The sequence below is a fragment of the Trachurus japonicus genome, chromosome 19, assembly GCF_045865225.1.
Source record: "Trachurus japonicus isolate A0001 chromosome 19, Traja_1.0".
Lineage (NCBI taxonomy): Eukaryota > Metazoa > Chordata > Actinopteri > Carangiformes > Carangidae > Trachurus > Trachurus japonicus.
Genome location: NC_140925.1, coordinates 24,179,610 through 24,323,788, shown reverse-complemented (window position 1 = coordinate 24,323,788; position 144,179 = coordinate 24,179,610). Strand labels below are relative to the sequence as shown.

At 41.3% G+C, this 144,179-nt stretch overlaps 3 protein-coding genes across 4 annotated transcripts; all 3 read left to right on the top strand.

Annotated features, from left to right (window-relative positions):
- Positions 1 to 39,099: 39,099 nt before the first annotated feature.
- Positions 39,100 to 41,929, top strand: LOC146968156 (eukaryotic translation initiation factor 4 gamma 1-like). The gene is made up of 3 exons (XM_085761334.1): positions 39,100 to 39,818; positions 40,664 to 40,807; positions 40,940 to 41,929. Exons 1-3 carry the CDS (start codon positions 39,198 to 39,200, stop codon positions 41,867 to 41,869), a joined length of 1,695 nt encoding a protein of 564 aa, XP_085617460.1. The 5' UTR covers positions 39,100 to 39,197; the 3' UTR covers positions 41,870 to 41,929.
- Positions 41,930 to 45,722: 3,793 nt separating this feature from the next.
- Positions 45,723 to 51,073, top strand: LOC146968155 (glycylpeptide N-tetradecanoyltransferase 1-like). The gene is made up of 12 exons (XM_085760777.1): positions 45,723 to 45,847; positions 45,952 to 46,060; positions 46,259 to 46,403; positions 47,081 to 47,199; positions 47,335 to 47,426; positions 47,877 to 47,993; positions 48,139 to 48,309; positions 49,158 to 49,266; positions 49,445 to 49,615; positions 49,712 to 49,879; positions 50,012 to 50,149; positions 50,682 to 51,073. Exons 1-12 carry the CDS (start codon positions 45,828 to 45,830, stop codon positions 50,703 to 50,705), a joined length of 1,383 nt encoding a protein of 460 aa, XP_085616903.1. The 5' UTR covers positions 45,723 to 45,827; the 3' UTR covers positions 50,706 to 51,073.
- A 1,312-nt stretch (positions 51,074 to 52,385) lies between these two features.
- On the top strand, positions 52,386 to 101,542 carry svild (supervillin d). Of its 2 annotated transcripts, none has more exons than XM_085762312.1 (28): positions 52,386 to 52,761; positions 65,140 to 65,642; positions 72,178 to 72,212; positions 75,159 to 75,220; positions 77,757 to 77,854; positions 78,839 to 78,932; positions 80,123 to 80,691; positions 81,105 to 81,240; positions 87,843 to 87,990; positions 88,378 to 88,452; positions 88,583 to 88,669; positions 88,900 to 89,083; positions 89,523 to 89,695; positions 90,411 to 90,566; positions 91,323 to 91,459; positions 91,723 to 91,870; positions 92,262 to 92,407; positions 92,616 to 92,791; positions 92,980 to 93,115; positions 93,294 to 93,594; positions 94,339 to 94,493; positions 94,680 to 94,782; positions 95,554 to 95,898; positions 96,996 to 97,151; positions 97,755 to 97,898; positions 98,616 to 98,728; positions 99,112 to 99,267; positions 100,160 to 101,542. In XM_085762312.1, the coding sequence occupies exons 2-28, from the start codon at positions 65,263 to 65,265 to the stop codon at positions 100,244 to 100,246; spliced, it is 4,500 nt and encodes a 1,499-aa protein (XP_085618438.1). In that variant the 5' UTR covers positions 52,386 to 52,761; positions 65,140 to 65,262; the 3' UTR covers positions 100,247 to 101,542. The 2 variants fall into 2 exon arrangements, with proteins under 2 accessions (XP_085618438.1, XP_085618437.1); XM_085762311.1 differs by having other exon boundaries at positions 80,120 to 80,691.
- Positions 101,543 to 144,179: the final 42,637 nt, after the last annotated feature.

Here is a 144,179-nt window from a genome sequence, read left to right as displayed (position 1 = left end):
CAGCTCTTTGCAGTTGTATGCTGGTATCTGTGCTGTCCCTGTGAAACTGTTAAACTCCTGGACAATTTGGTCTTGTTCCATTTAAAATTTTTGAATATTTTTTTTTATTCTATACCAATCTGATGTCTTACTAGGGCTGTCAACGAATGGCAGAAATGAGGTTCGAATATTGCCTCTTAAAAAAAACAGATATTCGAATAAAAATCGAATTTCTATTTTTTCATATTTTCTCCAAAAATCAATACAAAGAGATGGACTTTTATAGCGGTAGCCTGTATTTATTATCAGCGCATGTCAAACACGTTTTGAACAGCTTACATTACACAAAACAAATGACTACACAATGCAAATCAGCAACGACATTATATGCATATTAATACGTGAAAAAAGACCGCGTTTTACTCGGCCTTTATCAATTCATGTCAAACGTTTTGTGATGACGCGAGCAAACAGCTCGCTCGGGAAACGGGATAAGAGCCAGCATGTTTTCTTCCCACATCCAAGTAATGATCCTTATAACGCGGATCAAGTACAGTCGCGATGAAGGGCAGAGCATCATCATAGCTCTCAGTGAACGGCACTATTTTTTTAATGCGCGATTAACGCTGTCACTCAGTAGTTTGGGAAAACAGAGAAGCTGCTTCTCTCCAGACGTGACCACACAGACAGGTGTGTGTGTGTGTGTGTCTGTGTGAGTTACTATGGTTTACCGCGGTGCTCCCGCCCCCCGGATATTTCTGCAGCTGGATTTATATGATCCGGTCTGAGACATGAAACTCATGGCTTGAGGAGTTGTCCTGCTGCGTCCTGCTGCGTCCTGCTGCGTTCTGCACGTCACACCGACGACCGTGCATTTGTAGGAGGAAGTTGTAGTTGCTGTTGTTGTGGTTGTGCACGTGAAGATAATTTAAAAATAAATTATTAATATTCGAATATCATATATTAATATTCATTTCATTTTTATCACTATAATTCGAATATACATTCGAATTTCAAATATTCATTGACAGTCCTATGTCTTACCAACAGTGTTGTCAGCGAAACAGTCCAATGTTGGTAGAACCCTACTGAGAATGCATTTTTATACTGCTAGACATTTTTGTTGTCGGGCCCCTGATCCATTTCCATCTTTGTAAAGAAGATATAGGAAGGCCATTCAATATCTATTCACATACTGCTCCTCTTTAATCCCAATGGTTAATGTACCTATTGATCATTATGATAAAGATCTTTGAAAATGCTGACAGCACTCACACTGGATTATAATGGCCAGTTAAACACACGTCTCCATGCTCACACAAGTGGCTTCATCCACCCGCAGTTATACACATGCTTACACATCACTAACCTGCAGAACCACTCAGCACACACTTTCACACGATTAAACTAAACATTAATTAATTATTGAACTATACATTTGTCATTTGTCACCCTAAACCAGGGAGTCCTTCAGTCTTCGTTTACTGGAATACAAAAGTCATGGTCACATCATGGTTATCAATCATTTGAACAGCTAAAATTAATAAGAAGAAGAAAGCAACACATGTTTTGTGAATATAAAACCATACAGAGGACAGATTCCATGGCTTATATTGATTTTTTTTATGTTCCAGTGTAACTTCAGCTATGAGTCAGTTAATTGCCCTGCCTCCTACTTGCACAACCCGTCTCACTTGGCTTTAAAGGTTTCCAAATATCAAAGACCTTATGACTACAAAGCCTTACACCTGAACAACCCATGCTGTTCAGTGTTCACACATTTTAACTTGATTTTCTAAGACCGTAGGCAAGAAGTGACAAGGTTCACGTTGTAGGATTTCAAAGGCTCAAAATGAAAAAAATAAAATAAAATACACTCCACCTACAACTGCAATTAAGCCACACACACCTTGTGTGTCCACATACACACATGCATGCTTAGGCAGATGGAAAACAAGGTAGTACACATGCCCAAACACAACATACATGCTCATATATTTGCACAGAGGCAACCCCAAACAGCAGCATCCACTGCAGAAAGATAATTTCAACAGCAGCTAAAACCAATTATTGTAACATCATTTCTCTTGTACCAAAGCTTGTCACATGCTGAACTGAACCAGGTGTAAGCCAGGACAGGACAAACTGATGCCTCCAAATATTTCAGAGACACCTGCAGCAGCTACAACACTGCAATGAGACCATGACTCAGTGTTGCTTTGTAAAAGGAGCATGTTAATGTCTTTCTCTGAAATATTTTTTAGTGTGCACAGCAGGTGGCATTAGATTTAGATGACATGCATTGGATGAGAACTAGCCTTTAATTGTATCTGACTTTATTAAGATAATGATGTTGCTCTGTGTCCTTCCTATAGCTTGTCTTTAAAGATTAACAGCACATCATCTGCAAAAAGGAGAATCTTTGACCGCTGAAAAACAATAGTGCTGTTGACGGATCTATTTGCAGAGGCAAATAAGCAAATTCTGCTGATGATTAGTTTGTGATGCAAGAGAAAGCTGTGGAGGAAGTGTGTCTCCAGGTGAAAATCAAAGAAGGACAAGAAGTCCAATTGTGCTTCGGATTTAACTTGAAATGATGATAAAAAAATGAAGTACCTAATTGATTGGCTATTTCTGAGTTTAGGCGCAAATTATTTATCACTTGATCAAATTTGGAATTTTCAGAAAACATCCATTTAACTCTGGATTGCGAGTCACACAAAACATTTTAAGACTTCACCATAGCAACAGGATTTTTTATGAGTTGAGAATGTTAATAACATCAATTTTAACGTCAACTGCCAATCAATGTGAAGACTATGAAAGCTTTGGGAGGGGCCTTGAGTTGGGATTGTTTGTCTAAGGAGACATTTTATTATGTCGCGACCACAAGCCACTCTAGGTACTAAAGATTTAATAGTAGTGCTCTCGTAAGTCTAGGCTTCAGGGATGACACAGGTGCACATATTTTCTGTAGGTGAAAACTGGATCTCGGTGGGAGTCGGCTGCCATACTGCCTAATATTTACTTGCCGGCTGCTTCCTCCAACCTGCAGATTTGTCCGAGGCCTTCCTGCTCCAGCGTCCTGGTTGCGTTGACTTTGGTCCGTCGACCCTCAGTCGCCGTTTAGTCAGTTCATTTGTTTGTTTAGACCAGACAATAAATCAAATAATAATTCATTCTGGAGGTTGAGGGTGCTTCTTCCTGTCTTTGAATCACTTTCCGTTCTCCAGGGAGCACGCCTCAGCAGTCCCTCTGGCTATTTCCCACAATGCCCCGCTCCTTTCGCTCACGTCAAACCAGGCACGTAACCAGGCAACCAATCAAACATTACACAGTATGGCAACATCTCAAATCTCAGAAAGTGATCACAACAATTATTTGGGGCACACTGTACAGCACTACTCTAGTTTATGCCAAAGTCTATTAATACAAATGCTGAATAATGCAGGGGCTCAACTATACCCATGTACCACTCTGCATCCATGAAAACATGCTTGTATTGCACTTTTACTATTGGTATTCATGGATTTGATGCAGTCATAGTTTCTACCATCAATAGTGCTTTCAGTTAATTTATAACAGTCCTTTGTGTAAAATCAAAAGTTTCCTCTACAGTGTTTCCCATACATAGACCAATGTGTGGCACAGCGCCGCAGAATCAAGACGGAAAAAAAAAAAAAAACTCATCAACCAGCGCATCCAGTGTTTCCCATAACGAGTCTGTGGCGGCCCGCCACTCTCGCACGCACGCTGGCACACACGCACACAAACACGGGCACATGGACAGGTCGCGATGTAACGGTAATAAACAAATGTGCTAAATCGCGCTAATGTGCTCAAATTGCACTTGCGCTCCCCCCGCGCCACAGTTTCCTGAAAATCTGTGGAAAACACTGCTCTAAGTCAAAAAGCAATGTATTTCTATATAATACGCTCTGTCTCATTCCCTCTTACAGACACAGACACACACAAACAGACTGTGCTGGGTCAGACTAAATATGTTTAATCATTTATGAGTCTTCAGCACTGCTAATGCAAACTGCACACCAATACCCACTTAATAATTAAAGCCTCAGATTGATTGTGGCATTACAATGCTTGTGTTGGGGGACATTAGTCAGTGCTGCTGCTGATAATAACACGGCTGATTCCCTCCTATAAAACTAGCATTTCATTCAGTGGGTGAATGTAGATCGAGGGGACGGGAAGGAAATGAAAGGACACAGGGAGGGATTTGAAAGACAGACTGAAAAGTCAACGGATTGGAAGGGAGTCTTGAGGAAAACTAGACAAACAAACTACTGAAAGAAGAGAGAGAAGAAGAGAGCCAGAACAAAATAGAACACCACATGGTCTGAACAAGGGAATCAGTGAGTTAGAAAAGGAGCTAATCTGTCTTTTTGAACCTAGTTAAATCAAAAGTGAGGGGAAGGATGCTGAGTTGTGCTGTGGTTTTTGGATAAATCAGGTCTAAGCAAATAGATATGTGCAGTTATACAGTATTTGTGAACCAGTATGACCATTTTGTAATTAACTTTAATACTAAGAACAACATTGTGTAACTGTCAAGTTATCAAAGCAATTAAAAACATACAAATAAACTCACTTTGGAATACTTATGTTTATGCCTCCACTTTTCATGAGTTGAAATTAAAGATTTTTTTACCATATAAGACGAAGCTTCTCTCTAATTTCCTTCACAGATGTGTTGGAAATCTGTGTTAATGAGCACAATAATCCAATCCACCTGACAGGTGTGGCACATTGAGATGCTTATTCCACAGCATGATTACTGTACAGGTGTGCACAAGGCTGGTCATCGTAAAAGCCATTTCAGTTTTATTTTGGCACTGAATGATGTTTTTCAGATGAGTTGGGGCTACACATGTGCATTTTTCCTGCAGTGAGACACATTCACAGAGTTGATCAGGTTGTTGATTGTGGCCAGTGACATACTGGACCTTTCCACTTCAAGCGCTTTGTGCAATTGATGGATATTGACAGGAATTGGGACACATACAGAGCATCTCAAGCATGCTAAGTGGGTGACCAAGCTAGTGAGTATGCAGGCCATGAAAGAGCTGAGATATTTTCAGCTTGAATTGTGTACACATCCTTTCAACATGGGACGATGCATTATCATGCTGCAACATGACATGAAGGCAGCAGAGGGACTGAACAGTGATTGGCCACAGGATCTCATTAGGTATTCTCTGTGAATTCAAATTATCCTCAATGAAAAGTGTTTGATATACGTACATAGCTTATGCTTATTTAACCATACCACCACATTGGTATGGTTATTCATGACTCTAGCAAACCCTTTGCCCACATGGCCATACACACTACTAGAGGGCTGCATTGGGATTGGGTCCCGCCAGGTCCCGTGGGACCCAACGCAAATCTCGCGGGAGTGGTCGATTTGAACTTTGCTGCAGGCCGGAACGGGCTGCTAAAAAAACACTCCAAGATCGGGATGTGGCCTAGCGACAGGATGGAGTCAACAAATGATGTGGAAAAGAAGCTCAAACAAGGTCTTTACAACACAAAAGCAAAGCAAAGAAAGTCTGTCAAGATCTTAACCTCAATCACTGCGTGATTATATAAAGGTAGAAAAATAAATAAAATACAGAGGAGGAGAATAGAATATGAAACAGCCTTTATTTCATTAAAAACTAAATGAAAAACGAAATAGGTGCGCTATTCCTGAACAGTGTGTCAAAAGACACACATTGCGGTTGCGGGCAATTCAGTGGGAACAGGCAGGAGTGGGATGAAGAAAACAGAAAACACCGCCGAGGGCTCAACACACTACCTGCTATCTGCCCAGTGCAGTTCATCTGTGAAGTGCTGGCAAATTTGTGCTTAAGAGAATTCACATGGACAAAACATGACCAACAAAATCCGATCACTTCATCCTCAAGTCCAGTGCAGATCTGTGCCAAATTTGAAGAAATTCCTTCAAGAGGTTACTGAGATTATCACATTCACAGGGCCAAAAGTCTCAAATTCTAAACTTTCTTGTGAACATTTGACCTACAAATCTAATATTTTGCACGGTAAGTGTAGCTGAGAGTCAAAACAAGACCATGGAACTAGACGGGAACCGTCTGCTGTGCAGCTCGCACTTTGTATTACAGATAAAAATGAATGCTTTATAGTTTCCTGCAGCATTAAAACATCACAGACACTTAAAGGGGAAACATGGTCCTGCAGCTGAAAAGATCTGAAACCGTTTGACTTCTAAGCCTTTAGATGTGCGTATCTCCAATTGACTTAGTGTCGATGCCAAGCAATCAAAATGTCTATGTGTAACAGTGTTTCCCCTAGGTTTTCTGTCTTATTGTTGCGTGATTTCGATTTAGGCTCCAAACTAACCTATATACATGCATATAATGGGGGGAAAAACAACCTTTTCTCATTCGCATTCGTGTGATCAGTTTTTCATCCATATGCGCAGGTATTTAAAGATCAGATGGCAGAGGGACAGGGCTGTTTGGTTGACCCGTCTGCAGCTTCTTACTGGGTGCTTCGGGTGGACGGCTCCAACTGTTTTGGACGAGTCAGACCAACAGGTCCGCTCGGACCGCAGCCACCCGGACCAAGAGGTTCATGCGTGGCGACGTTAACCGGGGCAGGAGATCGGGAAACGCAGTAGATAGGGCTGAACTGGGAGAAAGACCTCACTGAGGGTGTGTGTGTGAGAGGAGCGAGGGGAGGAGAAATGCATCGTCATGAATGTAATGAAACAATAGCAACGCATTAGATGTAGGTCCGTTCAATTAAAATAAACATGAGGCTGAATAATGGAATTTTTAAAGTACAACTTGAATCTCTCGGTGGGGGTCCTGTTGGGGGGGCAGGGGTGTCTTTTGGGGGGGGGCGTAGCATTTAAGAGTCGAGACAAAAATACGAAAATGATACAACTGCACACTAAAGATATTAAAAAAGACTATGTGTAATGTGAATCCATATTGGTAATATTTTATTTTCACTTTTCTCTCAGATTTCCGTACCAACTACAAGATAGAGCCATCTTATACCCACAGTGCAGAATTTATGTCTGATACACAGGGTTTTTAATAAACAATGATGTGTTTCTGTGTGTATCCAGTCTGATTTTTAAAGTTTCTGACATTTTTCCATCTCACTGCACCGTTTCCAACAAGGTCGGTCTGCTAAGTATTCACAGAGAGTGTCCAACTCCAGATGTTACATGCAAAAATGCATCACATGCCGAGTTCCTGTACATCTGGCTGTGATGTGTGTTGCATGTGTGTGGATGGAGAAAAGTCAAAAAAGGAGAGAGAGAGAGAGTTCTTAAGATACACTGAATATGTTTTTAGGTGTGTGTGGGTGTGTGCGGTCAGTTCCCTCATGAAAACATGGCATCAGCCCAAAGATGTGGTTTCTCTGAAGTTGACAGCCAGCTCTTACACTGATGCTGCTACTCTAAAATGGTAAAAAAAAAAAAATTCCCTCAGTAAGTGTACATCATTCAACATCATCACCTTTATTCACCACTGGTAGATTGACTGAGAGTGCTTTGAGGGCTTGAGCCAGGGCTAAGAAGGTTTTGGCAGGCAATGTAGGGGAAAAAACAACTAACATCCAATTGCTGTGAACACTAAAATTATTTTTTTTAAAAGAAGGTATTACGCACAAATAAATAGATTTGAATCTTATAGTTTCAGTTGCTCTGTGGGTAAATAGTGGGTCACTCAAGTTCACCTGAGCTGCAGTTGCCTTGTAGTCACACAGCCTCCATCAGCTGTTTGTTTGACATGATGCGTGATCATTAAACACATGAATTCATTCAGGATCACATGACCAGGCCACAAAAGTTATTTTGTTTCAGATTCAAAAATGAAAAGCTTTTTTGGCTACTGAGGGCTCCTTTATATGATGTGAGCATCTGCATTAAATAAATCCATCACAGCCATTAACAGTGGAAAGGAATGTGCTTAAGCACCACAAATATGACACCCATTTCACCTGCATTTTGAGCAAATTGAAGAATGAGATCAAAACATGTTACTACCACATGAAATGTTTATAGCTTTAAAAGCATCTCTAATAAACATAAAAAATTGAACACTGAACTGCTTATGTGTAAATGGCGCAACCATGAGAGTTCATGACAACGAATTACCCTTTCCAATCTCAGTCTCATTTTCAGCCACAGCAGGCAGCAAACCACAAGCGTTTTAAACCACCACCACACAACGCAAGACAAGTTAGTGACCAGCTGGTTGATAAGTTAGAGGTTAAAGGGATAGTTCAACATTTTGGCAAATTGGGACATCCTCCAATAAATTATTGAAGATTTTGGGAGAATACAGTGTGGCAAGTTCCCTCTTTTTTGTCAGCACCTGAGGCTCATGGGATTTCTTGGTTTCCCTCAACAAACTCATCAAATACACAATTCAACAACTCCAAAACGCTCTGGTGGACAAGTTGTGACCTGCACATTCACCACGCTATGAGATAATAACGGAACGTTACCAGACAGAGTTGTATTTGAGGCAAATACAGAGACTGCTTGATGAAAAACTGCCCCAACGGGAACATGCATTAGTGATTTTGCATGGATTTTCCATTTTGCCCTATGGCCAGTCCGTCACCGCTAACAACAATGGCAGAGTGGCCGCTCCTGTTTCTTCTGAGCAGTTGAAAACCATTGTCCCTTCCCATCTCTTATTCTTATCACCATCAACAATCCGACAATCCTCATCATACAGTTTGTCATTCCATGCGTCATTTGTAAATTTAAGATGCACATATATTGTGGAATACAGTATGGACCATACAGCACACACACACACACACACACACACACACACACACAAAGCTGCTCTCAGCACTTTATGTCACATCTTTGACCAATCACACAATATCTCAACCGTTAACAGCCTTCATAATAATTCATTCAAAACACATTCATTCACATAACACCATTCACGTATAAGACACAATCAGTCAGTTCCAAAGAGATTATGAAAAAATATAAAGGCGGCCGAGTAGAGGTCGACTGAAACGAGGAAAGTCCTGATATCATAAAGTGAAGTTTTGGTGGTGGAGGCAGACAGACAGATTGCATGTGGGTATGAAAGATAAAAACACAGACAGACACATTACGAGACCGTGAGCATAATGTTTGGAGTGTGTGAGTGTGTGAGCGTGTGTCCGTGTGTGTATATGGGTGCACATTTCTAGCGGCAACAAAATCAAAACAGAACATATGAAACCAGTCTGTTTGCCTTGAAGTCAAAAGAAGATGAGTTTATAGATTTTTTTTTTTCCACAGCACCATCTGTCTCAAAGATATAAGAAGCATGTGTGCAAACATATCTACCCACACACAAAATGCACAAATACACACACACAATGTACAAAGTGCTTATACCTAAAGAAAACAATTAAGAATTAAAGCTGAACAATACAATAGACCCCTTCGCGGCCTACGTCACTGTGGTCTAGGTCGGGTCTTTGAGAACTGTAGCAGGACTGAAGCAGCTTAGAAACTGCTCAAACAGGCGATCATGGACTTTCAGAGGTTTAGTACATTTACAAGAACTACTGTAGCAGAAAATAGAGATAGACCCGGCCGGCGTCTGTTTGAGACTTAGCTTTTATTTGAGAATTTACGGTACATATGACGGTCTAGTCAACTTTTTAAAATAACACTCACGGTCTCTGAGGGTGGGTGTACTAACATATTCACTAAAATATGACTTTTCCTCATCCTCATCTTGAAAAAACAGTCCGTTAAAACATGCTAACCAGCGTTTACAAGCTACGGCGTTTCAGATGTTTTGCCTCCAGCTAAGCCCCGCCCACCCGGATGTTTACAATCTGTGAAGGGATCAATAGGACTCACCAACATCTCACTGGTGCGGAGCAGTACATGAAGTTCAACAGGATCCCACGTCAAACGGCCACACAGGTCAGTGTGCACTCGCCTGAAAAGACAATTGGAAGATTTGACCACCACGACAAAATATCTGCAAGCTGCCTTGTTCACTTGACTTAAACATGAATATTTTACTTTTTGGTTTGTGCCCCTTCAAAAACTGTGCTGACATCACCACTGACAACATGTCCACTTTCCTGAGTCACCACTTGTAAAAAGTTTGAAAATATGCTGGAGGTCATTACTCTCTCTGCTATGCAGATAAGAGCTTCAACATTCACTCTGCAACTATATTTTGGTCATCAGTGTATCATCTTAAGCATTTTTCATGCTATAATGCCAAACATTCACTGGATCCAGTTCCTTAGATGTGAGGATTTGTTGCCTTTAATTATAAAAGATAGGTTTTATTTGTCATTCTTATGCGTCACATAAAAATGAAATTATGTTTCATACATCCACCGTTCGAGATCAAGATCAATGCATTAAACACTACAATGAACCGATTATATTTGGGCTGTGCCACTGTGAATGAAACAAGCAATTTGAATACATATCCTTGAGCTGTGGGAATTTAGAAATTGACTTTTCTTTTTCTTATTTTTACAGACCAAACAATCAAAAGAAAAATTTGTCCAAAAAATGAAGGCGTTTGATGCAGTGTTGTAGATTATACAGTATTTTGGATTGAGAAGAAGCTTTTGTGAAATATTAAATAATTGAAGCCTTCATATAGCCTCACATATATTTGAGGTCAAACAGCATGAATCAACCCAACCCATACAAAGTGATGTTCCAGCTCGGCTGGGTTATCATTCAGGGGTTTACTGGAGTGAAACATGTTTTTTGACTGTCATGTATCGCCTGAGCTTTTGATCCAGACACATACTGTACTGTATCTTAAAGACAAGCAAACCAAACTGTGGTCTATGGAGAGCTGGATTACTGTCGTTGTTCTGGCTCCTTAGACAGAAGATCTGTATCTAGACTCTAGCACCTCTCTCTGAGGTATTTGAGATGCTTTGACCTTCTGGTGGCCACTTAAAACTTTGAGACAAGAAGCTTATTGACTGTCAGTGATGATTTATGTTAGTAAAGACAGAGAGGGAGAGGGAGTGAGAAAAGCAGACAGAGAGCAACAAACATGAACAGCACCTTTCCTTGAATAAAAATTCTACAAAGAAGCCAAGAGACCATTTATAAAGGAGCGCTGTTATTTAAAATTCTCTCGTGTTACTTGGCCTGACCTGAACCATAGACATTATGTTTGTCAGCCTATGCTGAAGTGTTTCATGTTTACCCTCACTTGAGAAGCATCCATCAAAAAGTGTTTCAACTAGTGGGGTTGAGTGTACACAACATCAATTATGTTGCAGTTACACAAATGATGCTTGAGTGAACAAACATGAACAGCCAAATAAATATGTACAGAACCAGATGATTACTTTGGTGTCAGTACCTCCAATTTCACTTTCTTTCTTTCTGTCTCTCTGCTTTTCTTGCCCTCAGTCCATGAACAGGTTTGTATGTAATTCAGCACCAAGTTCACCAGAGAGCAAACTGATTTTTTTCTCTGTGCCTCAGATGTTGTCTGTTGCAACATGGTGTACATCACGACTCTTAGATGTCTTCTCGTAGCTCAAGCATGTAAAAGACTTCTATTGCAACATCTGAAATTCATTTTTTTTGTATTCTTCACATAATCATGCTCTACAAAATTAAACTCTCAGGTGCCATATGGTTGTCATACATATGGTGTCACTTAAATTAATGTACACATCAAAAATGCAGAAAGCCGAGGTCTACACAATATCTTTGGCCGTTGAAAATCATTGAAAATGATTAAAATGATAAGTCATGCCATGATGTGGGCAGGAGACAATGCATATTATCTAAATGTATATGAACATTTAGATTGTTCATATACAACACCAGCATTTCTCATACAAAGACTCCACTGGGGAAGCCAACGTCAGTCAGATTCAACCTGACCCAATCTTTCACTTCAAAGCAAACTGTGCACTAGATGTCTAACTAATGTCTATTACACATATGAGGCATTTAGGGAAGGCTGAAAAATTACAGTATCCACCCAGTCAGGATGTAACATCTGTAAACTGTAGCTATAGAGAGCCGAAGCAGAAGCAGGAAGTAACGTCGCCATGGGTCCTGAATGAATTTATGAATGAATGAAGATTTTACAGTTAGCCCTCAACTCGGAAAAAGTCTCCATGTAAGTGAACAGGAGTCAAAGTTTTATTTCGTGATCCGATTGAATTGTGCCATGAGAAAAAAATATGAGCTCGCCTCTACCTGTTTAAAACATCACGTTTCATGCCGAGAAATCAGCAGTTTATCGTAAAACGGCAACGGAAGAATGTATTTAGTGTGAAGACACTCTACGGACAGATCTGGTGTCCCACAAAGAATACGTCACCAACTGACACTTTTTTCTCATGGCACAATTCAATCAGATCATGAAATAAAACTTTGACTCCCGTTCACTTACATGGAGACTTTTTCCGAGTTGAGGACCCATGGCGACGTTACTTCCTGCTTCTGCTTCGGCTCTCTATAGAAAACACCCTGGGTTACACTTTCTGCATAGACATACATCTTCAGTCATACAATGTTCAAACCAATGTTACAGGAACGTTCTCAACCCGTGGGAAGCACAACGTCATTACAGTGAATAAAAGTGAACCTGAACTTTTTTTTTTTTTGCTCCCTGTGGGAAGGGGGAGAGGAGGTGTTTTCATTTTTACCTTGGCCATGATTGTACTTACCGTATGTGTGGAAGAGCAGTGTGTGGGCTGTATGAAAGCAGAGGTCAACCAAGTAGTCAAGAGAAGCAGAAAGAATCAACAGACAGAATCAATAGTTTCTGCAAAAGGCCCAAAAGTACAAAAGTTCACATTCAAATGACAAAGACCCCTGCAGCCATACTAATTATGATAGGACCAGACGAACATTAGAGAGTGACAAGTCTGTGTGACAGGGAGCTCGTGGGTGGCTGAATATATTAATAAAGCACTGTCCTCAAAGCACTTCATTTTATCCAAACCATGATCTGTCCGTAACCCTGTCCAAGCTGTTGTTGTGCCATGAAACAACCAAACCCCGAAGAAACTGCTTCTGTGTGTCATGTTTCAGAGAGCAAGGCCAATAAGACAACATGAGGCAGATCAGATGCTGGATCACATGATGTTCACTACGATTAGCAGATAGATACACTGGTACAGGGTAAGACCTTGGTGACTCACAATACATCCCATGATACGGTATCAACAGTGATTCTTTGATGCATTGTAAGACAATCATCATAATGTCTGTGTAATTATTCAATGCATTACCAATTTCACAAAATGTGACATGTGAGATGAAACAATTTACAACAAAGAGTCTTAGAGCCACTATCTCAATGACTGACACTTGTTCATGACCATGTGTACCATAGTTTCAATGTAAAAATAGCTATAAACTGGCAAAAGGCTCAACTGCCACAAAGCTGGACTGCGCTGGAGTTAAAGTGTTTCAAATAAACTAATGGGAAAAAAATGCACATTTCCACCTTAAAACAGAAAACACACTGTGCCTGACAAACACTATCAATTTCTTTTAAGCTTGACACAAGTTGCAAACTGCAGCCTCCTCCGTCTCAGTCACTCTCCAGATATTAATGCAAGATGACAGAAAAATGTGTAGGTGTTTGTGTGTTTTCACGCGGCGCTTTGTAGTCTAAGTGTATGCATGTGTGTTTGTATGCAGGACAGTGTCAGTATAGAACGCCTACTAGGGTTGTACGGTATACCGGTACTAGAGTGGTACCGGGGTACTGAGGCATTTAAAACGGTACCATACTGCGCTTAGATGGGACCGGTACTTTCATTTTGCGCCGCCGGCAGCGGTGACGTCGCCGCGTGAAGTCGCCGCATTGTAATTTGAGCCGCAGCGAGCGAGTCACAAACGAAGCAAGGTGCCTCTTTTTCTTACCGTTACAGCGCGACCTGACCATGTGCCTGTGTTTGTGTGTGTATCTGTGTGTGTGCGCCAGCGCGCGCCGCCACAGACTCGTTAATTAATGCAAACACTGCTGGTGGATACGTTTCGTTTCTACCGCGCACCACCACTGGCATGCTCGCTCTCTCTCTCTCTCTCTCTCTCTCTCTGTGAGTGAGTGAACACAGCGAAGCAGCTCTACGCAGAGAGGGGGGGGGGGGGGGGGCAGAATCAATTTGGTCTGGGGAAACAATAGGTGTGTGTTTGAGTAACATGAACGTTTGTGTTTCATTCTATAAACTACTGATAACAATTTCTCCCAAATATTACAACTGGTCAAAATAACAAAAAAGATGCAGTGTTTTCAGACCTCAAATAATGCAATAATAATAATAAAGCCAATAATGACATTTTTTGTGTTCTCTTTTTATTTGGAAAAGTACCGAAAAGTATCGAAAAGTATCGAAAAACATGTTGGTACCGATACCGGTACCAAAATGTTGGTATCGTGACAACACTAACGCCTACAGTGTTTTAATAAAAACAGATATTTAAAGTGTATCAATAACGCACCACAAGAGGTAGTAACACAATATATGTGTGGCGGCCTGGGAAAACCCGTCGGATGTCGCGGACGTTCGATTGTGGCAAATAGCCAAAATAGGTGGAAAAGTACTATTTCCACGATTTTGATATTTTGTGTGATTCTGGTACTTTGAACTCCCTACTACATCGTGGTGAATAAATATTTTAAGAAAACAAAACGGAAAGTACTTATTTTTATGTTTTTGTGGCGAGTATAAGGCGTTTCGTTTCCAGCTGAGCCGCAGCACCAGCTGAGCCGCAGCAGCAGCGCTAGAGGAGACAGGTCCGTTGTTGTTGTAGATGTAGCATTCAAGGACCCTCGGAAAGCAGAGAATCCCGCGATTCAGATGCTTTTTTACAGCTGATCTTTATCATAAACGGTTGTTGATGTTTTGTAAAACTTGTGCAAGTGCCGATGATGAGTTCGGTTTAGCGCCGATGCTACGTTCTGTTTGGCATTGATGCTACGTTCGGATTAGCATCGATGCTACGCTAGGTTAGCGTCTGTTCCCGTACCACGTGATCACACGCACCATATATGGTCCATTCTTGTCACAGAGGCACCATTAAAGGACCCTCGGAAAGCAGAAAATCACACGATTCAGATACAGTTTACAGCTAATCTCTATCATAAACGGTTCAGAAGCTGTTTAATGTTTTGTAAAACTCTCGTCTTTAGAGGGTTAAAACAGCAACGTTCTAGTTAAAGCCATTTTTCCCACTTTTCAGTTTTTTGGTCATAATAGATTAAAATGCTCATAACTTTTGATCTGAGAGGGCTATCTCAGTCATTCAAACAGTTATGAATGGCTGAAAACGTCTAGTTTATGGAAATATCAAAACATGAAAATGTCAAAATCCCACCATGTGAAGGGTTTTCCCAGGCCACCACACATATTCCTCGATGAATATTTTGTCCCTGTTTTTAACAGGCGACAAGCATCATAATAGCTGAAGCACAAGTGATGCAAATTAATATTATATAAGTTCTATTCAAGTGCTCTAGTAAGTCATGATGAGAGAGTATAATGTACAGCACCTTAAAACTGAAGTAGCTATACTGTACCTATACCTATACTAACCCTATAATACAAAATTGAGCCACCATTACTCTGATCATATCTACCTGTACTCTGCTGGCATGTCAACAATCACATTAGATAAGATAATATGGTTTGACAATTAAATGAAAAAAAGATGTCTCCACTCCCAGCTGCACCTTTTTATCTCCATCTCTCTCCAGCTGTTTCTCACTTGTCCAACCTACTTGATTTTTGCCATATCTCTTTATTTCTCTTTCCTGCGCTTCTTTCTTTCTTTTGTTTGTTTCCTTCTTTCTTTCCTCTCATCTCTGCCTCCACTGAGACTCTCCTACTTCCTACTTCTCTGCTCTTCATGGCGATTGTTCTGCACTCGTGTGAACCTTCTCTGAGACTCCCTACAGGATGGGTAGTGGGCGCACACATGCACACACCCAGCTGAGAGGCACACACACTTCCACCTACTGTATGTTTCATGTGTCCAAACAGCTACTACTCAGAAAATAAGAAATTGGCAAAGACACTCGCACACACACACAGACTTATATACACACACTTTCAGGAATCACCTATATGCATGCACACAAAAACACACACACAGAGATGTTTTTGTGACATTTGCAATAAATGGCTTGGTGGAGTTTCCTCTGCTGGTTAAAATGAATTGAAATGCCACTGCAGGCATGATCACAAATCAATAAACCATTCTCAAAGCTGCCATTTGTGTGTAAGTGTGTGTGTGTCTCTGTCTATGTCTGGGTGTGTGCGTGTTTGTGCATGTTTTAGGCCACAACTGGTGAAATTGTGTTCTGCCTCTGCAGTTCCATTTGGTTTTTCATTCATTTCATTTTGTCCCCTTAAACATCCTTAAACCGTGGTGATAAGATCAGATGAACTGTATTGATCCTCAGGAAAAACTGCTGCAGCAAAGAAAAAGATCTGAAATGTAATATATTGAAGTGTCCTCACTGTTTCCTATAGAAGGTTGAGGGGATGCTTTATGCGCTTGACTTTTTGTCGAAGAATGCTTGCTATGCCACTGTGCTCCCCCGGAAAGAAACATTTGCTATTTACAGATTTACATTATAATACCTAACATAGAAGGGCTGCATTTTAAATTAAATCTGGATGTTTACATTACAAGTCCAATAGCTCAACACCTTTTTGCCTTTCAAACTAAAATGCCAGCTTACTCTCACATTTTTTTCCATTTTGTTCTTTCTTTTATTGTTTTAACAAGAGTGTGTGTTATCACCACCTAGAGACAAGATTAAATAAGTGTGAATTTGGAGATTCCAGAAAGATAAGTAATGATATGGTAGTAATGTGCAAAGGGACATGGATTAAGGTGTAAATCAGATTCATTTAAGATAAATCCAGGCTGCCTTACTGCCTCTGCAATGGCTTTCTGGCTTAAATACATGATCCTCTTAGTTTCTACATGCTAAAGCACTTTCTGAACTAAGTATTTAATTTTGGCTTTTCCGCTGATCACTGCTTCACTCTGGTATTTTTCTCAATTCCCTGCTTACTGAGATCAGTGTGTGACTGAACTGCAACATGGCAATGAACACCCTAATTTCCCCAGAGAGAGCTTGTGTGTCCCAATAATGGTACATTCTCTTTTTTGAAGCTCGAGTGAAAGCATGAATAATTCTGGCAGTGAATCACACTTGAAGTCCATGGTGTTCGAAAAGTCATGGGAGGTGATACGTGCAATGCAAGTCCAGGATAGATGTATTAGTTACGCCACCACCACAGCAGGGATCCTCTGCTAGCATACTTTTTAATGGATGGTTCTTTTTTCCTCACTGCTGCCTCCACTGTTCTAAAACTTAAAATGGTACCCAGGATTACCAGCTACACTTTTGGCTGGATGTCCTGACAAGTGTCCGCTGCTTGTGTCCATCAGTATTTAAAAACTGATTGATGGCTGCCATCTCTTTTAAGCTCAGGACACTCTGACCAATGAGAGACTTCTTGGGGAAAATGGTCTGGCCACTTCACCTTCGTAACTTCTCCAATAACTTAATGCACATAATGCTGCCAAATAACCATGTTTAATTCGTGCAACAGAGCAGCAACTAAATTTATATATAGTAATAGAGCTGAAAATGATTAGTTTATTCAACATTTAGATTTTTTTTATTGATAATTTATTCTTTTTTTCAGTTATTTCAATCAATTTAGATTTTCTTACTCTGGCTTCAATAACAATAAAGTCTGTATAATGACTATGTCATTATTCTACTAACACTGAAAAAGATCATTAATGTTACAAAGAGATTTGATTTTATTATTGATAATTCTTAACTCATTGAGTGCCAACCACGTAATTTCTCGTTTTTCGTTCCCATGCGTTGAGTGCCAAAAACGAAATTTTTCGTTTTTTGCTTTTTTTTTAAATTATGAAAATAGACACTTTAATACACATTATATGTAAATATGGGGACTCTACGACGAGGAGAACTGAAATAGATGACGATCAAAGTCACATGACAGCTCATGATCTGGAAGTTTTTATCATAACTCAGCTTCTGCAAACGGAGTTCTGCATGCAGATGCAGCGCAGCTGCTCCGCTGCTGCTCCGCTCTCACCCTGCAGCTGCAGCAGCTGGGAGCTGAACCAGGAAGCTCTCAGCCGACAGTCCCGCCCGGTCTTCATCTGGAGCAACACCGTGTCCTCCCCAAAGTCCTCCCGCGGTAAAATCTGATGGTCTCTGGGTCAAAGCAGACCGGCACCACCGACCCGTACCACAGAAGGACCGCGACCACCGGCGGGACCGGTGTTCGCGAGCCGCTGTGGCCGACAGACCCTCACGTTCCGCGGCGAGAGGCTGTGACACGGCACGGTGCGTCTGTGTTATTGTTGTTTAGTGGCGCCCCCCCCGCCCCCGATGGTGGTTTTGTGAATAGAACAACAATTGTTGTGTATATTTATCTTATACGAGCCCTTTGATCCAGAAATGCGAGTGTCAGAAGAGCGACAGGCACAAACAGCGCAGCTTTCATAAAAGACGCTCTATCTCCTTTTCTAGAAAAAAAGGAGGGATTTTGGTGAAACCCAGCCATGTTTAGCTTGACTTTTCTCAGGAACGGAGGCACGTAGAAACAAACGGTTTGTGGCCATTTGAAGGATAAAATTAAACCTTTCAAATGAGCTACAGTATGTGTTGGTGGCAATAATATAGAATACACTATGGCTCTAAAATAAAAAGTCAAATATGGTCTAATTTGCCGGTACACTTGACTAAAACTTTGGAAAGGAGCGCGGCACTCAATGAGTTAAGTAGAGTGTAATAACTACATATACTGTAGTGTATCACCGACAGGGCATATAGCCTGTTCTTTTTTCTATTCTTTATATTTCAGTATGGGGCCTGGATACATTATTTGAATTCTACTATTTAATTTTCCAGACACCTCTTGTCTTCCATAGAAAAATACTAACTCCTAACAAAACAGCGTAATCAGAAATTGCAATCACAATTTCCCACTATTTACTGACAATTTCTTTTCCAAACAAGGGCCGATTAAAAAGGATGATGAAAATAATTGCTAGAGAGGCTTTAGCCTTTTTAAATTTCTTATTTGAAATTCAAAAGTCAGAAATATAATTGGTGGGTTTAGAAGAAAATCATGGCAGTACAAACCAGTACATGATCAGGGTTTCCAAGTGCTGCTTTTCCCCCCTAAATTATAATTATTATACTTTAAAATATTCAAGAAATATTACAAGGACAACTATGAAGGGGGAAAAAACTATAAAGAACTCAGAATGTTTCACCAGATAAAGGTCAAAGTAACTCTGTTTGCACACACAAGATAGAGCCACCAAAACGCAAATGTTAACAAAACTATTCATCAGACCATTTGAAATGAAGACAATAAAAGACTCGACAAGGCACAGCTGCAACAGCCTGACACCCACTCTAACAAAGTCAGTGTTATTTAGCCTAACTGTCCTCTAGGAAACAACAGCACAAACTCTCGCAAAATTCGACACAAACAAGCTTCAAAGTTCTTACCTTTGGTGTCTTCACTGTTGATATTTCCGATAATCAAAGGTGTGTGGAGGAGCCGCTTCCTCCACAGGTGGTAGATACCAGTAGGCTAATTAATGCTGGCTAACACGCATTTAGGGCTAAATTAACGTTAGCTTAGCGCCACACGCTGTAAACGCATAAAATAACACGTGGCCTGTCGCTGAAACGCTTCTTCTCCCTCCTCTTTCTTTCTCTCGCAGCAGTATTGTTAAAGTTGGGTTTGTTGTTGTTGTTGTTGTTGTTGTTGTTGTTGTTGTTGTTGTTGTTGTTGTTGTTGTTGTTGTTGTTGTTGTTTTTTGTTTGACGTTTCATACCTGAACTTCCGCTCTGTTAGAAGCATCTTCCCTCCAGCTCCCGTTGACAGATGAGTGACTGCAAAGGATTCTGGGAACATGATGAGCTGCTGACACTTTAACAAAATAAAAGCTCTCCTTGGTCACAGGTGCTTTCTTTTTTCAACTGTGAAGGTCCATCTTCTGCAAAGCACTTTGAAACGAGGGTTGTTGTTTTTTTGCTGAATAAGTGCCTACATATTTCATCATTATCACGAGTAGCTATTAATAACAGTGTTAATATTTGATAAAGAAGACTGAAAAAAACAATTGTTCTTACCAGCAATTACTGCAGACTCAATCATTTCTCAAATACTAATGTAGACAGGTTCTAATACTGCTATAAATAACTTCCACACCATATCCAAAAAATAGGCTAGTGTTGTTTGCCAAAAAATAACAATAGTAAGTTGATCTACCGAAATAATAAGCCTTTTTTTTCTTTTACAAAATAGCCTAAAACAATTATTTGTTGTGATTGGTTTTAACGATTTTTGCCCCATCGAGTTTTTTGAGGAGAGCGACTTAACAAAAGAATTAAAAAAAAGATTTCCATCTTCATTTGCAATGACTGGCCTTGCCTTGTTGAGCCACACACACAGGCTAAGAAAGTCTTAAAAGTTGGTGTTGGCCTTTTCATGGGATTTGTTGGCAATAACAAAAGCATTTGGCTTCAGCCTTGTCCATTTGTTCATTCAGCTTTAAAAGTACAGAGTGCGCATTAGCAGCCCGGTGATTAGTTGGACCTGTGTGATGTGTGAGGTGGCTGCACCAAGTAAACTCACGACTACATTTACATTTTTCAAAAGTAGTCTCTCCTCATTTATCATGATATTCCATGTAGGCCTCATGACTAATTTATTTTCAATGTCAGTGCAAAATATTGATGCAAAAAAGAAAAAGAAAAACATGTTTTATTTCTAGATTCGTCCCTACATTATGTGATCCCCTTTTTAACCCAGCGGCAACAACATCTGCAGCCATGTTTTGTGGCTCAGACATGACTTTTCCAGTTCAGCTCAATGCTTGTGAGTCAGGTTCATATTTGATTTCTTTGGGCTTGTTTCAATCCATTTAATTAAACCTTTCATTGTCAGTAACCCCACAGTGAATGAAAATCCAACACATGGTGTTTTGCAGCCATTATCTGCTATACTACAATTGCATTATCATCCTGCAACTAGTTTTCTTCCCACTAAATCATCTACATGTTGGTTCCATGTCAAAACTGCCAGATCAGATGGTGCACCAGTGATGGGTTCACAATCCTCTGCCAACAGGATTTGGCATAAATTAAGTCTCGGTCCCTTTTGGATCATTTTTGATGGATGAGGTGGGAGAGTGGATGTAATGTGTGAATGCAGTGTACAAAATAGCATTAGAGATATAAATATCGGACATTTGAAGCACTGAAAAGGTACAAGCATTTTGTTTTTTGTTGATATGTTTTGTGGTTGAGTTTGAGTGGATCCATGAGTAAGATCTCAGGAGAAGGAAGACAGACGATGGGAGGGAAGCGCGTCAAGGGAATGGAAGGAAAAAAATGAGCTCGGCCTGACCCCTTTTTCTGCATTAACAACAACAACAACACACACACACACACACACACACACACACACACACACACACACACACACACTCAGCATGTAACACATTTGGAATTCATGACCAAAAGTTTGTGAAAAATGAGTCACATATTTTTCTGATACTTTCCCCAGAGCAGTGGACGCTTTAACACACATCCCAACAAACCTATTTTACCCCATAGTGGGAAAACCAATCATATCCAACAACTATTCAATTGTCAAACTTGCCCTTTGCCAGTTGCCCTGTTTGCCTCTTATGTTCACCATCTGCTGGAGTCACCTCATCACCCAACCCAAATCAAGCTGACTCCAATGAGGGTGTTTCAAAATAAACTCAATCCATCATCAATGGCTGGCATCACTGTGCTGTATCAGGGCCAAAGTATCTTTTCCTTTTCCTCACATTTTTAGTGCAGATAATGTATTTGTCCAAAGTATCCTCTTATTATTATTATATCTTAAAGGACCATATTGTTGGTTTAGCAATAGCCAGCGTTAGTATTAAGACATGTTTACTTACCAGTTTTAAGCACTTCAGCAATTGTTATATTGGCAATATAACAATAATACTGTATATCCTCTGTCGCTCTTTGTGACAGTAAATGGGACAGTTCTGTTGGGTCAAATTATGAAGAGCTTCATCACTTCTAAAGACCTGTATGGGCAACTATAGCCATGACTCATGATAATAAGTAAATATGATTATGGTTGTACATTTTCAATGGTTCCATCTGTCTCTGAATGGTTTGAGTATAATTTGGAAGAGAAAAAAAAAGATACATCTCAATAACATTGAAGTTCATCTGTCATTTGTCTGTGCACTGCTTGATATTTTCAAGTCACACACTGTTGCATCTGTTGAAATGCTATGTAGCTAGCTACTGTATGTATGCTCTGGCTACAACAGGGCAATTTTAGTTTACACTACACAGTTGTGTGCCAGTCATACAGTATGGGAAAAGGATAGGGTTCACTCAAGAAATGTCAGGTATTATCCTCTCTCCTGGATGCTGTCAACTGCTGAGTGACAGAAAAGGATCATGGGCTTGTGAACTGCTGACATTTTTACCATATAAAAACTGTCAGTGACTGCAGTAAATGTCTCATTTTTAATTGTCTCAAAATTCAAATGTGAAGAAAGAACCAATACAATATACAATATCCTCTGTAAATCACTTTGTGAGTCTTTTTTTTGTTTGTATTTTGTCCCTTTTGATTTTTATTCCTGTATCTCTGCTTTATTGCTTGGAGCGTATGAGGCACTTTCACCTCACATTCCCTATGAACACCTTTCACTGCAAGAACGATTCATGACATTTGAAGAGAAAATTCTTGGTTTGAAATCCCTCTACTGTTGTCTGAAGATTGAGTACTCTTAAAATAATATACATACTGCATACACACATTTCCCTCTCACTCTTTTCTTTTCTTTCTGTGTGTTGGCAGTCCCTGGCCCAACATGTGCTGGTTGGACTGTCATGGTGGACTGCACAGTCACCTCCAGACTCTGGTGTGAATCATTTTACTGTTACAAAAAAAAACATGACTGTGTAGAAGAGAATCAAACCATGTGTATGTGAACTTATATAGATATGCATTTTTGTGTATGATCATATGTTTTGTGTATTCTCTGCGTGCCGGCCTGGATGTTTCAGCATGTCTGTGTTTGTGTGCGCGGCTTACCCAGTTGCATGCTGTCTCATCCTGTTGTCTTTCTCCTTCTTATAATGTTTGTGCTGAATAAATCAGCAGGGAGCCAGAGAAGGAGCAAATCTTCTAGAAACTCAAGGATCCCCTCTCCCCACAGTAAGAAGAGGCTTTTATTACAGCAGAATATCCATGCTGTCTCCACAAAACTCTCTGAAGCTCCAGTTTTTGTGTTAGTGTTACTTCAGTTCAAGGTCCACATGATCCATGCCCTTAGGAAGCATAAAACCAATTCAAATCCTATTGTAGCATACACCTTCACAGTCTTACAGGACAACCTGTCCCTTTGTAGGCCTTATCTTACTTGTTTTACCTAGTGCTTTTAAACAACTATTCATTTGCAAAGTTCAAATACCAACAATTCATTTATCCTGACAAGAAATTTTGAGACAGCGACACAGACTAATGGATTCTTATCAACAGGTGGCACCATGTCTGGACAAGATAACAGAGGACACACTCGCTGTGCTCTTCATCTGCAGTGGGGTTTTTGTTGTTGATGTTGTTTTTTTCAAATTTTGATGCAGTAACTCTAAAAACAGCGCTAACTCAGTTCAACTTCTATCCAAAAAAGACTGAGGCAAAGCATTTAAAAGATAATTACCATTTGTTTTTTTTACAATCTGGACCTTATTTCTAGCATAAAATATGATCATTTAACTTTGGTGTCATTACAAGTCGTTCCTACGAAATTAGATCCAGCCGAGAGCCGTGTATATCCATATAATGCGAGTACACGGAGCAGGGCAATGCAGCCTCTAAATAACACATTATCCGCCGTGAAACTCTTTAATTTCATCAATATTTTGTTATCATACGCTAGTGCTATTCCCCTCCGAGTTAGCTGGTTAGCTGTTATCAACATCCGGGGTCTGTAGGTTGACGTGTTGACGTCTGCGTGTTTCTGACTTGTCAGAACAAAATGAGCAGCTGGATGAAGTTCAGCTTCCACAGGCTTCCTCTCCGCAACCTGGACTCACTAAAGCTCTGGCTAGTTGAGATAAAAATGGACACGAATGCCGAAGCAGAATGATTTTTATCAGAATGAGCCGGGCAGCGGTGGGAGATGACATCATCCAGGTCAGAGGTCAGTAGGTCAACCTACAGACCCCGGATGTTGATAACAGGTCATCCCTGACTCAGAGGGGAATAGCACTAACCTATCATAACTAAATATTGGTGAAATGAACAAGTTTCACGGCAGATAATGTGTTATTTAGAGGCTGCATTGCGCTGCCCCGTGTACTCACATTATATGGATATACACGGCACTCAGCTGGATCTAATTCCGTCGGAACGACTTGTAATGATACCAAAGTTATCTGGGTGAGTAAATGATCGTATTTTATGCTAGAAATTAGGTCCTGATTATAAAAAAAACTGTTATTATCCTTTAATTTTTGTTATTAGCTTGTTCTTGATATCTCACTGGTGATGCAGAGCAGTGAATAACTCTGATGTCAAGATTTTCTGATAACAATAAATTAAGTTTAATTGAGAGCACCTTGTTTAGTCCTTGAATAGGTTTACAGGTTATGTTTGTTAACACAAAGACAATTGTAGTCATATTCTTGCATAGTTTGTTAAATTTGGCTTAATTGAAAAAAAATTGAATAGATTTTTTTTGCCCACATTACTGTTTCTTAATAAGACAGAACTTTGCACACCTGTGAATCAACAGGTGCATCAGAGACCATGGAATGACTGAGGTTGAGCAAAAAACGCCCACACACTGTCTAGTACATACTGTTGACTTGACAGATAATGTTTCAAGGTGATTTTTTTTTTTTTTTGGTTTCCCACATTAGTGTTTATTCATGAAAAAAGCTGTCTTTGTCATAATACATTGGGTGCAATTTGGAGTTTAGTATCTTGCCTGGGGACAGGTCAGTATGCAGACTGAGGAAGCAGGCAGGAATCGAACCACTGATCTTCCAGTTATGCAATCAACACACTCTACCCCCTGAGCCACAGCCACTCCTATACGAAGTTAACTTTTTCTGACAATTGCTGTCACTCAAATCTCAAACTGACCTCACCCAAATTACTGGCAATTGTACTCACATTGTAGTTTAGACTGAATGAGTCATCAAGGTGACAAAATGTCCATTGATTGATTAATATCTGAGGCACTTTTGAGAGTGAATGGAGAGCAATTACAATATAGAAGGCAGGGCATCAGTCTTGAAATATAAAAATGAATTGGCAAAGGTCTGGCAGCTTAATGTACTGTCAAGCAGATGCAGCTTTGAGATAATAAGTCACAGCATGTGGTCTCCATGTGGGCGCCATTGACTGTCTTGCAGAGGAATCCACACACTTCTACAGGAAAGCTCTGCTGTCGTTGAAACAGTTAAACCACTGGGAGTCACCTCACACCAATCCCTCTGTCTCTGCCAGCCAGTCAACCATGCCAGTCCCAGTGTGCTAGTGCTGGCTCAGGCTCAGCATACAATATCCCGGCATGTACTGTATACAACCAATGTGAGCGTGCTTGTGTGCAGGTGAATGTCCTGTTTGCATGTATACGCATACACAAGCAAGTGGCCGCATGTGTATATGTAAGTATGATACTATGCCTGTCTGGATGCCTCAGGCAGTCAGCCCAGGACTTGTCCAGTGTAAAACATTTCATCAAATGAATTGTCTCTTGACTAACTCACCAGAGCATAACAAGACACCTGAAACACTAACAATCACGTTCCCATCAGGTTTGTAGGCTATTCCCAACACAAAGAAGGTGAATCTAATTCATTTTGGTAAAACCCATGACCTTTATACTGAAATCCCCAGCTGTAACATGACACACTTCAAAATATGTAAAGTGGATTACCATCACATTCTCTGAACACATCCACACTCTTCAGATGATGCATTCTTTGGATTTCAATGACCCAGTGACCTCTCCTTCAGCACCAACCGCTGGGCAATCTGTGTGCGTGTTACACATTATATCTAAAAGTCTAAAGGGCAGATGGTCATGTCATTTGCTGAGCAAATTTATGCCTTCCCTGGAAAGGGCTATTTTAATATTGATGACCTCCTGACCTTCCCAGTGGCACCACACTTAAGTTATCATTTACACATATACAAGATGGAAGTAGAGATACAAAATCAATACACCGATGTCTTGCAATACTTACTTTATTGATTAATGACTACATTTGTATTAAGGCAAGGCAAGGCAATTTTATTTGTATAGCCCTTTTTTACAAACAGTTTGTCTCAAAGGGCTTTACATGGCATCGTAACAACATCCTCTGTCCTTAGACCCTCACATCGACTGAGGAAAAACTCCATAGAAAACCCTTTTAACAGGGAAAAATCAGAGAAACCTCAGGGTGAGCAACAGAGGAGGGATCCCTCACCCAGGACGGACAGACGTGCAATAGATGTTGTTACAGACAAGACAGTTTACAGTTTATGTCACAGAATGTGCGAAATATGGGCGAAAATTTGTATCAATACTGACACTTTACCTGGTCACACATTAGTCACACGCAGTCACCACTATCAATTTGATTTAATAAGAGGGGGAAGGTGTGTCCTCTATTAACCAATAATATCTGAAGTAGAAGCTTGAATCCCTCATGGCCACTTGATGCTGGCTCTATTGTTACATTAAGAAACTGTTAAACCCCAAAGAAGATTATACTGTAAGGAGCATGTTTGTTACATTGACATTCAGGCAAAGTAACTGTAATCCGCTGTTTTTACTTCATCTTTACTCAGGTGTTCTCAGCTTAGATAGAGGTAAGTAAGACGAAGATAAGAAAAACAACACAATGTGCCACTACAGCCTACAGAGTGCACAGGTGAAAGGAAAGCCAGATTAGCATTTGAAAAATGGGAGATTCACATAAATGTACAGACTGGGCCGTAAAACAAACCCCCGCAGTCCCCACAAAGCAGGGGGCCTGTATTCTATAGGGGCCCCGCCCCTGCCTGTAAAAAAAAAAAAACCCTATCTTTTTTTTTGTTTGTTTATCGCAACATAGGTTTCACGTCATGACATTTACATGTAAAATAAAAACTTTACTGGTCCATAGTTTTCTTTTTACAGTTAAAGCTCCAGTTGGTAAGTTGACGAAAGTGAAAGTAAACTCCGCGACTTGGTCGGAAATTTCAAGACAATACTCCGTCAGGTCCCTTTATGAACCTCTGCCAAGCGCCCCACACACACACAGACACACACAAAGTAGCCATGAACGCACCCACAGAGAAAAAAAAAAAAAAAAAAAAAGATGTACCGTATCCATAGCACGACGTGTAGGAGCGGCGATTGGCTGCTCCTCCTGCTCCCTCTACCTGACTGGTGGAGAATCGTCGGGCGCGGTGGATTTTGGCAAATACGATTACAGGCTGTAGGTGGAGCCAGAGGAGTTGGATTTTGTCCTAAATTACTCATTTAATGTCTGACCATCAGAATATAGTGACAATTCCAGTAAATATGACTGAATAATTGTTACCAACTGAAGCTTTAAAGCAGAAGTAAGTGGTCCGGTCGTTTTCGCTAATGCTGCGTTCCAGGCAGGCTTTTGAAATCGTAAATTACAGCTTCAAGTCCCAACTTACGACTTTGTAGCGTTTCAGGCAACCCACTCATGTTTCTCCGACCTGTTTTGTGTAAAGTGACTGTGAAAGTCACTATAACGGCCACTCGTAACTTCCGACTGGTGAACTCGTACCAGTTCGATCTGGTACGAGTTCACGGTCGGAAAAATACGAGTTTCCTTGAACGCACCATAACAGTCCTCGTCCCTACGTCACCAAATTCACGGCGTCGCTTGGCTGCACACACAGCCCTGCATGCCGTTCTCTCTCCTCATTGGATAAAAACTGTAGGATACGATAAATGTTTTCTCCTCGGCTCAGAGCAGAGCAGAGTGACTGACAGACCCGTGTTTTGGTCCAAACACTCTATGTAAGTGATTGCTGTCGGAAGATATAACTATTTAAGACTTATATTAACACAAATATATCACTTACTTCTGCTTTAAGTATTTGATTATGAATGCACTCTGTGACTGTCACGTCCGTGTGTTCCTCTGTTTAGTTAAGTTGTTTCCTGTTTTATTTTGAAGTCTGTCCTACACCTGTCTTCCTGTCAAGTTTCCGCCTGTTTGATTACCTAATGTGTCTCACCTGTCTTGATTGCACCATCTGTGTCGTCCGTGTATTTAGCCTCATGTTTCAACCCTGTGAGTCCTAGGATTCCCTGTGTGTTCTGACTTCCTCGTGAGTTGAATAAATAGCTATTCTTGTTTTCATCACACCCTTTTGTCCGTGTCTGCATTTGGGTCCAGTCCCCTACACTCCTGACAGAGACTACTGAGTAGCCTAATGAGGAGGAGTCAAATGTGCAGGACTATGGACAGCTCCTGCATCATTAGCAACCGACCAGGGATGCACATTTTTTTAAACTGATAACCAACGCTCATAACCGATTAATAACCATTAGCTGATCGGATTAAAATGCTCTTAGTGTCTCTGACTATAAGCTTGTGCCAATAGGCAACCCGTTCCTCCATCCTGATGATGTTATAAAACACACACTGTGCTACAGCGGAGCAGCTCCACATCCATTGAGCTCTGGCTCAGCTGATCGGTGGATGGAGGTTAGATCTTCCATTGTTGAACTCTTTTATACAAAGTGCAGCCAAACACCAGGCTAAAGAGAGAGGAACAGCAGAGCTTTTCTGACAGCTCTTCTGTGGAGCTCCAGTTACAGGTTTGTTTTTTTTAGTTTTTTTTTAGCAGCACCGTCCTTACAGGTGATGCACATGCAGTTGTCCACTGCTTGCTTGGAAATATAACTGAAGGCAGGCATGAACGTGCCGACACGCCCCCAGGAGTTGATGACATAAGGAATTATTATGCAGCCAGACCTAAAGAAATATATATAAATATGTATTTTTGCTAGCCTAGACGCACCCTAGCGGCAGCAAATATAGTATTTGCTCAGCAGGAACTTTTTGAGTCTTGAACACCATTTGTGTTCACCAATCACAGTGCTCTATCTGTTTAGAGAGTCGTTGGGCAGGCTTAACGCGATGACAACATACTTGCGACGGCAAAAAACATGACAAGATGGCTTTGGCAAAGGAATCGTTTGAATCGGCGTTGGCATCAACTTTGAAAGAATTAAACTTGTCATTTTCTTTAAAAGTTGAGCAAGAAACTGCACTGAAGTCATTCATTTTGAAGAAGGATGTATTTGGTGTTTTGCCGACGGGATATGGGAAAAGTTTAATCTACGTCATCCTGCTCTTTGCTCTGATTGGTCGTAGCGCTACCCTATTGCGTGCAGAGGCAGTTTGAAAGACAGCCTTCATCGGGGCGGTGTTTGGCTCGGTTGGTAGAGCACCTGCCCCATGTGTTGGGGCTGTGGTCCTCGCTGCAGGCGGCCCCGATGCGAATCCCGTGCTGAGCGGCCCTATCCTGTGTGTCATTCCCCCTCTCTGCCTCCCATTTCCTGTCTCTCTCTGAGCTGTCCTGTCAATTAAACGCAAAAAAAGCCCCGGAAAAAAAAAAGAAAGTCAGCCTTCATCCCGCCTCCTGGATTGAGCCGAGGTCTACCGGTCGTTGCCAGACTATACATTTTTATGATATAGTCTGGCTTGTCAGGCTATATTTTTGCTTAAATAAGAAACTTTTCTTAGCTATTTTTTGCCTGGTCAAATAAAGGTTGATGATGATGATGATGATGATTTTTTACGCTATGGTGCTGGGTATAGATTAAGTAAATTTACATGACTCTATAGAAAGACAGTAATCTTTTGACTTAACTGTGTGAACATTTAACTACCTGACAAATGTTAGCCTGCCAAGATAGCAGAGAATTTTCAGTAGCTTTTGTTACCGACAAGAACTAGGCTACTTCCATGGCTTGCTAGCCATTAGCTAATCAGCTAAAGTACAGAGCTTCAGCCCAGCGAGACGTCCCCACATCACCGTACCTCTTGTTCCTTATTGCTCCATATGTGTCCAAATTAATTTTACTTGACTGCAGTGAAGCACAGTTGTGTTATGTCAAATTTTCCCTGCCAGTAGCAGAGATAATGTGCATAAAAATGTTAATTTTATTACTCCATTTATGTAACATGTTGTGCATTTTGGCCTGAACTTGCAACAACAAACTAAAAATTGTTTACTGTTTTGTGCCATTGTTCACTTGTCTTTACCCTGACCCCTCTCTCTCTTCCTCTCTTTGTCTCTGTCAACAGAGGTTACAGCTTGAAAAGGCTGTCTTTGTCTTTGTAATGTCAAAGACTGCTCTACACTATGAATTTGTGTTTTTTTTCTTGTTTTTCTCCCCTCCCTCCTTCTCTTTCTCTCCCTCTTTCTCTCTCTCCTTTTCTCTCTCTCTTTCCTCCTCTCTCTCTTTCTCATTCTCTTGGGTTCTATTATCCAATGAGGAAAAAAGAGCTGATGCTCTGTTGCACCATCGCTCTCTGTCCATGCGTGTGTGTGTATGTGTATGTGTCTTTGTGTGTTGCTCCACATCTTTTACCGGTGTCAAAAATAGACCTGTTCACTCCTACTCCTTTTTTTCTTCCTCTTTTTTGCCCCCTCTCGCCGCTCTCTTCCTCTCTGTCTTTCATGGATGTCAGAAAGAAATTTGTGTGCTCTGAATGTGGAGTAGAGGTGATGTTTGGCTGTTTTTGAAGCAGAACTGTCTGTCTAACCTTCTGAATACAGACTGAGACCTATTGATTTCTGGTTTACGAAGGGATCAAAAGCTAATCTGTATTACACACATAAACACGGAAATGCAAACACATACACACGTGACATGACCACATGCACATGCACACACATTCTGCGATAAATATTCTCTCTCAATTGCAGTACACACAAACTCATAACAAAACCTGATTAACTTGAGCGAGCTTTCATGGAGAATCATGACTTTTATTTTGAAGGGGAAGCGCTTATGTGCAAACACATTCACTTAGGTCTTCACACACACACAAACACAATTTACGTATTCACGGCCAGGCATCCGGCGCATGCATGCACACGCGTGATAAAATGTATGAAAACAAGCACGTGGTATTGCGTATACACACAATCATCCACGCATAACACATTTAAACATAAACAAATCCAAGATGAGTAGATGAACTCTTCCATAATTTTCCATGCAAAGTGATTTGCTGAGTCACATGCAGCCTGACACTCCCAATAAAACAGCTCCTCTTTTATTAATTCCAACCCTTTCTCTCCTCTACACTCTCCTCCTTTTATTTATTCAGTTTATCTGCCTCTTCTGCCTTCAGTCATGTTGATTTGTGGTGAAACTCAGATGGAAGACTGGAGCTAATCTATCTAAACTAAATCAAACTCAGACACAACAGTCGCCTCAAACAGACCTGTGTGTCTGAACCCAGAACTTTCCAAAGAGTGCGCTCATGCTCCTTTTTTTTTAAACTCAAATTTCAAAACTGATGTAAGAACAGAAAGTAATAGATTGATAAGATTACAGTAAACTTTTGAAGAAAAAAGACTGATTGTTGTGTTCTGGGGAATGGTCCAATGTGTTTTTAAAGGAAGAACAGGGAATAAGAGGTACGTCTAAGTGTCGCACTTTTTGTTATGATAATTTGTGATGAAATTGGGAGGAAATAATGTCCCAAATGGAGAAAAACTGTTTCCTGAACTTGAGCAGAGCTATCTGTCTGACCCTAAGGCTGCTTCTGCTTCAGTCAGAGAGAGAATTGTTTTCCTCCAAGCTTGAAATTTTCTGCTTTGGCTTCAAAAACTGGTGCAGCATAAAGATAGGTCACTAGCTGATTAAATGACTTGCCAAAATCAAAGTGGATATTGGTACTAGACACATTTTTATTTATAAAGTCTTTTTCTTGAACACAAATTTTAAAAGATTATAAATGCAAGAGCAAGGAAGGGACAAAACAAAATAGATGGGACAGGAAATAGAACAAAATACGGTACACACAAAAAGTGATGGCAGGATGTTGTTTGGCAGGTTCTAGTTGCATATGGATGCTGTATGACGTAGGCACCTGTTTCTGATTTCTTTCCAGTTACAACCAGCCTGAGGTAAATCGAACAGCCAACAGCCAATAAATGCTAGTAAATTTTGACTGCAGTTGTTAAGCTTCGTCTACTTGTACCAGCCACTTTGGCAGGACCCCAAACCACCATATGGAGGTTCACTTAGAGCACAAGATTAGTTTGGATGCTCGAATAATGGAAGTGACTGATGAATGTACAAACCACCATGGCTAAAATCCAAAAGAAGATGTGTTTTCCACTCAGAATACAATGGATAGAATAGGGTGTATAGATTTATAGTAGCACATATGTACATGCCGGCCCGGTACAATAGTCTCCAGAGTCAATTACGAATGGGTTCAAAATGAAAATATTCAGAGACAGCCATTCCCTGATTAAAAAGTTTAGTTGTTGGTTGTTGAGGGAGAGGAAAAAGGTTGTGAGTCATTTTTGGAAATACGCTCAGTTGCTTCATTGAAATGCACTGAGAAGAAATACCACTCTGTGCTTTAAAGGGATAATTCAACATTTTGGCAAATTGGCCCATTGTCATAATCCCTATAGTCATAGCAGTAGGTTTGTTACCTTTAATTGTCGGTGCAAGTTATTTTTAGAACGGCGGAGCCAAGCCGCGAGCTGCTCAGAGCTACGCTACGGAGGCTAATGGGATTTCTTGGTTTCCCTCATCAAATGGGCCAATTTGCCAAAATGGTGAACTATCCCTTTAAGCTATAGCAACTGGTAAACTTAGCTTAGCATATGAACAAGAAACGGGGGAACCAGAGAGCCTGGCTCTGGCAAGGAAAAAAAAATACATGCAGCCCCAAAGCTTGTTGAATAAAATTGTGTTTGTTTTGAAAGCCTATCTGAAAAACAGTATTCAAAAAGCCATCGCATCGGACAGAAGCTAGTTGTCTCTCCTGAGCTAACTGGCTGCCGGGTACAGCTTCATATTTAACAGACACATATAGCAGCATCTATCTTCTAGATGAAAAATGACAAATACTCAATGGATTGTTTTTTCTGTCTTCTCTGTCTGCAATTATGTTGAAATAATTTATATGTAGGCCAAGTGTCTTTGCAATGAGGAGACAAAACAACTTCATGTTAAGCCAATGAAGCTAAAAATTCATTCACCTCCTTAATTTTAAGACCTGGTCCTGAGTCGGCGAATTGAATTGTGCACTGTTTGCTTTTATTTACCGAACTGAAATTACTCTTGAGGTCTAAAACTGACTGGTTGAGCTGATAAAAGGATTAACAGGATGTAACAGCTGAGAATACATTTTAAACTGTGTAATTTTTTATGTGTTCAAAGTGAAATGTGCACTTTGAGTTACAGCCAAATAACAGCTTATGTGTACTGTACTTAATGATGAATTCGGTGTTTGGGATGTTACTGCTTCTAAGCACAAATGAATCACAGTTAATATTCACACAAAGCTCATCCAAGTGTCTTATTATTTTCTACTTGACAAGTTTGGTTCTGAAAAAAAAAGTAAGACACATTAATTTACTGAACAAACACAACAATGCTCTTCCATTGACTTGCGGTTTAGTTTATTGTGGCCTCATTCTTGCCAATGATATTCAGAATAAAGTTGTTTTGCTGTTTTGTAATCTGGAAGGCAGTGCCAGGGGGCTTTAAGAAATAGGCTATGACTCCTGTAGGAGATTATTAACACCAAGCTCACATGACAAAGCTCTGATTCATTGTTTAAATCACCTGAGCCTTTAACTGTCCATATTTAGACTGAAATCCTCATTAACACATCAAATTTAGGAAGGATCACTTTGTCTCCAAAGGGGAGGTGAGTCCTCATAGTGTAAGCACTGAAACAGGTCCCTCAACACAAGAGAAACAATAACACACAATGACAAATAAAATTGTATTTACACCTTCACATTGTCCGGTAGGAGAGAAATTAAGCAGTGATTAAAATCAAACATACTGGGGACTGGCTAATTTAAATAAAACCATTTGCCTCTACTTGGCCTGGCTATGTGCCACTCAGCCAATCAGATGACAGCCTCATAAGACAGACATAAAAATGCCTTGTTCTTGCCGGAGCTCCAGAGAGAAGCACGATAACAAACATGTCAAACTGAATTAAGATAGTGTCTGGTGCACATCTATATCTTCTTTTGGATATCAAAAGTTAATAGAAAAACATTGTTTAAGTGTAAATATTTTTTATAGTGGTTAAGGTGAGGTTTGTGACAGGTGTCTTATCCTTATGACATTTCAGAAAGGTACACATCCAGACAAGTACAGCGTGCCTGTCCCTTGTTCTTTCCCTCTTTGCAACAGTCAGGAAGGCAAAAGAATGAGAGGAGCAAAGGCAGACAGGAAGAAAAGGTGAGATGTAGGTTGTCAGTGGTTATAGATGTAATGGTCATTATTGTCAAGTTAATGTTTCGATCTCTCACGACATCCTTTTCTACCATGCCTTTGAATTAGACACTGTATCCTACTCACCTCACTTTTGTCACTTCTAACCACAGTACCCACGCCTTACAGACAGGCGGACAGAAATGACAATTATCCAGTTTCAATACCAAAAGCTCGATGGCAAAATCTGGCAGAGAGGAAGATAACAGTAATTAGTGCAAGATGGATGCAAATACTGTTGTCCGCTCTGCTCCTCATGGCTGGCAACATGGACAAATATGATCAACAAACAAGGCCCCACGATTGCACGATTTAAGAGGGAGGATCCTCCAATCAGGACAAAACCAACAGTTTCATTTTCTGAGTTGTTGGCAACATCAAAGTAGCATCCTGAATACTTTGATGAAAGGATTTTGATTAGGACCCAGAAAGCCGGTCCTGCAGTAATTCCAGAGGAAGGGAGGAGACTGCTGCGGCTGCCGTCTCCTGTATCACCAGAGACTTTTGGTTTTAAGGACAATTTTCAAAAAGTTTCAACTTTCCACGAGCGGATCCCACAGGCAAGCTTATACCTGTGATATCACAACATGAATTTTTCTTCCAATGTGAAACCAACAAAGAACAAAGGATGTATCATTTATCTATCGAAGTCATGTGTTCATGAGGAAATCCCCCGTTTGTTTGTTTCATCATCACCCTTGTGGGGAGCCAGTTAGCTCAGCCTCAGGCTCCACGTCTTTACAAGGAAGACAGTCCATCAAAATGACTGACAAGTGCATGGGATAGATACAAAGCCCTCCTCCTGCCGTAAGACAGGAGAATGATCCTGCAAATTTCACTCAATTCAGTTACTTGAGGATACTTTGAATGTGCACTGAACACATTTTACCATTTTAAAATAACTGGTTAAAGCCACTCCGGGTGAAATTTTGACAAATCAACTTTGGTGCCTCCTAGTGGTGGGATTAGAATAATCAATAATGAAATCAATTATCTGAAACAAACCTAAGGGATAACATTGAAAGAGACAAACAAAGAAGGTCAGAAACAAAAGGGACACAAAAAGCAAAGAAAACTTCTTACTCCCTTTAAGTTATCACCAAATCCACTGATTATTGAGGCTGAGTGCACAAGATAGACAGACACCTGCACTTTTTTTTTTTTTTAGAAATATTTATTCTATATTTGGAGACCATGATGACTTATTTGACAGCTGTGCCTGTCAAGAAGAATTGAGTCGAGTTTGGATAAAGAAATGCATAAGCGACAGAGAACGAAACAAGGACAGAACAATGAGCTGAAAGAAAAATCTGAAAGACAGTGAGTCAGAGAAACTGAAAGACAAGAGTCAGCAGAGGGAAAGAGAGATGCAGAGATTGTCGCTCATTCATCCAGTCTCGCAAACAACGGAGTTACAGATGCTGAGACAGACAAGGGAGATGGGGAAGAAGAAGAGAAAGCGAGGCAAAGCGAGGAGGATCTTGTTCGCCGGAGAGATCACAGCAATACAGATCTATTTACAGATTAAAAACTGTTCTGACGTGTGTGTGTGTGTGTGCGTGTGTGTGTGTGTGTGTGAGAGAGAGAGAGAGAGAGGCACCAGTGCAACACAATCCTGCATAGGCACACACGATTATACACACAGAGACACACACAGCAAACACAGACTACCTTTGCCTCCTGATGGCCTGAGCAGAGAGCAACAAATTGCCCTCTTTGGCTGGAGTAGTGCTGTACTTTATTACAGTAGGTGTATTTGCGCCATCTACAGGCGTGGGTCTGAAAATATGACATTCATTTTTAAGGATTAAGCCGTACATACTGTCTATGACGTTAAGTATTTGTAGAGTCATCCCAAAAAAAAATTAACTGCATTCCTCAAAAGACAAGATAAGTGACATGTTACCAGGAATTAAAAAAAAAAGCCTGGAGTTCACACAGTAATTGATGCGGTGAAGTAAATAATATTTTAATGTAATGAATTTCTTCCTGTTTAATTTGGAGGCAGTGGCAGTTCAGTTAGGTTCATCTAAATTACCCTGACATTAATGTAATGTCATTGATGTTGCGGGGCAGGCAGGTAGCCTTTACTAAGCTATAAATCCAGATGTTTGCTCCTGGGATGGCAGCTGTTCCCTCAGCAGCCCACTGAGCCACAACATGTGGGAAACTGAACAAAGCAGTTGTCTTGCATCTGTTACACTGATATTTAGCAGGCGAACAAAAGATTCACAGTAACACTTTCCCTGTTGTCCCAAAATAAGGATTGAAAGCTTAATAATTTGCAAATGAATTATTGTATTATAAAACATGGACATAGCTAAGAGTGAAAGTCTCAATTTAATAACAGCTACTCCCAGGGTCATTTCTTCAACTTTTATACAGCTAAAAAGAATGGATCTGATCCTCATTAAAATATGTTTTACATAAAAAAAAATCTAAATCTAATCATTTTTAAACAGGTGGATAATCAGTATTTCGAAAAATACACTATAGCGACTATCCTGCCCTCCTGTAGTCACTCTGCATGGGAGTGGGAGACTGTTTTTGACGCGCTCAATAAACACTGTCCAATGCGCTGGTCCAGGTTGGGTGAGGTTCCCGTTTAATAAACAAAAAGGTTACAACAAAATATGACTTAATTAATGCAAAATAAACTAATAAAGTGCTGTGGCTGGAAAACAAAGGAGTGAGCGTGGCGAGCGGTAAAAACCGCGTGATCCTCCACCCCATGCGTCACCTGACTTCCTGCACCGTGATGATAAAGAAAACTCTATACTGCCACCCATGGAGACCTGACATAAACCCCAAAAGACAGACAAATAAACGTGTGTGGCTCCTATATACACAAAGAGCGTCTAATCTGAAAAGCAACAGGCCACAGTTGCCAGGTTTCTATGGTGGGGGTCACATTTAAAGACCTTCAAGACTCTTTAAACAGCTGTTTTCAGTCATTTTATGTTTTTCCTGTGCCTGTCTGTTTGTCAGCAAGAGAGTATTTGCACCAAAAACTTGAGTTGTTTTCTCAGAGGTTTCATAATTATGTTTTTCTTTTTTTTTAAATGGTGCACTGGGGTACACTAGTTTTACTGTGTTTTTATTCCAACTCATAATTTTGTCTTAAATTGTTGTTTTCCCCCACTACAGCTTTAAGCTTTGACATTTATTACATATATTTATTTAAATATTTTACTTTGTAGGGTGAATTCAGGTATATTGGGACAATTTTTGTAAATTCATTTTCTGAGCCATTTTTTGTCATCAAGATTCATAAATAACCCAACAAATGAGATATGTCTGGATTCCTCTACGTGTCTGCATTCTTTATGTGAAACAATTATGTGCTAAAATTCTTTTGTGAGAGCACAGCACTCTATTTTAAAGGTTTTGACACAAAACTATTTTTTCGCAACTTGTTTGGTAAATTGGGACAGTAGGTTTGGTAATTTGGGACACAGGCTTGTGCAATGGGATTTTGCATGGAGCTGCAATTACATTAAAAAAGACATGAATAGATTGCTTATTTATGTATATTAGGCCTATAGCCTATTATTTTTATGTTGTGTATTGTTTGTAATCTCGTGATTTGTAACCAAATCAACCAAATATACGAATTATTTCAACATACAGCAGATTTAATAGCCTAAAACATATTGTGAGCAGACTATCGACCTCAGGAGAAGCTTGCATGTTTTTAAAAATACATTTATTTTTATATTTTGTTAAATATAAATATATAAAATAAAGATAACTCATGACATAATAAGAGATAAAACAATCTGACCTATTTTTGAACGTCACTTCACATATTCAACATTAACCGCTGATTTGATATTCTGAAATGTACAAAGGTACTTGTTTTCTCTATATGTGTAAGAATTTCTCACTTTTAAGCATGTAAGATATGACTACACTATTGAAATATTTCAATATAAACCCATAAACACTGTCCCAAATAACCTGAACATGCAAGAAAATGTCCAAATTAAGAAAATGTAAACATCCTCACAAACCAATGTTTGTTTATTTTAGTACACCAATGCATCACACATCTTAATATAACTTTCATACCTACAGTAAATTAGTCATACAAATGTAATAGCCTTATATTAAATTCCAACAAAAGCACATGCCGTTTTGCTTACCTCCTGATATTTGGGGTCAGCGTCCTGTTTGATGCTGACCACACCCCCCTGTGTGATGTCACCCAAAATATTTAATGTGACTTTTAATGTAGACATCCAAAGGAATGTATCATCACCTTTAACTTTGCCATAGCCCATTCAAGGCAAGTGGAAGCATTGTTTTTCCTTATCTGTCCCAAATTACCTGATGTCCCAATATACCTGAATTCACCCTACAGTTTGGTTTCTATCTAATTCATCATCTGATTCCGTTTGCTGAGAACTCCAGCCACTCAAGTTCTTTGTGGAACCCTGTCACTGTGACAACAGTGTTCTATACCACTGTGACATCACCAGGGTTTACAGGTTTTCAGTCACTCTCAGTTTGCTGAACATCAGCGTGGACACAACTTTCATTTGTGAGAAGCGCAACAACAAGCAGCCAACCAAGAACTCCAAGAGAACCAAGAACCATGTCTGGAAGAGCAAAGAAACGCAAGAATCTCTCGTTCATGCCAGATCCTCTGACAGCCGAGGAGAAGAGGGACATCAACAGGAGATCCTCTCAACAGGAGCCGGTTGTTTTCGTGGAGCCTACGGCCTCCACAAGGAAAAAGACAGATTCAAGAAGTATGAAGAGCAAAGCAGAAGAGTTCACAGAGACCAAACCCATCGTCTTTGTCAACTCTGCCTTCTCCAAGCAGCAGCCGAGACAGAACATTGATGTCACCTTTGGATCTTCCTCCAACCAGAGGAAACAGAGGACCGGCCTCAGAGAGAACAAAGCTGGTGTTTCCAAAAAAGAAAGACCTGCATATCCCACCATCAACAACAAGACGAAGGAGGGGCCTGCACTTCCCACTGAGGAACCCAAGAAGCAGCAGGAGAAGCCCAGAGACCTGATCAGCTGTGTCAGGAACCTGATGGACAGGCTGACTCCTGGAACGCTGCAGGCGTCAGTCAGACGATTGAAGGAGCTGAACTTTGAGGCGGAGGAGAACGTCAAATCTGTCATCAACATCGTATATGAGAGAGCCTTGCTAAGGCCCAGCTCATCGGGCCTCTACGCCGCTATATGCCAATCCCTTTTAAAGGTAAGTCACAACTTTCTTACACTTTTTTGAGACTTTCTGATCTTAAAGCAGAAGTAAGCGATCCGGTGGTTTTGGCTAACTTCCTGTCAGCCGATGGAGTTAGCAGTCCCCGCCCTCGTCCCTACGTCACCACATTCACGCGCATCCCTTGGCTGCACACACAGAGAGGACCGCCCCTTTATGCCGTTCTCTCTCCTCATTGGATAAAGGTTGTAGGATACAAGGAAAGTTTTCTCCTCAGCTTACAGCAGAGCAGAGTGACTGACAGACCCGTGTTTCAGACCAAACACTCTATATAAGTGATTGCTGTCGGAAGATAGAACTATTTAAGACTTATATTAATACAAACATTCCGTTTACTTCTGCTTTAATGCTCTCCAGATTTTGACTTCGTAATAAATTTCCAGTGCTCATTTCCAAATAAATATCTCTATGGCTGTGTCCAAAATCACTCACTACTCACTATGCTGTCCAAACTTTTTAGTGACTCATAGCATCTCATATTCAGCGTGAAAAGTAGAGTATAACAGATGGTCACTATGAGCAAGCAATATATACCATAATGCTTTGTGGTCACACACATGTGGATGGCATTGATCAATAGTGTTTTAATTATGTGACAGTTAAAAATGTAATGGACTGCACAGCAGCATATACTGTATTGTTCAAAAATGTTTTTTTCATTTTACCAATGGGCTCTACATAGTCACTTATATAGAATTCCCCATACAGTATAGTGAGTAGGGAGTAGTGAATGAGAAAGTAATTTCAGACACAGCATTTTTTCCAAAGAACAGGAGTTGATCTTGTCTGATTGATGTTTCTCTCTGGTTCCTCCTCTTTAGATCCAAGTCCCTAGGAATGCTGACCCCACCGCCTCCGTCAGCTTCCGAAAGCTGTTTGTCAAACACTGCAAGTACCAGTTTCAGGTTTATCACACAGATTACGGCTTAGAGGAGAGGCGGAGACGTCTGGAGACTGCTAAGGATGTGAGAATTATATTGCTTTTTTCTAAAGACATGGTTTCTAACATGAAGGGATAAGAAAGATAAAATATCATTTATGTGGATCTTGACAAAGTGTACACCTTAACATGTTTGTTTTTGGTATCATATCGACAGGAAGAAGAGCTTCAGCTCAACAACATTAGATTCCTCTGTGAGCTTTACAAGGCAAAGATTTTGAGTGTAGCTGTGATACACCTCTGCATCACAACCTTACTAGACAATAGTGACGATGAATCCATGGAGTGCGCTTGTGTGCTCCTCAAGACCATTGAGAGGGATCTGGATTTGAGAGCAGCAAAGCAGATGCTGGACTCACACTTAACTGGAACAGAGACGAGCAGAAAGCGGAGGAAGAGGACGTCTAGGCCTCGTCCCCTGCTGAGGAACACAGCCAGGCTGACAGAGACAAACTGGTTGTCTGACACGGGCGTGATCGCTGAAAAGCCGCAGAAACACAGAAGCAACAAGCGGACTCCTTCTCCTCTCACAAAACGGGCACAGACAATGTACAACATGAAGACCACTTCTAAAGAAATCATCTACAGATACATGGAGACATATGACCTCCTGGAAGCTGTGCAGCATGTCAGACAGCTCAACCCCGCGCTGATGCACATGTTCGTCAGGTCTGCAGCGGACTTGACTTTGGCCTCCAGCAGCAAAATCAGGGAGTTTGTGGGTCTGCTGCTGTGGCAAATACACAACTCAGGACTCCTGTCAGCGGAACAGATCGTTGAAGGTCTGGAGGAGGTCCTGGAGATGGCAGAGAACATCTCTTTCTCTTTGCCAGAAGTTTGGCTGAGTCTCGCCGAGCTCATCCACCCGATTCTGCTTCCGGGAGGCGTCTCCGTGGCGCACTTCCATGGACAAATCCTCGCTCATGTGTCTCTCAAGCATGTGACTGAGCTGCTGAGACACATCATCCCCCAGCTGTGCAACAGGGAGCAATTCTGTGCTACTGCCACCTCCCATCATCCTGTTTCCCTCTTTCCTTCATCTCTCCCCCACACTACCGCTCACCCTTTAGCTAATCATATTGTATAGAGCATGGTCATTAGACCTGCTCTATTTGCTTCCTTTGTAATTAATAAAATTAACTTCCACTCACTTTTTTGTATGGATTATTAAGATTTAAAGGGATAGTTCACCCAAAATTCAAATTTCACTCATTATCTATTCACCCTCATGTCGACTAAGAGCTGTGAGAATTTTCAGAGTCCTCTGTGCCTTCTCTGAGTTACGGGGGGGTCCGCGCAGCAGTATTTGTCCATATAATGGTTGTCAATGGATACCAACTTTTTTCGTCCAAAAAGACACACCAAAAAAACATCCAAATACCTCCATACTGCTCGTCTGTAATGTCCCTCTTGTATTGAAGCCCCGACATGAGAAATTGTTCCGCCGGTCACAGGAAGAGCAGTGAACTGAGACACTGGGGGCTTCCGCTACAAACAAGCTTAAAATATAGACTTATTTAATTTTTTTCGGAACAATTTCTCATGTTGGGGCTTCAATACAAGAGGGACATTACAGACGAGCAGTATGGAGGTATTTGGATGTTTTTTGGTGCGTCTTTTTGGACGAAGAAAGTTGGTATCCATTGACAACCATTATATGGACAAATACTGCTGCGCGGACCCCCCCGTAACTCAGAGAAAGAACGGAGGACTCTGAAAATTCTCACAGCTCTTAGTCGACATGAGGGTGAGTAGATAATGAGTGAAATTTGAATTTTGGGTGAACTATCCCTTTAATGTCAGTCAGTGAGGTATGACTGTAATCATGCAAAACTACATGCACACACACATTCAACTTTTCTTTACCTTCTCAGCTAAATGGGTGAAGTATTTTCCACATGACAGCAAACCTCTTCAGCTGGCTATGAGAGCCCCAGAACAGTTACAAGATTAAATTTTAATAACCTATGGGAGAAATAAAGTATTTTTAGGATTCACAGCAGAAATTGGATCCAACTACAACAAAAACATATCTGAACACTGGATACAAACACAGCGTAGGAGAAGCTGCGTTAGCTCACCAGAGATGTGCTGTGTGTTGTTCAATTGGAAATTTCATTTAGTCTTAATCCTCTGCCACGCCGCTGCTTGCCCCCCGGGGCGTGCAGCTGAGCCAGCCGTGTCACCAGTTGGGTCATCCCGGCTGCATCTCAAGACGCTGTGCTGGAAAAGAGAAGTGCACTGACCATGAGTAATAGCCGGAACATGTTGTGCGTTGCATTGTGTTGAAGCACCTGCAGCCTCAAGAGAGACGTGCTCCTCTGCCCTCTCTCCTGCCCTTGCCCTTGGCCTCTTTACTGTCAAATCAACAGTTTGTGAGCTACCGATTACAGGCCTGCTCTAGTTTCTTAAAGGGATAGTTCAACATTTTGGCAAATTGGCCCATTGCCATAATCCATATAGTCATAGCAGTAGGTTCATTACCTTTATTTGCCTGTGTAAGCTATTTTTAGAACAGCGGAGCGAAGCAGCAGGCTGCTCAGAGCTATGCTATGGAGGCTAAAGGAATTTCTTGGTTTCCTTCATCAAACTCATCCAATACACAATCCAACAACTCCAAAACACTGTCGTGGACAAGTTGTGAGCTGCACAATCACCACGCTATGAGATAATAATGGAACGTTACGAGACGGAGCTGTTTTAGAGGGAAATTCATGCAAAACCACTGATGCGAGTTGCGTTCAGGGACAGTTTTTCAGCAAGCAGACTCTGTATTTACCTTGAAAACGGCTCTGTTTCGTAGCGTTCCGTTATTATCTCATAGCGTGGTGATTGTGCAGGTCACAACTTGTCATTACCTTTATTTGTCGTGGCCATTCATGAGCTTTATAGAAGCTTACAGGTGAATTTTGCAAACCTTTGGTCAGAGCCATGCCAGTTGTTTGTGCTTTATGCTAAGGTAATGGTAAGGTAGGGTAAGCTAAGCTAACAGGCTGCTACAGGCCGAGCGCAACTTATCAATCTTCTCATCTGATTCTCTGCCAGACCATGACCAGGCATTTCCCCCTGAAATATAAACTTCCCCATTTATTACTGAAATACAGTACGTGTTTTTCACTTTGCAGAAATAATTAAAGTCAAAACTTTTGGAAATTGTTGTACTATATTTTCAAATCATGTCCATTTACCTTGAAAACGGCTCTGTTTCGTAGCGTTCCGTTATTATCTCATAGCGTGGTGATTGTGCAGGTCACAACTTGTCCACGAAAGCGTTTTGGAGTTTTTGGATTTTGTGTTTGATGAGTTTGATGAGGGAAACCAAGAAGTTCCTTTAGCCTCCATAGCGTAGCTCTGAGCAGCCTGTTGCTCCGCTCCGCCATTCTAAAAATAGCTTACACCGACAAATAAAGGTAATGAACCTACTGCTATGACTATAGCGATTAAGACAATGGGCCAATTTGCCAAAATGTTGAACTATCCCTTTAATGGTGGAATGTGTTGGTAGCATCTTTTTCCTGGATAATGTAACAGTGGAACCACAAAGTAGATTAAAAACATCTCTAGTCTGTGCTTGAAAAAAAAAGGCCACATCTATTTTACACAAACTATATATTCCAGCTAAAAAGGGATTAAAGGAGATTGAACCACTTATAGCACTAATAGTTAAACCAATGCATTTGGCATAAAAAAAAAAAAAAAAACTGTCTCAGTGCTCTTGAGGATGTTCCCCAAATGAATACGAGCAGCATGTACCAGACTCTGCGGGGATTCCAGTAAACCTCCCCTGGGGTGTACTGAGAATGCACAATACAAGAGATGTCACAATTATTATTAGCAGCAGTGCTATGAACGATCAGCGGGGAGAAGCTGTGAGCTGGTGGATCGTTTGAATGCTAGTAGCGATCGCACGAGTTGCCAAACAGTGATCGGCTGATAGTTGAAGTTTGTTGAGGTTGTTTGAGCTAAAGAAAGAAAAGCACAACATGTCAGGAAGGTATGTAAATGTGGTAATAAAGACGCATGTTTTTGCACTTGTTAAGCTGTTTTGTTTTCCCTAAGGAACTGTTCAAAAAATACTGGGGTGGTTCCACAGAACAGCATTATCAATTTTGTTATTATTATGTTTAGGCACTCATCATACACTGTTATGCCAGGGAAGGGTAAGTATTACTGACTTCAAACTGTGAGATCACAAACATACTGGTAATGTGGTCTCAAGTAGGGCCAACCTCGTAACACCTCTGCAAACATTGGGATGTTAACATTACCTATTTTAAATGAGTCTGTGAAAGTCAAACTCCAACTATTTTACTTGTTGTGTCTAAGGTTCACTTTTAATTCATTTATTCCTTTTGGTTGTTTTGTGGTTTTCTATTTATCTTCTATTTAAGGGGATTTTAACAAGTTTAGTATGGTTTGAATAAGGGACTCCTAATCTATGCTATGTTTTAACTTAACCCAGGACATTGAAAATGCAGCTATTCCTGGTGAATTAAAAAGCCACATATACATTTCATTAAAAAAAACAAAAAAACAAAAAAACAAATCAGACAACAATGCAAAAGAAAACCTCCTTCAAACTGAAATGCTTTCAATCTTATAGCAACTCTCTATATAAAACATTTTGATGTGTCCATCTTTTTATTTATCCATTTATTACATTAAGATTCAAATACAGAATAAAATGAAGAATTAAAATTCGGATTTGCTCTCCCCAAAAGATATAATAAGGAAAAAGTTCTGCTCTTCAAATATAGAAGAATGTATGAGAACTCTGCAAGTGGACAACCTCAACCAATTAAATGTGCTCCCGGAATCAAGCCCCTAAGCGTTAATCTGCCCCTGAGCTCTACCCAGCAGCTGTCTGACATATGAATTTATATTTAATTGTTAGTATTGTTCTCAGTTGTCTATCTGCTGGGCGTGAGTTGGGTTTGGTAACTCCCCTCCCCTTGCTGCTCGTTGAGATAAGAGCTGAAAAACCACAAATGTGACAGAAAACACCCTCATTCACCCTCCGCCTCAAGGACCGGCACTTATTTACAATGACTGATTCAAACTCGCCGTAAGTACACCGCTCCTCTCCACAAGTGACTTGATATCTGAATATCTAGACTGAATATACTATGTAGACATACAGGAATGTCAGAGCATGAATATGTCTTTCAGTGAAAAGACGCTGACAGAGGATGATGGTGGGAGTGTGAAGAAGAGCAAAAAGAAGCAAAAGAAGGAAGATGCCTGGAAACCAGAGGGACCCAGAGACCCATTTGCCATGGTTTGTGTCTATTTGTGAGTGTATATAGGCTACTGAGCGATGTGTTTGCTTATTTTGATTTGTGTGTGCACACTCAGAAACTAGATTTTTTCTATGGCAGTTGCATAAGAAACAGGAAGAAGTGCTTTTAACTGCATGCATCTGTTTTCAAATGTCAGTCTCTTCAGTCTGTCTGTCCCCTGTCCTCCTCTGTCCCAGCTGGACGCTCTGCCAGAGAAGAAGCAGCAGGAGATCCAGAGGGCCCTCCACCTCTTCTCCCTGGGCCCAGGTCTGCCCAAGACCCTGCAGCAGGCCCAGAGACATACCTACCGCTTCTGGGAGACTCAGCCTGTCCCCAAACTGGGTGAGCAGTAATTCCTCATGCAGATGAAGCATGGATAGACAGTCAATACAAAACATGGCCATTCATGAGCTTTATAGAAGCTTACAGGTGAATTTTGCAAACCTTTGGTCAGAGCCATGCCAGTTGTTTGTGCTTTATGCTAAGGTAATGGTAAGGTAGGGTAAGCTAAGTTAACAGGCTGCTACAGGCCGAGCACAACTTATCAATCTTCTCATCTGATTCTCTGCCAGACCATGACCAGGCATTTCCCCCTGAAATATAAACTTCCCCATTTATTACTGAAATACAGTATGTGTTTTTCACTTTGCAGAAATAATTAAAGTCAAAACTTTTGGAAATTGTTGTACTATATTTTCAAACCATGTCCATTTGGGGGCTACTTCTGCCAGCACATTCCTACTTTTAACACAACTCTCAGCTATAAATTGGCTCGATATTACCCTGTGTTATATGGGGATGGCAGCCAAGTCTGTGTTCACTTTAAGATATAATAATTATTTACAGGCTTTTATGTTTGATTTGCCCATAAGTTATGCTTTTCTATATAATGCTAAAGAGGCCCTGTAAACAGTAGATTTTACATTGTTAAAAGTCACTGCTTACATCATCCACTGTGATTAAAACAATGAGAAATAAGTACCATGTGTCATTTTGATATGAAAATCTAACATCCTCAGGTGAAAACATTACAACTCATGGCCCAATAGTGGAGGACGGGGACAGTGTCCGTAAGGAGCCCTACTCTCTGCCTCAAGGTTTTTCCTGGGACACTCTGGACCTGAGCAGCAGCACAGTGGTGAGTTACAACCTCAGTGACTCAAGTTGCAGCAGGCAAACTTTTGTCTGTGTGAAGTTCAGGAAAAAATGTACTCAAAATTTCTACAGGATTCAAAGGTTTCTTTCTGTCTTTTTTTTGCATCTGTCATTCCAGCTGAAGGAACTCTGCACTCTGCTGAATGAGAACTACCTTGAAGATGATGACAACACCGTCAGATTCAACTTCTCTCAGGAGTACCTGCAATGGTAAGCAAACAGCTGCACTTTGTCTATTATGATCTCTAGGTCTTTGATATTCGTGTCTCTCCTTTTCACCTTGTATGAACCATTTTAACCCATGTAGCACAGTTGGAGCTATACTGAACTCCTCTAAAGGAATTAAAGCGCTGAGTAATTTCCAGTCCGACTCTCCGACATATTTGAATTGCTGCTCTAATCTCTTTACTACTCTGTAATCTGCATAAACTGTATCTCCACCTTTAGGCAACACTTACTTACATAAAAACATAATAAAATTTACTTTGAAACCAGTAATTAACATTCCAGGAAGTGGCACAGGTTCTTGGCCCCGGGTGTTCACAGGAGCCGCGTTATTCTTTCAGCTTAGTCGACTCGTGCTGAAATACTTGGATTGGAAATTGTATTTAATAAAAGTTTATTGAGATACTCTTACATTTAAGTTCTTTTCTTTTTCAGGGCTTTGCAGCCTCCTAACTGGCTGCCCCAGAGGCACTGTGCCGTGAGAGTCGACACCAATAAGAAGCTAGTCGGCTTCATCGCTGCTGTTCCTGCTGATGTGCGTGTATACGAGACGTGAGTATAGCTCATAAATATATGTATAGTTATGACTTTATGTGAACACCAATGAGTAATATTAATATTCAGGGCACTAGCCAGCAAATCTGTAGCAATTTTTCTGCAAATGTCTCGAAGCAAATGCTTTAAACGTGGTCTGCAGGCAGAAGCGGATGGTGCAGGTCAAATTCCTGTGTGTTCACAAGAAGCTGCGCCTCAAGCGGATGACTCCAGTTCTGATCCGAGAGCTGACCAGACGGGTCAACCAGCAGGGCCTCCGCCAGGCTGTCTACACCGCAGACATAGTGCTGCCCACTCCCCTCAGCTCCTGCAGGTAATGGCTGCTACACAGGGCTGATTGACATTTCATTTAAAATGAGGGAACTGAAGCCATAATAATCAGCATACCATTACAAGCCACCAGCTTTCAACTCTCAAAAAAAGTTAGATTTTTTTCAACATGACAGATTTCTATTTTTATTTCTTAACTAGGTAATTGCTTATTTATTCATATCTCAGGATATTATATCAAGCAACAAACGTATAACATACTATATATTACAATGGGTGCTGCAAATTTTCTTTAATTAGATATACAGCTCTGGAAAAAATTAAGAGACCACTTTCACAACTGTTTCTTAAAAGCATCTCTACATGTATGACAATCATTCTTTTCTTTTCTTTTTTTAAATACCAACACAAACACAACTCATTCTACTTGAAACATGAAACACTGATGAGGTCATCACCTGAACCACATCTGATTTTATAGGAAGATTATAAAAACCACTGCTGGGATTAAACATTGACATTATCCCACAAAAACTGATTTATAAACTCTTCCTGAGTTAAAATATTCTTGCTGTGTTGCATGTTTTCTTTGCATTATTATTATTATTCAAGGTCTGAAAAGACTTGATAGTTTGTTATTTAGACTAGTTTAGTCATTAGCCTATAAAAGCTTTTTTTTTTTTTTTTCAATTTTGGAAGAAATGTTGTCGGTAATTGATAGAATAAAACAAAAAAAATGTAACACATATCTATAAATGGTAAAACCAGAGAACTGATCATTTTGGGAGTGGTCTCTTAATTTTTTCCAGAGCTGTATATATGTGTGTATACCTCTGATATTTATGCCTACCTTCACCGTCACTGTCAATTAAACACAGCTAATTGTTTTAGATACTGGCATCGACCTCTGAATCCCCGGAAGGTGATGGAGGTCAGCTACCCGGGTCTGAAACAGACCATGAACCTGCAGAGAGCTCTCAAATTCAACCGCCTGCCTGAGGTTAGTTTGTGCTACCACCTAGAGACACAAACCTGTTACTGCTACTACCGTATGACTGGCAGAAAAAACAATAAGTGTTGGACGGGGAAAGAAAAGACAGATTTCAACCATCAAAGATCCTCACTGCTTAATTTTTTTCTGTTCTGCTGTTTTTTTATTCCCCTTTTCTCCCTCCAAGGAGACAAAGACCAAAGGTGTACGGCCGATGACCAAAAACGACATTGAGGGGACACACTCACTACTGCAGAGAAGCAGCAGCAAGTATCACCTCAGCCCCGTCCTGTCTCTACAGGAAGTAGAGCACTGGCTGTTGCCACGGGAGAATGTGATTGACACCTACGTGGTGGAGGTCTGACTTCACACTTTTTTAATGTTTCCTTACCAAACATCACACATCACACTGTAGTGGTCACCATAAGATTTCCCCTCTGCTCTTCAAACACAGGGTGATGACGGCACTCTGACGGATGTGGTGAGTTTCTATAGCGTCTCTTACAAGGTGCTGAATCACCCAGTCCACACTGATCTGAGAGCAGCTCATCTCCTTTACATCGCCTCATCTGCCACAGACCTGGCCGACCTCATGGAGGACACAGTGATCCTCGCTAAATCTGTGAGCTATCCATCTATTTTAGATTGATTCCCCTCCATGATTTAGCTGACTGACATAAACATTTTTCTAAGCTGAGACCATTTGATTTTGTGTGTGATGGAGAAAATAAATGCTCTTTTCTCTCGCTGATAGAAAGGTTATGACATCTTCTCTGCTCTGGATGTGATGGATAACAAGAGTTTCCTGGAGAAGCTAAAGTTCACCGTCAGTGACAAGTGCCTTCATTACTACCTGTACAACTGGGCGTGTCCTAATATGAGCTCAGACAAGGTAACGATTCCTGCAGCATCACCATCTGTCAAGTCAAAGGCATGCTGTGTATTCAAAGCACATTCAAAGTCCTGCAAGGTGTGATGCCTTTTGATGAATAACTCAACAAAAAAGGTCTAAATACGCATAAAATTAGAACAAGACCTTCTTGAAAATGCTTTTATTGAAATTTTATTATGCCCCTAGTTCAGGAAAGAAGATGATATATGAAGAAGAGCTGCTGAAATGCAGTGATTTATGATGTTGTGTGCTTTCTGTTATTGCCACCCAATAAGTCTGGTGAAAATGATCTCATTACTGCTGAAAAATCACTGGCACCCGCAGCAAATTGTGACCTTTGCTAAAACTGTAAAGCCCAAACAACAGAGGTAAAATGCTGGAATACAAAGTGCAGCAGCAGCAGCAGCAGCAGCACAAAACAATCATGGAGTACAAGTTTCAACCTGCATTTTGCACTCATTGGGGGGTGGTTATTGTTTGTGATGGATGTCAGTTTTGGTGTTCATGCTGCTGATGGATGTGTGTTTTACAGGTGGGCTTAGTGTTACCCAACTGACCTGCAACTGAAAGACAGAGGAGAGTGGAGCCAGATGAAAGGAGCGGAGTGATTGGCAGGGCAGTGGACTTCAAACTGCATCAACTGGGGTTTAAAAACTCCAAAACATACACTCACAAATCTATGAAAGAAATGAAAAAATAAAAATGAAAATCCACTTGCCAATTCGTTCATCATTTAGCTGTCAGTTACTCACTGGGTTAAACACTTTTGGATTAGAAAAATATTATTTATGACATAATGAAAAACTGAGTAAACAAATTCATACAGTTCAGAAATTGCTCTCATGTGTGTGTGCACGTGCATGTTTGTTCTTACATGTGAGTGTAGGAATGATTAATGACTGTGTCCTCATCAAATTTTTAAATTGTAACTCGCAACTGTGTGATTGTTGAAATCCCCAGAGACTACTGCACACACATGCACACACACACACACACACACACACACACACGCCCATAGAATCCAATGTCAGTGTACAGTACACGCAGCAGACAGATCATGTCAGACGGAAATGCAATTAAGTTAAATCAAAGTCATCATGACATAAAATTGATTTAAGATTGCTATGAAAGCTCAGTTCCCATGAGTATAACCCCTCAGGCAATTCATAAACAAAGCCACAGTATATGAACCAAGGAAACTGCTATTTAGTCATTTACAGTATGCCTTTGTAAATCCAGTATACAGGCTCCCACTGTATAAAGCAAAAAAGGAAAAACAAACTGAAAGTCACGCTGCAGCATTTAAATCAGTATTTTCTTTGCTTTTGACTATGCAAACCATGAGGAACAAGCCTACATTGTCAAAATGTGAGCAGCAGGAGGCGCTGCAACATTATCATGGACCTTTTCATTGTGAGCAGCTACAGAGGTGATGAAGATGCAGACATCACCTGCAATAGTAGCAGTGGTATGCTGCACTAATGCATGAAAAATAATGCAGCATTACAATATGTTTTTGTGTTCTCCTCTGAATTGAAGTGCAATAGCAGTAAACAGCAGTGGATCACAAATAACAACATTTTCTACCCAACTGTGTATGTAAGTAAAACTTTGAAGTATTTTTACTCTACTTAGTGACTATTAGTTTCAGTGTTAGGCTGTGCTCAGAGGCAAGTATTGTAATGTTTCACTAAGCTTATTTGATTACACTCTGCTGATTCAAATCACTAATTCAAAATTCAATAAATGAATTAGAATATATTTTAATGGGTGAAAAGACTTTAGGCTTTTAATCCTTGGGGTAATTCAAGCTACCAAGTGCCTGTATGTAGTGATCCTTTAAAATGGGCCATCCTTATTACAAAAAACTATTAAAATCCGCTCATCCACCAATAGCCTAAATATTGATTACTGTAATACACTTTTTTTCTTTTCTTTTTTACACTGTACGTTGCATTCAAATTACTGGCTTGGTTGTGTCTGTTTGGGTGGGGTGAGTTTGGGTAATTCTTCTGAAAATAGGAAGTATCTTTTTGTCTCATGCACCAGTCTTATGCTATTTTTCCAAATAAAAAAGGAGTAAGTAACCGTTTCATGAGGGAAAGTGACTTTTTTGTATTTAGGCCTATAAATATATAGTCCATGACAAAAATACACGACCCCACAATGAGAGGGGGCGTTTACCAGAAGCACGTGAACGCAGCAGTGGGTTTGGACCAATCAGAAGCGAGGGAACATTTTAAGTTTGAAGTTTCTCCAGAGCTGCAGCAGCAGCGGCAGCGGCTCGTCTCTTCCAACTTGTGTACCCTGGCTGGGCAGGACGGAGCCCCGGCTGTCCCCCCTTAGTTTCGGTGGAGGGTGCCCGACTGTTTTGTATAGAGGACAATAGTCTATTTATTTGCATTTCTCTTTCATTCTCGTCGAGGAGGACTCGTAACTTGAACAGCCGACACTTACCGCGACGTGCTCAGGTTGACGTTAAGTTAGCTTAACTTCAGCGTCTAACCAAAACACAGCGGTTAAAGTTGATAACAGCTGTTTTTACAAACTGCGAAACTCGTTACAGCACCTCAGCGGACTCCTAACGAGCACACCTCTATTAGGACCTGCAGGTATGTTATCTTACATTATGTTTTATCTTTTTGTGGTAACCGTGTTGATACGGGATCTAACTCACGTTGATTAGCACAGACTGAAAGCTTCCTGTGACCCATTTAAAGCATTTTGGTGGAGGTGAATGAGGAAATGCTCATCAGTCACTGTGGGTTTATCGCTTACTAAACGTTACGTGCGCAGTTATGTGTCGAAACGCATCTCTCACACACACACACACACACACACACACACACACACACACACACACACACACACACACACACACACACACACACACACACACACACACACACCCTCACAGCTACTGTCATTACATTAGTCAGCGTGGTTTCCTTCCTTAACCAAGTCTGGTTCTCACAGTCGGCACACAGCGGGCACTGGAAGTAACTTTTCATTCAACGCTACTCAGTTTTCTGCTGTTTACTATTGCACTTGAAAGCACCTTCTTGCTATGCATGCTTGTTTTGCTAAGGATATGCCATGCAATACTCAAAACTCCGATTTTATTATTTAACGTATTTGTTTTTGTGCTGAAATAGTTCCCCAGTCAGCTGTTTTTTTCCCCATTTGCCCCACTATCTTACTTTAGTAGACTGGTAAACAGACTACTTGAGTGACTTGCCTGCACTCCTCCTACAACCAAAGGCGAAAGCCTCAGCAAACAGCTGTCAAGAGAGGAGTGAGTATTCAGGGCTGTGTTGTGCAAAAACCACCTGTGAAAACAAAGTGATAAAATGGTCTGAGAAGGCTGAAGCTTAACTATTACAAAGTGCATGCTACATTGCCTTGTTTAATTGACACTAAAGTCGCTACAGAACTGTGTTATTACACTTGGCTGAAAGTAGTTTGGAATCAAAGTCGTGTTTATCTGTGTCAAACTAATATGGCTATGCAAATACTGGCACACTGCCCGAATGCTGTGTACACTGAGGTGGATGAGACCTGTTTGATTTCTTTTCAGAGTATGGTGACTGTGCTCTTTGTGAGGTGTAGCCTGTGTTTGTACAGTGTGCATGTCTTTCAGCAGTCATTCTCTTATGTTTTCCATTGGCCATGGCTCTCAGCACCTGCCACCAGCCGGTGAATTCCAGTCTTTCTTTGCAAAAATCCTGAAGAATTATGTCATCTTTGGTTCATTATCTGTAAAATGTGCCGTTTCTAAATGTGTTCCACTTTGGCCATACCTACCTGTTCCACTCAAAACATACTTAATTTGATTTTGGCTTTGCACTGGCAAGCATTTTAGAGGTAGTTTTTTTCTTTTGCTGCTTTTCTCTCAATTGCTGAATATAATGAAACTCAGTGAAAGCTTCATATCTGAAGGCTATGTTTCTTTTTTAGGGTTTGCCAGACTGTAATTTTCCTGCTATGTCATAACAGGCTTCCCAAACCCTTCCAGCCAGCTGATGTTGAGCAAGACAAAAAAAAAATGCATTGCATGCTTTGTTGTATGCTGTGATGAGATATGCTATGTCTTTTAGGAGAGCACATGTTTGTGTTACTCTGCAGCTCATTAATAACAGAGCATGCTGCTTTGCGTCAGTGTTGTGGAGTTGGGGGGAGGGGGGGGGGGCAGTGACAGAAAGCTGATGGACAAAGTGCAGTCGGTTTCCAGCCTGTGCTAAGCAGCTGGAGCTGGAGCAGGGAGTGGCTCTTGTCATGTTTCATTTTCTCCCCCACCTACGCAGTCCTGCTGCTCTTTACCTGCCTTTTCTTTGGACCACGTTAAAGGAACCCCCCCCACCCCCCTCGTCACACCACCCTCCACCCAAACAAAGACACAGACAAATCCATTGTTGTAAAAGCAGAAGTGAGAGTTGTATGCTTGTGGTAAGTGTTGTCATTCACCTGAACTCCGTGTGTGTGTGTGTGAGAGAGTCTGGAGGGGGTGCTGTGTTGTCCCTGCAGGGATCTTGTTACTCAATGCTTTTGTTGAGTGGAGGAGTGTGCTGTTGTGTTTATGAGGGCTCCTGTTGCAGGGACTTGTCTTCTTCTGTACTGGAACATAAAGTTGTTTCTTTTTTTAAAATTTTCTTTGCAATGCAACCGTTTATCAAGTTTCAATTCCTGGATAAGTAACCACTCCTGGGCTGCCCTTTTCCTAGAATATGCAGCATTTCTTTTTGTGATCAATGTTTATTTAACAAGAATACAAGTTACAACCAAGAAACATGACTCATTCATTGACAATAGAGACAGTACAAAATTGACTATAACAACTACATTGCAAAAATAATAATAGTAATAGTGTAACCTTGCACTTCAATAAGGTGCAAAGAATATGCAGCATTTCAAAGTAAAGCTGAAAGTTTAGAGGTGGAAGAAAGCACACTTTTATCATAAAGAATGTCTTTGATCTCAATTGATAACATTTAAGTTCTGATTGGCTTGACCATCAAAAACTGTGACTAAGCTTTTCTTGCTGTCTTGTTTGGTGGCTTATGGCTCATTTTGGGGAGCTGTCAGGGAGTCTCATTATAAAGCTTTAGAGCAGTTAATGGTTTCCCATTAGGCCTTTATTTTGTATATTGTGCTGCTGCTTTGCCAGCATGCTGCCAGAAAGGTGAAAGATGTTTTGTGCACTGAGTGAATGTACCTCCCACAGGGTGTTGTTCAGCTGAAAAGTAATTGAAGGGATGTAAAAAAAAAAAAACACACACACTTGTTAAATTAGGATTGGTGCTTAGATTTATATGGGTAATTAAGGCTTTTAACAAGCCTTTAAAAGAGAGAGGGCCAAACTAAGTACACTTGTGCACCTGGATTGTCTCAGTTTAGTCTGAAATTAGCAGCTAACTATTTTTTATGTCTGTTTTGATGGCTGAAAGATACCTAGATATAGCCTACCTTTGAAGTGAATTGACTTTATTTGAGCTTCTGGTATTATGTTCCTCTGCACTTTGTAAGAATGAGAGAAATTGCCACAGAAGCCTCTCAGGGCTCTTTTTTCCTGCTTGTATGTGTGACCTCACTGTATTAATAATATGAAGGAGGCTTAAGAACCACTTGAAAGTGTGGGCTCTTGTGTAAGGGTTTTCTACATTGAAATACTAAGCTATTCAGGCGCTTGAGAAATGAAGACAGCGTATTATTTTAATAGAGTTACGGCGTTTTAAATGGTGAGTGAGATTTATGTATTATGAGCAATTCTTGAGCTACACAGACAGTAACACACAGTATAACTCTGTTACTTAATAGTTAAGTAACAGGCAGAAGCTGAACTCCAAAACCTGGCTGCAAAAAAAGACAGACAAGATCCACCCCCATCCCCCCATGACCCATCCTCTCTCCTCAGCTCTCACTTGGGTTTAATGTGGACTGCACAGCAGAGAAGTTCTCCAGTACAAATATTTATATAAAGCAGAAGGGATGTGACAATGTGAGCAATAGGAAGTCCACAGGGAGGAGTGCTTGGGGTTACCCTCAGGCTAATCTCCACTAAGACATATTTATAAACTGGGCTAGCAGTTAGGGTGGACCGCTTCCAGCTTCGACACCAGGACGCTAACTGTATTTGGTCAGTAACTGGCTGCGCGGCGAAGGCTCTGTGACGTCTTTCACCAGTGTAATATTTGAATGGCACATAAACATATGGTTATACTTCAGACTTTCATTTGATTTGTGCATGCATAATAGTTTCCATGCGTAGGGGCGGCGCAAGGCCTCTCTCCATACTACATTTGACTTTGTTTTAGTTCTGTGCCAGAGCTCAATTTCATCTGACACCACCGTCAACTAAAAACAAAGCCGGACTAAAATAAGTGAGGGTGTTGTTGTGAACCTTTGTTCAGAAAAAAAGTAAGAAAGTGGGTTTATGTGAAGCCCTCTGTGTGCATGTCAACCAGGGTTTTATTGCTTTTGTATCCATGTGAGTGACAGATGTTGCCATGAAACGTCCATTAATAAAACATGCAACACAAATGTATCTGGTAAACCATATGCAGACATTGTGTTTGAAATGTTAATGTAAATTGGAGGAGGGGGATTTAGGGTTGCTGCAAATCCAAATAATGCTTCCCTTTTTCCATCTTAGTCTCAGCTTTATTTATTACCATTAGATTATATGTGCAGTCTGTCAGCCAGCTATAGTGTCATAAAACATCGGTTTCACTGAATTTAAAGAAGTAGTTATATTTAATATCTGACTCCATGTGAATATTGGTGAAGGACAAAGGTTTGTTTCTTTTTCCCTAAGGGAAACTTAAATTAGTCACCTGCAACATCAGCTGCAAAACAGCCACCCGTCATCATTCTCTGCACACTTCACATAAACACTGATCATAAGGCAATAGACATTTGCATATTTGCTTTCTTTCAAAATTAGATCAGAAGATTGATGGCACCCTAATGTTTGTTATATCAGTTGTCAACCAGCAGCAACCAGTTAGTTAAGCTTAGTGGAAAGACTGGAAACAAGGCTGAAAGGTAAGAACACTTGCTTACCACACCTTCAAAGCTCACTTAGATATCCTGTGTTTTTCTGTTCCCATAATAACATATGAAGTGGCAGTGCACACCTTGACCTGATATCTGTGCGCGTAATTAAGCAGCAGGTTGGGTAATTATTGTTAAATAATCATAATATACATTTTCATGTGTTTACAGGACATAGTAAAGGCCAACATTCCCAGTGGCCTCAGACTTGTGTTGTCGTTGCCGTTTGTCGTTGTTTCTTTTTTCACTTAAAGCATTTTCGTCGTCTGGCTTAGCGGTAAGCACCACTACTGTTAATACTCCATCTCTCAGCCATAACCCATCCCCCCCCCCCCACATCCAAGATGGGAGACCCCTCAACCCGTCCACCCCCTGCTCGGTAGCATTCCAGCTGGCCAGATGGTGTCTGCTCCACACAGTGGACACCACAGAGCCGGAGGAGAGAAACCCCTGCCAGCAGGATTCTCTGGTCGAGACATTCTTCCACCCCGCTGATCCCACCCCTCCTCCTCCTCCTCATGTCGCCCTCTCTCTCTGTTCGGTCTTGTCTGTATGGGGACGGTGACGAGGACCATGTTGATAAGTTGTTGACAGGCAGAAAAATCGCATTAGAGGGTTTGTAGGGCGACACAGCTCTGTAGTTGCTCTGAGCAAGAATGACAGTAGAGTAGACACCACTGAAGTAGGAGATATACATATTCACCAGTACTTTGAAATATAACACGGCCATGCTTATCATAATGTATATTTTTATGTACTGTATCTATGCTGATTTCCTTCTTCCTGGAAACTTCTAATGTCATACGTGTTCCATGTGTATGCAAATCTGATGTACCTGAACTTGTACCATAAATGCTGGAAGTAAAAATGGAAGAGGAAGAAGCAATTAAACCAAACATCCATTTTCAACTTCACACACTATCCCTTGTGTATTCTGATGGATGCACATGCGTCTTTTCGACCAAAATCTGGCAAATTGTACACACTTGTGTTGCTGCAGCGAGGCAATTCTTTCCGTATGTTAGCGCACAACAAGAGTAGCGACCGGTATGAAGGTAGGTGCTTTAACTGCAGCTACTACAGTATATCTGTCTCATAAAAACAACCTGTGTGCGTGTTTGTTTCTGGCTCACATTAGCTCTTTGAAAAGAATCCAGTTTAGCACATTGTGAGGGTCGATGCATGCTCACCCCCCCGCCACTCCGATCCACATAAAGCCTCATAAACCCCACCCTTCCTACCCACCACTCATGCTTCCATGATTGCAGCCCTGCTGGAGAGCCAGTGTGTATATTCCTGTTGCCCTGTTTTCACAATTCTTCAGTTGTGAGTCACATCAGACTGCAGTGTGTATGTGTGTATGTTTCTGTGTGAATTTGCTTGTTTGCTTTCCCATACGTCACATTTAATGGGTCCTTTGAATATGGCAAACAGAAAGCCGGAAGTCTGGGACAAAGAGTGAGCTTGTGAATGAAAAAAATAAACAGAGGGAAATACAGACATGCTCGTCTCGTCTGTCTTTAATCTCACAGCTTTGTTGAGACTGAATGACAAGCTGTCCCCCTTGTCCAAGATTTCAAGGAGGGGAATTCTCTTTCCTTTGCCTGGTGGCAATCCTAGCTCTGCCCCTCCAGCAGGTCAGTACAGTTTTTACAGTGTCAGTTACTAAGGCAAAGCAGAGTGCAGGCATGAGTACCCAGGGGGGTGTTATGTCAACTGGCTCTCGGGTGACTGGCTACAGTCAGCAGGACTTCTGGTAAAAGGGATTTGAGGGACTTTGTGTCTATGTGAGAAAGAGAGGGGAGACAGAGAGGGAGGGAGAGGGAGAGATGGATTAGTCTTCGTTCGACCCTGTTTTTTGCCCCCCCCCCCCCCTCGTCGTCGTTGTCCTCCTCCTCCTCCTCCTCCTCCTCGTCCAGCAGCAGATCTTGTCCTCCCTCCGCCCCCGTACCACCAGACTGGGGCCCCATGGCACCGTGGAGACACATGCCCCACAAAGCCATCACATCCACCCCCCACAAAAGCCCATTCTCTCCTTCCTCCTTTCCATCTCCTCTCCTCTACCCCCCCCCCCCATTTGCTCTGACCTCTGCAGCTCTCTCAGTCCTCTTGTTGTGCCCACTCCTCTTTGCTTCTGGACTCTTTTCATCCTTGCCGTTTCTTTTTTGTATCCACCACCCTCTATAATGCTTTTCCTCTCCCCCCCCCCCCCCCATTTTTCCTTGTCCTGACAGCCGAAAGCCGGGGGAAGATTTGAGTCATGTGAAAAAAGGCCTTTTGCCATATTAGACCAACACACCCCTCCTGTCAGAATCGCCCTTTGAAGTTCTGTGGAAGTGGGGGGCCGTTTCAACAGGATGAAGTGTCGCGGGCTTCTACAGATGCAATTAAAACGTGATGCTGAAGCCTTAAATGCTGAAAGATTGCTTTTTAATGAGAAACACATCGACCACTCAGTATGTGGTTAATTGTTGTGTGAGGGTGGCTCAGTTAAATGGGCGACACACCCACGCCACGACCCCCACCCCGCCACCCCAGCTGTTTTTTGTTTGGTTGTATCGGCGAGAAGCTGACTCGCAATGTCCAGTATGGAGTTATTGGATTAGGCGCTGGTGACCCATGCTCAGGCCTATCTGATTTCAATGGATGATCACATGACCTAGTTGTAGTAATACACACTCGTGCAGATAAAGATGCTGTATGCTGTGCAGATGACAGGACACAAGCCGTCCTGACAGGATTCTGATGGTGGGTCGCCTTTACTGGATACTTAGTGAACAGAATAAAGGTAAGATTTGACTTTCATGTATCCATAAATAAGATTTTTTTATCGTGGCCCCCTGAGCACAGAGATTTGGCATAGTCATTATGTGACTAAACCTCAAAGCAAGGAAGTTGCTCAGATATCCTGTGCAGTGAAATTGTTACCTCTTCACTGGAAAGCACTTGATACTTCCATCTTTTGTTTTGATCCTTTATGCTTCCTGACCTTGGCTGGACTTTTTTCAGAGCTGCACCAGCTGAAGAACCGGCAGTCTGTTTTTACACTGGCACCTGGTTTTCTCTGTGGAGCAAAGTTTCCACTCTCCACCTTCTTCCCTCAGGAAGAATGTGTGTCAGCAGTTGGCTATATCTTTAACTGCCTCCTCTGTTTTTCTGGTACAGCAAAGGAAAATGGATGTCTTTAAAGTCTCTCTGATGCTTGTGGTTTCTTTATGTGGATTCCTAAAGGTTTCCAGTGGCAAAATGTTGTCATAATAGTTGCAGCTGAACAGATATCTCATGTAGTGTCCTTTCCAATTGTGACTACAGCTTTATTGAGAGATGTCAAAATGCCAGCAGCTTCAGGTGTAACGCTCCGAGTTGATACAAACGACGCAGTCTGACGCAATGCAGCTGAACAGAAATAAAACTGAAAAATGCCGGCACATTTGCACACTAGTTTGTTGGTTTCCAACTCTAGATCTTCCATTAGCACTGTGACCCCAGTCATTAAATTGATGACTTACAGAGAGCTGTGGGTTTGGTGGTTAAACTAGAAGGCAGACTGTCTGTCCTTTTCAAATGTTTGCTAAACACAGTGTCAGTGCACATAGCTTGGTCCTTAAGGCAATGAAGTCACCATGGTATCACCTTGACTCTTTAAGCTTCAGTTTGTCTCACTTTATGAGGAAGCCCCTGGTGTCCTGTTTTCTTTTTTGTTTTTTATACAGTCAAGATTCCCTACCTTTCCCATGCAAATCCACTGTTTATAAGCAGGGTGTAGCCTGCATTCCTGCTCTGTCCTCTTGTGTGGACATGTGATTTCTGAAAAAATACACACTGGTGGGCTACAGGTCAGCCTTTGCCTCTGAGGCAGCTTTTTGGCAGGCTCTTGTCTCGGAACGAATCAGTGACTCAAAGTGTATGCATGTGCTCCCATAAGGATCTGTGTGACAGGTATTCTTTCCCCATACGGTTCCCATTGTAATGAGATCAGTAGGTTGTGAGTAAGAATGAAATCATTAGATTTCTTTTTCAGGTGCTTCAGCATTTCCTATTGAGCAACAACACTTTGCGCTAGGCTTTTAGAGCTGCTTTGTGCCAGTTGCAGAAGGATGTTGATAGAACTTTGTGTTGGCATAGCAAGACTTATCAGATGGTATATTTAGAGAGCCTTCTTTCTCCACTGGGCTTCCTATGTTTCAAGGTTATTCTTCAAGTCCTCACCTCTCTGCAGTGTAAGAACACTATCATGCTGTTAAACTACAGACAGTCGTTCCCAACCATGGGTGCTTCTGCAGTTGTCAAGTGGTAAATGGAAAGTTTTGTTAAGCAAAGCCTACATGTTGACTCTGCTGTATCCTAACACTTCGTTGTGATGTCGGTGTAGGTAGCAACTGGGAAACAAGCAAGAATAATGGTCTAAACTGCTAAAAGAAATGCATGCATGGCTGAAAAACTTCACTAAAACTATTGAAATGCTTTGGGGAGACCAGAAAAGTTGGAAACGGCTGGATTGATGGACATGGATAAACTTGAAAACTCCCCTCACATTTCAACTCATCTTAGTTTGAACTGATGTGGGTGTTGAAACTTCTGCATTTGTGGTATATCGCAACCGTTAGTAGGCCCTTAAACAGATATTATGTAATCTAAAGTAACTGCTTATAATCACTGGCGCTCCTTGTAGAGAAATAAATATTTAAGGATGTGACTGCCACGGAGCACTTAGCCTTATAAGAGGAAATGATGATAGTAAATCTGATACTGTTGTTGCATGCAGAGAGGGGATGTGTGGCTTATGGACCCATTCAAAGTTTTTTTTTTTCCTCGCTGCCCTTACCCATCCCCTCTCTCAAGAGACTCTTGGACACTTGCCAGGTTTATGAGTAACATTTCCTGATTAATGGAGTTTTATGAAGAAGGATATGGGGCACGGTCAGGAAGCGACACATTTGGCCTTTGTTGAGACAGATCTTCCTCTCGTAGCCGGTATGAACTCCCAACGGGCAACAGAAGGTCAGACGGCACTCCAGAGATTGGAAACGAAGGACTCAGTTTGTTTACATGCCCTGGAGGAGTAACATAATAATATCGGCCACATGAATTGACAAGTCGGACGGGTATAACTGCATACTGAGCAAGAATAATGCACTGTCGTCAATGAAACAAGAGCAAATGTGTGTGCTCAGATGTTTTCTCAAATTCTGCTCATCATCAACAAACTCTCAGTTGTGGTAAATGTGACTCTGAGGCCAAACAAGCTTGCTTATCCATTTCAGTCTAATACGAATGGGAACAACTACATTTTCTCCTTCAAACCACCTTTATTATCATATACTGAGTCTGTACTTGCAGTGCACATTTGATCTTCTTCAGATCTCTCTTTGTTTTTTGGTCCTGCATTTTTCTCCCTGCCTCCACTTGTCTGTATATCTGCAGAAATAACCATAAATAGGTAATGGCACCTCTGGCTATTGTGGCTTTGGAAATCGCCCACCAAAACAAATACACATGGGTGAGTTCATATTTGCTGATAGGGATGATGATGATTTTTAAAGTATGACTCACAACTGTGTTTTCAGTCCCCCTTGTTGAAATAACAGAGGCAGCTTCCAAACAAAGCAGCCTAGTTGTGCTGGGTCTCTATGGACCAGCTTTAGCATACTGTTTAGCACTCCTTTTATAGGTACTGACCTAGGTGAATTATGTAAGCTTGTGCACAGTCCTGAAATCAACATCCAAACTGAGGACCGTTTTGCCTTCATAAGGCAATTCACACAGGCATCGGAGTGACACTCAGTTTTTGAAATGCATTTGATGAAGAAAATGGCTCTTTGCCAAAGATAGGCCAAGGAGCATCACAATTTACTGCAGCCTCATTTTTAGTTATGTACATTTTAACATAATATTTCATGGACTTCAAAACCAAAACGAGCCTCAGTCTGAAATGTTTCACCAGCCCTAACCCTGGAGCAGATATGTAATATATCTCCTGTAGCATCCTTTTCTTATCAAGCCGTGGAGCTCCTGAAGGCTCGAGGCTGGGTACCATTGATTTACCACTACCAGTTGATTTGGCTTGCCTGTTTAATAGGCCATTTGGTTCCTGTATTATGCAGTAAACTCCGTTTTATAAAGCTTTAGCCTCATCTGATCCTGGTTACTTTCCTAGAATCGGTTCTAGGTTTTGTTCTGGCTGTTTCATTGGCTGGATGCTCGGTCTGTGGACTGACAGGAATGGAAATGAAGTGTGCTGATTTGTTAATTTAACCAACAGATGGTGATTTTCTTTTCCCTACATCGTTAGAGCATACATTTTCCCACAGTGGAGGTGTGGTAGACATCTAACAAGGACCAGACAACATGTAATTGTTGAGCAGTTTATTGTTAAACTGCATTTAAATATACACAAGGGAGGCACTATAGTATGTGGTCTCTTAACTGTTTAGCCAAGCGCTGTTATGTAAGGTGAGGAGAGGGTCAAGGTGAAGACTTAAACACACACACACACACACACACACACACACACACACACACACACACACACACACACACACACACACACACACACACACACACACACACACACACACCCACTTAACACACTCACACATACACTGATTTCCTGTGTAATATGTCAAAGCAGTAATTTTTAAGTGGACCAAGAGTCTAATTCTGAGCTGGTTTTACAGCCCAGCAGGTGGTCAAGGGTCAGACAGATGCATTTGAGATTTTTTTCATGCTTGATATAATTACAGAAAAGACTCTTATGAAAAGGGGCATTCTCACCTCTGGTCCCTTCTTGCCTCTTGACCCATTCCTCATTTTCCTTCTTTGTTCTTGACTCTTTATTGCTAACACTTAGCAGACAAAGCACCCTCTTGTATATTTTCCCTGTGTTCCCTGACTATAAATGTGAGTAACAGGGTGCTGAATTAACTTATGCCCTGTCATGTAATGGAAAACAGGGGGCTACATTAACCCCCGCACCTTCTCTAACATAAATATACCTCATTTTTATTCACCTCCTTTCTCTTCAGTTTGGCTTTCTTCACACAGAGGCCCCGAAGCATCGTAAGCATACTTGTGCTGTGAAAAATGTTGGAGGAAAAGCCTCTGTGCTCGGCGTGGAGCGGTCGGAACGTGCGCACACACAATTTTCATGGCTGCTGTCAGCTGCTGATGCATTTACATAAGTGCACTTTTCAAAGCAATGCATCTGAGCCATGTGTGGTTTTCTGCTCTGTGAATACTTAATGGAACAAAATGAGCTCAACTCAGCCTCCTAATTTTTACCTCCTAAATTTAACACACTTGGTATTGAAAAGTGAAAAGTTATTAAACAGAAGAGTGTTTTATTGTGCGAGGGATGGAAAGATGTTTACTGGATTTTCCTTTGCAGCGACAAAGAGCTTGGAGGGCTGCACCACACACTGGAGAAGACACACAGATAGAGACAGAACATTCACACCCAGGCAATTTAGAGTTTCTCATGCACCGTGTTTGTAGTAAATAGAGAGTCATTATGGGGTGGGATAATGTTGGAGAGAGGTGATTAGCCCAGGCACAAAGCCTCGACTAAGTGGGGAATAAAATGGGATGAAGATGTTATTTGATGTGTGTTTCTCACTTTCTCTCACTTCCTCCTCCCTCTTCCCAAGCCGGCCTCGTGTGAGTCAATGGAACAGAGGTTATATGAGAGTCTCACTGTGGTGGTCGGCTGTCTTTGTGCAGAGCTGGCTGACATCATCCTCGCAGGGGGGGGGGTTTGGGTTAGCTGGGGCAGGGCAGAGCTTGGCTCAGAGCTCTACATTTAAGGCAGTTTCCTCTGAAAGCTGGAGAAGTAAATGTCTCAGTACATCTGGTTCTACACAGTTTTACAGAGCCAGTCTTCTGAAATTGTTCTTCAGAATCATAACAAACTAATGATGTATTTCTTTCTTTCTTGTTTGCAGCTCTGAGGTGATTGTTTATGGAGTGAGACATCACCCTCCAGGAAGATCTACAAGAAAGTTGGACACCACGAGTTGAAGACGCAAATTTGAATCTTAATCACTTTATCTGCAGCGAACTGAATCATGGATGGAATAGACACCTTGCAGAGCTCGAGCTTGGAGACCAAGGCCGAGCGAATCGCCCGCTACAAAGCAGAGAGGAGGAGGGAGCTTGCCGAGCGCTATGGCAACACGGAAGAATTCACCTCCAAATACGTCCGCAGAGACAGGAAAATTGCTGACACATCCGAAACAGTCTCTTCAGCGACCAAGGAGAAGGAAAAGTATGAGGATAATGGAGCAGAGCCAACATATAGCAGGAGGGGAGCCCGAAATAAATCCTTTGAACCTGCTGAGCAAACTGATGGTGAAAAAGAGGCGACCAGTCAAAACCTCAAAACAGATGCAATTTTATCTTCCAAAACAGAAGCAGTCTCCTCCACAAAGGCAACCTCTCATTCCAGGTGAGTTTATTCACATTGTCATGAGTTTAAACAAAAGCACACTCCTCCTACTGGTTGTTTGGTCAAGACCAGTAACACTGTTGTTCTCAGCGTGATATAAACTTGGCCACAGAAATTAAACACTAAGCTGACCGGGCATAGAGACTCTTAAAGCTAGTGCAAGAGGCCCAGGCTGACATCTCAGCAGAAGACACAGTATACAGTAGATGTTATGATCAAAGTTTTAGTTTTTTTTCAAGATCTAGCTCTAGTGTTCTGCATGCTTATTGGATAATACCCATTTAATAAGTATGCACAGTGTGCTGAATAGCCGTGCAGAAGATTTACACAGTTTACTGGTAAATCTGCAGAAACTTGGAGTACAGTTCTCAGATCCCCACAACTGGACCAGGTACTGTAGCTCTTTCTCAGGTTCTTCCTTGATTTAGAGAAGATTTGCAGCTCTTAAAGACATCTATTGGATTATTGTGAAATAGTCTGCTGCCTCCTAATGAGTGGAGAGGAGGCAATAAGTCTCTCCGTTTGGAGACCACTTAGTGCTATCTGCTGTTTGAGGTAAACACGGCTGCTAACATTTCCAAAATTGGCCATGCGTGCACGGCAGGGAACTGCCACATTTATTCTGCCATGGTATGCTTTGCAGCGACGACATGCACGGTGCTTGTTTTGGTTCACTTTACAGTCATCTGGGGGATCTCACTTGTTTAGCACATTTGGGAATAACAAACTGGTATTGTCAGGATGACTCAGAAGACTTACGAGCTTTCTCAGTTGTTGCCAGGGCTGCTTCTCTGAGAACTGTGCATAGATGGAGTAAGACATGTACAGTCGTGGGTCAGGGGATGTTTGAGCTGTAATCAAGCTGGAGATTCTGCTGTTTGCGCATAGTCGGACTTGTCTGCTCTTGTCTCTAGAAAAACAGCCTGAGGGAGCGACAATAGGGAGAGAAGAACTGAGGTGGACAGGGCTTGAAGATAATTTCAGAGTTTGGACTTGCGGGGGCTGGGGGAAGTTGAGCTTTGCCAAGTTTTCATGCCCCGTGCTTAATGAAGCAAGATATCTAAATCACTGTGATTGATGGCTTGTTAGAACCAATTACTTTATAAGACATGTCTTGTGTTCTGACTTTCAGAAGAAATCCAGTACGTGCAGAATGACAAGCTTCATCAGATCCTGGCCGATCATCTCTCATGGCTAAGCCGAGTTAGTTTAATAAAGAGCTGGTTTTTGTTGTTGTTGCATATAGTCATGTCTGTGTCAGGATGTGTTTAAGTGTTAAAAAAAATGTGCGGTGAAATGAATCCAGATCGTAAATCTTTTCAAACACCAAGTTTGTGCTTATTTGTGGCTATAGGGGAAGTTTAAATAAAGTTGTGCAATGGGAAGGGAGCTGTTTTCTTACAGCATCGGTTTACACCACAGAGAAAAGAATATTTGGCAAAATACAGAGTGAAGTCCCACACAAAGATATGGAAGACACTTTTAATTACAGAGAGCACAAAGACGGGCTGACGTGTTGATGTGTTTGTCTCCTATGTCTGTCACGTTAGCTACTAATCTTGACAGTTCTGTTATGAGGTTTTCTGGATGTCACATTCCAGCTGTGCACAGTCTTCTGTACAGACACAAGTAGTATTTTAAAGAGGAACTGTATAGAAGCTATAGAGGTAATATGTGTTATCTGTATTGTATCCTTACAGTCTCATTCTGAATGTCAGGACAGTGTATCCCCTGATTCTTGGCAAACTTGCACGTACTACATGATTAGAGCTTTGCAGATATTCACCGAGCCTTGTTAGGCAGCATGTTTGTGTGGGTCTGTTACAGAAATAGCATGAAGGAAACTGGAACTGAGCTGTCCCAGCGATAATGAAAGCTGTCCATCAACAGGTTTATCTGACACAGACAGGAATCCTCCCCGCATAAAGCCCCAGTTGAAGAGTGACATTCCAAAAACACTTCACTTGGACATTTACAACTATCACTAAATATTCATCTGTTAACCTGGGCCCTGTTTTCATATGTTTTTCTGTATACGTGAGTGATGGATAATACAATTATTGAGGTGGCTCCAGTATTGAGCAGGGCAGGCAGCCTGCAGCCCACACCGACAGGCTCAGATAGTTACAATGAGTGTCCGTCAACATACTAGAAAGGAGAAATGAACGTATGTCTCCACCTTTAGCGTGTCCCTTCATTGACTGGCAGTAGTCATCCCGGTCAAAGTGGTCACTGCTAGAGATGCACTGATCAATCGGCCGCCGATTAAAAAAGCCGGTTTTATATCCAATCGGCCCCAATCAGTGACCGGCCGGTCACTGTCGTAACTTCCGGTTTTCGGCCGATCAAACTGACCTGCATCCGCGGTGCGTAGCAGCTCAACGCGCCCAGAGCAAAACAGCAGTGAAGCTAAAAACTAGCAGAAGACTCAGGAAGAAAACATGTTTCTGATTTGGACCAGAGAACTTCTCTGTTGGACTTGTTTCACTGTGTGTCAGGACGACCCAAAACACGCTCTTTGTAATGCTTGCAAGTCAAAAGTAAGCCGTGGAGGATCAGTGTTTACTCCGAGTAGCGGGGGCATTTTCATTAATCCTCCGCGGCCGGCTCGCGTCCTGCAGCGATCGTTTCGGCCTCTGGTCTATTTTGTGCACGAGCCGCGAGCAATCGCATCAATCTTAGCAGGAAGTCACACAAAGAAACACGAGGGGATCCGGTGAATTTTCAAAATAAAACACTGCGATTGACAAATACGTGAGGCCAATGTGTGTACTGTACGTTTGTAGCCTATTTGTGTTTATTAATCTAGAGAGGGAGAGATGCACACACACACACACACACAAACACACACACACACACACACACACACACACACACACACACACACACACACACACACACACACACACACACACACACACACAGAGGGGCAGAAGTGTAAGCACTGTTGAAACTCTCACTCTATTTCTTATTTGTGATGTTTTATTCTTGAAAAGGGGGGTTATGATAACATCATATAGCCTACCACTAGTTGTGGTTTTAATTGCAGTTATATAAATATGGTGTCTATTGTATGATTATAATTATTTCTTAGATAGAAAATCAGTATTGGAAAAATCGGTTTTGGCAGGTCAGGCCTAGCCTGGCTCTCGCCAGACCCTTGTAGTTCCGCAAAGCTACGCTGAGCTCCGCACAAGGGTCTGGGACTGCTCCATAGGCGATTCATTTCAGAAGGCGGGGCCTTGTAAAAAAATCTTGTATGTGATTGGATAAACCACTTGTCCGTTATCTTGAATGACGTGCTACTTCAGCCACTCACTGCGAGCCGCCATTGTTGTTTGACTCAAACAGTCGCTTCAGCGCTACGTCACACCTCAGAAAGTCCCGCCCGGCGATCCTGATTGGTTCATTATTTTTTGCTCCGGGGAAGAAGTTTGCATTGGCCTCGAGTCCAGACCCTTGTGCGAAGCTGAGCGTAGCGCCTCTGGCGTAGCTTTGCGGAACTACAAGGGTCTGGCGAGAGCCAGGCTAGGTCAGGCCTCCTTAAAAACCGGAAATCGGTATCGGCCAAGAAAAGTCACTGCAGACCCTGTGGTCGGCACGGCGCAGTGCATCGACAGGAGTGTCAGCATGCATTTGTAGGACAGCTAGCCATAATTTCAGTGTGTCCGTGTCGAAGTAAGGTAGTCTGTGAAAGCTGCGCGAAGAGTAGCCCAACATTTTGTTGCTACAATTTGGAAATGCGCACACACGAACCATAGTCGTCTCTCTTCACCTCAGTCAGGTAACAGTATTCCCCACCGGTGTTTTGCCGCAGTTATCGTGAGATTTCAGAACGAGATTTCTAGCGTGGTGAGATTTGGACACAGATCACAACAAACAGCGACCTCCAGCTAAAGATAGAGACATACGTGCATTTCTCCTTTCTAGTAGCCTATGTTGTCAGACACTCATTGTAACTATGACAGTGATGTTATGAGAAAGCAGATGTCTCACTGTTTTTATAAACTAAAGAAACAAGTTCATTATGGTTGCACTGTTGTGTTACAGAGTGGAGCTTCTTGCCTCACAAATTATCTTTGAATAATGCAAGAGCAGCATGTAGCGAGCACACAAACCTCCAGCAGCCGAGTTTAATTCAGCCCTGACATCAAGTGACTGATAGAATTAACATTAATTAGCGACAGCTGATGCGGCGTGCCACCAGCGACATTTGTCACTTTAACCACGGAAAGCGACGCTCAGCACCAGCTGAATGGAGAAGCTGAATGTCTCATCGTCTCCTACAGTATTTTGCTAATGATTATTAGCGCTGGAGCTTAATGAACCTGTGTCTTTCTAGTCTCAGTGTCTTAGCTCAGTCTGTCATCACTGCATCCCAGTCATTATTCCACTGTCACTTGCCAAAATATCACTGGCTGCAAAGTATCAGAATGGTGATTGGACCAAGCAGCGTTGTCTGGCCACTTCTGGACACAGCCGACAGGTCACACACCAAGACTGCACCTCTGTAAAGTCAGGTATTTGTGACTTCATCACATTTCATAAGATTCTGCAATAACAACAGCTGCAATAAATTTGCGCGGGAGGAGGGGGTGTTGCTGTAAAAAGTATGTGGCAGGAAAACTGTACATACGCAGCCTTATATTGCTGCTTTACATATAGCAGCAACAAGTAAAACAAGTAAAAAGTATAATTTACAAAAGTAAGATAAAGGGAGTTGGGGAAAAATTAAAGTCAGCTGTACACAATACTGTTCATGGAACTGTTTTAGTATTTATCCATGTTAGATATCCAATAAAGAATGGAGTTGATTTGTAGATTTATTTATTTATGGGTTTTGGGGTTAGATGCTCTGTGTCTCACTGTGTAGTAAATTCCAGTAACTGTGCTACTGGCACATGGATGTTAGTCAAACACCATGGGTAATAAACAGGACTGGATGGGAGTTGGGCTAATTATTGTTTATAAGGCTGAATTGTTACAGATTTACAGTACCATTAGTATGAGGGGCCAAGCTTTCCAACAGTAAAGAACACAAATTAGCGAGAAGGAGATTGAAATCTTTTAACCATGTGAAGTCGTGATCCTCTCCACTCGACTCTCTTATTCTGTAGTGTCACTTCATGCTGTGTGTGTAAGTCATAAGCTAATGGAGGGTGAGAATGAGGAAGATGGATTTTACATACTGAAGAGTTAAACTTAAACTCAGACTTCCCCCTATACTGCATTGCTGTTTTTCCTCCCGTCCAGCCTCTGCACTCCACTCTCCTTATCTGCTTAGTTTTTATGGGAGCGTAGCACCGACATGTGTGGCCCCTCTCTGTCAGCCAGCAGTCAGAGAGTGGGTGGGGTTGATGGAGTGTCGCTGAGCCCTCCAGCATTCAGGCACCAAGACTGCAGTCTGCAGAGGTCTACGAACAGACTTCCCAGTAGCTTGAAGTGGGTAATATCGCATTCTGTAGAGTTTTTCCCCCATGTGGCTGGAGTTATGTAAATAATGTGACACTCTAATAAGTTAATTTTAAAGTTCATGTGCATATTACACAGCCACAGATCGGCATGTATCACATTCACTGACATTATTGTTGCACCTACAGCAATTTGTCTTCCATCGCAGTTCCCACTCCAGCATATTCACACATCATAAGTACCTTGGTCTGGCATATTCTGACTTCCCACAGTATCACAAAGCTGCACCGAGGCAGACCAGCCAAAAACTGACACAACAGTTCTGCGGTAGCCAAACCCCGAGCCACAAATTATAGTAAAAATTACTTTTCAACTGTGTTTTTGGAATGACACTTGAGTTGGAGTCGATATTTAGTTATAGTTTCGTTTTTCCTACATGGCATAGGGCTGCTTATTGCCATACTTACTTTTAAATTGTTAAGGCATTTATGATGTCTTTGACAGCTAAATAACTTGCATTAAGAAACATATTCAATGTTTTACACTTGAAGTAAAAACAAAACATTAAAAAAAGGAATCTTCTTTATTTAGCCAGTATCAGTCACTTGATTGGTCTCAGTCTCATTTGGGCAGATGAGCTTGGGGCTATTCCCCGTCTTTAACGACCTTTGACCTCTTCCAGATGTCCACCACGAGTCTCTTTTGTGTTTAAGGCAGTCCTCTCCCCTCCTCTCCTGTTACATCATCACTACTGGCCCACAGGCAGCTGCTGTCCCCATCCATATTTAACGCCCATTACTTAGAGATGAATGGCCATCTCTAGATGCGACACAGGCAACGCTGTTCTGTCTGAGGACATGGGACTGGGAGAGTAAATGTTGTGGGGTGAATATCATACAAGGGAGAGTGAGTGTCTCTCCGTCTGTCTAGCCAATGTTGCATTTGTTTTGTTTATTTTCAAATGTGGTTTAAGTGTGCATTTTTGGATAATGCACGATTTAGACTTCATATACAAATTTTTCTGTCAAGCTTGTAATCATCGATTGTAACAGCTGCGTAATCCTGTCATCACCTCAGTATGTTAGCGTGACCTCATTTGTCTCTCTCCCTCTCTCTCCCGTAGGCTGCTGGAAACTGATGACACCGAGGAGCCAGAGGGTAAGATGAACCCTCCACTTTCACTGCACTCACATCCTATAGCGTTCCACAGACTTGCTCCGTCCTGTAACTCATTCAAGCCATCTCTATTACTCAGTGTTATAGGAACACTGAGCTCATTGCTGATGTCAGATCACCTACCTGGTTTATGCATGTTTTCTTTGTAATACTCTGCCACTGAGAAGGAGTGAAAGAAAAACAGATCCACTGATGTGTTTGGCTGTGTTTTATTGTCTAATTTAAAATTAATGTTGCGCCCCAGGCGATGGTTTTCTCTCTCAAAAAATGAGGGAGATAATGTTTGGCACGTGTCTGCAGAGTTTTTGTTCAAAGATCAGGTTGTAGGAGGCGTGCGCTCACACTCGTGTGTCTTTCTGTGCACATTTTTGACAATATGCAATTACACTGGGAGCGTGTTTCAGCCAGCTAGCATTATGAGCTAATTTTGGAGCCTGCTGCTATATAGAGAGAAGAAAATGGTTAAGTTCACACATGGGCCGCTGGCTGCTTTTCTGATTCATTCAGCCACCTGAGCCCACAGCCTGAGAGTCTGTCTATCTATCTATCTTTCGGTCCGTCTGTCTATCTGTCTGTCTGTTAGATTGCACAAGAAGAAAAAAAGATAGTGACAGAGCAGTGATAGGAATTCATGGTGGTGATAGCAAGGAACCTTTAGCAAATAGCAGCAAACAACAGGTATGTCAGTATTTCAGGACATAAGAAGCAGTGTTGTGTAACATTTTTTACTTGCACAACTATGCAAACAAACGTTTATGCCCTTTTAAGTCTGTCAGGAAGTCACGTTGACCAGGTCTAAATCATAATCAGCCTAATCAAAACAAGCGAAGGAACTAAAACTTGAGTCATAGGACTGACTGTCATATAGAAGCCATTGTGTTGGGTGTAAACCAGTTCTCTAATCTCTCTAATCTCACATTGTCATCGACTTTTTAATGACAGACCTGGTGTATCACAGATTCCCAGTCTCTTGATACAAGAACTTGGGATATTTGGGAACAGATTACAAAACAGTACTGAATACTGGAGATTTCCTTTGCTCCTGTGATTATCCATCAAACATGGTTTGTGGAATAACTGACTAAAAGAGAACAAAACCAACACTTGCACGGTGTATTTTATTCAGTTTGGCAGCGAAACAGACACAGAAAGGTGCAGAAAGAGAAACAAAGGACAGCCAATGTTCATCTGTAAAAGAAATATGTGCGTGACAGAGCGAGAGAGAGAGAGTGAGAGCATTGGCGGCCGCATTCACAGGACTGACGGAGCTTCCTGTCCAAGCTGGCAGAGGAGACGGCGCTCTGAGCCAGAACGCCTCTCATGGTCGCGTTGAGGGTTTCCCCCGACCCTCCTGCTATTAGCTATCTGACTGTTTCACACTGTGTCTGCACTCTGTACAAGTGCACTTTGTCACACAAGTATTCATTAAAACAGAGTGCATTCAGAGTGATTTCAGCTGCTCATCATGACCTCACCAGGAAGATACTACAAAGAAAGCCGATTTCTCCTCCATGACCGCTGTACTCAGTAGGTGACCATATGCAGACAGGTGCAGTTTCTTCATCTCAAGTGAATGCTCTTTTAGATTTCTCTATTGGAGGGTTAGAGTTGCTGCACTAACACAAATTGTGTCGATTGTACAGTTTGAACTTGACTTTTTTTCAGCATGTACAAATGTGCAGACTCTATTGGCTATTAAGAGGTCAAACACCCGTTCAGTAGGTTGTCAGCAGCTAAAGCTTAGCAGTCTTATGATGTGGATGAAAACACTTACCGAGGAGTCGGTGAACTTAAGTGGAGGGGGTTTTTCCATCTCTTGAGTTTCTCTTTTCTCTCTCACTTGGATGTTGGATGGACGATGATGTAAAATAGATTGGACCGGAGTCAGAACTGAAGGAGTACAGTCTGAGTGGAATCAGCAGTCTGCAGTGCTTAATGTTTCATCATCCCAACTAAATCATGCTAAGTTCTGGACAGCAGGGGAGCATGGAAACATAAATCACAACGAGAGTATTAGGTCTTAACTGAGCAGTTTTTTCCAGCGGAGCGGAGCGGGGTTTGTCAGAGACATGTCATTATTTGGATTTGTTTGTTCCTTTTGTTTTCTTTGGAGAGGGGGCCACTTTGGCTTGAAATGTTACATTGTCGAGGCAATAAAAACAGATTTAGAGTGGGAGAGTGGGGTCGAGTGTGCTGACTTAAGAAATTTGCGTTGTTTTGGAATACCATTAAATTTAATTGTTTCCTTTTGTTCGGATTAGAAGATTATTATATTCTCATGGCTGGTTTTGATTAGACGACACACATGAGGAATTATTATCTTTTCTCGCACACACAAGCACAGACACACGTAAATACACACAAGTAAATGTAAATGTAGTACTCTCGCATACAACACAGCCACACTATCACACTGTCAGTATTTGAATGCCACACTGATAGACTCACTGAATCCACTGGTGGCTTCTCAGTCTGGACCTGAGGCCGGTTCACATATTACACTTTAATTTCCTTTTCTGATCCAAAGACACCTTAGAAGCACGAGTGAAGCCAATCAGATTATATCCCGTCAGTTTTCCTGACTGTTTGAATTTTCAAGCTGTGAGGAAAATGTCCACTTGACCTGTGTGTGCGTGCGTGCGTGCGTGCGTGCGTGCGTGCGTGCGTGCGCATTGAATTGCCTGTTAAATTTACCTTTGTGTTCAATTTCTGCTCGATTGTGTTCTCTGTTTACAAAACGTTAGTGCCAGACCAGACAACGCATTATGTTGTGGATACCATACACACATAATCTGTCTTAAACCGTCATTTCAGCGATCATGTATGGCTCCACTGTGGATGAAATCCTCTGTCCTGGTTAAACAGACACCTTCTTGCTGCTGCCTTCATACTCACCCTTGTCTCTTTCTGTCTATGTGCTCTTTCCAGTTGATGAGACGCCTGAGCATTCATCCAAGAGGCCTGCTACATCCAAAATGTCTCTTTTTAAGGTACGGTATTTCAGGTTTATTTAAAGGGATATCTCTCTTTATCCAAATGTTTGGTATTGTATGATTTATTGCATTTAATTATGTGAAACATTTTGTTGTTTGTCAAGGCTCTTAATAAGGCAAAGTATGTACCAGCTGAACATTGAATCATAACTTATTTTTGATAGAGAATAAAGTTTAAATCATAAAAGGGTCAAAGTGCATTAACATAAATTGTCACAGAAGCACGTTTGACTGATTTACACCTGTCTCTCAGCCACTTGTTTTTGCAATCTCAGCACTGGAAAGCCTCACGTTTTTTTAATATAGATGTCATCCAGGATGACAGCACACAATCCAAACTTCATCCAAACTTCGAATCATCAATGTCTAAACTTATGAGTGATGTCACAGATGCTATATTCACATTTTATCACCAGTCTATGGTTAATTCTTTTCTTATCCCTTGTTGCTTCACTCAAAAGCCTTTCCAATGCAGCTGGTGTATGCTTCAACCCCCCTCTGGAAGTTTGCTCCATTAATAACAAATTGAGCTGTTCCATACAGCTCTGAGCTGTCCTGCACCTGGATGTAGGCTTGGCCAAAGTCATGACTTCCGCACACACACAGTCCATGGAGGTCTTAAAGCGGTGGTGGGAAAAAAAAAAGTCCAGAGAGCCAGGAGATGCACTTGGAAACAAAAACTGCATAATGTCCCCAAATCCTTCAGGGAGAGCTACATGTGCGCTTAAAAATGAGCAGGGGATCGGGCTTTCCCAGGCTGGTTAGGTTTCAGAAGTGGTTGAGTTTCATGATATTGGATGTAAATAGCTGTTCTAACTTGGCCTTCACAGACCAGGAGCAGTGCCAAGGTTGGCCAAGTGAACACAGATGGCAGCAAGTCACCCTGACCAGAAACCTGCTGGGAAAACAGACTCCCACAAAGAGGCTATCTCACAATCACACTGTATTTTTTTTTTGTCTTCTCTCTGTCTTTTGTTCTGTGCTACAGCTCTGTTATCATAAGGCCTTTCACTCAAAGGCCATCAGCGGTGACAGACACTCGATTGCTGTCTTCACTTTGGCCTTATCACTCATTTCTCCTCCACAGTCCTTGATGAAAGCCAATGAGACAGTGTCTCCAGTGGAGAGACCAAGTCGCAATGAGGTTATAGTGTCTGTGTCTGCTTTCCAGCATGGATGGAGGCAATAAATATGCACATGCCGACTTCTGGAGACAGATACAGCTCGCCTCATTTATATTTTGGATTTCTTGACTGAATTTCCAGAGTATATAAAAACTTGCTTTGCATAATGCAATACATTCATGCTGGGTGGAAAATGGGTTCTTTCTTTAAAATCTGTAAGCATTGGTTATTTTCTAAGAGGCCTCTAATTGTGAAGGCTTTGGTGTGTAATTTTGTGAAAAAACTAGCATTTGATTTCCGTTGCTTTCCTCACAGCAGGAGATCCACTTATCTTCAGCAGGTCACCCCAGGGCGCCAGCAAAGTGTTTACTGACAAAACTCTCATGCAGCTGCATGCTTCACACTGTATCCAGGTTTTAGAAAGTCTCTGACTACAAGTAGACCTAAACAGAATGGGTAGAAATAAAGTGACACATTCAAATATCAATCTATTTTGCGACTCCATCAGGTCCTTTTCACTCTCTTTATTCATCTTCTATTCAGGCAGTATCAAAAAGGACTATTTATTTCAAATGGATGCAGAGTATCCCTACAAAAACTTGTAATGTTTAAAAAAAAAAGTCTGAAATGTTCCATTTTCACTGTATCAAGTGTTTTGTATCTGATTGCAGGCAGTTAGATCTAAAATGTGTCTTTATAAACTCCTAGTTAATAATCACAGTGTCCATATTGATAACTAGTATTTTACAAGTGTTTAGTTAATAAAGGAGTGTAATTGCTACCACTTATGTTTGAAAAATAACAAAAAAAAATATGTTATGTCTAAAAGGAAATGAAAAAAGATGGTTGGAAATTATGTAATCAGTATGTGCCTGAACACTGTGCAATACTGACTAATGCAGCAACCCAACCACCAATCCATTCACAGTAGGTCCAAGCCACATTAATATCTAATATCTTGTAAAGGACCTATCAGAGGCTAATAACCCTACATTTTAAATTGTATCTAAACCTCTGATCTTAATATGGACAGTGAGGCAGACAGTTGACTCAGTGAAGCAATGTTGAGCCATAAAGATTAAAAAAAAAAGTGATAAAACAAACCAAAATGGTTCCCCTGGTGAGACTCTGCTTTGATGTCACTAGTGCAGAACCGGCAGTACAGATTTTTAGTTTGTACTGTTTTGACTCAGGTGAGTAGGTTAGTCATAGTCCAGTACAGTAAAACCCTCCTCCACAGTTCCACCCAGCACTGACCTCTGAGCGGGTGGAGAGGTGGAGCATTACTCATTCATGCACTTCCTTGTCCAGATTTGTTTCTTATAGCTGGTAGAGAACTTCAGCGGTTCACCATGTTCTTGTCCTCTATGTAAGTCCAGCTCTTCAGCGTCTTCTCTCTCTGCCTGTAGGATGTGGAGCAGACAGAGGATGGAGGCAGCGATCGTCACGCTGATGATGGAGTAAAGCGTCATCTAATGAGCAGTGACAGAGAGGAAGTGTCTACCAGGTCAGCAGAATCAAAATGACTTTCATTCCACTGTGGTCAGACCTTTTTTTTATCACATCAACTAAATTTAGATTTTTGGAGTCTGCTATTTCTTTAACAGTTGTGTAAGATTGACTGTAATACATAATATATACTGCGACATAGGCAGATATAACGCCTTGAAACTGGCTGACACACAAATAAACAGAGCAGGCAGGCTGACGGAGCACAGGGGTAATTACAGAGCAATTGAAAGGCTGTCCACTGATGTAAACGGCTGCAGAGATAAACCAGATAAACCTGCAGGACTTGCCTTGAATAACACACACATACAGTACACACACACTCAAACAGTCAAGGCTATGTGGTAGCCATGGAGATGCAAACCAGATTGAAGTTAATAGCTGAAGGAGCGAGAGCCAGACTGTACTTAGCACTGTAACCACTGGAGAAAAAAGTCTGGACTCTGCGTGTGTGTGTGTATGCGCTGTGTAGATAAGTTAAGATATAATTAAGTTGTTTCTTGTGCCTTTTTGTCCACATGGAGTTTAATCTCAGTTTCCTTCCAGTTCAGAAGTGATATCAGTGTATTTGATCTTTTCACCAATGCTCAGTTGCAGCACAAGTACAAACATTGACAAATATAAAAGAATCAAAGTTCATATTGAAAAATACACTACAAAAACAAAACTACCATATAACTAAATTGGTCAGAGGATGCAATTTATTCATTTATACTGGCCGAGTGCCTAGACTGATTACAAAGCACCACATCAGTGAGTGTTTATTGGTTTTGGCAACAGCTTTTGTCTTTAAGATCAAGGAACACAGTTTTTGCTCCATTTTTGGTGCAAAAGTTCAGAAAAAAAAGGTATTGATGAAACTTTGTTTCATTTTGAATGGAAACATGATGAATATAAATAGATGCTTTTCACAGTTTTCAATTAAACATTTCATTTAACATTTGTTTCTGCCATGTTTCTGTTTATTTCACTGATATTCCAGGCTTCACAAATATGAAGTAGGCAAGACAATGGAAGAGAGAGAGCCCACAGATGAGCGGCGTGAATGTGCTGCTGCTGCTGAGGAAGAAAAAAAGGTCAGTGTTTCTTGTAAAGGTATCTTGAAAAAAAGTCACATGGTTTTCATAAGTCAGTCGACTGGAATACAAAAAAAGTAATCTCTGTGGATTGTATTTGGAAAGATCATATTTTTAACCAGACCACTGTATGTGAGCTAATTCCACAGCTCTTACTCACCTTAGATTTGACTGTTTTGCTCAGATCTGGTTTACTTCACTTTTGTTTTTCTGGGCTGGATGTGTTATGTGATTGTAATCTTCGTCACTTATATACAGTTACAACACAAACAAACACATGACAAAGATGACATCATCCAAGTCTTATACTGACCCTCACAAGTCATGGACGTGCGTACACACACTCTGCTCTACGCACATGGTGTTTTTATTGAAGCTCACCACCTGGTTAGCATTGCACTTTTAACACCCAGCCGGCTTCAGTGTATTCTTATTCCTTCATCTCCTCTTAAATCAGCAGCCCCTCATGACCTTTGACCTGTCTGTGGGATGTCTGCTGTTGCTCCAGCTGCAGTTGTGCCATCTAACCAATATCATATTGCGCACACAAAAGAAAGGGGCTGTTTATATTCTTGTTCTTGGAAGCAATTTACTGTATTTTGAAACACGTAAAACAGTTAATTTATGGTAGCTGGGACTACAAAAGCCTTTGTCTCTCACAATTGCAACTTTACTTGGCATATGTTTTATATTAATGTGTGCATGTGTGTTTTTTGTTTTGTTTCCTTTGAAAAGCAAAAGCAACGTCCCAAACAATGGACAAATCCCTCACATTCTTGATTCGCTGTTTGTTTTTCTTTGATTCTCACTCCCTAAATCCTCCTCATGTATTTTGCTTATCTCCAACTTTGTGTCACTTTTAACCATGCTATTCACTCACTCTGCTATTTCACCCACTAACCCTCAACCTCTTGATAACAGTGTCAGTTCACAGAAAGCACAAACAGAAGAAATTTGAACAAGAGCATGTGCTTGTATACATGCTTGTATATTACAGTGTTTGAGAGTTTTAGACAAGCAATGAGAGAAGGGTTTTACTGTTTATGGGGAAACCACAGAGGAGCTGCTATTGCGAAATGTTGGTTCTGGTCAGTTAAAGTTACATGCTGTAATCAAGAACCATAGAGTACAAATATAATCCTTGCTACTAAAAAAACAAAACATTTTCTCTCTCTCTCTTTCTACAGCAGCCTTCCAGTCTTCTCTCTGACACCAAAAACAGAGAGCCCTCTCCCCCTCCCTCTCCCCCCTGCCAGCCTGCTTCGCTGCAGCGCCAAGACTCGGGGCCCCAGGGCATCAGGGGAATCCTAAAGAAAAGCCGCTCCACGAGTGTGGAGTCGGACCACAGCGAGGGCTCCACGCCTGAGTGCACGCCAGCCCGACAAAGCAGCGTCACCCTCAGCCACCCCGAGAGCCAACGAGAGACGGAGGAGGCAGATGAAGAGGAGCAGAAAGAAGAGGAGGAGGAGGAGGAGGAAGAGGAGGAGGAGGAGGAGGAGGGGGTGGAAATAGAGGAAGAGGTCTCTGAGGAAAACAGCAGAGAGGATGAGCCACTGACCGATGACGTCACGGACGGAGGGTGCTACAGCATCAACAGACAACAGAGCGGGGGCAGCAGCGACGGCAGCAGAGAGAGCTATGAGGAGATGAGAAGTCCCTCGCCCGACGACAGTCTGGAGCAGAACTCCAGCGTGTCTGAGGACGTTGAGGAGCTGGAGAGCAGTTTGGAAGGAAGTGTTGGATCACCACTCAAACAGAGGTCATTAGACGAACACAAAGACAGCAGGCACTGTTCAAATATAGTTCTTCTGTCCAAAGAAAAGTTAATAAAAGACATAAATCTCAAATATTTCAGAAAAGTGAAAGTGTGTGACAGGTTTTTACATGTAATAATTAATCAGTAGTTGTAGGATCCTAGCTAACAAACAAAGATAAACAATATTTATTATGATTACAAACCTTTGAATAAGCTCAGTGTAATAGCAGGCGATTACACTTTAAAAATCACAGTTTTCCTCAACGTACAATTTACCACAAACGTATGAATGGCTATCATACAATTTCTACACATGATTTGATATTCAGACTCAGTTAAGGTAGATTAGTTAGTACATTGTAATTCTGCCTTAAATATATAGGAAAATAACTAAAGTCTCTTTTTCCTTTTTTCAGACTGACAGAGTTCTCTAGTAAAGACGAAGAGAAGAAGGACAGACTGAAGAAGGCCAAGCCATCTGAACTGATCCAGACTCCGCTGGTTGATCGCTTCAGTCAGCTCCAAGGTGCTGAAAATGCTTGGAAGAAAAAGGTGAGTGAGTTTTTACTGAGCCTTTCTCTCTGTGCAGGAGGGTTAACATATGGGCCAGTTGGGATGAATAACAACTCTACAAGGCTTCTAAAAAGTAAAAAAGCAATTTTTGCTGCAACATCATTACGGCAACATCAACTATGTAATGAGCAAATCCTGCCATATGTTGAGGCTTCCCCTCAGCTTTGTGCGCAGGGAAAGAAAGATTTGGCCGTGAACACATTTCTTCCTCTGCTGAATCAGCTTATTTCCCCCGTGGTGGCTGCCAAGAGGGTGTGAGGTTAGGAGGGCTTTGGGAGGTGGGTGCAGCAGATTTGGGAGTGGTGATGCCAAAGCCAGAGATCCAGGGCTTAGCGAGCCTCCCAGAGAGAAAGAGAGACACGCCCCCTTCCCCTTGTAAAAATAAAACCCTACACCATGACAAACACCTGCAAACCTTCCAAGCTAATGCCTGCTTCCTTAGCCGGGTTTCACACTTCTCTTTTCTCTCCTCAAAGTTACAAAAACAATTCCCTCCATCAGAAAGCTTTGTGGACTTTAACTGTCTCTTAAATGTACAGGTAATACAGTTTTGCAAAGCTCAACGCAGAGGGTTCAGTACAGTACAGACACAAGCAAAGGCAACTGGCATTTTAAAGTGCATGCAGGTTTCTACATGCTCTTCTATATAAAAAGACCACCCTCTCTGTCTACCTAAGTGCACAAAGAGCATTACACTACATGTTACCAGCACATGGATACTGTGCAACTAAAGAGTGATGCTACAGCAGAAGAAAAAGCCCTGCGTGAGCCACAGTCAGTTTGACACTAAGGTTGAAGTGATGTCATGTTTATTTGTGTGAAGCATCTCTTGGCCTGATGTTTGTGGACCAGTGATCCTCTTGGGGGATTTCTGGTTTGGGCTCATCCTTCATCCAAAGATGACCTAACCTTAGAATAAATTCACTCTTAGTCTGGAAAAAGCCTTTTTATGAGTAAGTACAGACAGCCAAAAATGTGGACAAATCCCCAGTCAACTAAATACTTAAAAGTGATGTCATTTTACATTTGGTCCGTCTTCCTTGCGATAAATCAACACAAGCTCCGTAGAATTTAGTGTAATTCCATTAATGGCACCAAAACTGCATCCTCAACACTCCCGCATGAATGGGAACCATACTGGGGTCCAAAAAGTCTGCGGATTTCTCCCTTTAATTCAACCTGAGGTTATTGGTCGTGAACTGATCTGGAACCTGCTGTTTACTGTGGCTGCTACTGTAGAGCTCTGCGAAACTGACTCACATCAGAGATGTAGATGATGCATGGTTTGGCTAAATAATTGGCACCGATGCCACGTCTGCATTAGCTTTAGGGCATTTACTTACAGAGGACTTTTCTTGTAACATTTCCCCCTTGAAGAAAAAGGCAGTTGGTTTTCATGTTGAGGCATGTCGATTTATCTCAGGCGCTGCCAAGCTGGAGCAGATGTTGTTGCTCTTTTGGTTGATATGTGGGAGACCAGGGAATGTAACATGCATGGTACACACCATGGTCATCTCCAACCAGCTCCAGATGTTTCCTGTTAGGCCAGCTAAGCTGTTCTGTTCGCCATGCTTGTGTTGTAAAATGAGGCCTTGTTGTAAATGTAATTTAAAGAGGGTCTGTCGTGTTGTGGATAATGATCGTTCATCATAAGTTACATTGACTCTATGTAGCATTTAATCAGTTAATGATGAAGAGCATCAAACCTTGTCAATATAAATTCAGCTTTGGCACCAATTCAGTTGTAATTTTTTTTAACATGCCTTTTACTCTTACTTTAATCCATACAGGCATTGATAAAATATTTGAAAGTTGCCATTTTTCTTTTAAATCCTCCAGGATTTGTTGAAAGTCTATGTTTTGTTTTCCAGCAATGACTCACTTAAAGACCAGTCTGACGTCTCTCCACAAGTCAAAAACACTGACACTGCAGCTACCCCCACACAAACTTCTCTCCATAAAGACCCAGTTGGAAATATTGTCCCTGGAGTGTTGATTCCCAGAAAACGGGTTAGAGATAATCAACTAAAGATGAGCAGATTAGCTCCAATACACAAAGAGTTTGTTGAAATTGGCTTTCTAAATAGGCATGATCCATGGAAGGCTAATACACTCGTGGGAACAAAGTGTTTGCCATTAATTCCACCTATGGGGTGAGACGTTTTCATTTGAGCTCATGGAGCTGCTTTCATACCATCATAAACCAGAACGATTCACATCATCTCAGTTTATGCCATTTGATTTCTCCTCATGCGTTCTTATAAACAGTCTGTTTCCCTTTTCCTTTCACCCCCATTCTCCCAAACATTATGCCAGACTTTAAATGACCCGTGTCTGTTCTTCGGTCCGTGCTGAAACCTGCTCACTCCAGCTGCTGTGGCCTACTGTTGCCCTGCCATGCTTCTTCTCCTCCGTTCTCCGCTGATAATTTTCCTTTCCTTTCCTCTTCTCTTCCTACCGTTCCTCTTCCCTTTTTTTACCCCTCTTTCCAGTTTCCTCTGTCCTCACCTCTGGAATCTAGCCCTTTTCTTGACTTTGACACCTGCCTGTCAGCCTTTCTCTGTCCCTTCAGGTAAGCTGCACTCTGCATGGACTTAATGGGTTAATATTTTGCCCCTCTCTCTCTCTCTACCTGTGCTCTGGACAATCTCTCACCCTCTGAGGATTACCACAGAAAAATCAAAGCTGTCGACACACTTTATGCTGCTACATGAATGCGGTTTGCTGACCCTCAGTTGCTCGATATCTGTGTCAGCGGTTTGGCTGGAGTGCTGTCTGCACCATACAGTAAGGCAGGGCTGAGAAAAATAGTTTCCTGTGGGGGCTTGAGGCCCTTTCCTCTCCCCTCTCTCTGGGGTCCTGTCAGGCCAAGGTATTTCCCTTCTCTGATTGACTCCAGAGATGGGCTGCTTGCTGGAGGGGCTGTGTCAGTGTGTGAGAATTCTTCAGGCCTCCGTTAGATGACAGATATTGTGGTTTGTGTTGGAGCATGACTCTGAGTATTACACTAAGAGATTGTAGTCTACAAGCAACATGAAGTGCTCTTTTTGAATATTATTAGTTCAAAAGTTACAAGAGCAGGATTTCCTCAGTGCAAATGTGTGCGGATCAAATTGTCTGTCAATGCGAATAACATTAAAACCTTGCGTATGCACCATAGACTGTAAAAAATATGGACATAGCATCCGTGACGTCATCCATTGGTTTTGGGGAGTCATTTTTGTGACTCAAATATGGCGGCCTGAACAGCGCCATGTTGGATTGGCCGGCCGAGAACCCGCCCACTGGCCTCGAAGCAGCTGTCTACGGACCGCTCCGGACCTGTCACTCAACGTTTCTGCGCCCTAATTGGCCAGAATTTTAACCTAATAACAGTAAAACGGTAGAGTTAAAAAAAAATTCACTCCCCTCAGAGTGTGTGCGGGGGTAGAAACTATCGATTGTTACTTTACTGTGTAAAGTTCCAAAAACAAAAAAGAAGAGAACAGCTGAGAGTATCTTTACCTGCCAAGATAGTAATTCATGGTTACAAAACAAAATACAACAAGAGGACAAAAAACAAACAAACAAACAAAAATAAAATAAAATAAAAAGAATTAAACCTAATAATAGTAAAACGGTAGAGTTAAAAAAAAATTCACCCCCCTCAGAGTGTGTGCGGGGGTAGAAACTATCGATTGAGACAAAAAAACGTTCTGACACCAGGCTTTGATCATGTTTATTGAGGATGTAAAGTCGTCAATTTTAACATGGGGGTCTATGGAGAATGCTGCTTTCTGACACCAGCCCCCAGCTTCACGTCTCAGACCGACAACTGCCCCCTTGGTATGCACTCATGTTACATTCAAGACTTGCATGTGCAGAAACGTCTCTGTACGTCAGATGTGTCACATTCTCTCATGTTTTGAAATCAGCAAGAGTTCACTTTGATGTTGTTTAGCCACAGTGTGTTGTCTCTATGTGCATGCCAGTGTGATTAAACGCACTTCTTTGAACTTTCTTTACATGTCAGGCTAATATTTGACCACATCAGGCAACATGTTTGACATTAGAGAGAGAGAGAGAAAAAAAAAGTCTGTTACCACTTGTACGTTTGCCATTGTATGAGCAAGGGAGAGACGGATGAGGAAAGAGAGAGAGAGAGGGACTTTGGTGTGTTTGAGTGGAAATAATTTGAAAGAAACTGGTGTTTTTCCATTCATTCACGGCGCAGCTGTTTGTTTATTTAAGCTTGTTAATTCAGGACAAACAGAAAGGACTCCTCAGACCTGTTGTTTAAATTTGACTCTCCACAGGAAGGTGGTTTTATGGCTGTGAGGTTTCAAACTGTAAGTGACTGAGCAGGGATAGAGTGTCTTGCTCAGAAACAGTTCCCCCAGTAAATATATCGGTGTGAAGAAGAAGGACTGTTCTGTACATTAAACTTTTGACCCTCCAGTCCCTGAGTCTCTGCAACCTCAGGGTTATCTCACTGTCTATCACTCACTGCTCTGACCTCTTTGATTCAGATCTGCATGAGGGAAGTTTTCTTTGGAATTCTGAGTCATTGTTAGTGCTGTGGTGAGCAATATAGTTGATCCACGGAATTACTGTTTGTTTTATTCAATATGGATAAGGAGGTAGTTACAAGGAATTAGCAATTGGAAGTTAGTATGGTAGGTAGACAACAGGTCAAATAAATGGATTTGTCTATGGTCAGAAAATAAATCAATTTGTATAGCATCATTACAAATGTGAGAGTCTGGTGTTTTCTGTGATAAATACTTGATAAATTTGAATAGCTTTGGGATTTGAGCTGTTGGCCAAATAAAACATACAGATTGGAAATGTCACCCTCATTTTTCAACTCTGGCATTTCAAAAGCATTTATTGGGGAAAAGGAGACGGCTTTATCAATAAAGATATTACTATTAGTTCTAAATCATGGTCTCCTGAAAGCTTGCATCATGGGTAATTAGTATGAGTCAGTGTGGGTGAGAGGCAGAGCAGGACCTGCACAGGTCAGGTGACTAATAACGGAGCTGTAGTCGTGATGCTCATTAGATATTCACACGTCAACGTTACAGTATTGGTTTTATTAGTTTGTCGCTGCTGTTAAACAACTCGTCTTGAAACTTTGATGTCAGAGTATATTTTTAACAAGCTGCAGAATGTTTAATAAAAGTACAACACCACTAATTTATTTGCTTGCTCTAAAAACAACAGCAGCCAAAGAACTTGAGTCATCTGTAGCTGATTAAGGCTAATTCTGCGACTTGGCAAAACGTGGCTATTAAGACTCCTACCTGTTGTCTGGTTGATATGGTCTTTCCATGCCAGTGTCTGTACTATTAAGACTCAATAAGGAAGAACCCTGCAGGTATCTTGTTTATTACCATGCAAGCATCAATAAAGGCCTTGGGTTAAGTATAAAAAGAAACAGTTTACGCCATGTAATTGTACATTTACATCTCAAATTATTCAGTCTATATCATTGACATATGTTTTATTTCCAAATGAGAGGATAGACTACTTATTTAGCTTCCTGCTCTAATGCCACGCTGACATCAGTCTGGCTGCAGTTCACCACTTTAGCCCAACATCTTTTTCTCTTTAAAGCTGCTGACATCTGTGAATGTTTAAGTTGACTCTTCAGAGCATACAGCAGAGATGATGTTATAGTATGACAGTCAGCAGATCACTCACAGGCCATCTCTCATCCACAAAGCGCATTCCTCTGTGACCGTAACAAGCTATTCGGTTTCGGGAATCCCAATCATTTGTTTGCCATTTACTTTAATTTCATCCAGCGCAAACTGTCCTGCTGTTGCCCTCTCATGAGTAAATGTTGGATGTAATACAGCACAAGAACAAAAATTGGTTTAGCTTCTGCCTGCAGCTGTTCAACAATTGTCCTGTGCATCATACTGTTTGTCAGCTTGGAATTCATTTACTGTGTTTCTCCTGTGTAATCATCCCGCAGAGCTGGGGTCGTCCTTTTGCGAGACTAAGCTGCGTATAAGCCACTGCAGAAAGGAAGTCGCCTCTCATGCTACATTACATGTAGTGAATTGCTCATTATTAGTGAAGGAATAAGGCTTGGCAGCCAGTAAAAACCCAGGCAGGGCCATAAAACGCTTCAAATATTTAGGAGTGGAATATCATTAATTACTGTAACACAGCTCCTGGGGTCCAGTGGGACCAGGAGGCCCAGTAAACCCCTGCTAATTCATTTTTAATGGTGGAGTTCAGGTGCAAAAATGGCAGCAGGAGTAAATCACGTCAGGAAAGCTGTGCTGAGTAGTGGGTGATGGATGGCGCTGTTATAGAAACAGGGGTTTTGGTATTTTATTGGAAGGACTTTTTTGCTTTAGAAATAAAGTTTGAATGACACGGTAAAAACCTCTGTGGAAGAAGTTGTTTTTGGAAGAAGACACACTCCTCTAGGAAGAATTAAAAGTCATCTCACTGTTATATTCATCTTTGCCTGTGTGTGTGTGTGTCTCCTTTCATCCATACTCACAGTTAGGCCTACATCGCTGTGTCTGTTCTTGTTCACAGTAGACAGTGCTGTATCTGAAACTGCTTTATATTTCCAACAGAAGTCCAACGTAGACGTGGAACCCAAGATGTCGCTGGTAGAGAGGATGAAGATCCTCAAGGAGAAGGAGGAGCAGTGGAAGAGCAGAGGCAAAGGAGCAGCCAACGACTCCAACCAGTTCACTGTGGCTGGACGAATGGCCAAGAGAGGTGTGTTCACAAGACCGTCCAGGCAGTTGGATACTGACACATGACCATGATTCCTTTTTGAGCGGCAATAAGTAGTCAACCTTATTGATTAGCTGATCAATTGAGAATTATTTGCTGATAATTTCAGTTATTTATTGGAAGCAGTGACATTCATTTTGTTTTCAGTTATCCATTTATTTCCTCTAATGTGAGAATCTGCTGCTTTTCTTTTTCACACTTAATACTAAACTGAATATCTGCACTCTTGACATTACACTTGAATTATGCACACTTTTAGACAAAATAAGCAATTTGTTAATATTGTCACTAAAAAGATCATAATACTATTGATTTGTCGATTTAATGATCATCAGTTGCAGCTCTTATTCTTCTCTTGTGTTCCTCCAGGTCTTGTGTCAGAGACAGAGTCACCACTCAGCTCCCTGAAGAAGTCTATTGCCACACCTGTGAAGCCACATGAAGGTAAGGTCCATTAGATCTTTTTGTTGACTTGAAAATGTGCCTTTTTAAAAATGATAGTGACAAAAATGAATGTATGAATGAATGTACTGAGCCACAGTTGATCAGACTTCTGTTTGTTTGTGATGGACAGAAATCTCCAGTAGAACTGCTGTCAAAGTGGAAGGAGATAAAAGGCTCGACAAGCTGGAGTCCTTCTTGGACAAGCTCCACAATAAAGGTACAGCCCCCGTTTGTTATTGTTAATTACACATTGTGTTATCAAGCATCTATTGTGCATGTCTCTTTTACTACCACATAGCCACAGTGTCGCCACAGATCTCAATCATTACAGACCTTGTCCCGACACTATTCACTGAAAGCACAACTTGATTTGTTTTTGCGAAAGTTCTGTTTTAACACTTCCTGTTCTGTCTCCTCTGTTTCCTTGTGATGTGATGGGCGGGTCAGGTGTGAGTAAAAGCAAGACTTCCACCATCGAGGTGACGGCAGAGACGGAGAAAGAAGTGATGACCCTAGATGATGAGGAGACTTTCGGCAGCTTTTACAAACCGGTCTCGCCCTCAGCTCTGCTGGACTCCAGTGTGATCCTCACTGAGGAGGACCTCAGCCAGATTCAGGCCAATACACCAAAGTTAGTTCATAATAATCATCAATTAGTTAGTGGTATCTATCCCTACTCTTACGAACATTTTCTGTACCTTCTCGACAGAAAGGTTCAGTTTACCTAATGATTTGCCATCAGTCCTGTCTTTATTTGTTTATTTGTTTATTAAGATCCCCATTAGCTGCAGCAACGCCACAGCTATTCTTCCTGGGGTCCAACAGTATCAAATATACAGTTGAAAACACAAAACAAAAACATTATAAAAATTTAAAACAAAAAAAACAAGTGAGCGATATGCTTAACCTAACAAAACAAAAACAGAATAAGTGTTGTCTTCCTTAACAGTGTTGCTACAACATTTTAACTAGTATCCTACCCATTACTCGAACTTCTTTGAGAATGTTAGTCAATTTCAGGTCTGAAAGTGCCTCTCTTAATTTCCACTGTTTTGTGTCTGAATCTTTAGGCTCACCTCAGCCGTAGCAGAACACAAGCGTGCAGTGCGACCAGCCCGGAGGAATCAGGGCTCCAGGAACCCTCTGCGGGCTCTGGCTGCCCGGAACGACGTCCGGCAGGTCTACACCGAACAGAGGCTTAACGTAGCCACATTGGAAACCAAGAGGATCCAAGTGGAGAGGAGTAAGTCTGCTCAAACTTACCTACTGTGCCGCTGCTAAGGTTCTTACCCTAGTTAAACTTAAGAGTCTTAGAGGGATCAACAACTCAAAAGGCTCAACAAAACTTAAATCTACAAAAAACATCAAAAGAACAACGAGCAAGAGATTTGGTTGGACCTGTATAATTGTTCTGAATACAAGAATGCAGTTTCACTGTGAACGCAGGTTGAAGTTGTTGTCACATGAATATGTGGCCAAACAAATCAGTTTTCTCCTGTAGAAATCAGGTTTGGGAAACTGCATTTCTCAAACCAGCTACCTGATTACAGAAAGAGAGTTTCTCATTGACACAATGTTTAAGAAATCAGATTGCTGTAGAAAGTAACCCAGTAAACACACAGTAAACACAAAAAAATTGCTCCCTCTTAATCATATTCCTTATTTGTCTGCTGCTTGTTTATTCTCCATATTCACTTCCTCTCTATAAATATTCTTTAGACTGGACTGACCTCAGAGACCTTTTCACACTTTATGCAAGAGGAAGCAACAAAGCAATACATGTGCTGTCAAGCGCAACTCGCATAAAAGAAGAAATAAGAAAAGATATCCTGTCTTTTATAATCTATGCTGAAGCTCTGTGCTTTTTGCTGATGGTAGATTAAAACATGACATTACATTAGTTCAACCTTTACCAACAAGTAGATGATAATTGTGTCACTTTTTGCTCTCCCACCCAGTGGCAAAACACTCCAACTTGGCCGACGTGGCCTTGGCAGGGCTCGCCAGCAAGGAGAACTTCCGCAAGGTCAGCCTGCGCAGTGTCAAGTCCACCGATGTCGTCACCAACAACAGCGCTCTGCCGTTCAACAAGCTCATGCTCATTCGCATCAAAGGTCAGAAACACAAGAGAATGTTGAATGTTGCTCTGTACACTGATTCCTCCATAAGCATTTATTATAAACAATGACAGAACACGTGCACATAACACTGCTGCTCATAAGAAACTCTCAGATGTGTGTCTTGTTTCTTAGGAATAAATAAAATATATACTGTTATAGAATTATGTATTGGATAAACACTAAACACTATTTGCCCCTGCCTTTTTTTATTTTTATTTTTTCAACTTTTTATTGGTTTCCATCAGAAAACATAAAAACAAGACAATAGCAGAAAGGGCTCAACAGCAACAAGGCAAAAAAGGGAAAATATATATGTATATAAATAAAAATAAATAAATACAAAACAAACACAAGACAAGAAGAAAAAAAAAGAGAGAGAAAAAGAAAAGAAGAAAGAAAAAGACATCCCCCTTCCCACCCCACCCCACCCCAGGCAGCAAGGACACATCAATACAAGGACAGGCTCAGAACATCAGACTATGCTTGGACAATGTAACAATAACATTAATTAGAGTAAATAAGTAATAATTAGGAAAAGGTAGAATAAAGAAAAGAGAAAAAAAAGTTATTGTAACACAAAAAATACATGAAGAAAAAGAACAGAGAAACACACAAACATACAGCTCTAGACATCAGTTTGGGGGCACAAAAAGTTCTTAATTTTTTCTATTGAAGAAGTCCAGGAGGTAATAGTGGCTTGCTTTGCGTTGTGCATTCTGGCTACTGACAACTATTTGCCCCTGCCTGTAGGTCGGAGGCATGTCCAGGTGCGCTTGGTGGAGCCCACAGCCAACTCTCTGAACAGTGGCGACTGCTTCCTTCTCATCACACCAAAGCAGTGCTTCATGTGGAGCGGAGAGTTTGCCAACGTGATTGAGAAAGCTAAGGTAGTGAATCTCACACATACTTGTGTACTGCAAAGGCAGGTTTCAGGGCCAGCAGTGTCATGTTTAGACAGGTGCTGCTACATCTTGATAATGTTGAAATCCACTGACATTCTGCAGAAGAAAATTTCCTGCCTCGGGTAAATTCGAGTCGTTGTTTCAATTAACATGCCCTGACTAAAACAAGACTTTGCTCTCCCTGCCTAAGAGATAAATGGCCGACCCCCATTACAGTTGTAATCTTATCTAATCCTTTGTACGACCAGGCGTCGGAGATGGCATCGTTTGTCCAGGCCAAGAGGGACCTGGGCTGCAAGGCCCCCCAGGTGACGGTGCTGGAGGAGGGCATCAACACTGATAACAGATGGGCCAAAGAGTTCTGGAGCCTGCTGGGAGGAAAGACCAAATACAGAGGTACATAACACACACATTTATTATCTACTCTGAAGGGCGAATGCCAGGTGATAACAGCTGATCACACAAGTGCACAAATACTCACGATCATCATCTGCTTTCTCTGTGTCTGTGCCTCAGCTGGATACACCTAACATCTATTTTATAGCATATATTTATAGCAGTCCTTTTTTAATTCTTAATACTCATAATAATTTCTGTCTTATAGAAGTTGTAGGTATCGACTTTATTTCCCTAGAAATACTTCAGCTGTGTTGAGTCTTTCTGACTCAGAGGCTTGAAGCTCAGTTTACCATGTGAAGGATTATCTGTCTAACCTCTGTGCCCCCTCCTGCTGTCATACAGATATGCTTACACTGCTCTTTATGATGAGTGTGTGTATGTGTTACAGGAGCGGGGGAGCCAGAGGAAGATGAACTGTATGAGAGCGGGGTGCTGGACTCTAATGGGGTGTACAGACTCCAGGGAGACAAACTGGTGCCTCATGAAGATGCCTGGGCCTCAATCCCCAGTGTTTCTTTGCTCAACTCTAAGGAGGTAATGTAATGAGAGTAATGACCTCATAGAAAGACTGAGTAGCAAAAACAAAAAGCCTGGTGTGAAAGTTAACATCCCTACTACTATTACAGATGGACATTTAAGTGCACATTTATGCACATCTTATGTTTGTGTTGCATGTTGTGATAGCTGCAGTAACACCCTGACGTGTCTCTATTCTCTCTCCACCGTCAACATCCCACCCCAGGTTTTAGTGTTTGACTTTGGCGGCGAGGTGTACGTGTGGCATGGGAAAGACGTGCCCTTGGGCGATAGAAAAGTGGCTGTCAAACTGGGAAAGCAGCTCTACAGCGGCAGCTACGACTACAGCAACTGCAGAGTCAATCCATTAGATGCCTCCTGCACAAATAAGGACGTGCCTCAGTGAGTGACACGGGACAAAAATCCCACACGACTGTAAAAGCTTTGAGACTTTGTTTCAGCTATTCATTGTGTTATTGTAGCCCCTAGTGGTTTTATTCTGCCAGCACATCTGCACTGGGAAGCTTCTTTTTTTTTTTTTTTTTTCACTTGCGTGTGTGTGATTGTGTAATTATGTGTGTGATTTCCAGGCAGGGGGAGAGTCGCCCCAGTTGGACACTGTTTGGCCGGCTGTCGGAACACAATGAGACGGCGTTGTTCAGAGAGAAGTTCCTGGACTGGGCTGAGAGGAAGAAAGAGGAAGCAGCTCAATCTGAGGAAATCAAGGTAGATGAGATTAGACTCACAATAAACACATTAATAGCAGTGACTGACAATCTGTTATCAGGGAGTTAAGATAAACACTGCTCTGCTGTGGGTCATTTAATTACGGAACATACTGAGTGAGAAAACAAATGTAAGAAAAAAAAAAAAACTGGCTTCAAAACATTGTTTGTCTGCTCAGAGCCCGGTCCACTCCACTGTCCGCTCCCCTCTCGAACTGGAGCTGCAGCCATGTGACGCCAGAGTTCTGCTGGACAATGAGCCCGATCCGGTCAAGAGCGTTCTGGAGGGGGTCAACGTCCAGCGGGGTCACGGCTTGGTGAGGACGGAGGACGGTCGACAGGCAGAGCTGGCCACAGTCGCTGTAGAGGCCTGGCACATCAAAGAGCACGGGGAGGAGGAGCTGCCTCAAGAGAGTCTGGGCCAACTTCACGAGGGCGACGCCTACATCATCCGCTGGAAGTACTCTGTCACTACACTTGGTGAGTTTTATAATCCAGCAGCGGCCTGTAGAGGTTTGGATCTGAAATCGTAGTTAAAACTAGGAGAAACTTGATGAAAAGAGGAATTAGTATCTGATTAGCTACAGTATGTTTCCATTATCCCTAGAAATGTGCAAAACCCAAATATTGCAATGAAAAACTGGTAATGGAAACACCAACATTGTGTAACAGAGATACTTTTTTTGCATTTACACATCACCAAACATGACATGACCAGTTCATGTCAAGCCACACATGAGGGCTTTGCCTTTCAACAGTCAAGCTCTGCCTTTGTCTTCTTTTAAAAATAATCACAGCAGCTGTAGCAGCAGTCGAGATCACTGTCTCAAAACCATGGAAACGCAAGATGCTTTCGGTCATCTTCCTCAAAATGAAGTCTCACGGGACAAGAATTTATGAGAATTATGGGATATCACGAGAGTAGACTTTATGAGAATTACTGCTCATTTGAAAAACACACATCGACAAGTACAGTAGTACTTTGTTGAAATTTCAGAAATATCGCTTTTTAGTTTCCGAAAAACTGTAATGGAAACTGAAAATACTTTAATGCATCTGTTTGGAGAGCACATGTACAACCATTGCATCACTGAAAAGATGCAAATGTACCTGTGGTTGACAAAGCTGCATGTTGCATTTAAGTCTTCCAACGGTCCAGAGGTGGAGACAGAAGTCCTGGTTTCAGCTGCTGGGTTCACTTTGGTTCTGTTGTTTCTCTGTTAGTGGGGAAGCGGCAGAAACCCGGGGAGCTGAGCGCCGGAGCTCCTGGAAGAGAGAGGACTGCTTGTTTTTTCTGGCAGGGCCAGCGCTCCAGCATCAGCGAGAAAGGAACGTCGGCCCTGATGACAGTGGAGCTGGGCAGCCACAGGGGGTCACAGGTCAGTACCGGCTCATCACTGTCACACACTATCAGTGAAATGTTTTCATCGGAGGCATAGTTCCTCTTTAGCAAGGGAGAACAATTTGATTTATAACAGAGACACATGAATGGCCGCATGTTCAGGTGGTAGCTGATATGAATGAGGCTTTGTTCATCCGACTGTATGTGATTTGCATGGCTCAAGGTGTTGGTGAGTCAGGGGAAAGAGCCACCGTGCTTCCTCCAGCTCTTCCAGGGAGGTTTGATCATCCACAAGGGCAGCAGAGAAGACAGTGTAAAAGACACAGGTATGAAAAAAAAGAAGTTTGTTGTTTTCAATGATGATCTATTTTTGTGCTCATTTAAAGAGGAACTAAGCAGGATTTCTCCCGTGGCTATGCTACATTTTTGCCCTAAAGGGACAACGAGGAGTTTCTCCATCGGCAGAACGAAAAATTCCGCAACAATAAAAAAGTCTCATATTAATGTGGATGAATCTACGTGGTGGAAATGCTGGGCGAGCCGACCAGTGTTTCCTTACTTTCGGTTTCGCGGCGAGTCATGAGAATAACGCAGCCAAATCGCCGTTTATGGTCTGAACTACGACAGTGATCGTCTTCCAACCTCTGACTTTAATCTTTGATGAATGAAAACATGAGTCAAAGAATTTCACGGTGCGCGCGGGGGCTCATAAATGTAGTGTGAAAACGCTTCGCTTTTCCAAAACTCCTCATTGTCCCTTTAATTAAAAAGCTCTGGAGGCTCTCTGACTTCCATCTGGCGTCTCACGGTTGAAAACCAACCTTGCAACATCAGTGTAGTACCTGGTCGCCGCCCCGGTGTCCCAGCTCCGTAACCCATAATCTTTTGTTTTTGACGGTTAAGCCTACACAAACACGCGTGCCGTAACATCGTATATATGTTACGTAATGTTATCCACCGCTCAATTTATTGATTTTTCGCCGGCTTTGTTGTAAACAAATGCACATGGGTGAGAGCAGCGTAACCAGAACAGCGGAAAAGCGAGCGGACTTGCATAGTTCCCCTTTAATTCACTGCAAAATCTTGTCTATGTTCAGGTGGCTGGAGGTTGTTCTGCGTCCGCGGCGAGGCAGAGGTGGAGGCCTCTCTGGTGGAGGTGGACTGCCAGCGTGCCAGTCTGAGGTCACGCGCCAGCCTGGTGCTCCTTAACGCTCAGAAAGCTCAGCTGTACGTGTGGCACGGCTGTAAATCACACCCCAGCGCCAGGCAGGTGGCTAAAAGAGCCACGGACAAACTGACCCAGCGCTGTCCCTCAGAGCTGGGCCTGAGCAGCAGCAGCAGCAGCGTCTCAGTGGAGGAGGTGGAGGAAGGAGCTGAACCCTCAGAGTTCGTCAAGGCTCTGGGCTCGCAGGACAAAAAGGCCTACGACTGTATGCTGCAAGGTGCGTCCTCACGTTTCACACATTCCTCAGCGACTTCACAAATGATCTGCAACACAGATCGTGACTGATTTACAGTAAGGCTGTCTTTACACTGCACGGTTCAAGTGGCCCAATTCCGATTTTTTCCTCTCAAGTGGCACAGATCGGATCTCTAACATGAATGTGTAAATGGGACAAATGTGCATTGAATCGGATATTGTCTGATCAGATTCAGGCCCCCGTTATATGTGGAAATAAATCAGATACAAATCGGATATCTGCCAATGCGTCTGCAGTCTAAACAGACAGATCGGACCTTTCCTGGCAATGCATGTCATACGTCATCAATGATAATATTAATTCACGTGCTCACGCGTCTCGCTGAACCTCTGTAGCCCGTGATTGAGTGACACGTGAGGCTGACCTGGACTACCATGACCAGCTGTAATCACTGTCACAGGCGTTACAGTGTTTAATTTTGTGGTGTCCGCATGTCTGTTTTTTCCCCCCTCATTAGTTCTTGTTTTCATATAGGCCTACTGTAACATTCATTTCTATGCGGATCAATACGAGGGCAAGCGAGGGAGTGTGAAAAAAGAGAGCGATAAACACCAGATTTCACGTTTTCCTACCGGCAAAAACTGAACCGAGCCGATAAGAAATCAAGAGAGGAAAAACAAACAATGTACACAAATGTGTCCAAGAGGCTGTCCCGTTCTCACTACGTGAGCAGCAGAGGATCGAACAGTGGCACAACGTCACCGTCACTGTCAGCTGCTCATCTCACAGCAGCTCCGTTCCACACAGCCACTTCATTAACGTTATTTTGTAACGTTCACTTTGTAAGTGACGTGTTGGATATAAACTCTGAACACCAGACTCACCTTCGTTTAAAAATATTATTATATTATTATGTGACAATCTCCTGAAATCACTAGTTTATTTCCAGCGGGTTGTTTCATGCAAGCACAGCAGGTGTAAATGCAGATTATCAGATCTGGGTCACTTCTGATGTGTAAATAGTAAATAGACAGTCAAAAAAATCGGATATAGGCAACAAATCGGAATTGGGCATCAAGGCCTGCAGTGTAAAGACAGCCTCTGTGCGTCATCTCCAGATCCAGGGAAGTACAACTACACGCCCCGGCTGTTCCGGCTCAGTGCCAGCTCCGGGCTGTTTGAAGGGGAGGAGCAGCTGTATCCTGCCCGGGTGACGGAGGGAGTCATGGCGATGCCTTTCCTGCAGGAGAACCTGTATGCCGCTCAGCAGCCAGGTACCACACACCACAAGTATTGTTATATTTCAGTGAATTGCATGATGTTTATTATTTGTCTGACGGTTTCTACTCAACTAGACATCCTGCTTTGTTTCTGGAATGCAAATGTATGTAAACAAGTGTTTTAATAAGTTTAAAGAGACAGTGGGAGTCAATACACATAAAAAGAATCTGCAGAATATTTGAACTTTTCCTGAAAAAGCAAGAAATTGAATTAATTTAAGCTCGTGAGTCAAAAATGAAAATAATTTGTGCGTTTTTTAGAGCTTCATCCCTGATCTGAGCCAGAGATGTCTGAGCTTCAACCGGTGTCACATCACAACACAACAAAGAAGCAGCAGACAGAAAATACAAGGACGTTCGCTATCACACTGTTCTGTTTGAACCTTGTACTGATGAAAACATAACAATAAGAATCAAGTGTTTTAAAGACTCTTTGACGTGTCTCTCTGTAGATGGATATGTTTCATTGTTCAGACTTCCATGCGCAACCTTCTCGCCTTTGAAACGCCTACAGCTGAATATATTACCCCCCCTTTGTTGTCACCGGATGTATGAGCTCTACCCCCCGGTCTAATTCTCCTGTCGTTCTGTCTCCAGCTCTGTTCATGCTGGATAACCGTATGGAGGTGTATCTGTGGCAGGGCTGGCAGCCTGAAGACACACAGTGCACCGGCTCTGCAAAGATGCGCTGGGACAACGAAAGGAAATGTGCCATGGAGACGGTGCTGCAGTACTGCAAAGGTCCGACTTCACAGACAAATAACCAAGTCCAGTTTCGATTGAAAACTCCTTTGAGATACTATGACCTGGACAAATGAGAATATGCACAGGCTTCACAGACAGAAACTACTGTTCTGATTATTTAGTTGAATCTGAAATAAGATGTGTGACATTCTCTTGCTGCTTAAATATTTTTTTTTTAGATATTGATCTTTTTAAAGGGACAACGAGGAGTTTTGGAAAAGCAAAGCATTTTTACACTACATTTATGAGCCTCCGCGCACCGTGAAATTCTTTGACCGGTGCAAGACGGACTCATGTTTTCATTCATCAAGAGTTAAAGTCAGAGGTTGGAAGACGATCACATACCGTCGTAGTTCCGACCATAAACAGCGATTTGGCTGCGTTAATGTCAGGACTCGCCACGAAACCGAAAGTAAAGAAACGCTGGTCAGCTCGCCCAGCATTTCCACCACCACTAATAATAAGAAAATAATGATAGAGACAAAACGATATATTTATCGAAAATGGGCCCATTAACAAGTCTGGGTAACGTAGATTCATCCACATTAACGGGAGACTTTTTTATAACCAAATAGAAACTCCTCGTTGTCCCTTTAAGTGAAAATACTACATACTTACTGTATAAATTATCCTTCTAAATGACTGCAAGTGCTGTTTTATGTTACTAAATGTCTGAGTTCAAATGCATCACCACCTTTGAATTTTGGGTTACAGAGAAGAACCCTCGGCGGCCCCCCCAGGCTTATCTGGTCCTTGCAGGCTGTGAGCCCCTCACCTTCACCAACATCTTCCCGTACTGGGAGAAAGACTCCAGCATCACTCCAAAGGTGGGAGCCATGTACAGTAGTTGACAACACAAAGACTCATCTGGTAGTGTCACCGCTCAGATGTGTCACATTCAGTGTCAAGAGTTGCTGGGGAAAGGGACAGAAATCTCACAGTGCAACAGAGCAGATCCAAATGAAAAATAAAAAAATAAAATAAAAATAATTTATGTAAAGTTAAAATGTTGCTTTGACTTGAAGCCAGTGACCTTTTAGTTTCCAATCAGCCTCATTAAACTCACGAACAATGTAGCATATTGGCTGATGATGTGAATTCATTTGCACATATTTTCATAATATCTATTTAAATCTGTTGTGTGTCATTTTAGCTAGCACAAATAAAGCGGTGGAAACTCAAGTGCTCTGGCGTTTGTTTATCTGTGCAGAGTGAGAGCTCCAAGAACAAAGTTATCATGGTGAAGGAGGCTCTGTCCAAGCTTAGTAAGCAACAGTACTCCATCGAGGAGCTGACCCACAAACCACTGCCAGAGGGGGTGGACCCCCTGCGCCTGGAGGACTACCTGTCTGACGAGGACTTCAAGGTGAGACACCTGGTGCACCCACTGGTAGAAAACAGGAGGAATCTTATACAACAATGTTCAAACACAAATGATACGTACCTATACAAAAAGCAACAAATAAAGCTTAAATGGTTAAAGGGATAGTTCAACATTTTGGCAAATTGGCCCATTGCCATAATCGCTATAGTCATAGCAGTAGGTTTGTTAACTTTATTTGTCAGTGTAAGCTATTTTTAGAACGGCAGAGCGGAGCCTGAGCTGCTCAGAGCTACGTAGGGTAGCTAAAGGAATTTCTTGGTTTCCCTCATCAAACTCATCAAATACAAAATCCCAAAACTCTTTGTTTGCACAATCACCATGCTATGAGATAATAATGGAACGTTACAAAACTGAGTCGTTTTCGAGGTAAATACAGGGTAAATGCTTGCTGAAAAACTGTCCCTGAACGCAACGTGCATCAGCGGTTTTGCATGAATTTACCTCTAAAACGGCTCCGTCTCGTAACGTTCCGTTATTATCTCATAGCGTGGTGAATGTGCAGCTCACAACTTGTCCACGACACCGTTTTTGAGTTGTTGGGTTGTGTATTTGATGAGTTTGATGAGGGAAACCAAGAAATTCCCTTAGCCTCCATAGTGTAGCTCTGAGCAGCCTGCCGCTCCGCTCCGCCGTTCTAAAAATAGCTTACACCGACAATTAAAGGTAACAAACCTACTGCTATGACTATAGCGATTATGGCAATGGGCCAATTTGCCAAAATGTTGAACTATCCCTTTAACAAGAACAAACACTTTGCTTTTATAAAGTAGCTGGTTCATAGATAAATCCAGCCTCAAGGACCTATGTGTCTTTTTTTCTTACAGTGTAATGTTACTACGGCACTAAAATATTCTCTAACTTTAATGTTTTACAGACACTTCTTGAGATGAGTCGAGTAGAGTTCAACGCCCTGCCAAACTGGAAGCAAAAGAACCTGAAGAAAAACAAGGGTCTGTTTTAAAAATCATTTTTCTGACAGACTTTTCTTTTCTTTATGTTCACAGCAGCTTTTCTTACATTTTTTTATTCTAAGAAAGAAAAAAAAGCGATAATGTCCTTCTTTTGTAAAGGATAGAAAAAAAACACACATGTACAATTTCGTTCAAAAGTTGATCTATTTTTAATAATAGTGCCATTTTTCATGTTCCTCTGTGTCATTGAAATATTTTAGCCAACAATTATGTGCAATTGTTAATCTTTTTTCATAGTATGGTTTCTTTGTATGGTAAGAATAGTTACCCTCGCAGTATAAATATGTAATATACTACAGATGAATGTGTTTTTATGTTTAGTCCAGACGTGTCGATTTTTGGGTGAGAATGACTTTGTATGAAAATAGCCAGTGATTTAAAAACTGAGGGAATTATTGATCGATTTTTACATTTCATGGAAAATATCAGCCCGTGCAGCAGGAACAATGTTCACGCTGTGAGGTTGACAAAGAGGAGAGAAAACAAATGACAGTTCAGAGAACAATCCCCATCATTTGTGGTTGTTCCAAAGAAATATGCTGGTGTCAAACTAAGACTGTGTGACAGACAGATCTTCTGCTTTAATAGTAACAGCAAAAAAAATCCCAAAGGTTTCCACATTTATTTGTGTGATGACATCATTTTTGTCAAGTCAGATTGTGATGAGCAGAAACTGGTCCCAATTGAAACATGAAATTTAAAATGACTTTCTAATCATTACACTGATACAGCTGACTGTATCAGGTGATTTAAACTGGCCCATACTCAGTTTTTCCGAGCTTGGTACTGAATATTTCCTGGATCTCATGAGTAACTTCCTGTTTGCCAGCGATGGCGGCCCTCTGATAAACTGGTTGCTTGGGACCAAATCCAATGTTTTTGTTCTTATCCTAAATGTTTTGTGAATGTGTGCGTGTGTGTGTATGTGTAGGTGTATGCGTGTGTGTGTGTATGTAAATCCACAACTAAAAGTATTATGTGTGTGTATGAAAGAGACTGAGAGGAACTGTGCAGTACAGACTGCCTTTTGTAGCAACATCTGTGCTCCATGTAAACTGTGATGTGCGAATTAGGAAATTCTCTGCATGATCACAAACTTGTATTGCTTAACAATCCTATATGAATTTTGCAATATGCATCCTTTTTTGTGATACTTAAGATCTGCATTATATGTGGAGACCAGCTTTTATTTCTTGGCACATAAAAACAAACATGGGTGGTTGGGAAGTGAGATGCTGATGCTCGATACTCCCTTTTTAAATAAAAAATATATATATATTAAAAAAGTCTGTTCTGATATTTTTCTCTCACAAATCAGAGGTCACATTAGAGAGAAACATGATGAAAATGAATAATGACTCAGTGGGATGTTTGAGTAGAAAAGAGGCATTGTTAATGTTATTAGTGCTTAACCTAGGAGTCAGAATCTCTGCTGTGAAAACGCCTGTTGGGATCAATGTTCCAACAGTCGCTGCATTATAAACACAACACATTATTTCTTTAGAATAACTAATCACAGTCATTTATTTTATTGCTGTGCTTATTGTGTGGGTGTTCAATGTAAAAAAAAAAGAAAGAAAAGTTGCCAGAAGAGTCAACTTCTTCACAGTAGTTTGTCACGATTCCAGTTAAAGCATCCAAACACCAAGATCCTGCACAGGCTGGAACCTCTTGCACTGAAACATTAAACTGCGACTGTTTCTCTAAACATCTTAATAGGTCTTTTTTTTCCCACAGCAGCAGGGATTTGGACTTGTCATATCAGGGGAAGCACAGGTGAAACTAATCACATTTACCTCGGCTCCATTTCATTTAGGGCTTTCAGAGAGCTCTGTGAAGTGAGCCAGCCAGCACAAAGCCAGAGCTAGAACTGCTCCACCTAAATTGAATCAAGCCAGCATTAATGTTATTAGTAACACCTGTGTTGGACAAGTCAAACTGTCCACAGCGTGGTCCGAGAGAAAAGGCCTCCACACAGCTTTGTTGGATTAGATGCTGTAAACTACATAAAAGCCATCAGACCACAACTGGGCATTTTATTTAAATATGTCAAAGAGCCACATTTGACAAGACGGACCTTGTTAGTTTTGGCTGATTTAGAACTACAGCAGAGACTCATGTATACAGTGAGCTCATTGTCCATCACAGGGTGGTGCATATCATTTTGGGAATACTTGGATCAGAAGCGTATGTCCCCTTTCACTGAGAAAATGTGAATACACACATTTTTAAAATAAAACTACAGATTTATTTGTCCACTTCAAGGCAATGAAAACCATCTGTACACATACTGACATAATTCAGCTTTTGGCAACACACTTTTGATTTCAGCTGGAGTTGTGTTTGTCCACTTGACTGATATAAGACAAATGGTCACACTCCTAGCAGCTCTGTGTTTGTACAAGACCTCAGTGCCTTTAGTATCTACATCTGCAATAGCTGGATCCAGGACTGTGCTACTGTGTAGTTCCTGAAGTCTGCTTATGTTTGCACCTTTGCAAACTACTGCATTAGGTACAAGGTGATCCTGGCCTCCATGTTGATGTGTAGCCACCAGGGGGTGTTGTCTGTCCAGCCTTTCCCTTCCTCTGTGCTGCCTTTTGGATTCCGGAATTAACAAAAAAAGGAGAGAATAAAACATTGAAAACTAACTTATGAGGCAGAATGATGTTTAGGTTTGTGGGCGGAGGTCAGGGTGGCGGGCTCCATCTCCAACGCTGTGTCACCAACACTCATAAATATCCATTAAGTTCCACCTGACTCATGCATTTCAATAGCTGTTTTAAACAACACCTGCTTGGGGACGGGATGCAGTGCAAATGTGTATAACACACCCAGGGTCAGTGACACCATGATATATACACAAACACTCAGAGATAGGCGTGTATCACATAAAGGAAACATTTATTCCAACATAAACCAGCTCTGCATCTCTTCCCTGCAAAGCCACGCATCACATTGATGCCAACAAACAACCCTAAAGTTATTTCCACAACAGATGGCAGGAGGTTTCCACTGCTTCCTCCAACAGCAACTGGGCGGCTGCTTTGTTTATTATCAACTCTGTCCTGCGAGCATTAATCACCTGCACCGCTCTGCCTTCTGGCTCAGGTGCCACAGCGGCCCACAATGCGTCTGACATGCAGGCAAACAATGAAGCTGCAGATACGAGCTAGATTAACTTGAGTAATAACATCCTGGATGTGAGATGATGGAGCTGGACGAGGAGCTTCGTTGGCCAAAACTGTCTGGAGCTTTTGATCAAGCCACAGAGTCTGACTGAGCACAAGACTGAAGTGTTTCTGAACTCACAATCAGTTCCCTTGTGCACTACAGTAATGCCTTCACCAGTGCAGCCTGTCATCACATTTGTTTTCCTTTATTATGCTGATGAATGATTTTCAAAATAAAGCACCCCATTTGATGTAATCTAGGTTATGTCAAGGTGAATTAGCCTTCAGTGTTAGCAAACACATCAGAGGAATATTTCTGGAATAGATTCTGGAGATGAGATGATTACATAACTCAAGTCTGTAAATTAAATAATAAGCATCTTATTCTTGTTGTAGCTCAACTTTTCTTAACTTAACCTATTTTAGCTTTGTTAGTTTTGCTTTGTTGTAACTCAGCTTGGTTTAGCTTAGTTTATTTTAATTAACTGTGTTTAACTGATTTTAACTTAGCCTAGCATTAAGACTTCAAACAAGGGAAACAGCCTGATAACACAAGAGCTAACCAAATCTGATATCCTAAATCTTACTTCTTAACACTGTGTATTTTAAAGCTTTAAATCAAAGGGCAGAAATGAAACATTTAAGAGTTGTAAAGGTTATTTGCCCTAATATTTCTTGGCTGTTCAGTAGAGCTAACATCCTGATGGTTTCCTGGCAGGCTGAATCACTGCTCCCAGCCAAGAAATAGTCCCGTACGTAACTGAGCATAAAACCATCACTTGTCATTTTTATAATTATGAATTTGACAAATTAAAACATATTGTGTTAATTAGCCAAACCCCTGGTATGAGAATGGTATTAATCTGCTTATCCAATCTAAGTGGAGACGTCTGCGAATTACAGCATGAAACATTTAGTGTTTTTACCACCGTTCATCCCGGAAAACATTAGGCTGGACCTTTACACTCTCTTGCATTTTACCCCAGCAGTTCGTCAAAACTGTCCTTGCCCACCTCTTTTCATCAGTGATTCAGAGCTCTCTCTTGATTTGTGTGTGTGTGCATTTACTGTAATAAATGTTGCCTTCAAATGTTCCCAAGATACATTTTCGGAGAAGTGATTTTCTCAGAAAGATCCAAACAATGCCAAATCAGCAATATACCTGTGTGCCCGTGCTTTTATTTGAGGCCTTCCTCCTCCATTGTGAGATGAAATGAGTATTACCTGGAGCAGCGGAGATGAACTCTGGTTGGAGGAGGCCAAGTGAGTCCTTCATATTCTCATAACTCACAAAGCGATAGCGCCGAGTTGGCTGGAAAGAAAAACAAAGTAAAACTCTTGTTTTTATGTGAGAAATCCAAGACCTTGAGAAATTAATTGTTCGCTCTGAGAGCAGGGGCTGGGGTTGAACTGAGGGAAATCAGCAGAAACCTGTGTGTGTGTGTGTGTGTGTGTGTGTACACATGCACTGAGGAGAATCAGTGAGAATAAAAGTGATAATGTTGCTAATCAATGTTACTCTCTGGCTTCCCTCCCAGCAGCTTTGGGGCCGGATCAACTCACCAAGCTCTCACACACTCCAGCTACAGTCAGATTAACTCTGTTTTCTGTTTTTGGTATTTAAAAAACATTTTTCTCCACTTGTGTTTTGTATGGAGGACTTTTCCTTCTGTGTATTTACACAGTGGTGTTATAGCATCTTAAAGGGATAGTTCAACATTTTGGCAAATTGGCCCATTGCCATAATCGCTATAGTCATAGCAGTAGGTTCGTTACCTTTATTTGTCTGTGCAAGGTATTTGTAGAATGGTGGAGCAGAGCCGCGAGCCGCTCAGAGCTATGCTATGGAGGCTAATGGAATTTCTTGGTTTCCCTCATCAAACTCATCAAATACACAATCCAACAACTCCAAAACACTCTGGTGGACAAGTTGTGACCTGCACTTTCACCACGCTATGAGATAATAAGAGAACGTTACCAGACAAGAGTTGTTTTAGAGGTAAATTCGCGCAAAACCACTGATGCGCGTTGCCTTCAGGGACAGTTTTTCAGCAAGAAGTCTCTGCATTTACCTCGAAAACAACTCCATCTCGTAACGTTCTGTTATTATCTCATAGTGTGGTGAATGTGCAGGTCACAACTTGTCCACCAGAGTGTTTTGGAGTTGTTGGATTGTGTATTTGATGAGTTTGTTGAGGGAAACCAAGAAATCCCATTAGCCTCCGTAGCGTAGCTCTGAGCAGCTCACGGCTCTGCTCTGCCGTTTTAAGAATAGCTCGCACTGACAAATAAAGGTAATGAACCTACTGCTATGACTATAGGGATTATGGCAATGGGCCAATTTGCCAAAATGTTGAACTATCCCTTTAATACTTTCTTTCTTTTGTGTTCCAAAGTAATTCCAACTCAAAACTGATATAATGGCGTTGCCTCATGGCTTTTAGTGTATAAGCAGACAGAGCTGGTGTCAGGGCCCAAATGTTAAACGTCTGTGTCATGATGCCAAATAAGTTGGTTGAAAGCTCCAGACAGAGCCAGTACAGGGACCTTTGGGGATTATTATGTAGCGCATACTGTTCTCAGGGTCAAGATTTCCACTTCTTTATTCTCCAACAAAACAACAGAGAGCAGTTCCATGGGAGGACAGAAGAGCTCTGCTGGTCCTCGACGATGTGCTCTCTATTCAGTGGGCTTCAGATGTAGTGTATATCCTTGAGGCACCTCCTCCACAAATGAAATGACCCTCTGAGGATTTATCAAAACTAATGATGCATCCAAGGCAGTCCTCATCAAATTGAAATCTTTTTTTTTCTTGGCTTTGGCATCAATATATCTTGTGAAAGAATGGACTCCATTATGGGGTGGAGTGGAGTCTTTTATGGACTGTCCTTTGGAGATGAGCAAACACACTTTATTACTGGCAAATGTGAAAGTAGATAGATAGATAGATAGATAGATAGATAGATAGATAGATAGATAGATAGATAGATAGATAGATAGATAGATAGATACAGTAGATAGATAGACAGACCCTAATCCTAGGACTTTGATGATCCTTTAATGTCTCATAACTAGTATTAATGAGTATTTAAAATTAACTAAAGCAGGACAGAGAGAGACTGCTGGATTTGCAGGGACTGACACACTCATTATTTTGAGTTCATCCACTTTATTTCCTCCCAAATTACCCAACCAGGGAATACTGCAGGCCAACATGGCTCTGTTCTGTTGCAATGTCCCAGTAAGCCATGACAATGTGACAGTGAGCCAGTGCACACAATGTCGGGACCTGGAAACCGAAGCAACCGAATGGAATTAAACCATTTATTTACACTTGCGCTTTCCCCTGCTGCGACATGCCAAAATGTCAACCATGACAAGGACCTATTAAGTAAATAACTTCCAGAGTCCCTTGAGTGGAGTCTTGAGGGTCTTTTTTAAGAGGTAATCTTCTTGTAAGGGGATGTAAATGAAGAATGAAATAAAAATCAAACAAGCAAACACTTGTACCAGCACACATGTTTAGCATTAGAGCTGCTCCCACCCAGCCAAATGCTGAAGTGAGCATTTATATTGCCTGATGCGTAATGTCAGCGGGTATTTCCAGGCAGCAGATGGTGACAGTTTGCCTACTTAACTTCAGCACACTCTCTCTCTCTCACTCCCTCATTCTCCTATCACACACACACATACACACATATACACATGTATATTCTCACAGTTTAACCACACAAAGCTTCCACCACACGGAGAGAAAACAAACAAATTCATATCCTCCACCATCCTCTGACAAAAGCAGGTACTCTACACCACTTGCATGCATAAATACATCCTCACACACACACACACATCCACCAGTGACGAAAGCCTGACTGTATCGACCATGACATCAGTCCTGTTTCCCGCGGATGAGAGGAGAACTGCGGATGACAGATTGATTGAAAGATCTTCCTCCCCCTCTCATCCATCATTTCAGCCTGTTCAATCCATTGGCCACAAACAGAGAGAGAAAACCATTTAGGGCAGCCCTGACCATCCAGTCACCCAGAGGGGTTGTATAGGCAACACACAGCTGGGGCTCTACTCTTACAGAAAGCCAGAGGAACAGAGGTTTGGCTTGGATTAATACAAAGTGCCATTTACTTGACCTTGGCTTTCTCAACGTAAAGGTAACAGGCCAACTCCTGGTGGGGGTGTAGACTGGATGTCGTCAGCCCTGTGGTGGTTGGAGCTGCTTCATAATCTAATGCCAAAAGTTCTTTACCTGAGCGCGGTTGGGAGAGGCACAAAATTTAATCTGGAGACATGGGGGGATTTGTCTAAGCTCCTCTAAGATATGTCTCCGCTGATGCTGTGTGAAAGTTGGACTTTGAATCGATTCATCTTTGCCAATATGTTTTGCAATTACAAGAGTGAGATAAATGGTGGAATAAAACTGAAAAGTAGGTACGACAACAACACGTGTGTGTGAGGCAAATTTATTTTAGGTTTAGATGTAAAACTCACTCACATTAATATCCTGGCTTATTTGTCTCTTTTATTGTGTCTATCAATCTGTTGTATTGTGCGCTAACCATGACAGCCTAATAAACAATTGCCCAGATCAACACACAGATGGGCTTTTTGAGATTGATGGATATTAAACACCCACACATAGATTCCTTGTGGGCAAACAAACAAGACTGAGCAGCTAAAATTTTAAAGCTAAATGCAGCGGTTATTATTTTACGTTGGGAACAGTGCACCCCATGATGACACAACCAATTCTGCACCAAGATTTACTTGTGTTTTGTTTTGTTTCTAATATTTGCCTTTGAACGTGGTTTCTGGTCAACAGCCATCTTTTGGGAGGTAGATAAACATCAGTCTCCAGGAGCTTCAGTCTTCTCAGTGTTTTTGTGATGCTAGTCAGGAGCTGATCTTCCTCTGTAGGACTGACGACAGACATGGGACAGACACGAGACGGGTCCGAGCTAGTTTGTTAGCATGATCATTTAAACAGATATATTGGTCGTGCCATCATTGATGTGGCTCCTCATGCTTTAAACATAAAATACATAAAACTCTTGCCAAATCCTGCTCATTGCACCTTTTGATATAGTTGGATAATAGTAATTTAACTTCACTAATAAATAATTAAAACAGTTAGCCAAATTTTATATATAAACAGTTCAATTAATAAGCTAAAAGTGATTTGTGAAAAAATACTGTTGAATCAATTAGCTAAAATTACCATTAACCTAAGCAGTTGAAATAATTAGCTTAACGTGATTAGCTAAAATTACTGTTAATAGCAAAACATGATCATCTAGAATTTCTATTCCACTGCCAATTTTCTTTATTATTTTTTTTCTATAACAAACATTTCGTGGGCTGATTTCAGCCATGATGATCTGTGCGATCACCCGGGTGCTCAGAGGGGTTTCAAATAGACAAGACCATAAGCCGTGGATGTCTGCTGTGAGATGAGCATTTTAAGGGCTGAGAACGTACAGTACTCATCTAGCGAAACAAGCACCCAACACAACAGTCCAATAACCGTCTAGGTCAGACAGCCATTAGAAAAGAACGCCAGGTTCAAAGCTGCAGAGTCGACTGCCACCAGACACAAACACTCCTGTATCCTCTCAGAACAGTCATGAAAAACACATGATGAAGGAGCGCAGTAGCTCTCAGTACAAAATAAAAATACTTTATTAAACACACAGTGGTAATCTATGTCAGTGTGGAAGCTTACACTATAAAGTGTATATTGTGGAAGAGAACATCACTAGGGAAATATGTCTGTAACAATGTGTTTTATACTTTTCGAAACAAAGAGAGGAAAGAAGTATGAGGATGACACTTTTAAAAAACAAAAGAAGTCAAATTTGGGATTACAATAAATAGAGAACATAGAGAGAGGAAAAGAGAAGGAGATTGATTTAGAAAGACAAAAAAGAAAGTAAAGGTAAATCCTTTTTTGCATTGCAAGGCTTATTATACAGTAGCTACCACCTGCAGGTTGGCTTGACATTTGTTGTGGAGTGAAATCAATGAAATAACAGTCCACTGTTTACACTCTAGGTCCCTGGAGGAGGAATACTGACCTTGTGACTTTTCCTTCAGTGGCACCAGTCAAACAAAGTTTTCACACCATCTTCACATATCTGCTTGATGAAGTGGCACGGAATTTTGCACGTATACATTGAGGGTTTTCTTTCTTAGTTTTGGTTGTTAGTCAAATGTATTGATGTATTTGTGGTTAATTTAAGTCAAATTTTGAAGTGTTGTTTGAATATGAATAATCTCACAGTGATCACACACAGGAACCTCAGTCAATGTCTGCTGAATACCTTTGGCAACATTATAGTCATAGTTGGTGTCAGTGCACTTTCTTAATCTCTGAAAGCAGACTGAGACTCTGCTTAAAAAAAAGTATTTCATAGGCCAATATGCGTTTTAGGGATTTTAGCAGGAGACGGCTTTGTAATTGAACCATAATTTCTGTGTGATGATGGGTCTCAGCTTTCCTGTACTGGCTACACTTATTACACCCAGTGAGCTTTTTTGTTCTTATCATCTAATCCTTGCTAAGCCCATCGAGGTCTTTGCCAAAGCTTAATGGGGTTGTCCACTGTCTGATATGGAGTGACCTTTTATGAATTAGTTCAGCCACGGTGCTGTCTCCATGTCCATGTCCATGTCCATGTCCATGTCTCCACCACTTTTGTTCTCTTTTCCGTTTCGTCTTTGGTCCCTGTATAATACATCCAGAGCTGCTTTTTACTGTATATATGAATTGATTTGCTCCAAACCGACACTCTCATCATTGTCAGACAAGTGTCGTCCTTTCTTTTACTTCCTGATGAGTGACCCTGAACAAACTGTGAAGAGAACATTAAATGTCTAGAGGTGCCAAAATGGTCACACTTTTCTATAGCTTTTGATGTAACTGTGCCATAACATTGTTGTAGAGCGTTTTAACAGAATTCAATACTGTCTCTTCCTGCCTATTTTGTCCTTATGTCCATTTCATTCTAAATCCATCTTTATCTGTGAATTTCTCCCTTTTCACTGGTCAAGTAGGGATTATGTTCCACATTTCATGCACTTTCTTCCAGCTTTTTTCCATGCACGCAAAGTTTTAAATCAGAGGGTTTTTGTTGTTTTTTTGCCTCCATACCTCCACAGTATCAGCTAGAGGTGAATTGTTTTTGCCTCGTCCATCCAGTTCTTGTGGAGGTGATATCTCAGTACAGATAATTTGGCACAAAGATACACATGAGCTTAACTATGACCTGATTAGATCTGGTGGTCAAAGGTCAAAGGTCAAGGTTATGGTGACCTCTCAAAACACATTTTTGGCCTTGTGGATGAGATATCTGGAGAAGTCTTCAGTGGAAACCATTCATTTTTGACACAAATGACAAATGAACCATGTTAATATACTGTCTGCTCACATTAATAAAGGTCTATGTGTTCGGTAGCTGAGGATAACATGGCAATGCTAGTGTCAGTTATAGCTTGTTTGTTGTTGACTCTCAGGTATACAGTGGCAGTGGTGATCTTATACAAAACCTTTAAGTTTGGTACTGTTTTAATGAAAAAAAAAAAAAATTAAAAATAATGAGCATCTCAATTGAAGCTAAACCCTTCAAATTCAATTTCTCTGAACCTCTCTTAAAAGCCATCAGCTCTTCACAGATCCTTGGGACAAAGACAGTAGCATCCTGCACCAGTCTCAGTGCTGAGTGCCAACTAATGACTGGACAGCACACTCTCTACTGGATCTCATTTGGACAGTAGCTAAGTGTTTATTGCAGGGTTGATACTGTGCCTACATTTCATCAAGGACGCTGTAAGGTCGATTCTTACAGTCTAGCCGTGAGTGAGGAGAGAGGATGAGATGTTAAGAGGTGTGTGTGATAAAACTGTCACTGTGTGTGTATGTGTTTGTTAGAGTCAGACAGGGGGTTCAGGATTTTAGTCATCTGCTTTTTACTATGAAGCTTTGATATTTTCCCCAGATTAGATGTTTCTGGTGTTTTTATCACTGGTACAACATTGTGGGAAATAATTTATTATTATATACATGTCTACTGTGGTTTCATATGAACTCATTCTCCTACACAGATGCTGTGAAATTGCTTTCATAGTTGTGTTTACCTTTGCCTATAATGGTTACTGCATGCTTGCATGCACACGCACACGCACACGCACACACACACACACACACACACACACACACACACACACACCTATATGTGTCTGTGCTGCACGAATACATCGAACCTCAGAATATTTAAAATGTATATGTATTTCTATTCATATTCACAGTTGGGTTTCAGTTTCACTGCAGGTGTTTATCAGAGTTTATGTTTCATTTTATGTATGTTTCCCTTTTTCTCTCATTTTCTCTCCATCTCCTCTCTCATCCATGTCCGCTTTTTCTTTCATCCCCTCTCTCTTTCAGTCTGTCAGCCTCTATTCTTCCTTTCCTGCTCCCTCTTCTCCATCTCTGTTAAATTTGCAACAATCACTAGCAGTGGGAAGGCTGTTTTCCAGCTGTGTGCCAACACTGGTATCTGCAATTTTGGGGCAGAGGTGCTGTTGTATACACCTCAAAGTGCCAGCGAGACAAAGGAAATGTCGGTAACATGGTCGGGATGGGTTTCCACGGCGACTAACAGGTTTCCCCCTGAAAGGCTATAGTTTCATCTACTTGAAAGATGGGGACCGATTTTGTGGTTTATTTATACGCAGCCCTCCCTCTTGAGCCCTTGAGATGATGGTTTTCGTCAAGGGGTGCATGCATGCCTTCTTTGTTGTTGCCAAACTTGAATAATCTGATTTGGAGTTGAAAAAGTGCTCTCTAATTATCCTCAAATGGTTTCCCTTAACAGGCTTTCCCTGTTTGTAAAATGCACTTGGAGTATCACAAGCTATAAACAGCTGAAAAATATCCCTGTTTAATAGCTGGTGTGTTGCAGTCCAGATGACAGCATCACAGCGCTTTTCAAAATGATGGCAACTGTGTAATTGTGATGAATGTTGTGTGTCAGCGTGTGTTGCCGATGGAAACCTCTGACCAGCTAACCCTCAATGGACTCAAGCAGCTGATTCAGTTAGCGCCCAGCGCCCTTACAGCGTGCACTGTCAAAAAGGATTTCTATATTGTGCTTTACTCACATGATGACACACGGTTATGTAGCCTGGCATCGTGTATAGCTACACTCACACAGATTGCCCTGACATTCACATGAACAGACCCACTTGTGTTTTAACTGTAAAAAATGTTACTTGCATATCTAGTGGAGAGAGAGTCAAGTGTTTCTTCAACATGAAGTTTAATTTCACAACATCAAAGAGCTGTCTCTTTCTCTCAGTCCCAAGCCGTCTGTTTATTTCCTCCACTGAACTTCAATTTACCCCTCAAGTGTAATTTGATGATTTCTCGCCTTTCATGTCTGTGCTAATGTTGGTTGCAGCAGCCAGTGTTTGTGCGTTTAGGCAGAAAATGTAAAGGTGAAAACCTGCAGGAATTGATTTAGATTTTTCATTCTTCGGCTTTATTTGCCTTAATATCCACAAATCTTCACTGCAATTTGTTATAGCAGAACCCTCTGTTGTTTTATGCATCGCAGTGATGTAATAAATGTGACACAACATCAGCAATTTTTCCCACAAGAAACTCAATTTCACCCGCAGCAGAGGGGATTCTCTGTGGTGTTTGCTATAGCAGCATTTTTTTTTTTTTTTCCACGTCGGTCTCACCTCAGTGCAGTCCATTACAAGCATTTGCTATCAAGGGAGTTTATTACTGGCAGAAAAGCAAAAACAAAAACAAAACAAAAAACCTCCATGATCTCTCCATTTCCACCACCTAGCATGTGTTTTCTATAATGACACACATACGCATTGACATGTTTTGTAAAATAATCTGCGCTGTGACCCCTCCTCACAAGGGGTTATGAACAAACCCATTTCCTGCTGTTTCACCGCCTCCCTGATGACTCCTGCTGCTGTTGGCTCGCCGCGTTTGTTGTGTGCCCTCGATCCGTCTCAGCGTGACCCCGAGGTTCTCCTGTAACGCAGCGCTCAGCGTTTTCATGCACTGAAAAGAGGTGTAATCTGTGTGTTTTGTTGTCACCACATAGGGTTACTTTGATGGATGGGATGTATGTAGTCAATAAACTGTTAGTGTCATAAAGTGCAAAAAACACATTCATGTAATCCATCATTAATGTACACTTGCACGCATGTGGATAGATATGCACACATTTTTATCATATATTTGCCTGCTGTTTCTGCAATATTTAAAGAAGATAATGAGCAATATTGCTCCTGATCTTGCTTCTTATATATATACAAACCTCTCAGCTTGACCTTGGAAATTTGATTTTCTATAAAACCTTGATTTCAAAAACATCAGTTATGAAAAGACAATGAGGACATTCATCCAGAGAAGTGCTTCACACAGCTATTAAAGTGCCTATAAGCAAATGCATAGGGTCTTTCAATGTTAAAGTCAAAGCACTCCATTATACACATCTATCTGAGTGAGACATTATAGCCCTACTGTAAACCCCATCATGCATCATAATTAGTTGCTTTGGACGCTACACTTCTTGGCTTTCTTGCCAGCAGTTGGACGAGGAGCAAACTCCAAGCATAAAACTGATGATTAGCTGTTTGATGGGGGTCGTGTACTGGACTGTTTCTCAGCCAGCATCAGTGACGTCTTTGGGATCTTCGCTGGTTGCTGGCAAATTGCTTTTTACTGCCTGTTTTTTTTTGTCCTGTAGAACAGTAGACTCAACTTCAAGGACAAAGATATTTTTTACTTTGACTTTCATGTAAGTGCAAGTTTCAAGTATTTTATCTTCTCTTCAAGCAGCCGCATCAGCTGCACCTGGGAGTTTTAATGCAGACACACTAACGGGGTCTCTCTCTACAAATATCTCATAATTCCCATCTTTGTAAACAAAACCGATACATTAAATGTCACCTGCTCATGCGTAAAATGTGGTCATGTTGGATTTCACTGTCAGCTCTCATGGACACCTCCTCCCCTGTGGTTCACCACTGATCCAGCCACTGGAGGTTGAGTCCTCTCTCTCTCTCTTTTACACACACACACACACACACACACACACACACTGAAGTACACAGAACACACTTCAGAGAACACTTCACCTTCTGTGTGCCTCTCTACCGAGGCTCCTTCAATCTCCTCCATGCTGAGATGAACACACACACACACACACACACTGATTCACTCAAGCAGGGCGACACATGCTGTATCTGAAGCATACGTACACTCGCATGCAGACGCACTCACACAAAACATACATTCACTGCAGCTGAATATAGAGATTCCCTCATTCATACAACACATGTGCTGTATTAGGTCACTGTTTAAAATTTCACACACGTCTGCCCCGCTACACCTACTGGAGCTCACCTATCTTTGAACCATGCTACTCTTCATGGCTCTGGGGATGTCGCTTCCTGTCTATCAGAAGGTCAGTTGATCGAATGGATTACCATGGGATATTCATGGTGCTCAGAGGATGAATCATACAGACATTGAACTAACCCCAATTCTTTCCAATGGCACCAACTCTATTTACTGTAAAGGGACAACGAGGAGTTTCTATTTGGTTATAAAAAAGTCTCACGTTAATGCGGATGAATCTACGCTACCCACACTTGTTAATGGGCCCAATTTCGATAAATATATCGTTTTGTCTCTATTGTTATTTTGTTATTATTAGTGGTGGTGGAAATGCTGGGCAAGCCGACCAGCGTTTCTTTACTTTGGGTTTCGTGGTGAGTCATGAGAACAACACCGCCGAATCGCCGTTTATGGTCGGAACTACGACAGTATGCGATCATCTTCCAACCTCTGACTTTAATTCTTGATGAATGAAAACATGAGTCTGTCTTGCGCCGGTCAAAGAATTTCACGGTGCGCGCGGAGGTTTATAAATGTAGTGTGAAAACACTTTGCTTTTCCAAAACTCCTCGTTGTCCCTTCAAACATTTCTACTTGTGCAATTCATGACCAAATATCTGCACATTTAGTGCCATTCCCCATCAGTCTCAGCTGCATGTGATGTGCCAGTTAGTAAATGTGAGTTAACATGCTAAACCACAACTGTGAACACCATGTTAATATTGTCACAGTGGATATTTTAGCAGAGCTGCTTGTTTTTATTAAATATCTGCAGTGTTACACTTGTCTCATGTAAATCCTCAGTAGCACAGAGAGCCCCATATGGACCAACAGGTGGCTAATGCCAGCTTGTTAGTGCTCAGGTGACAGAGAATCGCTGCGCTCCACGCAACTGGCATCAGCCAGACTGTTACGCAGTTCACAACGTGAACGCTTCCTTTGTTATTTTATTATTTCATCATTCTCATATCGACTGTGATCTAGCATGTTGTTCTAGATTTGTCAGAATTGTTCTTTTTTGATGTTTTTAAGCAGCTTTGAAGGAGACTGAGAGACAGTCTGCTGGGGAAACAAGGAATATTTACACATATTTTGTAGATGCTGACCTTTCGATCTAAATGAAGTCATTATTACAAAATCCTGAGGTCATGACGATAATAAAACATCAAAACTCTTAGATGTCATAGTAACACCCTGTGAGGCCACATTACTGTATGTCTCTGTTCAAATTAAACAACATATAATGTAAGTAATGTGAAAATCTTTTATCTTCACATTTTTCTTCTTAGTATTTTCCCTGCAGACATGACCCCTCCTAACGAAGTCTCAGCAGGCAATTGAGTCTATTATAGTTCCTAAAATCTCAAATTTTTGCTTGTAATTGAAAATGTTCAATCTGTTGATAAAAGTATAGGAGCTACTGAATTCACTTTCATTCATTATCACCTGGTCTGAGGACAGTCTTGTAGATATTTCACTGAAGGTCATTCTCCACATGTGTTGCAGACCTTTGGTGTTTAGATATTCTAAAGCTCCTTTGTGTGAAAAAGAAAAGGTTTTATCTGTCATGTCTTTTTCGTCATGGAGTGTGTAAAACAGCTCTTTGATGTGCACTGGTGATAGCTGATAGATGTGGTGACTCTGTCACAGCTGCTTTAGATCAGCAGATTGCTACTGGCTGATTGAACACATCCTATATAAGCTTTGTATGTGCTGTCAAGTGAGGAACTCCTGTGAGACTCTTCTGTTTATCTATAGTGAAATGTTGACTTCATTAAACTGCATCAAAAGCACATTTATTTTCAGCACAATAGACAACGAAAAAATCCCACACCCCATAAATGTGGTGCATTATCTCACATATGTGTGTGTCGTGTGACAGGATCAGTGCATGAACAGTGACATGGGCAGACTGTCAGAGCCGCATGGTGGCATTGGAGCTGATTAATAGGGTGGATGTGTGAAATGGAGGGGTGTTTTTCTTTTTTTTTGGGTCTGAACTGAACTGCTGACTGTGAGGGAGCATGCAGTGTGTCGATCTGTAAGGTTACTGAATGGCAGTGTGTGTGTGTGTGTGTGTGTGCGTGTGTGTCTACCAGATGGAGCTCTTGACAGTGAACTGTGTCGGCGTGGTGGTGCGGTGTGAGAGGCGACATTGAAATGATGTCACTCAGTCCTCTCTTCCTGTCTCCCCTTAATTTAATAAACTCTCTCTCTCTCTGTCTCTCTCTACCTCGCTCTCTCATTCTATCGCACTCTAATTCCATCAGATCTGGATCCCCTTGCGTACACTGAGGGGGCAGGTGGTGTGTGTGTGTGTGTGTGTATCTGCGTTGGGGAGTGCAGAGGGTTAAACATGCGGATAAGACAGCGGGTGCAGTAAATTCGAGGTCTTTCCTGTTTGACAAATGAGTGTGTCAGCCAGTGGAAGGGCAGCGGCCTCCATCCACCTCAAGGTGCCCTTCTGCACATTCAGCTGCAGCTGGGAGGATCCAAATCAAAAGTGCAATGAACTTCATAAGCAAATGTGTAGCTGCCGCCTCCGGGGAGAACAGTTAACACATTTCATTGTGCCACCACCCACCCCCCACACCCCACCCCCATCCCAGCACAGTGTATCAACATTTAGCAGCAGGGGGAATCGAACGTTTTCATTTTTAAAACAAAGCAGAGAGTTGACAGAGGATGTGATATTGTTGCAGGGATTAACCCTCCTGTTGTCCTCATGGGTCAAATAGACCCAATCTGTTCCCTTCCTCCGTCCTTCATTTCTCCCTTCCTTCTTTCCACAATCCTTTTTCCCTTCCTTCTTTCCTTCCTTCCTTCCTTCCCTTCGTTCTGACTTCTTCTTCCTTCCTCTTTTGATCTAATTGACCCAATCTGTTCCCTCCCTCCATATTTCTTTCCTTCCTTTTTCCATCCTTCTTTCCACAATCCTTCCTTCCTTCTTCTTCCTTCCTCTTTTGATGCATTTGACCTGATCTGTTCCCTCCCTCCATCTTTCTTTCATTCCCTTTTCCCTTCCTTCTTTCCCTTTTTCCTTCCTTCTTCTTCCTTCCTTGAACGAATCTGTTCCCCCCTCCATCTTTCCATTCCTTCTTTCCACAGTCCTTTTCCCCTCCCTTCCTTCTTTCTTTCCTTCCTTTTCCCTTCTCTCCTTCCTTTCCTTCGTCCTTACTTCTTCCTCCCTTTTTGACCCATTTGACTCAATCTGTTCCCTCCCTCCTTCTATCTTACCTTCCTTTCCCCCTTCCTTCTCTCCACCCATCTTTTCCTTTGGCCTTCCTTCCTTCTTTCCCTTTTTCCTTCCTTCCTTCCTTCCTCTTTTGATGCAATTGACCTGATCTGTTCCCTCCCTCCATCTATCTTTCCTTCCCTGTTCTTCCTTCCTTCTTCTTCCTTCCTTGAACGATTCTGTTCCCTCCCTCCATCTTTCCGTTCCTTCTTTCCACAGTCCTTTTCCCCTCCCTTCCTTCTTTCTTTCCTTCCTTTTCCCTTCTTTCCTTCCTTCCCTTCGTCCACTTCTCCCTTCCTTTTTGACTCAATTGACTCAATCTGTTCCCTCCCTCCTTCTGTCTTACCTTCCTTTTCCCCTTCCTTCTCTCCATCCATCTTTTCCTTTGTCCTTCCTTCCTTCCTTCCTTCTTTCCATTTTTCCTTCCTTCCTTCCTTTCTTCCTTGACCCAGGAGGACAACACGATTACCAATAATAGTTGCAGACCTGTGCATCAAGCCAGCTGATTGGTTGATTCAAATCCCAACAGGGGACAGAAAAAGAAAAATATTATTCAAGTTTGTGGTTAGCACTGCTTCCCAGGCTTTTCTGGGTGGAGTTTGCATGTTCTTCCTCCCACAGACATGCACAGTTGGTTGGTGACTCTAACTGACCCGAGGTGTGAATGTGTGTATGTGAAGTTGTTGCTCTCTGGCGACCTGCCCAGGCTGTACCCCGTCACCACCCTCACCCTTCAGCTGGCTCTTTCTCCTCCAAGACGGTTAAGCTGAGTGTAGTTAATGGATAGATATTATACAAGTTTTACAAAAGAAATAGTTTCATGACCCCAGATTGTAGACACTGTTCATATATCATGTCACAAAATCAGATAATTTCTATGAGGTGACATCCAGACAAAATCTGAAGGTTAAGATTTGGTCGTTGTTCAGAGCTCTCACTTGTTGAAGGTGGGAGAGAGGTCGCTGTGACAGGAGCAAGATGAATCATACACACATCAGGGATAGTAACAAACACTTTGAGACGTTCTCTCCTCTGAGATGTTCATGTTGTTGCTCTTGTTTAAACACAGAAGAAGTGACAGACGTATGGAGAAGGACAGGAAGCAACTTGACAGAGGGATTCAGATTCTTTGTAATTTCTCACTGCTGCACATCTGCCCGAAGGCTGAGTACTTGTCAGTGTCGAAGTTGCAAAAAAATGAAGCAAATACGCAGTGAAAGTCACAGCCTCGCCTTGTTTTCCTTGGAAAATGACTCACATTAGAGTGACATGTTCTCATATCCAGTGATTAGTCACTTCCCCAGGATCATTGGGCTATCTAAATCACTTTCATCAGTTTTCAGTGACATTTGGGAATGAGAATCAAATCAAAGACATCAAACTGCTCAATTCTCCAACTCTGACTTCTTCTCTTTTTTTTCCACCCATTACAGAAATTACAGGGAAATGGATTTTCAGAGCAATTTTCATCTCCTCCAAAACAGACCGTGGTTGAGCTGAATGTGAGCAAATCATATTTAATAGCAGCACAGTGGGGAGGGGAGGGGAGGGGTGTATGGAGGAGGGATGTTTCCATTAGGGTTAGGCATTGTGTGGTGGCGGGGGGAAATGAGAGATGGTTTGGAGTGGGCGGGTGGGATGTGACCCCCCGTGTTGGAGAGGGATGAGGGGCTCCGGCTGATAGAGTTTGGTCAAAGTGGGCTGATAGAGTTGAGCTTTACAGTTATGAAAGCAGCTCTGAAATGGAAGCGTGTGGGTGCCAAGTGGCTCGTCCAACAGTCGCTTATCTAATTGCATGTCGACAAGTAGGGTGGGGAGGGGGCTGGGTGGGGGTGGGGGTAAGAGAAAATTAGCTGTGTGCATTGATATGTGTGTGTGATTGTGTGTGTGTTCATTCATCTCATGCCTATTGTAATCTCATCATATGAAATCCATATTATTGCCTGTGTGTTTTGCGGTTTCCTGTGCCAGCTCATGCGTTTGTTGTCACTTGCTTTTTGAGGACATAATTAGGTTATTTATTCATGTTACTGTACCAGTCAGTGTGTGTTTGCTTCAGCTTATACTGTAGCATCATGTGGAAGAGCTTCCTCTCCCTCCACTCAGAACTGCAGCGATTCAGATTATGAGGTCTGGATAATTACTGTCGGGGATTCAACACTGCAGCTCTAGTGCAGATCCCAGGTCTGTACAGTATCACTGAGACTGTACTTTGCTCTTTCAGTGCCAACGACAGACAGTTGAGCTGCTACAGCTATATCACCTGCTGCTCTGGTAAATTACATTATGTTTATTGGTGTTTTATTATTGAGTTTCTTCATTAGGAGGAAGTAGTATCCACTTTGCAGAAGATGAAGTTTGGATAATCCCTAAACATGGAATCCCTGTTTTCACAGCATGCATTTCAATGACGGAGAACTCTTTCAAAAATAATGATTAAAAAACTTTAAATTCATTTCTAAAATGGCAGTTTTTTTGAATTTTTGGAAAGACTGTTTTCAATGACTTGAACTAATAATTGTAACATAATTGCTTCTATCTCTCTGGTTATGATTTTATTACAGTTAGGCAGAAAAACTATTTGGTTGAGGTTGATAATAAAAGTAATGGAGTATAGCATTGGTTCAGACACACTATTCAAATCAGCCTTCAATTAGCTGATTAGCATCAGCTGCTTTATCAATGCTTCATAATCAGTGGCTCCCTCATCATCAGTTGTGCCGAACAGCTGACCAGTGGTATCCAATAATATTCATGCAGGCTTACCTGTGCTGTTACTTTGCACTGATGTTGATGCCAAGGCCGTTCACTGCCTTAACACCTGATTTCATCAATGGGTTTATATAAGAATTAGTCACTTCAACAGAACATTTTATCTGTATCAGTAGTGATTTGTGTTTTTCAAGTTTGTTGATATCATTTTTGTGGCTGTGTTATTATTTTTCATGTTATTATTATAATCATAAGGTTAAAGCTGTTATTTTGAAAGAGGAATGCTGGCAGGAGGAAACAAAGAAGAAGAAGCAGAACGCCTCACTTTTTGTTTGCCTTAAGGTTTTTCTTTTGTTCCATATTGTGTGTAATGCCTGTAAAACACAATACACTACACCTCTGTTGTACTTAACAAACAATTAAAGCAGATATCAGTGGAATGTTTTTGTTAATATAAGTCCTAAATAGTCCTATTTTCCGTCAGCAATCACTTACATGAAGTACTTCAGCCTAAACACGAGTCTCTCCGTCACTCTGCTCTGCTGTAACCCGAGGAGAAAATTTTCCTTGTGGGATACAAGTGTTATCCAATGAACATTCCACTGATATCTGCTTTAAGGTTCACAGGTTGAATAAGAACTGGTCTAAAAAAATTATATAAAAGTGCTGTACATAAATAAATACACAGTATAAACTGAAACGTACATGAATGAAACAGATTAAAGCTGCATTTTCTGTGGGATTTTGGACTTTAACTTTCTTGACGAAGGTTGTTAAATTTTTCATTTTACGGTTCAATATGCTGAGATATAGCATCAAAGTAAAAAGAGTTAAAAAATGATTTTCTTGAGGTTGATAAATATTTATTATATTCAAGATCTTAGGGGCTGTTGATTCATGAAAGAGCCTTATTGTTACACACAGTTTATGTATACAGTATAAAAGGATGCTTATGCCTTGGTTTAGCTCTTATGGTATGTTCTCTGCATGCTTTTAGAGCAGCATTATTGTGTGTCATAATTCAGCATTATGTCAAGCCATTATTTGCAGAGTCAGACCATCATTCAGCCAGACAGGGTATGGTCAAAATAAAAGAAAATAACATTTATTGTTGAGAGGAACAGAAAAAAACCCAGAAACCTCTCTTGTTCAAGTCAATGCAGTTTTACAAGCACAGTCTCATTGTCATGACATTGTAGGATAAGATCATTTTTGGTATATTATTATGTGTTTTCCTTTCTTTCTGCTGCAGCAATATAAAACGGTCCACCCAGCCATCACGGCTAAGAGCGTGCAGCGTTGTGAATTGGGACTTTAACATTCCTGAAGATTAATGCTAAACAGCTGTGACAGGCAGATGTAGCGAGTGTTGACTGACAGGTCAAAGAAAATTGTGATGCATGTGTGTGTATGTGTGTGATGTGCGTTCAGTATGTGTACATGTGCTCTTGTGTTCCTGTCTTTGTGGGGACATTAATGAGGAGCGATGGTTTCTGGCTCTTCAGACCTGTAGGACTGTCAGGTCCCAGTAAGGGGGTATAGGTCTGGTTTGGGGTTGGTCAGTGACAGTCCTCACAAGTGCAGAAATGTGGAAGTGTGTGTTGGATGGGGTTCATCTGTATGAGCCATGCTGTATATGTGGTAACCCCCACTGTGATCAGTATGTATGCTTCACTGTGCACCTGCTGCATTATTAAGGAGCAGCATGGGGATGTGCACACACATGAAGAAGATGAAGGAGATACAGACACATGTCCCCTCCAGTTTTACTCTCACCCCCACCTCCTCAATCTCCTTTATCTAATGTTCAGTAATGAGACATTCAGGTACAGAGGTCAGCTTGAGCTTTGGCCTTTCTGCCAGTAAGGTGAGATACAGATTGAGAAGGAGCTGGTTACAGTCTGAGGGAAGTAACTGTGGATGTTTCAGCCAGAGAAATTAACAAACATGCTGGGATCGCGCACATTTCATGTTTCATTCATCACTGCTACCAGGGGGCGAACAGGAGTGGCAGGAGATCAGGCGATCAGGTGTGCATATGTGTGTGTGTGTTTGGAGTTAAAGTTGATGCATGTGCGATGCGCCTCTGAGAAAACTACATTTTATGTCCGCCTGATTGAGTGGCGGTCGACGGGAGCGAACCCCTCTAGGGGGAACGCTTGTGTGTGCATGTATGTGTTTTGCATGAGTGCGCATTTCTGTGTGGAGATTCACACTCAGTTCATACATATGCACAGAGGCATCTCGGTGTGTTTACTTAGCTGTAACATGCATGTTTGTTGTCTTCGGGCTCATGGTGTGTGAATATAGCACTGCCGAAGCACCATTCATCTTATGGAAGACATTGGCCTCCATTTCTTTCTTTAATTAACCACTGAAGGACAAATCTCCAACCGTCAGTGCCTCAAAACATCCGCTGAACGAAAACTGCTTTATCAGAATAAGAATGATAACCCAACTCCTCCCTGGGCCTCTAATACTCCAAATCTGTGTGTTTTCCCTGCAGTTAAGAGTCTTTCAAAGCTGGTGATATCAAAACAAATCATATCCGATTTCAGCTCATAACACTGGACTGTAGTCTTCTATGACTTACCCCATCGCTGCTCACGCAAGTTATTATCAAATGAGGAAATGGCAGGATGTTTGCATCAGCTGTCTGCTCATTGCTCTTCATTTTCATCTGAGCTGCATGAGCAGCTGCAGAGCATCATGTGTCAGCATTCATTTCATCATGAAACCTCCTGTTTTGGGGTGATTTAGTTTATTTGACTACTTAAGCAACTGAGATGAGTTTCAGTGCTGCTGCTTCAAACCTGCGTGACAGTGTCAGACATGCTGAGCTGAGAACATCTACTGTATTATCATCTCCTCTCATCTTTGGTAATTATATTTCATACTAGCCAATGAAGCAGGTAATTGAGCTTAAAGGGTGAGTTCACCCTAAATTAAAAACACACATTTTTTTCTTTACTACCCAAAGTGGTATTCACCCATGTGCTAGATATTAGTGGTACAGTTGTTTCAGCTTCATTTGTTCAGGTTTTGAGATGTGTTGCTGAGATTTCTGAAACTACAGCAGAGTGAAGTTGTTTTTCTGGGGAGTTTTTGCTGCTTAGGCTACACAGCTTTATCTAATAGGTGAAAATGTGGACTTTGGACATAAGAGAGAGTCTGGATTCATCTATCAGATGCACAGCAGAGGATAAATGTGTGTGACCCAATTTGAAAAAAAGGAAGAAAAATGTATCTCTGTGATGCAAATGTAGTCTTGACTAGAATTGATTCTGATGTTTGTTTTTTAAAATTAGTTACTGGGTAACTTTATGTCTTTTAGCCTCCAGAGTAAAGTAGAGTAAACAACAGTCTGAACAGTCTTTGGGAAATTGTCGTACTACTGCATGCAAACTGATGGAGATGTAACTCAGAAAGGTTGGGAAACCTTGGGGGAACAACATTTACAGACAGATAAACATTTTCAGAGAATGTGATTTGAAATTACAAAGTGGAAATTTGAACTCATGACCTCAGATATTGTGAGACAGTTGAGGGGCCCAGGGAGGGTTGTTTTCTGGACCACAATGGTAAATGTTCCTTACTGACTGACTGACTGACTGACTGACTGACTGACTGACTGATAAGGTTACACCACTGCTCTGTCGGCTGAGTGTTGGAGTTTCCCTATTGGTTGAAGCTCTTTCATAACAAATTGGTGTGAACAAGCAGTTTTGCCGAATTAATGTGCCTTAGTTCCAAGATTAACAGCCTTCAGGCCCCTTTACCGACAATCACTGCACCGTGACCTCATTACAGCTGACCTAATCAGCTGTAATTTAACTTTTTCTCTGAGGAATTTGAATGTAAATACAGTCAAAATCTCAGCACAGCTATTGTTAATTTATGCAAACTGTGATTTTCTCAGACAATGTCACAGTTATAAAATGAAAACGACTGCTGTGAGCCACATTTCAGGCATTGTTTCATAAATGAAAGAAACATAAATAAGAGCAGCTTCATTGGGAGTTTTGCTGTATTTAAGTGCTGTGAATGTCTGTACAGGGAGTTGGGCTAGGTTGTACATACCAGGCACTATGTATAAAACACATATTGCTTGATTCAGCCAACACTGTTGTTGGGTGTAGTTACCCTCACATGTTAGGCGATCTAACTTAGTTCAGCTCAGTGGAAGTACGTCTTTTAGAAATTGTATGTAAAGACTATTTTCAAACAATTTGTGTGTAATTTAATTGATATTTTGTATTGACACAATTATGTAGTTTAGTTTATGACTGTGCAACTTTTGCAGTCAGAAAAAGCATGACATAAAAACAAAAAAACAATGCCTACAGAGACAGGCCATTTGGTGAAAAAACCAAGCTGCTATTTTTTATTGAGATATAAGAACAAAAGTAAACATCCACTTTTTTTCCCATATCTAAATGGCCCTGCGACGGTTGACACAGTTGTGAGTCAGTTTCAGTATTCAACCAATCAATCCTCAGTATCCCTTCAGTTCACGTTGCTTATATTATCAATCACAAGCTCTGTCCCCTCTCATTGGCAGTGGCTTTGACCACTCTGACATATCTAGCCTGTGTTTCACTTTACCACCTTGCAGAAAGCCGAAATATGGGCTTACAAATAGATTTTCTTGACAGAATGAGACAAAGCCGGTGTCAGCTGAATTTCTGCTGTAGCCGTTGATTCGCTCGAGCAATCTTCTGTTATCTCCTGCAGGGCCGGAGCAGCACTGCTGGCTGTAACCTCACAGCAGAAATATGTCTGCTTTCTCAGGGCTGGAGGTACAAAGGAACGTGTTTTACTTTAATGGCTAATGCATTTTTAAACAACATCTCTTGTACTGAGTGCAGGAGTCTCCAAATGTATTTGTTTTTTTTTTCATATCTGGAGCCTCATCTGTGTCCTACAGTCCAGTTCAGCAATCTCAGACATGAAGGGGAGGGGGAAGGAGCGGAGAAACCTTCTGTCCGATGTTTACACCACACACCAAGCGTTGTGTAAGGAGCCTGCATGTGTTTGAACATTTATATATTCACATGCAATATGAATGTGCTTGTGCTGGTGTTGTGTTCTTTTATCATCTCAGTCATGTCTTTCTTCTTCTTCCTCTTAGTGTCTCTTGCTCGGTCTGCTTTAACATTCAGGATCATCAGTAAATCACTGCACTGCACGGCACCTCTAACAATCAATTAGAGCAGTCAGTTAGTCCAGTATCTAGTCGTTAACAAACCTCTAATTAGCCCATCTTAAGTCTTTAGTCTGCAGGTCCATCTTTGATAGAAACAATAGAAATATCTTAAAAACTGCTGGATGATGTCCTATTTAAACTGCACTGACATTCATGGTTCCCAGATGATAAACCCAACTGACATCGGTGAACCCTGACATGTCCTCAGGGAACACCAGGAGGCTCACATTAGTAGTTTAGTGTGAAATATCTATTGGATGGATTGTTAGTCACACTTTCCTGACATTTTAATCTCCACAGACACAACACAGAATTTAGCTTTTGTACTGATCCTTTAATCACATTTCAGGTTTGCTCCTCCGGATTAAATATAGTCAGCTTTTTTTAAATGACCCACTGTCTTCATCTTTTAACCTCTTCATGTCTTATTTGGCCTCATCCTGTCCGAGCAGCTTTTCTCAGGGATGTCATGAGATCTGCATGCTCCGTGCTACAGCGATTAGGACATTAGCATGCTGCAGCATTATGGGATAAGGCTCGGGAAATGAATACTAGACAGGAATCACACCAACTGTCTTCAGGCCTCGGGGGGAAATCATGACCTTTCACTGGTTCAGCTGAATTGTGGTTTTACCTTGAAACAATAGCAGAGTGTGAGCACCTTTGCAAGGTCAGTACAAATTTGCAGCGGGCAAATTAAAAAAATAAAAAATAAAAAAAAATAAAGAAAAGAAAAGAAAAATCAGCACACTGTGGTTTTATTTAGAGAGGACTGTTTTCTCAATGAGACACCTCGGGAAATCAGGCAACACAAAATGAAGATACTGATGAGATGAGTCAGTGCTTGTGCATAATGGAAAAACTAAAGGACATTACTGGAGTTAATGAATGTTATGTTACCAAATATATGTGGTGGACATCAAAAACAACAAGAGAAGATTTGATGGTGATTAAAGAAAAATTGGATGCAGGCTTATTTTTGCACACAAGAAAATTAATAAATTCATCCTGTACAAAAAGTACAAAAGCATTTTGTTAAAGGCATTATTGTGACCTTGAGGATCAGTGCATACAGTATGTGAGGCAGAATGAAGCAATGTGTCATCTACTTCCAGGCTGACCCCCAGAGTCTGATAGCATTGTATTTAGTCAGTGATGACAATACTCTCATTTTTCCAGGGCCTAACTCAGTCTGTTTAACATAGTCCTGTTGTATCTGTGCCACAATAAATAACATGCTGTATAATAAAAAGTTAAAGTGAGTTAAAGTTGCATATTTATTTAAATCCATGGGTTCACTGCATTCATTAAGCGTCAGCTGATGCTACGTGGGCAGCGTACGTACAATCTCACGAGAACAGGTCAAACAGTGAAAATCTCTACTGTTTTTATTTGTATTGAGCAATTGAAAATACAAACTGAAAATCTCTAAGACTGTAGTATGGAAGTGTACACAATGGAAGCGGAAAACGTCATGTTACTTGTGCGTGATCTCACTGCTCTATGCAGGTAAGTTGGTGATTGGTGATGTCATTTCAGGATGCAGGGGTGTTCAAACCATAGATGTCTATGGTTAAAACTGTACATCTGTGACTCTGTGTTAAGGCTACTCTGCTGTAAGAGCCGAGCTTAGCCTGTTAGCGGCTAATGATAAGTTCACAGTTGCACGGCTGGACCTTTATGTAGCGTTATGAAGTGTGTGACATCTGTGGACTGACGTGTTTTTGTACACTTACAGATGTTTTGATATTGAAACTTTTTTTTTTTTTTTTTTTTTTTACAATTTACAGAAAATCTTTATTTAACGAGTAGCACGTGTATGTATCATCGATATGTAGCCCCATTACAATAAACCATGTTAGTAGGGGGTCATTAGCAGTCCAGCCTGTTTTATCCAGCTTACTAAAAGTCCTACGTACAATCAATTTATCTTGTTCGTGTTCATGTACATCTGCAAGGTCGTGAGTTTTGTTGCGAAATGGGGAGAGAAAGTAGCCTATAGGGAAAATAGGAAACAGAATTTCCATCCTTAGAGTAAATTGTTCGACATACAAGCAGCTCATATGCAGGTTTTATGTGCGCCCAGTTAAGCACTGGTTCCCTATGGTAATTCAAGTGGACAGATATAATGGTATCCCCGAAGAGCAGTGTGTTTGTGTTTTGTGTGACCTTGCACAGCGATTGTATGAAATTAAATGTAAGAGCCTAGGTTTGTTTTGGTTGCCTGTTGGTAGGCTCATGTTGGCTCAGGTTTTTGTTTCAGCTAAATTTCTAGAACTTAAATGCTATATCCAATTTGTAATGGAAATTCAATACTATGAAATGTTCTTTTTAATTTTTTTTTTTAGCACAGGACACTCAAAGCATTCAATCATGTCAGAATAATATTTGACAGTTATGGCGTAGTGATCATTTTAGTGTTTTTTGTGGTTCTTCAATGTGCTTATGAACAAGCAGATTGTGTAGCATATATTAGGACTGTGCTAACACTGGTACTTTCATTATAATCACTTTAACTTGATGTGGTGTTTAATACTCATTTGTACCTATAGTGAACTCCTCTGTGGCCTTGTTAATTTTTTCCCAGTTGATTATATCTATGTGAAGTTTTGCAAGCAAAATGTTCTTCCCTACGAACCATCTGACTTTAGATAACCCATGAGAACTCACAAAGGCGCTGGTGCCTTTTACTTGACAAATAGAATAAATTACTGTATATTTTAAAACTTAAACAACTCATCCCATCGGGTGATGTTTAACTTTTAACTTCAGTGAGATAGGGGGAGATATTTGTGATTTGTTTTTAATGCTGTTTGTGCTTAACTGGAAGTGGGACTGAAGTGTGTGGTGTGTTGTGTCTTCTTCAGTCTGAACACGTTTCTCCTGCTGTACTCAGGTCCCTCTCTGAGCAGATCCTAATCTCCATGAGACAACTTGATTAAATAAAGGGGATATATATGTTGTTTGTTTGCTGTTACCATAAAGCACAAGCTTTAGTAGGACAGAGGTTGTGAAACCAACTATCGGACAACTTGTTATCCAAAGATAGAAACATCATCTGATTGTGTCTTTAATCTTTTCCTGTTCTTTGATGTCACATAGCAGAGCTGAAGTCTTAAGAGCAAGTTGCACATGTGTCGCACGATCACGTCACTGTTGTACGTCTCCAAACATATTAACAATCATTAGGTCAAAATAAATAAATTGAATCGTCCCATTTACCCTGATTTAGATCAGGCAGAAAAACAACTGCACATCCTCACAAGTGCAGGAGTATGTGCAAGTCTGGTCAATGAAAGAGTAAGAAGAGACCCAACATAAAGTCTCCTGAGGACAAAAAAAAAAAAAAATCAACGGAAATCCAATTATCCAGCTCATAAAAACATCCTCAAAGCATTGCTGCTGCCTCTCAGTGTTCATGGACTTTTTATTGTCAGAGCATCTTATTAAAGTCCTTCTGATATACAGTAGCAAATGTGTATTTAAAAATCAATAAGAATTATGTTACAATAACAACACAGTAACTTAAATATGTCATTAAAGTATTTCATTGGGGCCAATTGTGGGACAAAAGTTCATGAATTTTTCATATCCATCCTTTTGTTAGTAGTAGCTGCCCAAAGGACTGGGTAAGTGTTCCAGTATCTTAGTAGTTACTATGTTGATTGAATCAGAGACTAATCAAATCAATCAAGTAATAAGATTTAAAAATTTCCCCAACTGATGGAGCACCATGGTTGTATAAGAAACCACAGACCTCCACAGAACATGCAATCTGATTAAGTTCTTTCGAAACACAATTTGTCCACTGTTAATGAAAATGAATGTAACCTGCCTCCACACACGGTTTCAACAATAGTCTAGTGAGGCTACAGAGCCCATAGTTAGTCCACTCACATTTACCTTAATGTAAACACATGTCCTCGCTGTCAGTGCAGCGTTTAAGTGGCAGTGCTACCTTCGTCTTCGTTTTTCCACTTGACACTCTGAGCTCTTGTCTTGAGCTGCAAAATCTCAAGCCAGAATAAATAAGGAGGCACTGGAAGTTGTCGGGACATAAAAAGCTACACTTTAGTTGCAGGATGATGCATCGGCCACAGAGTTATCCAGCGCAAAAAATGTCTTTGACAGCTGAACCCGACAGTAACCGGTCTGTCACCGGGGGCATCAATGTGTCAACAGCTCTGATGAGGTTCATCCTAAGAGGTGAAATGCACTCATATATTTGCTGGCGTCAGGGGAGACAAGACGTACGTATGTGTGTGTATGGATGTGTGTGTGTGTGTGTCATAATGTTGATGACACACTTGCCAATCGTAGGTAATGGCACCACAGGAAGAAGTCAGTCAGCGAACATCCTGGGTCTGGACTGTCACAGATATTAGTGGCTCTCTGCTGAGCCCTGACAGAGCCCTTGATGTGAGGAATTACATCCCTGAGTTGTGAACGATGCCCTGAAACAGAAGGTGAGAACACGGGGCCAATGAGGAACTTAATGTTCATTTTATATTCACAGTGAGAGGAGAACAAACTGTTTTCCCCTCCTCTCACTGTGCAGCTCTTTATACAGCTCGCACTCCCTGTGAAACAACATTTTCATTTACTTATCAGTCTGCAAAAGGTGCTGAGCTGCAGGTTTCTTTTATGTATTGCATGCACGCGTTTCTGTAGTGGCTTTGCAAACAATGCAATGAATCCAGTATGGTGCAGAAACTATAGGGAGTGATTATTTTTTTTTATTATTAAAGCATTCACTACCAGTGTGGACACTAAATATCCACAATTCAAGGTGTTTGCTCATGTTTTGAACTTGTAAAGTCACCAGCTGCAGATAGTGTGGAACCATAAAATAACACATAAAACACAAGAACCCCACTCATCCTCTGTGGATAATGTTACCTGAATTCAGCACTTACTAAGGATCATGTAAACTGGATCAATGCTTCTGTAGCATTTGCGATTAATCACTTGTTTTCTCTATGTAGTGAGCATCCACCTCATCCTCCTATTACCGGCGCAGTAGCTTGAACAAGCGGCTTAACATCCCGGCTTTTTGTTTTTATAGCAGTTCAAAAGGTCATCTTTGGGGGAAAATAAAATCAAACAACAAAGTTTTTAGTGGAATATTGATTCGTCATGGGAATGATATTCTGAGGAGCAATTTCATTTGCCTGTTTCCCCTCTATGGTAAATCAGAGCGTGGCAAGTCTTATCAAGTGCATTTCAGGACACGAGGCTCACTGTGCATACTGATGAGAGAGAGGGAGGTGTGACGTCTCCGCCCCAAAACTGGAGCTGAGTCAGTTAAAGGGTAAATCTACAAAATTGTTTCTAATGAAATATAGTCAGCATTTGTCCTGTCTGGTCTGTTACTGCCCATGTGGATATATTTCTATGTATCATATCACAGTATTTATTAATCTTATTTTGCACATGTATGGGCTCCATGTAAATATACAATTGTAAATAAATGTTTTTTTCATAGGTCTACTATAAATATATTGTTTTCAATAGCCAGTGATGTATCTTTGCACACAATGCTCCAAGCACACACACATACACACACACCCCAGGCTGAAAAATGAAGTTCAGCAGCGAGTCAGTCCCTGTAGATTCCCTTATTACAATGACCAACATCAGAGCAGAGATTAACATGATTACAGCCTGATACAAGGTCCACAGCTAATTTCCTCCTTGAGGACAACTGTACAAGGGATGAATTTGTATATAACTTTCTCCATTAAGGCTTTAAGTTCTGCATAATTGAGGGCATGGTGCTTTGAGTGACAGGTGCATCCTTGCCACAAGCCGGGGATACACTGAAGCCTCAACTCCGCATGCATCCACACACAGCCTCTTTATTTTTGGCTGTTTTTGATTTCGCTAGGAGTTGGACAAGGTCAAGCACTGGCAAGATGGTGGCAGCTTATTTCCAGTCTATTCTCTGCTCTTGAACTTGGCTGCACACGTTCAAATCAGAGCTGCAAACATCTGTGAATTGATCAGCGAGACACGAGGAAGAGCTCATTCTAATCAATTAGTCGTCTCAGACTGTGTGATACACAAAACCTGTTTGACTACAAAGAATAAAAGAACTTTTTTGAACAAAAAACTCAAAAATGTACTTTCAAACCTCAGAGATGAAGGCTGTGTGAATGAAAGACTAACGATTCATTTAGTCAAATTACATCGTGTCTCCTAAGATCTACCTTGACTGTGCTGTAGGTCATGGTTGCACTGTTCAATCATGCAAAACAATTTTCTGCTGATCCTAATTAAGCAAACCTGCCTCCTCCAAACAATTACCTCTGAGTTCAGAAGACACAGATGGCAAAGAACCGCCGGCAAAGCATTTAGCATGACAAAGATATGTTTGTTTATTTTTCAACCCCACATCTCAGCTGCCATATTGTCTTATTATAAACTCACATGAGAACATAATGTGCATGCAGCTCTTCTTTTCTTTTTTTTTTCTCAAGGGCATCACAACATATAAGCCACTCTCCTCCTTAGCTGATAATTACCATGACAGGCCGCGCTGCAGTAACATTAACACAAGACTGGGGAAGGGAAAAGACTTTCATTAAATGCTGGTGTGAGCAGATCACTTGACCCACTTTACTGCCAAAAGATATCAGACATCACAGGTCACTGAAGGTCACCCAGCCTCCCTTAGGACATACTTTTAATTCTCTTTTAAGTTTTATTAAGTCTCCCATAATAGACTTGGCTTGGTCTCAGCCGCAGACATAGGGTGAATGCAAGGGCACGCTTTATAGCTGCCCCACCCATATTCTGAGCTTCAAAGCTTTCATTTGACATGGTGCTGTGCAGCGCCATCATTAATATGCTGCTTGTTTTAAATATTTACCAAAAACTCCATTTGTCTCCTCTTTTCAACGAGGTGAAGACTCACGTTGCTCTGCTTTGGTTTAAAGGGATAGTTCAACATTTTGGCAAATTGGCCCATTGCCATAATCACTATAGTCATAGCAGTAGGTTCATTACCTTTAATTGTCGGTGTAAGCTATTTTAAGAACGGCGGAGCGGAGCAGCAGGCTGCTCAGGGCTATGCTATGGAGGCTAAGGGAATTTCTTGGTTTCCCTCATCAAACTCATCAAATACACAACCCAACAACTCCAAAAGGCTGTCGTGGACAAGTTGTGAGCTGCACATTCACCACGCTATGAGATAATAACGGAACGCTACGAGACGGAGTTGTTTTAGAGGTAAATTCATGCAAAACCGCTGATGCGCATTGCATTCAGGGACAGTTTTTCAGCAAGCGGACTCTGTATTTACCCTGTAATTACCTCGAAAATGGCTCAGTTTCGTAACGTTCCATTATCATCTCATAGTGTGGTGATTGTGCAGCTCACAACTTGTCCACAAAAGCGTTTTGGAGTTTTGGGATTTCGTATTTGATGAGTTTGATGTGGGAAATTCCATTAGCCTCCGTAGCGTAGCTCTGAGCAGCTCACGGCTCTGCTCCGCCGTTCTAAAAATAGCTTACACTGACAATTAAAGGTAACCAACCTACTGCTATGACTATAGGGATTATGGCAATGGGCCAATTTGCCAAAATGTTGAACTATCCCTTTAATAAAAAATGAAATGTGAAAAGCAAAATTACGCTGATGCCAAAAACAATGTCTGGATATTGCGCCCGCAAGTAATTTCGACACAAATGTTTCTTAACGCTTCAGGACAAAACACACTAAAATTTGCTTTGTAACCACAGATGGCCATCTCCCTCACTACCTGGAGACTAATGGTATTCCCTCAAGTGAAAGTCGTGTCACCACATTTGCTGTTTTAGCATGTTGCCCCCCCCACCCCCCACTGCTGCTCACAGTGTTGTCACAGATGGTCAGCACTAGTGCCCAGGAGGACAACACAACAACACAAAACAGAGAGCAGGCGAAGAATTACTCATTTCATTCCAAACTAAACTCAAGAGTGACATCGGCTCTCACTAAATGTTGTTGATTGTCCCGTGTGCGTGCGTGTGTGACCATTTCGTAAAATTTTATCAACTCATAATCTTCAGTAGAAAACAAGACATTTTCTCAATTTTCAAGATGAAAGTCGTCAAGTGGAAAGAATGAGTGATGAATAATAAATCATCCGCGCCAAGCAGGAATCATGTCATAGTATAAACTGGCAATCAGTTTTCCTGCCGGAGCAGCAGGGGAGTGGACGAGGGATACAGTAATTGCTGTTGTCTGAGGAAATCCCATTGGGACTTGCTGGGTAAATAATGCAGAGCTAATTGATTGAGACTACTCCCAATTGATTGGGATACTGGAGACAGTGTAATAAACTAGAGAAGTCACAGCCATTGGCATGTGAAAGAGAGACATCAGGTAAAGGCTCACACACACATGCTCTCTTTTAATGTCATTTTATTTCTGTGCAGAGCATCAAGCAAATGATTTTTTACTTATTTGGCTGTGCTGCAGAACTGGCTGACTTTGAGGTGTCGCTGTATTAGAAACTAATACTGTGTGAATGAATAATCTGCTTTGTCAGGTAAGACGTGGAAGGAGAGGTCAGTATCCATGGTACAAATGACTCACTTCCCTGCCTTACCAATTTGTCCCCAAACCATGCAGTGATTAACCTGACCCAGAGGCTGTAAATCAGCCTGGCAGGAGAAGAGGATAAGAATTGAGGTTCAGGGGCACATATGCAGCTCTTGCACAGCTTCCATGCTGGCTAGGCACCGCATCATTTCCCCAGAAGACAGACTGGTACTGTGGCCAGTCTGGGACATGTGCACTCAACATTTGTGTGTTTGCCAGATTGAAGAGCCTGTTTGCTCAGCTGCTGTTTTTTTCTTGAAACTGGCGAATGTGTGAAGCAGCGTTTTATTGGTCATTACTCTGCTGCACTGATAGCAAATCTGTTCCCAGGCTTCCCCAGGCTGGCATCAAATGCTTAGTCGTGACAAGTATCGTGTCCAAAAACTGTCAGAGATATCCAAGTATTTGACCCAAATATCACTTTGTTGGTTATTTCTTGTATTCATATGCCTTAAAATACAAAGTAGCCTACAAATGTGGGCTTATTGGTAATTCCCAGTCAGGGATATTAAGAATATGCACATTCAGGAGAAGCAGTCAGTGTGAAAGTAATCCACAAGGGAAAGAGTTAGCTAAAAGAGAGGTCATGGTTAAATGGCAAGTTAGAAATAAATAGGCCTAGTTGAAAATCTTTGATGAAAGTAGTAGATGAATATTTCGAATCAGTTGTTAAAAATGATTAGGCTAAACAGCGAGGGGTTGTGCATAAATCATTGAAATATCTAATATATAGGAGGCTAACTGAAATTAGCCACACATAATGGATTTATGGTCACAGCTAATACATGAACTTAAATACGTTATACAACAGATAAAAGAAAGTAGTTCACAAAGAGTAAAAACTGAAATATAATGGCTGAAATGTTGAAATAGTTTAACTGAAGGTTGGAACATCAGCTTTACGTAATGTAATGTATACAGTTGCCTATGTATGAGTGCAATTGAATATTTAGAGCATTATTGTATAAAAACACTGTAAACCCATTATCTTATCATTAATAGTTGAATAATACCTGGTGTAAAATCAACCTATTGACGTTGACATAGCCTACATCTGGTGTTGATGAAGTGGTGTGTACAAAAGACTCTGGCAGCTGACACTAAATTGTTATATAACCATGAAACTAGGGCTGTTCGATTTTGCCCAAAAATTAAATCCAGATTTTCTTCTCTCAAAAACCGATTTCCTGAACCCATCAGTAAAAACACACCGACAACAGAGACCACTGACTTTTCTGAGACTGTTGTTATTCTGTCACATGAGTTAAATGGCTGCTGTGTGAAAACCAGGCTGTGGTCCGTAGCTAATCGAGGTGCAGACAAGTGAGGATCGAAAAAAGAGAGCAAGATGACGCGGCCGTAGCTGCCGTGATATGACGAGCCTGCCCCCGCTGAAGAACTCAGCTGGAAAAAGACCTTGAAGGGACAACGAGGAGTTTCGGAAAGCAGAGTGTTTTCACACTACATTTCCCATGAGCCTCCGTGCCCACTGTGAAATTCTTGGACAGGCGCACGACTTACAAAAGTGAATCAGAAGTCACTATAGTAACCCAGCGCAGCCCATAAGGGGGGAGGGAGAGAGGAAAAGTAGGTAAAAACCTGCTAGCTGCTAGCCGTTAGCTACCGTAGCTCAGGCGTCGGTCTCCCGTCAGGTAAAAGCTGCCGTTTATTCCTCAGATGAAGCTCATGTTGAGGCTCTCCGGTACAGTTATCCATCACTGCAGTTGAATTAGCCGCTAAACTGCTGGACGCTAAAACCGAGGGGGCTGTCTGTGTGTTTACAATTCACGAAAGCAACGTGAACGTACGTGCCGCTCACACTCAGTAGAGTGAGGCAGCCTCCCTTGGCGTACATGTCTCCCAAGCTGTTTAATGACGGTAAAAAATGAAACAGAAAGTAAATATCCTGCATAGTTTCTCTTTTCTGTGCTGCGCTGATCAGAGCGGCGTCCCTACCTAGTGTATTTTACTTAGCAACGATCTGTTAAACAGGAATAACAGACTGTTAAATGCAAAATCAAGATGTAAATAAATATCAGAAATATCAATAAATTATCGGAATACGACATTCAATAGAGCCATGTAATAAAAAAAGGTTTATCCACTATTTTTGTGAGATTTGATGTCACAGCCATGGATGTATTAGGTCACAGCCCATAGACTGCCTTTGGAAGTCGGTACCCAAGATGGCGCTGTGACCGGCTGCGAACGCTGTGTGACGTCACGTGATATCTATCAATAGTAACCCAGCGCAGCCCAGATACATGAACAGGGGCTGTACCATAATTACCCTAGTTAGAGTACAAAAATCAATTTTATGATTCTACGTTTTTAAAGCTATAGTGCGTAACTTCTGTCGCCCCCTAAAGGATTTCTGCGTTATTACAACGATACGGCTGGCACCTATGGCCCGGTGTAACCCTCCCCTCCCCTCCTCTCCCCACCGCTACCCCTGTAGCTGCATGATACATCACACACAGTAACAGTAACACTCGCATCACACCACATGCTGCTGGTCACGGACCACGGTTCACGGACTATAACACTCGCGACTCGCCGCACACAGACTCCCCGCAGTAAGTTACACACAGCAACACGGACTACACACCTTGTAACTTACTGGTAACGATGTGGCTAACACCAGGCTGCTAACAGGTGTTGCTTCTAGCAGCTGCGGAGCGCTCTCCTCCCTCCTCCCTTCTCGTTGTCAGGTAAAACCGAGTAAAACACGTCGTTTCGGTCGTTTCCTGTCCGCCAGCGTGGGAAAGTCGCTCCAAGACAGTAAATACAAAAATTACAAATACTGAAAAATACCGCGAGGCGTTTGAGGAGCCGAACGGCTTAATCGGCGTTGTATCATCTCCTCTTGTAGTGGCTTGGGTGAAACGGATATTTACAGACACGTAGAAGTTACGCACTATAGCTTTAACATCGTCCTAACTAAATAATCGCAATTACGATTTAAAACCGATTAATCGAACAGGCCTATATGAATCTATATGAATTTTGAATGAAAACATGTTTTTTTTTACTTCAACCCGAACAGGGCCACAAGGGGTCAAAATTCTGTCATTGGTTGCACGGACTTCTTTGAAGAAGAACTTATTACAGCTTCTCCAGCCACTACCATTGTCTCATCTCAGCTCTTCAAGGAATTGCTTCCCAGCATCTGGCTTTAATAAAAGTTTGAATTATTTATCAAAGTTAGTGTGCGGCAAAACATCCACCACTGAGTCAACTGTCACAGCACTCTGCTGAATAAGTGTGTGCTCAGGTAATCATATTTATGTGTGTGCGGTTTGATTTATTAAGATGCACCTGAACAAAGCCAAGAAAAACTGACCGAGCGAATATTAAAGCCTAGCGAAATTGGTACCAACAGAGAGGGATGATCAAATCTGAGCTATAGACTGAAAATTGGAGTCCAAAAACTTTGGATGCTCCTCATATTCAGATGATTGTGTGCATCGTGCGCATGCTTTGGAGTCTGCCTCCTCTTCTGTGCTATTAGACTTTTATCCTTCCAAATGACACAGGCAATGATTATCTGACATCTGATGTGTTACCGTTCAGACAAAAGCCCTTCTATCTAAAAGTTGTGCGGATGATGGAAATCAAGAAGAGGAGCTAAGACATCTTTGTGTCCTAGAAAATATGTAAATTTTCTGAGGATATGTAAATGCTCTGAAAATATGTAAATTTTCTGGGACATGAACAAGTCTTTATTCTGGAGCCTCTCTTTGAAGATTACTAAATTATCCCACATGGTATTTACTGAATGAGTTACTTTGGTAATCGGGAGGAGGAGGGGGGGGGTAATTAATATGATGAAGTCTTGCAAACTAAGTGAGCAGTGCAAGGCCATTTGGGAGATCAAAGCTGTTAGTTTTAGTTGGACAAGGTCTTCAAGTGCTGGAGATGCATTTTTTTCTACATGAAAGACAGGAAAATTACGTCTTTGTCATTCACTGAAGGTTTCACCTGGAAGGCTCGAGCCGATGTGTGGGAGGCTGGCAGAAAAGAGTGTTGTTTATTTGAATGAAAGATGGGAAATACACACCTTGAAATGTATTAATTTAACAGCTTTGTAAATAATCAAAAGCAGACACAGCGCTCTTCCTCTCTGTAACCAGATCACCAAGTTTGTCATGGAAAAAGTAATTTGAAATGATTACTTGTCCCGTAATGTCTCAGGCATGGCGTCTCACCTAAAATATTTAGGTAATCTTTTCTGTCTGGTGTTCTGCGTAGACAGATGATGTCACACATTTAAGCAGGGATGTCTTCCCCAAGCAGTGCTTTTCACTTATTAAAAGATCAATCAAATATTTATTAGACAAGTGCGCTTTTCACGGGAGACGAACATGCTCATAAATTTCCAGCCATGTAGGAGTTTGAGTCGGCCCATAAATGATTCTGTCTGCTTCACTAACTTCACTAAAGTCTTAAACAATTCAGGATCCTTTCCATTTAAAGCAAAGGCGGCCCTGTGAAGGCGCTAACTCATTCAAAGCAGCAGCAGCACTCGCTCCTGAGGTGCATCACCCGCTAATGTGCGCTGAGTGATTTCGTATTCACAGTGGTAGGATTGTAATTCAGAAAAAGTCTTAGCAGTAAAACCCAATTAAGATGCCATGAAGGGGCATGTAATAAGATTCTGTCACTCTGTAATGGAGTGATGGGCCCGGTAATGAGGCGGGCACATGTTGAGCTCTCACTCTGAGCAGATTTCAATCAGGGTCATCATGGGAAGCATGAATTTCCTAGAAAATAGGCTACAACACCTCACCTGCTGGTTTGGTAATTGTGATAAGAACACATTATACCTTTTTCAGACGTATGGTTCATTGTGCATTTTTTTCACTAAATGTAAATTCAGAAAATCAGCTTGAAAAGGCTGTAATATCCACAGTCCACTAATATCCATCTACTTTAATGCTCCATGACAAACCCAAACTAAATAAACAATTACATAAATGAATGGATTACAACTATTGTGACAACCCATTTATGGTTTAAAAAATGTATACCTAAATATTTACTTGCTTCAGCTCCTCAAGAGAGTTGGTAGTACATTAGTTCATCACCATTTCATTTCCCCTGGAAACACTTCCGTTGTGTAGTATTTGCAGCACGTGGTGTCGAATTGATGAGGATGTTTTCAGAATTTGTTTTCAGTCTATTTGCATGTTACCGTAAAGGAGAATTCTGGTCATTTTTGACCCCTAGATTGTTGTCCTGATGGTCAAGCAGTGTTGAGGGGAGCAAAAAACGCAACTAAAATTGATGCAGGCAAACCGGAGTTACACCATGGCTAGATGGCGCTAGGGATAGCCACAACACTAACCTACAGTATGGGGGCAATTCTTTCATCCACAACAAACACTCAAAAAACAATCAAATATCTATGGTACATGACTGGAATCCTTAACTCATATAGTAAAACGGCCGGAGATATTTTGGACATTACCACTGCACTGCTCGGCCGTTTATTTTTGTAAAGAAATCATCACAACAAGGAAAAAAAGTTTGTTTCTGTGGCGGGGAGTGCAGGCACTCTGCGGTCGCTTAGTAATGTCTTTCCAGGATGTTTTAGAGTTCGGCTATCTGAGGTGAGTGATTACAAAAACACAAAGTTTACTGTTTATTCAGTAGTTCAGTGGTGTGTCATAAGGATTCCAGTCATGTACCATAGATATTTGATTGTTTTCTGAGTGTTTGTTGTGGTTGAAAGAATTGCCCCCATACTTTTGCGTTGTCGCTATCGCTAGCGCCGTCTAGCCATGGTGTCCTAACTCTGGTTTGCCTGCATCAATTTTAGTCGCGTTTTTTGCTCCCCCCAACACTGGGTGACCATCAGGACAACGATTTAGGGGTCAAAAATGACTGGAATTCTCCTTTAATTTGCAGTGCATCGAATTCCTATAGCTGCAGAGTCATGTTATAGGGGAGACTGGGGACAGTTGCAACAAGGGACGGTTGCAACAAGCCTTATTTCCACAATCAGAAACATGCTAGAGACATATCCAGCATCTGCTCCTGCTTGTACTGAGACCCAAGTTGTTTTAAGGGTATGAAAGTAGCTTTTTTCATGAGCTGAATTTTTGTCATACTGTCCTGATCTTTTGTATGAATGAATCCAAACCTACCTAGTTTGAATCACTGTTTTGTTGACTATCAAATGACATGGTTAGCATGTGTCAGTGTCATTGTGTCTAGCTAGTACATGATGTTTTGTCATGGCTGACAGGGTGGGGACGGTTGCAACAACTGCCATTTGAATATGGAAGCACTATGCAAATGCAAATGTATAAAATGAAACATTATTGGCTTAAAATAAGCACAATATATCTATTTTATTCCTCATGATGAACAGAACAGCCAATTATATTAAACCATGAGAGACTAACATTTCAAAAATAATTCCCCAGATAACTTCCTATAATGAAATATGCAAATTGTATCTATAGCCTAGTTGTATCTTATTCTATAGCCACATATATTTTCCTATGAAAATTAGAGAAAAGTAAATGTATTTGATGTCATATAGTAAATAAATCATCCAAAAGTAGAGTACATGTTTATAAAAGTTTTTTGTATTGCAAATACTTCCATTCTTCTTGTCTCACACTGAGCTATTGAGTTTTATTACCACTGTTAACCTCTGCACATTGACTCAAGGCCTATGTTCTACGCAAAACAAAACTCCAACTGTTCTCTGATAAATATTACTAAATAACTAAATAATACTATAGTATTATTGTAAGACAATGCATATTTTAGGAATACTATGCTTATTGAGACAAAAATCAAAAGTTAACTAGTGAAATTTAATGTATGTTTAATATGTTGCAACTGTCCTTTATCCGTGTTGCAACTGTCCCCACGTTTGAGGTCAGTTGCAACGTCTGGATTCTTCCATTCAAATGAATATTGTGATTTTTGTGTCATATGTAGCCATCTTTAAATGGTATGACTAATTAGCTGACAAATGTATGTTTAATCTGTAAAGGTATGGTGAGCCTAGTCCAAATAGTCTCTGAGTAAATGAGAAAAATGTAAAAAGTGTTGCAACTATCCCCAGTCTCCCCTTATTGCCCTTTGGTTCGTTAGTTCTTTCTTGGCATCCTTGTTCTTTTCTTCTCTCCCCAGAGTCGGGATTCCATACAGGGGGGGGGACTATGGCCTCTACTAACTGAGCTAAACCATGCCCCATGCTATCCATTTTTGATACAAAATCATTTTTATAAGTTTGCAGTAGTTTTAAGGTGATAAAAGTTGTTTCCATGATATCGTTTAACTATTAATAATTTGCATGAAGAAAATGTTTTCAGCCAAAACTTTCCTATCCCGCTGTTAGGTTTATTAGCAAAAAGTTATTATCTAGCTCCATGTGGTATGAGTCGAAAGTAGATTTAGATGTACTGTGATGCAGCAGCTGGAAGTAATTCAGCTCCATCAAATGAATCTTCCAGAGAGAAAATACTTTCTTATATTCTCCAGGTTTATCTCAGGAATGTTTCATTTTGCAAATAATGTTTGTTTACAATCCTGCTGACATTGTAAGTATGTGGTTGAAAAATACCTCCCGAGATTGCTTTGCTCTTACAGTCTGCAGTTTTTCCAGCGGACGTGAAAAAGTGGAGAAATATTGATCTTGAAATGAGCATTTTTCAAGGGGAGAATGCTTCATGGAGTGACCAAAACTAATTTTTACACTTCTCAGTCCCTGATTTTACTAACTGAAAGGACACCACTGCGATAAAGACCAATTGAACTGATCTACAGTGACTCGTGGAGAAAAGCAAAGAAAGAAAAGCAATTGAGATTCTGCAGAGGAGAGCTAAACAATATTTACCTAGGCCGCCCTGAGCGAGCCTGTGGGCACAACACAGCCGACGCCACAAGCCAGCGATGCCCACTCCCACTGCGGTCTCTAGTGGCGATCAACAGGAAATTTTAAAAACTGCATGGACAATTTCTGTTCAGGCGCTGCTCTTCTCTCTGACATTTTATTCCATCCAACTAAAAGATTTGCGAGAAAGAATCGAAATGTCTGTGACGAAAAACAGTGTGCATTTACAGTTAAAGAAAGTGTCCATGGCCCAGTGAGAGGAGGGAGACTCCCACTCCCACTCCATCCAGTTGTTTGATGGTCTCCTCGACCCCCGAGAGCAAACTCACCTGAAACAGGATCCTAGCTCAGTGATACAGATTTATTCTGGTACCCTGCATGACTGTTAAGAGGTCAAACAGCAGCAAAACTCTATCCTCGCACTGTAGATGATCTCTTAATCTACAAGCTCATCGTGCTCACATAGCTAATGGCACTGTTTTAGAGAAGCAACGATTTTTCTGCTCATTGACTATGGATGAGCATCTGGTCAATGTGGATGTGTGAGCTGATCACTGTGCCTCTCCTCAGAGTGTTGCACTTTCTTCCCTATACATGCACACATACAGTCACACTCTGCACCAACGTGGAAGCATACAAAGGCTGCAACGTGAGATTACAAGACTGTGACAGGAGCTCTTGTAAACATAGATGAGCAAATGAACCGGAAGATGGACTTGTGAAGAGGCATTATATTGATAATAGTTAGTTATAGTTTTAGAATGTGGAGAATGAACCATTAAGAATAAAAAACACCACTGCTGTGGATGTTGATTTATCTGATGGACTTCAGCATGTGATTATAAACCAAGATGATTTAATGGGATGCAGCTGTTTGCAAATTTCCATCATGCAGTGATACACGTTTGGATGTGCATTGAGTCTATAAAATGCAAAAATTGTGAAAATGCATTGATGTTGAGGTACCTGAGTTTTTGTTCTTATGCACCACTATCCTTATTACAGCTATGTAATTACTTTGCAGATTATGATTTCAGTTCAATTCAATCACAAAAACATTATATATCTCCAAGGAGCTGGTAAATGTATATACAAAACTTTACAACACATTAGCTGTCAACTATACCGATGAGTATCATGAAATTGTTTGCTAAAATCAACTGTAACGCCTTAATAAAAGGCTGTTTCAGAGATTTTCACACTTGACATCACAATCTCACACATAGACACTACTGTCTGTGCACAGTCACATTTTATTGTACGCTCATACACTGATTTTTTTTTACTCTCACACACATGCCCTATTACATCTGTAATCTCTCACACACTCATGCACACAACACTGTCCACAGGCTATTCCTACACACTTACGCATTTTATGTTTGCATAATAATGTCCGTAAAAGGATAATGGTATATGATTGGAAGCATGGTATTATTTATAAATGTAGTTTACTGTGTGAAAACAGCTCTGCTCTGTGTAGGAGGGAATACTATTATGTTCGAAATAGAATAATAGCATATCGTGCAAATAAGCATAGGCCCTATGTATGGAACATCATGATAGTGAATGATGATGGCATGATATGTGTGAGAATATAATACAATACAATATGAATTACTTTATTAATCCCCAAAGGGAAATTAATTTGTGCGTCAGCCCATCTACCATTTGCAGAAGAATTCAAAAGCCTGACAAAGGATCTTCTATATGTCT

Excerpts from the sequence above, each read along its gene's own strand:
- LOC146968156 (XM_085761334.1), top strand. The coding sequence starts at position 39,198 with ATGTCTGGAAGAGCAAAGAAACGCAAGAATCTCTCGTTCATGCCAGAT. Across the intron at positions 39,819-40,663 it reads TATGCCAATCCCTTTTAAAG|ATCCAAGTCCCTAGGAATGC; the intron begins GTAAGTCACAAC and ends CCTCCTCTTTAG. Across the intron at positions 40,808-40,939 it reads GTCTGGAGACTGCTAAGGAT|GAAGAAGAGCTTCAGCTCAA; the intron begins GTGAGAATTATA and ends TCATATCGACAG.
- LOC146968155 (XM_085760777.1), top strand. The coding sequence starts at position 45,828 with ATGACTGATTCAAACTCGCC. Across the intron at positions 46,404-47,080 it reads TCAGCCTGTCCCCAAACTGG|GTGAAAACATTACAACTCAT; the intron begins GTGAGCAGTAAT and ends TAACATCCTCAG. Across the intron at positions 49,880-50,011 it reads CAGTGATCCTCGCTAAATCT|AAAGGTTATGACATCTTCTC; the intron begins GTGAGCTATCCA and ends TCTCGCTGATAG.
- svild (XM_085762311.1), top strand. The coding sequence starts at position 65,263 with ATGGATGGAATAGACACCTTGCAGAGCTCGAGCTTGGAGACCAAGGCC. Across the intron at positions 65,643-72,177 it reads AAGGCAACCTCTCATTCCAG|GCTGCTGGAAACTGATGACA; the intron begins GTGAGTTTATTC and ends TCTCTCCCGTAG. Across the intron at positions 78,933-80,119 it reads CTGCTGAGGAAGAAAAAAAG|CAGCCTTCCAGTCTTCTCTC; the intron begins GTCAGTGTTTCT and ends CTCTTTCTACAG.